A 133008-nucleotide genomic window follows, 5' to 3' on the forward strand; every position below is an offset into this window, starting at 1 on the left:
TTGGGGGATCATGCAGAGTCAGGGACTGAACACATGCTGGCCACATGCAAGACAAGTGCCTTGAGCCCTATACTGGCTTCCCGATCTTCCCCTTTTATCCCTCCCCCTGCCCTTTGTCACCATGGCTGGAATGACTGGGGGTGGCACACACATCCGGCTGGGCTGCTGTGTTCCTTTAACTGTTAGTGGTGGGCACACTGGTGGAGGATATCTCTGCAGTGCTCACAGCAGTGCGTGTCAGCTGCCGCATTTCTTAGCCAGGGATGGCACTTGGGTGCTTGCACACACCTAGAGATGTGTGGGGCTGGAAGTGGTGTGTTTGCTGGAGATCACAGTTAGCAGAGCTTTGAGGATGGTGCTTGGCACATGTGGGAGCACTGGGGTTTGGACTTGCTAGCATGTACCTATAAGCTGGCACTCTAAGATAGTGATCTTCAGCCAGTGGCCCACAGACCCATGCTGGTCCTTGGGGATAGAAAGACTGAAATCCACGGGTTTACTGCCTTGGCTGGAGCTCAGAGCTCCATGGAAGCGTGCAGGGCAGATGTCGATCTGCAGGTGTGAAAGGTCACTGAGGCTCTAAGTCACAGAACTATTCCTCTGAGTGTGTAGGCATCTGAGCACTGCTGGGAGTAGCTCCTGAGCACCACCAGGGTGTGATCCCTCTGCAGTCCCCCAGCAAAGGTGCTTGGAAAGCTCCAGAGCTCAAGATTGAGTTCTGAATGGCCTCAGAACAGAGACAGGATCAGACAGCAGCGGGGATGCGCTGAATCCCTCCCCGGACTCTCAGGAGTAGCACAGAAGCTTGTACGACCCAGGATGAGAGAGACGAGCAGGCCCTGTCTGAGCAGAAGCAGAAAAGGAAGCGTGGAAGTTGTTTCTGTTAGCGGTGGGCACACTGGAGGGCAATGACCACTAAGACCACTGGGGCCGGCCAGGCCCAGCCTCCTCTTCCTACCCACAGGGGCCTTCAGGGGGACACGGCTGATTATGGAGCATAATTATAGTAATGGAGTAGTTATAGTAATGGTGAAGCAGGAGGAGTAATGGAGAAGTTATTACATTATATTATAGTACGTTATATTACATTGGGCTGAAGCGATAGCACAGTGGTAGGGCATTTGCCTTGCACGGAGCCAATATGGCCAACTTGAGTTCGATTTCTCTGCCCCTCTTGGAGAGCCCGGCACCGGCAAGCTACCGAGAGTATCTCGCCTGCACGGCAAAGCATGGCAAGCTACCCGTGACGTATTCGATATGCCAAACACAGTAACAACAAAAGTCTCACAATGGAGACGTTACTGGGCCCGCTTGAGAAAATCGATGAATGACGGGAGGACAGTATATTACATTACATTATAGCAATGGAGGTAAAGGCCCTCCCGTTGATCGTCGATTTGCTCGAGCGGGCCCAGTAACGTCTCCATTGGAGACTTTGTTGTTACTGTGTCTGGCATATCGAATACTCTCGGTAGCTTGCCGGGCTCTCCGAGAGGGGCGGAGGAATCGAACTCGGGTCGGCCATGTTGGCCGCTTGTAAGGCGAACGCCCTACCCGCTGTGCTATCGCTCCAGCCCTGGGCGTTCGCCTTACAAGCGACCAACATGGCCGACCCGAGTTCGATTCCTCCGCCCCTCTCGGAGAGCCCGGCAAGCTACCGAGAGTATTCGATATGCCAGACACAGTAACAACAAAGTCTCCAATGGAGACGTTACTGGGCCCGCTCGAGCAAATCGACGATCAACGGGAGGGCCTTTACCTTTTTACCTTATAGCAATGGAGAAGCAGGAGGAGCTCAGGACAGCACTTGGAATTAAAGTTAAAATTTTTAATTTTTTTTTTTTTTGCTTTTGGGTTCACACCCAATGATGCACAGCGGTCAGTCCTGGCTCCGCACTCAGGAATTACTCCTGGCGGTGCTTGGGGGACCTATATGGGATGCTGGGAATAGAACCCAGGTCGGCCGCATGCAAGGCAAAGCCCTACCCACTGTGCTATCGTTTCAGCCCCGGAACTTGAAGCATTTGTGGGATGGAAGTTGAAGCTGTGGGACAGAAGTGGAAGCTTTTGTGACGCTTCTGATGAACGTACCCTTTCTCTCAGTACCACTTCCCTGCTTTGGATAAAGGAGGAACCATACTCTGACTCATAGATTTGGAAAAAGAAAATAGCTGCTTTTTTGGACACACTGTAGAATTAGTGTTGGGGCACGGGTTGTTCAGGGGACCTTGGCACCCAACAGGAAAAGCATCTCTCCAGTCCTTTAAGCCCAGTCCAGCCTCTACCTTCTTAATGCAGTTAAAAGCACCTTAAAGCATTTAGCTTTGGGGGCTGGAGAGACAGGATGGCAGGCAGGGCCTTGCCTGGCTCAAGGCTGACCCAGGTTCAATCTCCGCCATCACATACGGTCTTTCGAGCCTCTCACAAGTGATCACTTGAGGGCTGGAGCGATAGCACAACCAGTAGGGCGTTTGCCTTGCACGTGGCCAACCCAGGTTCGATTCCCTGCATCCCATATGGTCCCCCAAGCACCACCAGGAGTAATTCCTGAGTGCAGAGCCAGGAGTAACCCCTGAGCACTGCTAGGGTGACCCAAAAAGCAAAAAAAAAAAGTGATCATTGAGCACAGAGCCAGGGATAAGCCCCAAGCACAGTCAGGTATGGCCCCCAAACCTAAAGCCAAAGCAAATACCACCCCCACAACAAACAAAAAAATATCTAGCTTTTGAGTAAAGCTCAATATATGAGGCTGTCTTGATCATACTTTTTTGGGGGGACAGGGGGTCAAGAGGGGTGTTGTTTTAGTCACAGCCACTGATTCAGAAGTGACTTTTGGCTCTGCGCTTAGGGATCCCTCCTGCAGTTCTTGAGGAACATCTGCATGCTGGGGGTGGAACCTGGAACAGCTGCAGGAAAAAGTGTTAAACCAGGTACTGACTGGCCCTGCTAATCACATGTTCAAAAAAATAAGTTATGTTTTTATTTTATTTTATTTTTTTATTAGTGAGACATATGAGGTACAGTTGTAGACTTACAAATTTTTGTGCTTGGGTTTCAGTTATACAATGATCAAGTACCCATCCCTCCACCAGTGCCCATTTTCCACCACCACGGGTCCCAGCATCCTTCCCACCCCCCGACCCCCCCATCCAACTCCACCCCTGTGGCAGGGCATTCCCTTTTGTTCTCTCTCTCCTTTTGGGTGTTGTGGTTTGCAAAAGAGGCATTGAGTGGCAATTATATTTGGCCTCTAGTCTAATTTCAGCATGTATCTCCCATCCTGGGAGGATCCTCCCAACACCTTTATTTGGTGTTCCCTTCTCTATCTGAGCTCCCTTTTCCCCTAGCATGTGTGGTTTGGGGCAGAGCGATAGTATAGCGGGTAGGGTGCTTACCTTGTACATGGCGGCCTGGATTGGATCCCTGGCATCCCAAGTGGTCATCGGAGCACTGCCACAAATAATTCCTGAGTGTAGAGCCAGGAGTAACCCCTGAGTATTGCCAGGTGTGACCCCCAAAGTAAAAAATAAATAAAATTAAGTGTATTTTAAAAATAATAATTTATGCTATATCTAAGCCTAAAAGAATAATTTTTTATCTAAATTTATGTTTTATCCTACGTAATAACAACATTTACTGATGATTTATAAAAAAGTGAGCGTGCTTTATGCTACGAAGCCGTATTTACTGCCAGAGAAGAGGATTTCCAGGCCCCTGCGTCCAAAGACCAACAGAAAGCAACTTCTTCAGAGCTTCTTCAGACAGGCAAGAGACCAAACACTGACAACATCGACGTCCCTGAAACTAGGACGCATCATTTCTACCAATTTTAATTTGTGCACCAGAGATCATTCAATTTTCTTAATTTGTTATCAGCACTGGAAGAAAAAAATCAGGGAACCCCAGAGGAAATCTCCCCCAGGCAATGGTGCGGACCCAAAAAACCCCAAAAACCCCAAACCCACCCACCCCTAAAACAAATAACAAACAAACAAACAAAAAAACCCTGTCCACCCGGCAGCTAATCCATTTTCCACACTCATTATCATTCAGATGAGCCTTTTGTAAGACAAAGATGTCGGCCGTGCGTTTCCCAGTGTCTGAGAACGCCTTTCTTATTTGGAGTGCGCAAATAAAGGGGACCCTCTGGATCTAATTAAGAGATTTTTCACCTGCCATCCCGCCTGCGTTCAGCCCGCAAACCTTAGCGGAGCGCGCGCTCCAGCGCCGCACAATGGTAAATACCGTATTACACCCCGACGATGTCACCGCGGGCCAATCAGAAACCTGCGCTCCTAATTAATCTTGCGAGTTTTAATGATTTACTCTGCTCATTCAGCTAGGCCTTCAAGACGACCCAGGAGCCCGGGGCCTGCGCGGGGGCTGACCCAGCAAACGCGCTCGGAGCGTCCACGTGCTGGAAACCTGATGGGGAAGCCAGAGACGTAAACAAGTAATTACGGTGCTATTGAGGACAGGGGGAGGGTCTGTGCCAAGGGCGAAGGGGCTCGTGTGTGTCTTTTGTTTCTTTCTGTTTTGGAGCCACCCCTAGAGGTGCTTAGGGATCGCTCCTAGAGGTGCTTGGCGGGGCCAGAAGGGGTGCTGGGGATTGAACTGGGGCCGGCTGCTTGCAAGGTAAGTGGCTTAGCGGCTGTCCCATCTCTCCAGACTCCGGAAAGGGTCTTGCGGCTTGAAGTTTGAATTTCTTAGAAAGATCTGGAGGGTGCTGAGGTCACAGGAGAGGCTGGGGTACAGGGAAGGCTCCCAAAATGAGGCAGGAGAGACAGAACAAGTGGCTTTACACTTGGGGAGTTATTTCAGAGGATCCCCAGGTTCCAGCAAACTGCCAAAGTTGTACTGTGTTGACTAAAGATACTCACATCAGGGGGCTGGAGTCATAGCACAGCGGGTAGGGTGTTTGCCTTGCGCGCTGCTGACCTGGATTCGATTCCCAGCAGCCCATATTTTCCAAAGGTGGCCCCTTCCCACTGCATTTCCTTCCTGGGCCTGCCCTCCCTTCATCCTCGCCCCCTATGCCTACGGCTTGGTTCCTTAATCTGGTGCAGTGGCCTCCCTTCTACACAATCCTCACCCGGGGGGCCCCCAGGGGAGAAGGCTGGTTTAAGTCTTTCAGGATGGCAGGAGAATGGCAGTGAGCCTTGGGGACTACAGGACCGGAAGAGCAAGGGCTGAGCTTGTCACTAGTGTTCTCTGAGCCTCGCACCCCTCACCCGCTCAGATACGTGGAAAACAGGAGATCAAGGACCGACAGAGGTATCAGTCTGTCGGGGGACACTTTGGTTACTGAGCCTGGGTGGCAGCAGGATTTCTGCCAGCGGCCTTGGGGACAGACGGATTCTTCAGCAGATCACCCTTTTCTGAGCAGAGTCCTTCACATGTGCCTCCCTGACGCCCTCTTCCCACTTCCCCCGGAGGCTCAGGACCATCTCCTCAAAGCCCCGCCCGGCCTGTGGGTGGCCAGAATGGATAGAGCAGGACCCAACACAAGCTGAGACAGTGTAGGTCGGTGGTTGCAAACACGAGACACTCCCTAGAAAGCCAGAGCTACTGACCCACCCTCACATGTGTGAGCCCCCCAAAATAGATTTGAAATGGATGGCTTCCATGTCACAAGCCCGGCTTTTCATGCCAATCTTTTTGGCTCTGGGGAGAAGGAGGGGTGCCCGGGGAAGTGGGGAGGCGGGGTAGGAGAGGGCATTTGCCTAGGGAAAGAGGAACTGGCCAGCTTCTTCAACTGGGTAAGAGCAAAACAGTTTCCACGATCACAGAGAAGGGGAAACCCTGCGTGGCCAGCAGGGAGGAAAACATGGACCTTGATGTTTAGGGTTGGGGCTCAGGTCATACCCTGTTTCTCAGGGGCTATCCCTGGCTCAGTGCTCAGGAGTAACGCCTGTTGGTGCTCACAGCACATATGGTGCCGGGGAGTCGACTCAGGATTCTGGCTGTTCCTCCTCTACGAGCTCTTGAACCCAATGATCCCGAATTTGTTTTTAGGTGGGTGATGAGGAGCGAGTGGTTTGGGGCTACACCTGGTGATCCTCAGTGCTGACTCCTGGCTCTGGGCTCAGGAATTACTTCTGAAGGACATACGACATGCTGGGATCAAACCTGGGTCAGCCGTATTCAAGGAAAGTTCCCTATAGGCTGTACTCTCTCTCTCTCTCCAGCCCCCATGACTGATTTCTTCCCCCTATAAAGTTACCTGAGGGCTGGAGAGCTAGGACGGCAGGTGAGGTATTTGCTTTGCATGTGGCTGCCCTGGGTCTATCCTCAGCACAGCTAGGAATAATCCCAAACTCTGCTGAGTGTGGCCCAAATAATAACAAAATAACATATAAAAAATTAGAAGCTGTGCTGAGTTCACCTGAGACAGAGTTTCTGAGTAGGCAACTGAAGCTTGAGCATGTTTGTGTCACTCCGAGTTTCTGCTGCACTTGAGACACTGCAGTTCCTTGGGTGTAGTTTCTGCTGCACTTGAGACACTACAGTTTTTTGGATGTAGTTTCTGCTCCACTTGAGACACTGCAGTTCCCTGGCTGTAGGAACCCCACCCCCCAGCTTCAGAACTTTCTAAATCACACAAGGGCCCCCATTGTAGTGGAATTTCTGAAGAGGCTAGGGTCCCAGTACCTCATCTATTGTTCAAGTGACCCATTGTAGAATCCAGCTTTGGGGTGTGTGTCTTGGTTTGCTTGGCCCGTGGTGCCTGCTGAGAGCAGTGACAAGGGGCCACTCTTGCTCAGAGATGGACGGTGTGCTCCTAGTGACCTCTGCACCCTGGGGTAGCTACGCACTGCCTGGATTTTTAAAGTTTTCTCCAAGAAAAATCACACACACACACACAGAGTGGATGTCATTCCTTGCAGGTCACAATGGAATGGAGACTCAGGTGTTCAGTGGTTTTCTGAGTCCTTCCTCTTTCCCTATTAAAATTGGATTTTGTCAAGAGCTTAAAAGAGCCAATGACGCCACAGGCGTAACTTTGAGGGGCGGGCGGGAAGCTGTTCCCAGCAGAGCGGAAACGACCGTTGAGGTCACAAACGGAGAACACGGCCCCAACCAGGCAAACCTCGCAAGCAGTGACACTTCCAGCAACTGCTGGTTCAGACTCCGAGGAAAGATGGGAAGATGAAAAGATGACTTTTTGGACAGTGAATGATGCCTGAACGCTTAGGAAACGTTCCCTTTCCCCATGTCCTTTTGGTTTCATCATCTGTGCAGCATTTGGGCTGTGCACTGGGGGCTGGAGTCCCAAGTGTTCTTCACATCTGCGAAGACTGTAAAGGAGGCGGGGCAGATGACGCAGTCCGCATGATCAGGCATTTAGTTCATCAGTGTGACCCACATCTCAGCGGCATTTATCAGTTATCAGTGACAAAATCTGGCGTTCTCCAAATCCAGGGCCATTTGGAGCTACCACCTCTCACTCATCAGCTGCTAAGTAGTCACAGAATGACCAGCTGCCACCATCCCACACTGGAAGGCGCTCAGGCTCAACAATCAGGCTCGGGGTGTGGGGTGGGGACGGCATGAGGAGCCCCTGGCAGGCTGGGCTGGAACCCAGGGCCTCTGGCAGGTGAAGCATGAGCTCCCGCCCTTTGGAAATTTAGCTCCCTGGTTCCGGGTGCTTTTTATTGTCTGGATTACCTGCGTTTTCCTTTCCCTTCTGCTGAGTTGAACTTCAGAACAGCCAGTGTTTGGTGATGGAGCGTTTCAGAGTCACCGAATCTGATTCCTTTCACTGTGTTTGCTTGCGGGGTGCTTAGAAATACTGTTGAAGTTGAGCGTGTTTTGATAACTCGGGGCTTTTCCTTAGCATTTGTCTGAAAGTCTTCTGATTTCCGTATTTTCAGCTGCTTTTCCCACCTAGTTTTTGGCTTGGAGGCTTTGCAGAAAGCATCTTCCAAAGGCTGCCTGGCTCTGTCGTTCTTAACCGTCAACTATTCTCACAAAAGCCTCGGGCTCAGGTGTCTGTGTGTGTGTGTGTGGGGGGGGGGGGCGGGGAGGAGGGCAGAACAGTCCCTTGGTTGGATGATTTTACAAATTTGAAGGGAAATACTGGGAATGGAACCCAGAGCCCCCATATGCAAGGCTCTACCACTGAACCGGCACCTGGTCAGCCACTTGGCTGGATTGTGTACAAGAGGGCCTGGCTGGGCTGGACACAGACATGCCCTGCAGACTGGGGAAGGATACAGCTGGCCAGAGGCTCCCCCGCCTCTGCTGCTGTCCCCTCCTCTGCAGGTGGCCACGTGCCGGCCGCCCAGCCCAAGGGAACTCTGTGTGGGATCCAGGTGCTGGGCCCAGGGGCCCATTGAGAAGCATGTTGGAAAATGTGTTGGGAACATGCCCCTCAAGGCCAGTCGCCGTGGGTGCTTCTGTTATTTGGAAAGGACCATGTCAAATGTCTAACAAAAGTGTTTCGACAGACCCCTCAACTTTCTGGTGATTTGTGTCGGGAAAGAAGATTAAATCTGCTGTTGGCTCTTAGCAGAGAAAACACTCAGCGCTGCCATTGATAATGGCTATAGGAGACTGATGCTTGAAATGCAGAGTTCAACATAGCAATATAGGGCATTATTTGATTTGAAATCCCTTTGGCTAGGAAAAAAATTGAATTTTAACTTTAAGAGTCCAAGAGAGGCTTGGAGTATGTGCTTTGTATGGGGTGGGGATATGATGTAGGCCATTATCTCTGGAACTGTATGATGCCCTGAGGCTCACTGATTATGGTCCCCAATTCAAAAACAAAATAAAAACAAAACAAAACAATAAAACCTTAACATCAAAGAAGAAAGTATTTGGGGAGGAAAAAATACAGGCAAGATGTAAACAAGGAAACACAGAAAAGTGTTAGGACAATTTAAAAAACACAGAATTCTTCTTTTTTAAAAATTGGTTTCATTTCTACAGTAAGTTCTAGTTAGCAAAATGCAAAGTCAGCTTTAAACCTACTTCAAATGTCTAACAAAAGTGTTTCGACAGACCCCTCAACTTTCTGGTGATTTGTGTCGGGAAAGAAGATTAAATCTGGTGTTGGCTCTTAGCAGAGAAAACACTCAGCGCTGCAATAGGAAGAAAATAATAATAATTAGGAAATAAAATAATTAGGAAGAAAAATAATTAGGAAGAAATAGATTTTGCTTATGTCCAGTTAATTGGTCACTCATCTCATTTAGGATGAAATAGCTGAATACTTTGTTTTGGCCTTCTTTCTTAAAAAATTAACTTTTGAAAACCAGAATGATACAGGTTCAGGTTCAAATATATTTTTAAAAATAGCCTTTTCTGTACTGCGGTGCATATAAGTAGCTTGTGTGGGTAAGTTGAACGCTATCTCCTCACCTTCCACTGGGATCTCAATGCTATGTGGGATTCACTGAAAATTTTATTACCACTGCAGCTCACACAATGGCATAACCGTGTTAATAATGTGCAGGACTTGGAACCCATTCCTCTGAAGACCCGAGGCCGGAGGCAGCTCATTTATTTCACCATATTTAAATCAATTGCCGAGGCAGGCAGACAATACACCTTGTGCCCATTTCCCTAATAAAACTGGCAGCACTGGAAGGTCTGTGGCGAGATTTCCCAGCCCCCTCCGGCGCCTTCTGGGTACCATCTTCTATGGAGAAGGTAGCTTGGTCCTCGCGTTCTTAGTATTTTTATTTTTCTGACGGCCTGCATTTCCCCCTTCCTCCTGCTAAGAGGTGACTGTCAGAACAGACAGTGTATGGTGATGGAGTGTTTCACAGCTGCCGAGTTTGATTCCTTTCACTGTGTTTGCTTGTGGGGTGCTTAGAAATACTTTTGAGTGCATTTCTGCAACTCAAAGTGTTTGCCTCAGCGCTTGTCTGAAAGTCTTCTGCCTTCACACACAGTGACATTCTCTCTTGTTAAATTCCCTGTCGCCACCTCATCTCTGCGTCCAACATTTTTTTTTTTTCGCTTGGTACTTCTGTCAAGCTCTCATTGACTGCTTGTGGTGGTGGTGTGTGTATTGGGGGGGATACTTTTTGTTTGGGGAACAGAACAAGATAACTGACTTAATCTTCCTATAGGAACACGTGAGGCGCCTTGTATCATTTTAATCTGCAAAATGCTGGGGCTGAGTAATGTCACATGCTGATTTTACTTTTCTATGCGCAAGTGACGCGGGGGCTCAATGATGGATGGCTTGTTCCCCCTCAAACAACAGTCAAGATGGTGAATGCCCTCGGGTGAGAGTGTGCAGTGGGAATGAGGCAGATTTGACGGCCGGTTCAAGTTCACCTGACAAAGCTGGAGTGGCCAGCAAGCAGCGTTTGAGAAAGGATTATTCACACTAGCATTAGCGTTTTGAATGCATTTTTTTTTTCTCCCTGCGCAGCTGCAAAGCTCCCTCATGCTGAAGGTTTAGGCACACCATAATAAAGAGATTTATTTCACACCCCCCACCCCCTATCTTGCCTCTTATACTTTACACCTAGTTTCTACTGAGCTGTTCAGACAGAGGACGTCTGTCTATCCAAACTCCACAGAACAAACATCATCTTCAAAACAATCCTTGGGCTCACAGTCGGGAACAAAGGCTGGTATTTCTGATGTCTGCTGGGACAAAGCTGGAGTCTCTCCTTGCGCTGAATGCAAATCCTGAAACTTCGCCTTTTCAACCCAGTCAGTGCCCCACTCCACACGGCAGAGATTAAGATGAAAATGAGTTCTCTAGGTCAACCAAGAAAAGAAGCAATCGGAGGGGTTTTCTAAACATGACTTGGCCAGGAGTGCAGATCGAGGAAGATGCCCTGAGTCCCGGTGGGGTGGGTGTGGGGGCCCAAACAAACATATAAAGCCCCCCCAAAAAAGGCCTGAAATTCTCTCCATATCCACTTTGAGTAAGAAAATCTTAAAGAAGGGGTGGGGGTGGCTGGAACAACAGCACAACAGGTAGGGCATGTATCATGCACTCGACCAACCTGGGTTCGATTCCCAGCATCCCATATGGTCCCCAAGCACTGCCAGGAGTAATTCCTGAGTTTATGAGCCAGGAGTAACCCCTGTATATCGCCAGGTGTGACCCCAGAAAAGCAAAAAAAAGGCGGGGGGTGGTTTGGGGAGTGGAGAGAGGACATTGGGAAAATTCCAACACAGGAAACACAATATTTTTTTTTTTCTTTTTGGGTCACACCCGGCGATGCTCAGGAGTTACTTCTGGCTTTCCACTCAGGAGTTACTCTTGATGATGCTTCGGGGACCATATGGGATGCTGGGAATCGAACCTGGGTCGGCTGCGTGCAAGGCAAACATCCTACCCGCTGTGCTATCTCTCCAGCTTCCAGGAGCCACAATCATTTAATTCTTCCCTAGAGCTGAGGCTGAGCAGATGCATCACCCTCCTGGTACCTTTGTTTTTGTTTTGGTGACTGGAGCATCACACATAGAGTCGTGGTGTTTACTGGGGTGTGTCATGGTCCTCCCGTTGTTCATCGATTTGCTCGAGCGGGCCCAGTAACGTCTCCATCATGAGACTTGTTACTGTGTTTGGCATATTGAATACATTTTTTTAATTTATTTTTTATTTTATTTTTTTTTTTGCTTTTTGGGTCACACCCGGCGATGCTCAGGGGTTACTCCTGGCTCATGCACTCAGGAATTGCTCCTAGCAGTGCTCAGGGGACCATATGGGGTGCTGGGAATCGAACCTGTGTCAGTCATGTTGGCTGCGTGCAAGGCAAACACCCTACCCGCTGTGCTATCACTCCAGCCCTGGGGTGTGTACTTTAGCCACAGTGCTGAGCGCCCCTTGCTGCAGTGGGCCAGGGAGAGCTAGTCCCAGGCTCTGCTTCCTTTCACGGCTTCACCCCAACATAAATGCACCAGGAGGAAAAAAAAGCCAGGCTGAGCAGGCAAGGACTAATGAGGACCCACATATCAGTCCTATTTAAACCTGCAACCCAGGCACCCCAAAACCAAAGATGGATGAATCTGACTCCAGGAAAAGGTCGTATGGGAGTCAGTTTCACATAGAAAGTCAGATGACAAGAGAGGGACAGAGAAAAATTGGGGATCACGTGACACTGACCTACAAGGCTTTGATCAAGGTATGGAACTTCTAGAGGGAAATCAGCAATGGTTACAGGCACGAGGGATGGGGACAAATTTTGGATTTCTCGGATTTAAACCAGAGTCCTTGTACCTCTCCACACCAGCAGCTCTGGGGAAAACAGGAAGAATGTTTTGTAGACTGGCTGAGGGCTGGGAATCGAACCTGAACAACCTGAACAAAACAGAAAGAGAGGCCCAAGTAGGGCCAGGAGAAACCGCAGTGGTTAAGGATCTAGCCTTGCCCAAGGCTGACCCTGGCTTAATCCCCAGGATCCCATACATTTCCCTGAGTACGGAGCAAGGAGTGATCCCCGAGCACCACCAGATGCTCCGAACAAACAACCAACAAACAATAACATCATTTAGTTTATTAAAGATGGTGAAAAATACAATTTTTAGCTACTGTGACATCTGGTGCTGCTTAAAGGTTAGAGATTTTGGGCAAGAGATTGAAGAACAGGACCTTAAATCACTGAGGATTTTTTGGGGGGAGGGAGGCAAGTGGGTACCCTAGGGGACCATGTGGTGTGGAGGATCAAACCGGGGTTTCCTGCAGCAAAAGCATAAGCCCTCACTGAAACCTCATGGGAAGGGGGGCGTTCCTGGCTTGTTCTTCACGCCCTACTGAGGTCACGAGTTGCCCCTTATGAGCGGCTCTCTGGCACGGCTGTGGCTCCAGAAGCAGAAGGACTTAATGCAGAGCCTGGCAGCTTTGGCAGAAAAGTGAATGGACTATGTGTTAATCCACGGTACCATTCCTGCCCGGGAGGGAAAGGGTGTTGCTCCTTTCTGCCTTTTTCCCCCTGGACAGCAAGATGGCAGCCTATTCAGAGCTCTTTGGAAAGCCAGGTATGAGCTGGTGGTGACGGGGCAACTGAAACCTCATGGGAAGGGGGGTATTCCTGGCTCATCCTTCACACCCTACCGAGGTCACGAGTTGCCCCCCACAAGAGGCTCTCCAGCACGGCCATGGCTCCAGAGCCACAGAAACCAATCTTGTAATTATCTGGCTTATGGCAGAAATACCTCCAGGCTTAATAAGTAAAATATCAGAAATCCAAATTTGTGTGGCCACAATAGCAGCCACGCAACATCATATGGTTCTTATAACTAACTGTTGAAAACAAATTATTTCACAATGCCTTTTCAGCAGTTCTGATTGTTGGGTGTAAACTGTAAACAATAATGGTTCATCTTTTGTCGAAATAATGATCGTAATCCAAGTAGACAGAGTGTTAGGTGAATTCATCAGCCTCACAGGCATTGGGAGGGATGGTGGTGGTGGGGGGATATTTGGGTTCTTGGTGGTGAAAAATAAGTACTGTTGAAGGGAAATGTGTTTGATCATTGCATAACTCAGACTTAAACCTGAAAGCTTTGTAACTTTTCCCACAGTGATTCAATAAATAAATATAAAAAAAAAACTGGAAAAAAAAGCATATGCCCTCATCCTCTGAGCCATGTCTTTTGTCTTTTTTTTCAGCTGATTTTGTTGTCCATGTGGGGGTGAGTAGGGGTCTCTTCCATGGTCCTGTGGCTGCAGGACTCAAGCTGAGTAGCAGACTCTTCCTGATATATTCTTAGTAGCTGCAGTCAAGGTAGCAAATCTGTAAGGTCTCTTAGGGGCCAGAGTGATGTTCCAGTGGGGAGGGTGTTTGCCTTAAACGACACTGAGCCTTGCCACCCATTATGGTCCCCTGAGATCACCTGGAGTGATCCCTGAACACAGAGCCAGGAGTAACCCACGAGCACCACCAGGTATGGCTCTACACAAACAACAAAATAAAGCGAGAGTGGCTGATTTCTCTCACAAATCACTGGCCAGAACTGGTCCGCAGACCCTGCCCATGCTCCCCGGGGCCTGGTTTCCAGCACATGTGCTGTGAGGTGCCCCGCAGGGTCTAAGAGAACAGAGAATCACATGGGTGATGCACCAGGGGTCTGTCTCATGACCTCAGAGGTCAGAGCTAATGGTGTTTGTCAATGGTTGGTCTGGTCAGAGCGAGCCTGTGGCATATTTCGTTACATTTCACGTGCTGGTCATTAAAGAAGTAGGAGATGCCCCTCTTTCCAAAGTTGGTCGAGACATCCTTCCGATCCACAGAGTGAATCTGGGGATCTGTGAGGTAAATGAGTCCCTTTCCATTTCCTGTCACCCAACCTAAGAGAGAAACAGAGAGGCCCGTGCATTAATATTTGATAAAGATCAGTCAGGATGTAAGAGATTAAAGGGAAACCTTAAGAACTTGGCCATTGGCAGGATTGAATGGTGGCTGAGAAAACTGAAGACAATGGTGGAAGGAAGGTGGTGGGACTGGTGTTGGAATATTGAATATTGATTATTGGAATATTGTATTCCAATACTGGAATACTGGAATACTGAATACCTGTAACAAATCTTCATGAACAACTTTGTAAATTATGGTGTTTAAAGAAATGTGTATGTGTATGGGGAAAGAACTCAGCACTCCTGTGGTTGATAGTGGATAGTTTTCTAAACTCTAGTACAGGGGCTAAGGTGCTTGCCTTGTATACCACAAAATCTGGTTCAATCCTTGGGACCCCTTTTAGTCCCCTGACCTCTGCAGGAATGATCCCTGAGTGCAGAGCTAGGAGTAAGCCCTGAGCACCATACAGTGTGGCCCATAATCCAAAAACAAAAACAAAAGCCAAAAAAAAAAAAAGGAGAACTGAATCTTGGGGAATTAAATTTGTCAAATAGGACATATCCTCATGACCATTTGTTCAAGGAATTAACAATAAAATACATTCAGCATAATTGCAAAAATCACAATATTGAATATTTCTTGAATTTCTTGAATATTGAATTAAATATTTCTTGAATTTCTTGAATATTGAATTATGATTCAGCTGTCTTTGGTGCTTTCCTCATTAAGTCAGACCTTCCTCTGTTCATTCAACAAATAATTACTGAGTGCACACACCAGACAAAGTGCTGTTTGGGCACTGGGGATAAGGCAGTGAGCAAGTCAATTAAAAACAAACTACACATCATGCTCAGGACAAAGACAGATTAATAAACAAAGTGAGTAAAAGAAATAATGTGAGAGTGACGAGAAATGCTAGGAGAGTGTTTTAAGTTAGAGTGTGGGATAATTATTCCTACTGTTTTTGGTTTGGGGGCCACATCTGGTGGTACTCAGGAACTTGTGCGTGGGGGGAGGTCACTGGCAGCAGTGCTGGGTGGGGTGTGAATCCTGAGGACTGAACACAGGCCTCCTGCATGCAACACACACGCTCAGCCTGCAGAGATCTCTTCCTGGCCCCTGATTCTGAGCAATAAAATACCAGAGGAATTATAATGGCAGTAAGAGATGAATGCACCTTCCGGTCACATGTTTTTCTAGTCTGTAATAATCCTGATTATAAAATCCAACAACAACTTATAATGAGGTAAAAGGACTGGAGAAAAGAATGAACAGATTTTATTGGGGGGTGGGGGTTCTTTTGGGCCATACCCAGCAGTGCTCAGGGCTTACTCTAGGGCTCAGGGATCATTCCTGGTGGGGCTTGGGGGCCATATCGGGTGCCAGAGATTGAACCCAGGTTGGTCGAGTACAAGGCAAACAACCTCTCCACTGTACTAGTTCTCTCGCTCCAAGGATGGAAAGATTTTTTGACTCATGAAAAAATGCCATAAGAAACTTACTACACTCAAATCCACTGAGTGAAAAAAAAAACCAAACCAACAAACACTGTTATGGGGGTGCTGAGGTGGTTTGAGAACCAGCCTTGCATGCGTAGGGTCCCGACTCTGGTTCCCAGTACTGCACTACTAGAAATTAGCTGAACAACACTGAAATTTCAGAACGCTCTTTTGGATTCTCTTGAGAATCCAGCCCCACATAATGTGAATAGAATTGTCTCATAGTGACATCTTTGACATGGAAGAAGTTTTAGACATTAGTTTGGATATCATTTGCTGCACATCGTAAAACTAATTCATGCACCGAACAATCAGTTAAATGACCACATCATAGTCGAACTCCTTATCAAACCTCATTCACATTCACATACAAATAACGCTAAAAAGAAAAAGCAATTTCTGGTTTTACCTACCTTGCAAATCAACCACAACCTCTTTGTGGTTGGAAAACTCGTAAGAAAAATGGCCATAAGCCAAACCATATTCCGTGGCTTTGTGCTCTGTCTTCACGACAGTCGTATTATTTGACAACTTCACGAATTCTCCTGGTATGTAAGGTTCCACGCTGATACACCCCTTTATCGTCTTGCCCTCCAAAATCTGTGAATGGAAACGGTAGTTTGTGGCAGATCTTAGTTTGACTCTGGACTTTGTCTCTAGGGAGCTCTTTTGGGGCTCTAGATTTTGGGTTTCTCAGTTGTCAAGTGGGTTTAGCAGCAGTTAGGTTAGGACCCAGGCATGTGACCCCATGGTAGAGAATCTGCCTTGGAGACATGAGGCTTAGAGTTCAATCACTGGTCGTGTGTGGTTCTGGTGTATTGTGACCAGGAGCGTGTGCGATACCCATAATAAAAAAGGCCCTCCCGTTGATCGTCGATTTGCTCGAGCGGGCCCAGTAACGTCTCCATTGGAGACTTTGTTGTTACTGTGTCTGGCATATCGAATACTCTCGGTAGCTTGCCGGGCTCTCCGAGAGGGGCAGAGGAATCGAACTTGGGTCGGCCATGTTGGCCGCGTGTAAGGTGAACGCCCTACCCGCTATGCAATAACAACAACAAAGGGAAGGGAAAGGGGAAATAGTAATAGTGACCTGATAGCCTGGAATGAGATGAGCAAAATCTATGTAGATACTTAACACTGCGTGGTGCATATAACAGAACCTAAAATTCTTCTCTTGTAAAATGCTGACATAAAAGTTGGGCCAAGAAGAGATAGCTGGGGGTCCAGCTTGCCAGGGATGTAGACAGACCATGCACAGGAACTCTGAGGTAGAATATGAGGACAAGCATATTGGTGCAATCTGATTTGCTCTGCAGTTGTTTCAGGGGTGTCAGTGTTTGTTAAGTGCTTGTCACAGTGATGAACTAGGAGAAAGTGTGATGTGGGTTGGAGTTACTGTGATTATAAGCAATAGGATGCACATCTACAGATGTCTCTTGCTGAAGTGGGTGTGGGGCGGTAACTCAGCGGTTGAGGATTGGCCTTACATGTGTAAGATGCTGAGTTCTGTCCCTAGTAAAACACACGTGTGAGTGCATGCGTGCACACACACACATTTCAGGTGTAGCTAAGCTAAGAATCTAACCAATGTGTGAAAGCATGGTATTTTTTTGTGGGGGGGTCACACCTGGCAACGCACAGGGATTACTCCTGGCAGTGCTCAGGGGACCATATGGTAGGGCTGGGGATAGAACCCAGGTTGGCCACGTGCAAGGCAAATGTCCTACCCGCTGTGCTATTGCTCCAGCTCCTGAAAGCACAGTATTTTAATTCTCAGTGGGACCACTGAGAATACAATGCGTTTGTATACTTAAGGACCTATCTTAGTGAAGAAGAATTTTTTTCCCTCATGGTCCCAGAGCTGTAATTTTTAGGTAGAAATGGGCTGAAGACAGATTTGGAATCAATGCAAGAACTTTTCAGCACTTATAATGACTTGAAAGTACATGAACAATTTTGTTTCCACTGAAAGTGTTGAAGTTATGACTTAGGGATCAGTGAGTTAGTGGGATAAAGTCCAACAGATAAAAATGGAACAGATGACTTATATCAGGGGCTAATCTGTGTGAAATTAAATTTAGGGCCATCGAAGGAGAAGACTATTAAAAACCCACCCAAAGGTAAGCAGGTTGGGCTAGATCCTACATCAAAGGCTATTCAGAAGTGACCCGGAAGAGAATGACATATTCAGCACAGAGGGTCATACTTCATACACATCCATCTTTGCAGGAGAGGAAGGAGCCTAGCAACCGAGTTTGTTGAGTTATGTCAGAACAAAGGTGGAGTAGAAGCCATTAGATATGATCCTAGTCAAAGTCAGTAGAAAAGGATCCTAATATGCCCATACAGGCAGGTCTAATGGAACGCGTGCTTTCCTCACCAGCAATACTGTGGACGGGATGTAGAAAATCTGGGTGGGGATCTTCTGTTCATAAAGCCTCTTGTTAAACTCTGTCACGTAGTGCTGTGCGGTCATCTGCCGCTCCACGTCGGAGAAGTGGCTCCAAAGGCCTTTCTGCTCCTTATATTCTTTCCCAACATACCTGCATCCATGGGAAGAAAAACCACACGGAGAGATGAAAACACCACCTCACCATGCAGCAGGCGAGCGACAGGCAAGAAGCATCCACGATGCTCCGGTTTCTCGGCCACAGACAGCCCTATGAAAGAAGCTAGCTTGTCTTGGGGCTCCGGTCCTTCTGTATGTGTTGTCTGAACAGTTAAGCATCGTTCATGCTGCCGGGCCTGTCTGCCACCTCGACTTCTCACGGGATGCCCAGGTGTCAGTGAAACATGATTCTAAGGCTTTCTCTGAGTGCTCTTGGTGGAAGTTTCTTATCTCAGTCAGTGGGCTGAGCAGAGCAGATCACTCTCCCTTACGTGGGCAGGCTGACGAAGAGCAGGGTTGATCCATAATCGCCCTTCATCCTTATCAGCTAAAGGACTGAACAGAACCCAAAGGCTGCCACCACCCCATGGAACAAGAGTGTCCTTCTTGTCTGAGTGCCTTTGATGGGCCAGGAGTGTTGGTGCTAAGCCAGGACATTAGGATGAGCCTCTGGACGTTGCCCTGCAAGCAGGAAGAAGAACTGAGGCCCCACTTCTCACTAAGTGGGCAAGCTAAAACTTGTGAGTCCAAAGACCCGGAGAAGTACAGCATGCTCTCATACACCTGCCTAGTCATACATTATCTCGGCAGTACAAGGCAGCAGTTTCCTCCTCTCTTACACATCCTTAATCTGGACTGACCTTCAAGTATCAGTATGAGCCTTCTCTTTGCCTATGTGTAACCGACCACAAGAATATGGGGGACGTAATCTGTAAAGCCTACGTGTCCAGTTCCATACCTTCCTCTGACATTTTTAATTATAACAATATAGCGTTGACAGCACAGCTTCGACAAGACAATGTATACCCTGATGTTCTTTTGACGAATGCTCACCCCATAATGGTTTGTACTCTTGTTAGTGAGTCTTTCTCTGTGATGAAGTCATTAGGATGTAACTGATAAAAAATAGAATAAAAGGAGACCTCTGGCAGTCATTCTTCGCCTCGAGCCAGAATGAGCCTTGGCCCTCCATGCTTTTTACATTCCTCTCGTGTGTTTTATCTCCATGCCTTCGAACAATTGATCGACCACTTCATGCAACATAGGGGTCTGGTCCTCCCTCGGGAGTTCAAGGAATCTCAAATTCCTTCTTGGGTCTCAAGTTGGTTATAGTGATTGAGACAATCTTATCTCCATCTCATCTGAGGCTTCATAATAAATTATTGATAAATATTTTTGGGGGTGATTTGGGGTTATATCGGCAGTGCTCAGGGGCTAGTCCTTGCTCTGGGCTCTGGAGAGACCCCTCTTGGTACCTGGGGAATGATATATGGTACCTACTGTACCAACTCTCTGCCCTCTGATAATATTGATAATTAAAATGGTCAGTGTCTGTTTCAGGGACTATGTTCAGCGGAGTGGTCTGAATTCATTCTTGGCAGTGCTCAAGGGACCATATCGTATAGTGGCTCTATCTAATTTGCTCCAGCTCACTGACCTATCTCCTTGACCCTACTTGTCTTAACAGGTCTTGGTGCCAGCATTTTAGTGTTTTAATGATAATGTTTAAATGGTAATGTTTTAATGATAATGTTTAATGATAGCGTTTTAATGATAATGTTTAATGTTAATCATTAATGGTTAATGATTAATGTCTAATGATTAACATTAAACATTATCATTAAACATATAAAGCTCTCTAGCTTTATATATATGTGTGTGTGTTTGTGTGTATACACACATCACTGTCCTCCCGTTGTTCATCGATTTGCTCGAGCGGGCCCAGTAATGTCTCCATTGGAGACTTTGTTGTTACTGTGTTTGGCATATCGAATACGTCACGGGGAGCTTGCCAGGCTCTGCCGTGCGGGCAAGATACTCTCGGTAGCTTGCCGGGCTCTCCGAGAGGGGCGGAGGAATCGAACTCGGGTCGGCCATGTTGGCTGCGTGCAAGGCAAATGCCCTACCCGCTGTGCTATTGCTCCAGCCCTGGGCCTGCTCGAGCAAATCGATGAACAATGGGAGGACAGTATACACACATGTATAATATATATCACATATACATGTAATGGTATAAAAATTTCTCCTGTAGGCTTAAAATCATGGTTTTTAAAAACATGCAGCCACATGTGATCTAAGATGGGTCCTGATCACAAGGTATCTGCTATTAATAAACGTGGAGAGGGCAGAGGAGCAGGGCCACCTGGCCAGTGTTTCCAGCTGCTCCCAGGTCTCACAGACCCCAGCTAAGTAAGGTAGCGTCTGTGCATCTGCGTCCTGCCCAGGTGGTTCTCACGTTACCTCCCCAGAGTTTCTTCCTGATGAAGATGGTAAACCCAAAAAGCGTTTCTTTGTCTGCCTTCCTTCTTCACATTCAGGTAGTCCCCCAAATAAACAACCGTTTCCTGAGCTGTCCACAATTCGGATTTCTTGGAATATTTGAACAGAAGAGCATCTGGAAAAGAAAGAGGAAAATGGATTTTCTTTCAGAAAGACTGGAACATGCTCAGACAAAGGTGAAGGATGATCTTCGTCAGTTCTGAAATCTGCAACTTCTTTAGACGTTTTTCCACAAATTTCAGCCTATCCCATGACTTCATCTGAAAAATCCAGTTGGGTGCAGTGCAGTTCAAAAGGCTTCACAAGCCTGCTTCAAGTGCTGGTGGAGAGGGCAGTTGGGATAGAGAAGGGACCACAATGACAGTGATGATTGGAAGGGATTGCTTTGGATGGGAGATGTGTGCTGAAAGTGGGTAAAAATGATGGCCTCACAGTATCTGTATTGCAAACCATAATGCCTAAAAGTAGAGAGAGAAAAAAGAAAAGTGCCTGCCACAGAGGCAGACTTGGGGGATGAGGGTGGGTAGGTGAGTGGGGGGAGGAATCCAAGGGACATTGATAGTGGGAAATGTACACTGGTAGAGGGATGGATGTTGGAACATTGCAATACTAAAAAGCTATCAGGAAAGCTTTGTAACTGTTATCTCATGTGATTCAATAAAAAACAAAAAATATGAAAAAAAAATAAAAAGGCTCCACAGATGTAATGAAGAATAACAGCCTCTGACTCACAAAACTCTCTTGCTTGCAGAGGTAGTTATGCCATGTTTCTCTAGGGAAGTGTTCTGTGACGTGGACTCCCCACCACCACTAACTTCCATGCTGTGACCCTGAGGCTGCTGGGAAACTCCCGGGGCCTGGTCCATGACAGGTGAGGATGCTGGAGCCGGAAGCAGCTGTGCATGGTCCCCCTATGGCTACCACATGAGCGCCCAGGACACCTATGGAATGGTCAGGGCTGGACCTTCCTCCAGCCCGCTCCACTCTGACCCTCAGCGCCCAGCGAGGGAGGCCGGGAAGCCCCTCTACTCAGCACTGAGCACGCGCAGGGCGGTCTGAGGGGGGCTTTCGTGGGGTGCGGGGCTCAGGGATCTGCGAGACTAGTGCTCCGGGGTCTCACCGTGCGCCCGGTGGAGCTGGCAGGGCTGGAACACGCCGGTCCTCGCCAGCCTCCGGCACAGCCACTCGTGCTGCACCCCCGCCAGGAGCTGTACCACGTCCTCAGGCTGCAGCGTGCGCGCCGCCAGCACCTCGGGCCTCGTCCATCCTGTTGGGGAGGCGGAAGGACTCGCGCCCTCAGTGATCGCCGACTCCGGGCTGCAGCAGAACGCGGGGAAGCGCAGCCCCGCTGCCAGGCTGCAGTTTCCTTCCTCGGTGGTGCAGTCCTCGCCCAGCCCCCCAGGCGCACGGGCACAGGGGCGTGCCCAGGCCTGGGGGGCTGTAGAGCCCCCACGGGGCGCCCCTGGAGCGTATGGCTGGTGGGAACCCCTGTTTACATCCATTACTGGGGCTCCAGGGACCCGGCCAGTGCCGACCCCTGACTTGGGGAGCCCAGCAGGCCGGCCCAGAACGACAGGGCTACCCTCCCGCCCTGGACGGTCGCCGGGATGGTCCTCCGTGTGCCTGCCACACGCGGGCACGTCTGCTGTGCTTTCCGCGGTTTCCCCTTCGGGGTCCACCCACCCCGAGGGGGGCCTGCAGGCGGGGCCGGAGCCCTGGGTGGCCCTGGGCTCGCAGGGGGTGTCTGGAAACCCGCCAAGGATTTCAAAGGTTTCCTCTTCTTCGAAGGAAGAAGACTTGGGTTCTTGGGGCGGGACAGATGTTGCGGCAGCCCAGGGGGCTGCGGGCCCACAGGAGGGCCTTGGGGTCTCAGACGCATCTCTGGAGCCTGCCGTGGCCTCTGCCATGGGAGCCCAGGACTCATCCAGGTCCAGCAGCTCGGAAGGCCACTCGGGCTGGACCCCGAGTGCCCCACTCTCCCGCAGCGCAGACCTGCCCATGGGGCCAGACCCCTCCGGGGTGGGCGGGTCATCCACGGGATGACTCACTTCTTCCCAGCTGGAGGTGGACCCGAGCTCGTCCAGCGTGCTCCAGGAGCTGCTCGGAACCTCCCTCCCGCTGCGGCTGGGCTCGGGGACCCGTTGCGCCCCGCTTTCGGCAGCCCCCGGGCCTTTCCCAGATGGTGGCTGGTCTTCCAGGGTCCCCGCGGGCGCCACGGTGCTGGTGTCCGTGTCCAGAGCCGTGACGCACGCTCCGCCCCGTCCCTCTGCGCTGCGGCCACAAGGATGCCCGACGACTTGGCACACGGCCGCGTGGTGCTGCGCGTGGGCGTGGAGCACTTCCTGGAAGTCCACTTGCTCGAGCATCACCAGTTGCTCCAGGCCGCGCTGGAAACTCTCTGGCACGTAGGAGCGGCTGTCCGCACTGGCGAAGCTCTGGACCTGCCAACGCTCCTGCACCTGGCTGACGGCCTCCAGGATGTCCCCTGCCAGCTGGGCCTCTCCCGGGCCCTCTGGGGCCGAGCTGAGCGCGTGCAGCTTCTCCAGCGCTTCTCTGCACAGCCCACTTGCTGCACGGACCATCTCGGTCTCCCCGTGCAGACGCCGGTGTACCGTGGTGAGCCCGAACGCGGCTTTGAGGAAACTGTGCAGCTCCTGTTTGCCAGTGGCTGGCTCCCGGTCGCCTCTCCTCGTGAGCAGGCCGATCCCGAAGGCCTCCCGGGCTTCGCCCAGGTACAGACTGCGCTTCTCCGGAGGACATTCGTGGGTACTGCTGTAGGACAGCAGGCAGGCACCGCGGATATTCTACAGACAGACAGATGCACAAATACACAAAGTCAAGCATGTTGCAAGCTGGAGGGGACCCAGGAAACCCTTTGGTCTCCTGAGGGACAGCTGGAAACTGGGGGCCTTATGGGACATGTACTTGGGTGGAGGGATGGGTGTTGGAACACTGTGTGACTGTAACCCAATTATGAACAACTTTCTAACTGGGTATCTCGTGGTGATTCAGTTAAAAAAAAATATAAACTCCCATTGTTGACTATCAATACATTTAAAAAAAATCTTGTAAGGGTTACATGTCAGGGCTAGTCTGAGGAAAATTTACACTCCAACAGTGAGTGAAGAACCTGTTTTGTTTTTTCTTTCTGCTTTTTTGGGTCATACCCAGTGATTTTAGGGGTTACTCCTGGACTTGCATTCAAGAATCACTCATGGTGGTGCTCAGGGGACTGCACGGGGTGTTGGGAATTGAATTGGGGTCAGCTGTGTGCAATGTGCAATGTCCTTCCCGCTGTATTATTGCTCTGGCCCAGAATCTTTTTTTTTTTGTGGGTGAGGAGAGGCATGCTAAATATTTGTGATGGGTGAGTTGGGAGGTAAGAAATTAGTTCTAGGGAACAGAGAGACTGAGATGGTACAGCAAATGAAGTGGTTGACTTACATATGGCCGACCCAGGTTTGATCCCTGGCACTACATATGGTTTCCTGGGCACCACCAGGAGTGATCCCTGAATGCAGGGTCAGGAGTAAGTCCTGAGCATTGCCGGGTGTGGTCTCCAAACAAAACCAAAGAAACGGAAAGAAAAGAAGAATGCCCTCCAAAAACACATCCAAGAATGGAGGCTTGGAAGCCCCCCTAGTCCCCCTAGGATGTGGGGATCCCTGGGCCAGTGTTTGAGCAGGAAAGGCCTGTGGGGCCTTGCCCAGATGCTGCAGACAGAGGCAGAGTCCAGGAACTTGGCTCTGGAAAGGGGGGTCCACTCTTGAGCAGACCATGTGGCACCCCCAGGCTGAGCGACCCAGCTCCCCTTTGAGCAGACCATGTGGCACCCCCAGGCTGAGCGACCCAGCTCCCCTTTCTGTCCCCTGGAAGTGGCCCCTCTGGTGCAGACCACCTTAACGTGTGTGTGAGTGGATCTGATCCCAGCCACTCAGCAAGCAGCACAAGGCTGACTGAGAGTCCAGCCCTGTCCTTGCCAGGGAGAGGGGAGCACTGTTACCATGGCCGAGAGCACGAAGAGGGGTGTGTAGGGACTGAAGGCAGCCGCCAGCTTGCAGGCTTCAGCCGCGGACAGCAGGTGATGGTCCCAGTCCTTCAGCAGACCCTGTGGGGAAAGACACGGTCAGGCCCGTGTCCATGGGCATCTGTCCTCTAGCCGAGGGCACCCCTGAGCTGCCCTGGCTGTTCTTTCAGGTTCTACGAGCCCTGCTGTCCCCTTCCCAGTGAGACCCCAACACAGCAGACAAAGAGTAAGTGACTCAGACCAGCTTCTCTCCGCAACCACACACCAGCCGCTCCCCAGCTCCTGAAGGGGATCTGAGCGACACAGGGGAGGACAGGAGTAATTCTCTGTTCATGGAAAAGGTGCATATTTGCAGCGGAATCAAGAAATGGCCCTTGAAACAGCCCTTCAACTAGTGACCTCACAGCCTAACATTAAGGTCCATTTGCACACTGGGCTGGACAGAAGGGGGAGGGGCCCTGAGCAGATTCCCCCAAGATGGCGAGAGGGCCAGTGTCAGGGGCTGCAAGTGTCCCAGGGAGACACAAAGCGGGCGAGGGGTCCATGAGGTCAGGGGTGGAAGAAAAGGATCTGCTCTGTGGGAAAAAGTGGGGGGGGGGGCTGGAGTGATAGTACGGGTACGGTATTTGCCTTGCATGCAGCAGACCTGGGTTTGATTTCCAGAGTCCTATATGGTCTCCTGAACACCGCCAGGAGTAATTCCTGAGTGCAGAGTCAGGAGTAGCCCCTGTGCACCACCGGGTGTGACCCAAAAAGCCAAAAAAAGAAAAAAAGAATCTGCTCTGTGTGTGTGTGCATATATGTGTGTGTATGTGGAGAGAGAGAGAGAGAGAGAGAGAGAGAGAGAGAGAGAGAGAGAGATTGTTTGTTGCAAGAGGTTTAACCCAGAGCATCATACATGGCAGGTGTGCTTCCTCTTAGCCACAGTTTTCTTTTTAAGGGTGGAGGGGGGGCGGGTCAAACCATACCTAACAGTTTGGAGTGGTGGGGTGGGGCTCCTCCTAGCTTTGTGCTCAGGAAAACATGTGGTACCCATGGTCCAACCTGGTTCTCCCATATACAAAGCATGAGTCATCCATTAGCCTCCCCTTATGCCCCATTCTTTCAAGGCTGTGTGTGGGGGAAGCCACACCCAGTAGCACTCTGGGGCTACTCCTGACTCTGTGCTTGGGAGGGATCCCTGGCGGTGCCCACAGGGACCATATTCAGTGCTGGGATTGGAACCAGCTGCAGTGCCTGGCAGCCGCCAGCAAGGCCCGGGTCTTCCCTCCGGTCTGGCCAGCTGACTCTGGCTTCTGTGCTATTTTATTGGCCCTCTCTCCTGCCCCCCTGCAGTGCTCTGAGGCTCCTGGGATAAGACCGTGCTGGTGGGTGGGGTGCGACGCTGGGGTCTCCAATCCCGGGGCTGGCCTGTGCGACCCTCTCCCCGGCACGGGGGTCATTTTCCGGTGCTCTCTGGCTGTCTGGCAGGGATGAGATAAGGGCAGGGCAGGGCAGTGAAGGACAGGCTGTCCCCAGGCTGCTGCCCACTTGGTAGGCACCACACTGTCCTCCTGCATCCCCAGGAGAGGGCGAGCGTGACCCAGCAGGCCCCGGGAAACAGGCCGACAGGTCGTAGGGGCTGTGGGGCTGCCTTCTGGTTCTGAGGGCGAGAACCCGTTACCAGGTTAATCTGCGGATGGTTCTTCAGCTTCTCGTAGTCCTTCTTGCTCATGGACACAAAGATGTCGGCCAGGATCCCGAGCGACATGGAGATGCCCTGTGAGGACACATGACACACAGCTCCATCCCTGCCTGGCTCTTGCCCACAGGCAGCCATGTGAACTGCTGCCTGTCATTATGTTCGGTGATTCCAACTATGACACTGGAGCTGGGGTGACTCTGGGGAGCAGACTCAGGGCCTTACACAGGCCAGGCATGTGGCCTTGCATCCAGCCAGTCACACTGTCTCCATGGCCGCCCTGTGGAGATTCTCTTTGTCGCTTTTGGGGTCACCCTTGGTGGTGCTCAGGGCTGACTCCTGGCTCTGTGCTCAGATGACCTGGGGGCTATGGGGTACCACAAGCTGTACTGGGGATGGAACCTGAAGTGGCCGTGTGCCAGGCCAGTGCCATCCCAGATACCCTTGAAGTGAATACCACAAGGCTTGACAGGATCATTTCCTCTCACCTAATGGAAACACGAGGAGCCGTGAGCTGGGCTGGCTGGTCTACAGAGCTCGCTCCTCCCTGTGACTGGGCTGAGGTTGTGCTCGGCCATGCACACTCATATCCCCCTCTCTCTGCTGCTCACCGGCTCGTCTGCAGCACACGCACCCCAACCCTACTGCCACCCCTGGGACCAATGTGTTTCCCAACGTTCTGGCCAGCAGCGACATTCCTGGGCAGTTCCAGGGCCTGAGAACCTCAAGAGGGACAACATATACTGTGTCCATTTCCAGAACGAACGAATAAGAGTTCCCTTGAAGCCCTGGCCCATGCAGCAAGGAAGACGATCTTACACCCTGGCCACCTCAGGTTTGCTACAGGGGCCGGAAAAGCTAAACACAGAATAAGAGAGTGAGATGGATGGATCTGGGGTACAGCCTGATGTATAAGCAGTCACCAACACACAGGGAAATACAGAGTCCACTCAGGTGTCAAGCCACAAAAACCAGGATCGATAATAGCAATAAACATGGAAGGGAACTGAGCCAGAAGGAGATGGTCGCCCAAAGACAGATGCAGGAGAGAACGCAGGAGACACGGATACCACCTTCTTATCCGGCAGCGGTAGACTCAGGAAGCCTATGATGGAGGCCCAGATTAACTCCGCTGCTTCGTACCACATTCCTGGAACAGAAAGGGGAGATGCACAGGCCGCCCGATGTCTGCACCGGGTCAGGGGGGCCTTTGGGAGCCGACATAGCCAGAGATGCATGGTACCCTGCTAGGAAAATGCAGCTCTCAATCAGATTGACAACCTGCTTTTTTTTTTCCCTTTGACTTTTTTGGGTCATGCCCGGCAATGCTCAGGGGTTACTCCTGGCTATGTGCTCAGGAATTACTCCTGGTGGTGCTTGGGGAACCATACATATGGGATGCTGAGGATTGAACCTGGGTCAGCTGCATGCAAGGCAAGTGGCCTCCTTGCTGTACTCTTGCGCTGCACCCCCCCACCCCAATCAGTCTGTTTTTTCACTTTATTTATTGAGTTTTGGGGCTTGGTCTTCTCAGGATCTCTGGTGCCAGGGATAACCTGGGATACTCCAGCAGTGCTTGGGGGATCTCCAGAGCCACTATAGGTGGGACTTGGGGACCATACTTCATGCCAAGATCAAACCAGGGCCTGCCACATGCAAGGCAAATGGCTTCACCCCATACTCTCTCTGGCCCATGTCACTTGATTTTTCTGAGATATGTTTTCCTTTTACAGGGAAACTCTAAGGATGATCATGTATTATATAGAAATATTAATATTAAAAGCTATTCTTTACATCCCCACCCCCAATAAATTCCACTCTCTGTTCAAGATTTGCAAACACTCTGGTCTACGTTTGGAAGTACAGGAGGATTCGAGAAGCTCTCAGGGGTCAGGAGGCACAACGCCTCAGTAGGCATAAGGGTGGGCTTGGACGAGTGTCACCACATCACATGGAAGCCAGGTGAGCTGAGTCTGATGTGAAAAGCAAAACTGAGACCCCTCTGGTTAACATCCTCAGAGAAGACTGTAGCTACCTTTAACAGAACTCAACAGAAAAATACTTTGTTTTATTCCTAACATGTTGGAGAAGGAGACTGAGAGCACAACTTTTTGTTTTGCTTTTGAGACTCATCCAACAATGCTCAGTACTTACTCCTGGCTCTGAGCTCAGGGATGGCTCCTGGTGAGACTCAGGGGACCCTGTATGATACTGGGGACCGACCCTGGGCCAGCTGTGTGCAAGGTAAGTGCCCTACTCACTGTACTATCTCTCTGACTCCACGTACTAATAATTTTAACCTGACACAGTGAGAAGATGTATGGTAAAAGCTCTGAAGCAGAGGGGGACCAGGCACCAAGGGGAGCAGAAGCAGGGGTGGGGCTGGGGTGTCCGTACATACCCAGCTTCTGCAGAATCTGCCCTCTGATCTGAATGCACACCGACTGCACCAGGACCCTGTCACTCTCGTGTCTGTACTGCCAGGTACCTGCAATGAACGAGGGGAAAGGAAAACATGTTCAGGGCTGGAACAACAGTCTCACAGGGAGGGTGTCTGCCTTGCATACAGCCAATGCAGGTTCAATCCCCAGCATCCCATATGGCCCCCAAGCACCTCCAGGAATGAGTCCTGAGTGTAGAGCCAGGAGTAACCCCTGAGCATCACAGGGTGTGACCCAAAAGAAAAACAAATAAGAAAAACATCTTGGAGGCTGAGTGCAGAAGCACCAGGCACAGAAAGTGCGTTTCCAGGCAGCCTCAGAGCCCAAGAGATAGGAATCCAGAGCCGAGGTCTCCTCTGCATTTGGAGGCTGGTGGCTGGTCAGCCCAATCCTCATTCTTATGTCCCCAGTCCAGTGTGAGCGGACCAAGTGAGTTTATCTTTATGGAGGGGAGCAGGGCTGGATCCCAAGCTGGTAGACGGGAGAGAAGGGAGGTGTTTATTGTGACGGGGTGTGGAGCTGGGATATTTTAAAAACACTCATCTGTTCAGGGGTGTGTGTGTGTGTGTGTGTGTGCGTGTGTGTATGAATGTGTGCATGTGAATGTGTGTGTGAGTGTGTGTATGTGTGTGGTGTGTAGTGGGGAGCAGACATCAAGGCTGGGGGCCACAAAGTGCCAACAGTCAATCATCAAAATTGGACTCACTGTGGGCCCTTGAGAGCACACAAGTGGGGCTTTTACCTGGCATGTGCATGCACCGCAGGTGGTCCCCTGAGCCTGCCAGGTGTGATCCCTGAGTGCCGAGTCCTGAGCACTGCCAGGTGTGGGCTCAGCCACCAGGAATCACTCCCTTCCATGGGGGATGGAACAGGAAAGGGAACTCCGTCACAGAGTTATTTGTCTACACTCGTGGGCAGCAAAATCAAATTCATTTGTCAAACTATTTATTTATTTTTAGCGTTGGGGCCACACCTGGCAGTGCTCAGAGCTTACTTCTGGGTCTGCGCTTCAGGGATTGCTCCTGAGGGACCATATGGGATGCTGGGGCTCGAACCTGGGTCCGTCAGCCATGTGCAAAAAGCAAACACCCTCCCCACTCGACCATCTCTTTGGCTCCCAAAGACCACTGCAACACACAGGTCACTAGAGAGGCTGCTGCCCAGCCCTTTGGAGGCCCAGGCAGTGACCTGGTCAGCGGACGCTATCATCACATCCCATCCTGCACTTCATCCTGTCACGTTCTTCAATGGACCAGGGAAACAGTCAGGTCTCTCTTTTGCTCTCCACAGCCGCCTCTAACCCCTCGCCTCACAGCATGTAAGGGTCACTTCGGTGCATGCCTGGCACCTGGGATCAGGTGCAAGGGTGCACACTTCCCCCTGGAGTCACGGAGCCATCTTCTAGACCCTTCTCTTGGGGGGTGGGGGTGAAGGGGTCACAAACAGCAGGGCCACCTTACCACCTCAGCGCACATGTAGGTATCAGAATTTGAACTCATGATCTTGAGCTTGCCAGGCAAGGATGTTAAGCCACATTAAGCCATCTTCAGTCCCTTGACATTTAGCATTATTATTATTATAATATTTTGCTTTTTGGGTCACACCTGGCAATGTTCAGGTTTACTCCTGGCTCTGCACTTAGGAATTATTCCTGGTAGTGCTTGGGGGACCATATGGGATGCCGGGAATCAAACCCAGGTCGGCCGTGTGCAAGGCAAACGCCCGCCCCACTGTACTATCACTCCAGCCCCGGCATTATTATTTTTAATAGGGGCCATTCCCGCAAACTGGGGCCTGTAGGGCTACCCCGGGGGGTGTCCAGGGAGATAGGTGTGTGTGTGTGTGTGTGTGTGTGTGTGTGTGTGTTTAGGTTGACGATGCTGGGGATCAAACTAGGGGCTTTGCACCCACTGCCACTTGCACCACATGACCAACCCATGTGTTTGGCTTTTGTGAATGAAAACAGACACACAAAGAAAATAAGACAAACAAACTGTAGCACAGTCACTTTGTTCATGAGTGTCAGAGCCATTTGGGGACGGCCGCTGGGCATGACTACCGGGCCATTCAACGCTAGTGAACGGATGCCCAGGACGGGGCTTACCTGTGGCTCCCGCGCGGCTGATGAGGCTGCTCAGGATGTACTCTGCCTTCAGAAGCTTCCCTGCAAAGAAGCGGCCAATAGCACAGGGTAAGTCGGGCACATGTGCTTGAACTGTGGCCGTTCGTGGCAAGGTGGGGATTGGGCGTTGTGTGATGGGGTGACTGCACTCAGGTGGGCAGGCACAAGGGGGACGAGGTGTGGGGGTGGCTGAGGCTCGTCTCTGCAGAGCTCGTTCACCAAGGGATGGCTGGGCTGAGTCTCCATCCTGTGAAAGCTCAGGAAGTGGAACGGAATTGCCCAGGAATAGGATTATTTACAGAATCACGAGGAAGGGTTCTTTTATCTTTTCTTTTCTTTTCTTTTCTCTTCTCTTCTCTTCTCTTTTCTTTTCTTTTCTTTTCTTTTCTTCTCTAAAAAGGATTAGGAAGATTTAAACCCAAACAATAGCACTGGAGAAATAGTACACCAGGTAGGACATTTGCCTTGCATGGAGTCAACCCAGGCTTAATCCCTGGCACCTGTATGGTCCCCTGAACACTGCCAGAACCAGGAGTAACCCCTGAGCACCGCTGGTCATACAACTCCCCAAACTGCACCCTCCCCCCAAAAAACAAAACAAAACACAAAATCCAAAAACAAAAAAACTCCACCCTGGTCCTTTTAAATTTTGTCCCCTTTTGGGGCCATACCTGGCAATGCTCAGTGAACCATGTGGTACTGGGGTTTGAACCTGGGGCTCCCACAGACAAAGCCTGCATTTGAACCCTCCAAAAAACATCATTCTTTTTTATTAATCTAGAAGAGGCCTCATCTCTGTTCAGCATTGACCAAGAGCAGCAGGACTCTGAAAATTCTGGCCTGCCACCATATGCTTTTAGCTGCCTTCTGACCCCTGTGACACATGGGGTGAGTGAACATTCTACGACCATGGAGGCCGCTCACTCAGCGGCTCAGATTTGTTGTGCATCTGCTGTTCTCTCGCATCCTGGTTTCCTCTCACTGTTTCTAAACTTCATCTAAAAGCATTTGCAGTGGAGGTGATTTTCCTGTGAGAATCCTAAGTCCCCGGGGGAATGAGGACGATGATTCTTCTGGAGCCTGGGTTGTGCATTTCATTATCAGAAATTTCAGCAGCAAATCAGTCTCCCCTCCCCCCGCCCAAATTATTTAGAGGAAGAAACACTTCCTGTGAATAGAGTCAGTTCAGACCCCACACACACATTTGGCACAGAATTGGGGTTTTATTTCTTTGGGGAGATTTTCTTTGGCCTCCACCCCAGAGTTGGACAGAGAGCAGCCTTCCTTGCCACTTCTCTGGGTGGGCTGGTGGGGTCTCTGCACCCCATTTCTCAACCTGTGCGTATATCTGGGACTGGCAGCTTGAAGCTTTGTGCAAATAGTTCACCCCTTGCTGAGGGGGCCGAGGCCGGGTCTCTGGTCCCTGCACAGGGATTGAGATGACAGTTGCAGGGCTGGAGTGAGAGTTCCATTTCCAGGACTGCAGATGGTCCCCTGAGCACAGGGCCAGGAGTAATCCCTGAGCATAGCAGGAGGCGGTTCTCCAAACCAAAATAAATAAGAATATGAAGTGGCAGTCCCTCTCGCGGGCTTCCTCCAGGTAGAAACCCTTCGGCTGCCATGTGGTCTATATCCAGACTTGGGGAACACCGGCTTCGCTCTGCATTTTCAAAATCATCTCATGTTTGCCCTATTTGTGGACACAGAAGATAAACTGGTTTTGCACTCTCAGCCCATCCATAGGCAGCAAATAAAATTCACACTCTTGCAAATCAAAATCACCTTTTGCAAGCCCAAATGACTTCTTCGTGAATCAAATTCACTGTGCAACATCCTGGACTGACAGTAGCAAAGTGTATGAGATGAGAACATGTGGGTTGCTCACTCTTAGACCGCTTGCCGGGTAAAGGATCAGGGCGAGGTAAACTGGAGCGCCTTTCTCTGTGTGCGTGGTCAGAGTGTCGAGGCCTTTGTCTCAGTGGGGGCTTGGAAGGTTTTGTTCCTCCTGAAGTTTCAGGCACGAGAGAACTGGCCAGGCTCAGGTCCCAGGCTCAGGTCCCCTTTGGAATGACGGGTGAAGGACCCCGGGTGAGACTGGCCACTGAGGACCCAGGAAGCCCATGCTGGCCTCTCGTCTCTCCTCTGATCCACTTCTAGTCACCATCTGGCCCTCTCAGCACTCCGTCCTGGGATTCCAGAGATCCCACAAAGCTGTGTCACTTCCTTTTGTGGAAGGAGAGGAGTCTGGACCATACCAAGTGGTGTTCAGGGCATACTCCTGTGCTCTGTGCTCAGGGATCACTCGTGGTGGGCTCATGGCCGGGCTCAGAGGACCACGTTCAGTGCTGGGAAAAGAACCTGGGTGAGCCAAGTGCCCCAGCTCCACTGTCCCATCTCGTTGGGTCTCTGAGACAAGCCGCCTTGAGAGGGCTCAGGCCCGCGCTGGCCTCTGAGGGGCCCTCACCCTCGGAAAGGTGAGCCTGGCTGGCCGACTGCCTTCTTCTCCGCAGAGGCCTCCTCCCTATCAGGAGAATGACCTCCTACTCCCTTGGTTAAAGAGATTAGAGAACTATCAGATGGAAGCAGCAGGATTAGTCTGGCTGCGAGAAACAAAGCCATTGCATGTCTCTCCCCTGGCCCTCAGTGTTGGTGTTCCGCTCGTGTCCCACAGGAAATGCCACTCCAGGGATGTGAGAGGCGTCTCAGAGCCGAGCCCGTGCTTTGTGGGGTTGGATGCCTGGCCCCGCAGGGACCCACAGTGCCAGGAGAGTAGCCCTTGAGGATTGCTGAATGTGACCCCCTAACGAAACAGAAAAGACAGAGAAAGACTTCACCCCCACAAGAGCTTGACTCTGGGTTCTCTTGGGGAGGCATAATCATGGCGATGGCGCTGTAGGTATCTGCCTTCACCATTCTCTGCCCCCCGTCAATGCCTCCTCACAGCTCCCACCTCATCGCCTTAGGAAACCGTCAAAGGCACATCATGGGGGTCTCTCCTGTCCCCAGGCAGCAGAAACCCTGAACATTATAAAATGGCCCAGAGCCAGGACACCTGGTGTGAGGGCAAAACTTATGCCACGACAAGCTGCAGCTAACATTAAGTCTCAGCTAGGCCTCAGTTTCTGTTTCCCCAAAGCAGAACTTGCAGTTGCTGGTAAACTCCCAGTTGAGTAAAATGCCGAGATAAGGAATTGGGCAGTTGGATCTGACTGGTCACGAGAGGTCACTGTACCCTCCTTAAAAACTGTTACTCACCATTGTCTAATTGCTGACCACTTTGTAATAGGGCTGATGCTACAGATAGACCAGTATATAAATCGCTTCTTAATTCTGAGCCCTATATAAACCGCTTGTGATTTGGAGTCGGGGTCCTTGTCAAGACTCCACTGCGTTGGATAAAACTTGGACCCTAGCTTGGGCTAGCAACAAAGTTCCTTTGCTTTTGCATTATCATGTGTGGACTTGGTCTCTCCACGTTTGGGGATCCGTAACTTGACCCTAACACTGGAAGAAGAAATTTTCCCTAAGTTCAACCGTGTCTCTGAACTCACTCTGGCAAACGGAATGAGAAGACGAGGGCCTGACTCACGCACACCTATGGGTGGAGAGTGAGATGCTCAGGCATTGGAGAAATGATGGTGTTCTCAAACAGCCCGCTCCTCTGCCTGCTTTTATCTTGGTTCCTCCCTGCCTTTAGCCACCCACATTCCCATGGGCAGTTAGAACAGCTCTGTTTCAAAGGAAAGGAAGCCCAGGAAGAGCTTTGCTAAAAACAAAAAACAAAAAACCCCAAAACAAAACAACACTGTTGTGATAAAATAACAGTAAGCTAAGGCCAAGGAGAGGGAGAGAGTGGCCACTAGTGTTCCACTTCATCCCCTTCCGAACGAGCCGAGGGTAATTCAGAACATCCCAGACTCCTTTGCCTGTGGCCTTGGCTGTTGCCCTGCCCGGCTGCCCTTTCTGCCTTCCAGCCTGACTCAGAATGTCAGGCCCATTCTCCGGTTCACTCCAGTGACAGAAGAGGGAGGGGTGAGGGGAGAGGCCTCACCAGGTAGGGCTCCGGTGTGCCCACGGAAAGACCCCTTCGAATGACTGGAGTGGGTGTGTCAGCCTCATGGTCGTGTGGTCAAGTGGCTGTGCATAAAGTGTCCGGGAGCCCAAAGAGAAAATAGTGTGGTTCTACTCTGCTTGCGATAGGCCCCTAGTCAGAAGTGCAGCAATTCACACAGGCCTGTTTGAAAGCAGCAGGGCAGAGTTGTCGGAAGACAAAAGGTCCAATTAGTATTTCCCACAGCCTTTCACAATTTTCTCCTCTGCGCTTGGCTCTGCGCGCCTTTATACAGGGCCTTTGTGCAGGCAGGAGGCAGGGCCAGGGAGCCTGCAACTTGCCAGGGGACAAGTCCACTTGCACGTGGGGGTACAATTCCAGGAGGCTGCAGGGGGTGGATGCGTGTGCCGAGCGGGGCCCAGGGCTGAGTGGTGCCTACCTGCGTGCGCAGCCAGCCGGGCCTGACGGATGACCACCTGGGGGGCGATGGGGGTGGCTGGTCGCCACCGGTGCAGGCCCCTCGCCACCCGCAGCAGTGGTGCCGACAGGTCCAGCCCGTACAGAAAACGGTCACTCAGGAACACGATGGCGGCTGCGGTGACGCTGTCCCCAGCCTTGATGCTGGCTTTCAGGGCTGCCTGCAGGAAGACCGGGACGGAGAGAGAGAGAGAGAGAGAAAGACCCTGGCTGAGTCTCCTGGCCTTCTCATTAGAACCAGAACCACAGAAGCCAGAGCTGGGAAGGCAGGAATGGACTTTCCTAAAGCCTCTGTGGGCCGGAGAAATAGCAAATGGGGAGTTTGCCTTGCCTGCAGTAGGCTTGGGTTCAATCCCTGGCATCCCATGTGGTGGCCTGAGCACCACCAGGAGTGACTCCTAAGTGCAGAGCAAGGAGTAAGCCCTGAGCATTGGTGAGTATGACCCAAAAAGCCCCCCTCCTCAAAAAAATCCAACAAAACAACAAAGAAACAAGATCAGGTCCATACATGGAGTGGAGTATTAGTCAGCCCTGAAAAGGAGATCTTAGTTCACAGTTTACCAAGAGAGACCCCGAGGACACGAAGCAAGGTGAAGTAAGCCAATCACCAGGGGATGATCTGAGTACATGAATAGGGTGTTTAGCAACAGCAAATCCACAAAACCAACATTAAAATGGTGTTTGCCAGGAATTGGGGCAGAGGGGGAAAGGCTGATTAGCTGTCGTTGAACGGGCAGAGAGACTCACATGGGCAAAAATGATGAAAGCTGAAAGAGCAGATGCAGATGATGAGAAAGTTTTGGAGATGCATTTCACACTCGCACAACAGCTGAGCACTGCTCCCCCTCCCACCGTAGTCACATGCTGGGCATAGCGAGTGTCCACAGCACCCCTGAGATACTGCCTGACCCTCTGACCCCGTAACTCCAGACTCAGCCGCTTCCTCTGTTTCTTGCTCTCACCTAAGTCACTTTATTTTATTTTATTTTTTTGCTTTTTTGGTTACACCCAGTGATGCTCTGGGGTCACTCCTGGCTCTGCACTCAGGAATTACTCTTGGCGGTGCTCAGGGGACCATATGGGATGCCAAGATCAAACCTGGGGCAGCCACGTGCAAGGCAAATGCCCTACCCACTGTGCAATTGCTCCAGGCCCTGACTTAAGTCACTTTAAATTGGAATGAGGGGCCAGAGCGATAGGGAGGGCGCTTGCCTTGCATGCGGCTAACCCGGGTTCGATGCCCAGCATCTCATATGGTTCTCAGAGTCCTGACAGGAGTAATTCCTGAATGCAGAGCCAGCAGTAATCACCCTTGAGCACCGGACGGTGCTCAAAGCCACAAAAATCGGAATGAGATGATGAGGGCGAACACCTTCCTCAAATGCGACAGTGCCACGGGGCCAGAAGCCGGGATCCCAGAGGGTAGGAGCAGCCAGGCTGGGAGCTGGGCCGGGAGGTGGGCACTGCCAGGAGAGCAGGGCGGAATGCCAAGGGTGCCCCTATGGTCAGCCTCAAGGTCAGCCCCACGCTTCTCCCACCCTCTCTAGGCACACAGCTGTGGACGGCTGACAGGAGGAGCCCGGTGCGTTCCAAGGACAAGCCTCAGGGAGCCCGGCAGGGGCAGAAGCCGCAGAGTGGAAGACGGCACTTGGCAGAAGACAGACGGCCTCTGGACCAGAGAAGGCAGAGCATGGCTGACGGCACGAGCGGGCACACAGCAAACCATCCATTTTCCTTTGCATCTGTTAGGTTTTCTTTTTCCCACACAAGTGGCAAATGCTCAGGGGCTGACTCCAGGCTCTGTGCTCAGGGATTCCTCCTGGTGGTACTTGGGGGAGCCTGTGAGATGCCAGGGATGGGACCCAGGAGAGCTGTGTGCCAGGCAGGTGCTATGGCTCCACCCCCCACACATACAATGAAGCCTGCTCCTACTATTCCGTCTGCGCATGGTTCCGAGAGCTGCAGAGAAGGACCCCAGAGGGCCGGGCTGGGGGCAGGGAGGGGGCATTTCTCTCTCTGCCTCTGCCCAGCCCCCTGTGCCAGAAGTGAGTGAGCAAAGTCAGACGTCCAGAACTCCCCCGCCCCCCACGGGATTTTCCGTCTAGGAAGGAGGAAACGGGAGGCGTGCACGCGGGTGGGGCAGACCCGTCTCAGGGAAAGGCCAGGCATCTCTCTCCGGGTCCCGGTACCCTCTCTGCCAGCTCTGGGCAGAGGCGCTCCTGGGAAGGTGAGCCAGCAGCAGGAGAAGGAGGCCAGGCAGGGGAGCGTGGGGAGGCCGCTGTCACTCTCTGCAGAGGCCCCTTGGTCCCGGCACCTGCACCCCAACGCCTCAGCCCGTCCACTGCAGCCTGCGAGCCAACACGCCGCGTCCCGAGCACCGAGCGTTGCCTAATCTATTTTTCCCCCCTTCTCCTCTTAATAGATCGGAGCACAAAAGCCTGAGAGAGGGTGACCTGCAGACAAAAGGCCTTTGAGCGCCTTGGCAAAGTAGACTTGGAGGAGGATGGAAAGAATCCAAGTGGCCCTATTATTTCCACTTGCACTAATTAGACATTTTTCTGTCAGCCATTGAGCACCGCTGAGAGGCCAAACTCACTGAATTCATTTCTAAAGTGTTTACAGAAGTTTGCATCTGTTTGTGTCTCTTCAGGAGGAAAATAAGCACTTCAATGGCATTGTCCAAGCACCCTATTCTGGGCGACCTGGCCGAGCTGCACCTGCATAATTTAACTCTGCAACGGGGCCCTGCTCGCTGCCCCCCCCCCCCCCGCTCCCCCTCTCCACCCTGTCTCTGTCTCTGTATCTCTCATCTTTTTCCAAAATCTCCCCTACCAAGCCGGGGCCATCGTCCCTATGGCTGTGGAGGGGGCCGTGTGCCATGGGGGTCCTCTCTGCAGCCCTTCGCTCCTGTGCGCTGGGAAACTAATACCCACTTTCATTTGCTGCCAAGGGTGGGGGGAGCAAATTCCTCAGCAGCAGAGCAGACCCCACCCTCTCCCCCCTCCTCCCTCCCCCCTCCCTGGGAATCTCCCCCAGGGACAGCCTGAGGACCCCGCTGCAGAAGAGGGATGAAAGAAACCAGAGCCTCACCGGGCCAGGATGTGGGAGAGGGATTCCCTATGGACTCCAATGTGCCCGGGTGATGCACAATTAGATTAACATGAAAGGGGGCCCCTGGCCTCCCCCAGCCCCCTCCACGGCCCCAAGGGAAAGAAAAAGAAAACACAAGGGCCCCTAACCCACTGACTGCGGGCCCAGGGCCTTTGAGATGCATATTGGTCCACAGGGAATTGGATTCACCATCCTTTCTGTGGGAGCTTTTGGGCCCAGGCTGCCCTGCCCTCAAGGAGGGTTCGACAATACCCTGAATCCTGTTATGTCCTGTCACAGCCGCAGAGGGACAGGGAGGGACAGACTCCAGCTAGAGTGAACGGGACTTCTCTGCCTCTCTCCTCTAGAGAGCCCACATGCCACCAAACTGTTTTTCTTGCTGAGTAATAAACAAAAGGATTGAATGCAGGGAGGGAGTGCGCTGGATTGCCCAGGAGAGGGACTCACCGATGTGTGTATGTGTGTGTGTGTATCTACACTCAGACACATGCTTTCACACGCACATGTGTACCCTCACACACAGTCACATGCATATTCAGAAACATGCACCCTCAGACACACAGTACACACACATGCACAGACATGTACACACCCAGACGCATGCATGCACACAATCACATACGGGCACAGACACATATACACAAATTCACACATATGCACACACACTCAGACACACACACAGATATGCACATACCCAGACACACCCACACACATATTCAGACACATGAACACACACATACTCAGAAAAAGACACCCAGACACATGTACAATGCACATTCACACAAACCCAGAAACACACATATGCACACATGCAGACATATGCACACGCACACAGAACTGTAATCGTCCAGATACATGCACACTCAGTCACGCACACACACATACAAACTGATAGACACATGCCCAGAGACACGTGTAGATGCCTGGGTACATGCTCACACATGCACAAACACACAGACCTACATGCACACCCAGTATGGAAATGTGTACATGTGCACACATGCATGCACACACCCAATACACACGCATACACATACATACACCCCCAAGTTTTTTTTTCACATCTGTCTGCAGGATGGACTATCTCGGGTTCTAGTTGAGTTCTGGCCGCCTAGCTTCATGGCTAGGAAACTGAATCAGGTGGTACAGGAACGAAGCTTTACGATGAGATTTCCACACACAGAGGATGGAAAGATGCTGAAGAGTCTTCTCAGGGGCTTCTGCCAAAGAGCAGCAGGAGAAGTGTGTCCCCATGGCTGGTCCCTGATGCTGCCCCTCCCGCAGCTGAGCACCGACGTCGGGTCCCAGCTAGAGTTCAGGGTCAGTGCTGAGATGTGTTCAGAGCAATGACAATGGCAGCTGCTTTCCGGGGTGGCGCTGGGCGGGGGGACGGAAAGGCTGGGTGGGGGGACTCCGAACCAAAGCCACCTGGCACTGCGATTGGCAGGAGCTTTATCAAGGGAATTACTGCTGCAGAGCAAATCCGGAGATTGGGGAAAGGCGGGGGAAGGGGCACGTGTGCCGAGGTGGGGGATGAGGAGTGAAACAAATGAGAAGTGATAGATGACCACAAAGTTATGCATCAGCCAGGAACACAGAACTGCGGCTGGTCAGGCTGCTGGTCATCCCTGCTGGTGGCCCCTCTAGAATAGGACCCTTGAAACACGCTGCCCAAGGCCTGCTAACATTTGCCTGGGCTTTCCTTCCTTTGACTAGGAAATCGCGCAGATGGGGCAGGTGAAGCCAACTCTGCCCCGGAGCACAAATCCTGCCCAAGGCACCCACACATCCCCGGACACTGCAACTCGCAGCAAAACCACTAATAAAACCAGACCCTTGAAGCTGCTGTTTCGCCCATCAACAGTTAGGAAGTTAAAAAAAATTTTTTTTCTCATTAAAGTTATGGCAAAATGGAGGCTGGGAATCAGCCCAAAGGGCTAGAGCAGAGGTTGGAGTGATAGTACAGTGGGGAGGGCGTTTTCCTCGCATGTGACTGACTTGGGTTCAATCCCCGGCATCCCATATGGTCCCCCTGAGCACCGCCAGGAGTCATTCCTAAGTTCAGGTCACGGTCACGGTCCTCCCGTTGTTCATCGATTTGCTCGAGCGGGCCCAGAACCGTCTCCTTTGTGAGACTTGTTGTTACTGTGTTTGGCATATCGAATACGTCAGGGGTAGCTTGCCAGGGCTGGAGCGATAGCACAGCGGTAGGGCATTTGCCTTGCACGCAGCCAACATGGCCTAAGTTCAGAGCCAGGAGAAAACCCTGAGCATTGCCGGGTGTAGCTCAAAAACAAAACGAAACAACAACAAAAAACCCCCAAACCTGCCAGTGCACACACATTACACACAGGAGCCTGGCTCTTTTCCCAGAACTGCATGACCCCCAAGCCCTACTGCGATCAAGCCCCAAACACTCCCACCACAGGCAACGGCATGCTGTGATGTTCCTTGAAGACCCGCGACACTCATTCTCACAGTTCCTTTTTTTTTTCTTTTTGGGTCACACCCGGCGATACTCAGGGGTTATTCCTGGCTCTGCATTCAGGAATTACTCCTGGCAGTGCTCAGGGGACCATATGGGATTCTGGGAATCAAACCCGGGTTGGCCACGTGCAAGGCAAACGCCCTACCCGCTGTGCTATCACTCCAGCCCCAGGAGACCATGTTTTTGCCCGTGTTCAAAAACCTTCCCATAACCATCGCTTTGTCTTTCTCTGTTCAGGCTGCGCCAACAAAAACGCCACACAGCCGGTGATGTGTGCTGTCACACGCAAGAGAAATCTGATTAGCGCCCATGCTTCTGGGGGCTGAGGAGTGCAAGGTCATAGTGCCCGCAGATGCCGAGTCTGGGGGGCTCACGGCCCGGCTCACACAAGCACCTGCTGCCCGGGTCTCTCTGGGGCCCCTTTTTATTTCATTCATGGGCACTCATCGCATTCATGAGGACCTTAGGCCTCCTAATCTCGCCTGCTGATGCCACCACATTGAATATTAGGATTTCAGGACCTATTGAGGGAGGGGGACCCCAATATTCCACCTCCAGATCCTGCCCCCGTTTCTGACTCAGCCCTGAGTTTCCTGCAGTTTTCACCTCTGCACTCAGTCTTGCTTCCATCCAGTCTGAGCCCACAGTTCCCAAGGGGCCTCCCTCCAAGTCAGTGACCGCTCATTTATCCACATCAGAGTCACAGGTCTAGGCAAGACACACTTGGTGCTAACCATCAACTATCAGCACTTTGGGGCTTTGATTCCAGCTTGTGGCTCTTTCTCTCTCTATCCGGTCCACTCACAAACCTTGTTATCTTCACCCTTCACCTCTGTGCAGTACCTGGTCACTTTCCATCTCCAGACTAACACTTTAGCCCCCGTCTTTGTTTTAGTGTGTGTGTGTGTGTGCGGGAGGGTGGGTGGCCCATGCACTTCCAGCTCTGTGCTCAGGGATCACTCCTGGTGGTGTTTGAGAGACTCCTCGTTGCCTGATATTGAGCACAGATGTCCTGCACACAAAGCATGGAATCAGCCATTTATTCTCCAGTCCAGAGATCCTGGTGCTTGACACATTCCCAGTTTTCTGTGTCATGGGCTGCAACTATCTGCTCTTCCAGCCTCTGGGGGTGGGGGTCCCTGTTCCTCTTACCAGACCACTGCTATGTCCAGCTCCATTCACCCTGACTGCCCCAGGGGTTAACAGGCCATTTCTGTGGGTGGGCCCCACATGAAAACGCCAACCCCGCTCTCTCCTGACAGGTGTTTTGCAGAGGAAATTGCTCCAGTCCCAGCCCAGCTTGGTGTCAGTGCTTCCACTTAAATGTGCTTCAAAGAGAATGTTCTCTCCTGCACACATGGCTCCTGTGTCCCCCGTCTTTGGTGAAGACCGCCCATTCTAGGTGCATTTTCTTAGAAAGACACTTTAGTGCTTTGATTCCAGCTCTATCTAGTTTTTTCTCTCTATCTAGTTCACCCACAAACCTTGTCATCTCCTCCCTTAACCTCTGTGCGTATTTGGTCACTTTCCAGCTCCAGAGTCACACTTTAGCCCCCGTCTTTATTACAATCTTGCCACCCCCCCTTCCTCCCCCTCCCTGCCCACACCTCACACAGCAACCTGAGCGAGTCCTTTTTGTGTGTATGGTGGAGAAAGAACTAGGCCACACCTGGTGGTGCTCAGGACTACTTCCTGGCTCTGTTTAGGGATCACTCCTGGAGGTGCTTGGAGGACCATTAAGAAGTGGCAGGGATGAAACCAGGGATGACCAAGCGCAAGGCCAGCCTTAAACCCTGCCTTTTCCCTCTGGACCACTGAGTAACTCCTTAAAAATGTGAAACAGGATATGGGCCATTGATGGTGCAAAGGCTTGGACAGCAGGCTCTGCTGGTGGGAGCCCCAGATCCTACCCCTGACACCTCACAGTCCCTTAAGTCCCACCAAGAGCAGCCTCTGAACACTGTGGGTGTGGTTTCTAAACGGAGACATTAAAGAAAAGTGAAATGGTGCTGGAGATAGTGCAGGGATGAAGACTCAGGTTTTGCGTGTGGCCACTCTGGTAGGTTCTCCAGCACCTCTGGGGTGGCCCTTGCGGGTCCCAGCATGCAGGGCCCAAGCACTACTGCATCTTCAGACCCTCAACTGAGCCACGGGCTAGGAAGATCTAGAATTGCAGGGAGAGGCTCCCAGGTCCCTCTGACCAACTCTCAGGAGGCTCCCACAATTATTTGTGGGATATAAAAACACATAATGGGGGTATGGTGCCGCCAGCAGGTCAATCTGTACCTGTGAGGCGAGTGCATCAGCAGCCTCATGGCGCCTTCAGACTTCCAGATACCCCAAAATTGCTGCTGTGCCTTTGGCCAGACCCCAAAAACTTGGGGCAAAGTTTACCAAGAAAGTAAACGGCCAAAAGTTAGGTATGTGGGAAACACACCCACAAACCACCTCCAGCTCAGCTATATAATTGGAGGCAAGGCCTCTTTGGTTCCTGATTGAACTGCTTAATGGCCATGATCTCAAAGACTCAGAAACAAATCTCGGAACCCAGCGGCTTTAGGTAGAAATGCGTCCAGTCTCTGCAGTAAGCTACCGGTGCTGAGCCAACCCAGGTGGGAATAGGTTTCGTGCCTTGGCTTGTTCCCCCTGGCGACCCAGTGGCCGCCATCCTTCTGAGGTCACTGGATAGTCACATTTGGGCCCCCAGTGACGAGAGACACAGGGCCTCATGGGATGGGGGTGGAGTCGGGCTTGTCCTCCCCACCCCAACAAGACCCCAAGTCATAGCTCATGAATGGCCTCTCTGGCTCCTGATCAAGCTGCTTAATGGCCATGATCCCAGAGACTCAGAAACAAATCTCAAAACCCAGTGGCTTTTGGCACAAATGCATCCAGACCCCACAGTACGTTACTGTTGCAGGGCCACCCCAGAGAGGAAAGGGTGTTGTCCCTCCACCTGCTCCCTCTTGGTGGCTTGGTGGCCGTCATCCTCCAGAGGCCATTGGACAGTCAGGCTTGGGCCCGCAGTGACGAAACTTGCTGGGCCTCACGGGATGGGGGGGGGGGGGGGGGAGCCAGGCCTGTCCGCCCCACCCCAATGAGACCCCAAGTCATCGTCCACGAACGGCCTCTCTGGCTCCTCATCAAGCTGCTCAATGGCCTTGATCCCAGAGACTCAGAAACAAATCTTGAAACCCAGCGGCTTTTGGCAGAAATGTGTCCGAACCCTGCAGTAGGTTATTGTTGCCGGGACACCTTAGGGGGAAAGGGTGTTGTCCCTCCCCCTATTTCCTTCTGGCGGCTCGGTGGCCGTCATCCTCCAGAGGCCACTGGACAGTCAGGCTTGGGCCCACAGTGACAAAACTTGTTGGGCCTCACGGGATGGGGTGGAGCCGGGCCTGTTCTCCCCACCCCAACAAGACCCCAAGTCATCGCCCACGAACGGCCTCTCTGGCTCCTCATCAAGCTGCTCAATGGCCATGATCCCAGAGACTCAGGAGCAGATCTCGAAACCCAGTGGCTTTTGGCAGAAATCCCTCCAGATTTAAGTGTTAAAATTTCGGAATTTCAAAACCACATGGCCCTACTGCAGCCACGCGATATCATATGTTATTCATAACCAGCAATAGAACACAAATTGTCTATTGTTGCCTTTTCAGCAGATCTGAGTGTTGGGGTAAAATCCCAAATAATAATGGTGGGTCTGGTGTCAAAATATTGAATGTGATCAAAGTAGAGAGAGAGTAAAGTGGAAATCATCGGCCCCACAGGTAGGGGGGAGGGTGTGGGATGGGGGTATACTGGGGTTTTGGGTGGTGGAGAATGGGCACTGGTGAAGGTATGGGTGTTTCATTGTATGACTGAGACTGAGACCCCAAAGCTTTGTAACTGCTCTCACGGTGATTCAATAAATAAAACTATAAAAAATGAAAAAAAAAAGTAAGGTGGAGTTCATGCACAATTCAATCAGCTAATCAGTGGCTGAATAAATAGCAGTACTCCTGCAAAAAATAAAAACACGTAATATGAAATATAAAAACACATAATAGAGAGAATGCCTAACAACCCAAATCGGACAATTACACTTGAATAGATGTGGCTCACTGCTGGCTGGAAGTTTCTATCTTCATTGTCTATGTCCCAACAACCAATTATGATGAAGGAGAAATTGAGAAGTTCTACATGGAGCTGGAGAAGTTCTATAAAGAAGACCACACCTTCTACAAGATCATTGTCAGTGATTTTAATGCCAAGATAGGACCGAGAAGATCAGCTGAAGAACTCTATATTGGGACCCATGGCCTAGAATGGAACGAACAGGGTGACAGACTGTCTGAGTTCATCATGTCGACCAAGACCATCCATGGTAACTCACAGTTCCAGAAGGCCGAATCTAAACATTTGACATGGGAGTCTCCCGGTGGACGGTTCCACAACGAAATTGACCACATCATATTCAATCGATGGTTTTGCCTGACTGATGTTGCTGTTATCCCAAAATTCCAAACGGGATCAGACCACCGTCTTCTTCGTGCAATATTCTACTTCACAGAGCAGGGAGAAAGGAATGCAAAGTTTAAGAAGAGAACTCCCAGAACAACCACCAACTGGGAGCTCTTTGGCTCTGCTGCGGCAACATGGGAAGATGCCATTGTTGACAACATTGACGAGGAATACTATCGCCTGGTTCAGCACCTCCATGATTGTGCGAGGAACGCCAAGAAAGAGATAACCACAAAAAAACGCCTATCTTTGGACACTCTTTTTTTTTGAGATGCAGCAAGCTTCTGCTCGCCTCTGCATTATTATTTTTAAATTTTTTCCTTCCTTCCTTCCTTCCTTCCTTCCTTCCTTCCTTCCTTCCTTCATCTTTCTCTTTCTTTCTTTCTTTCTTTCTTTCTTTCTTTCATTTTTATTAGTGAGACACCATGAGGTACAGTTGTAGACTTAGAAATTTTTGTGTTTGGGTTTCAATTATAAAGTGATCAAATACCCATCCCTCCATCTGTCTTCGAACACTCTTGAGCTTATTCACCAACATGGCTTGATGCATGCCTCAGGCAACCACAAGCAAATGTCTGATCTCAAAAAGCAGTGCAGAGAAGCGATCAAGGAAGACCTCAAAGACAGAAGAGCAGCAGTGCTGGTAGATGCGGCAAAAGCTCGGAAAAGCATTTGTAATGCCCGCCTGTCCTTCACCAACTACAAGACCAAGATGACTGCCCTCCGACATTCTGATGGATCTATCACATCTTCCAGAAGGGCAATGGAGAAGATTATTCATGACTTCTACTCAGATCTCTTTAATAGCCACGTCTACTTGCCCGCATACCAAATTCCTCAGGATGGATGTCATTCCCAATGTTCTCCCTTCCAAAATCTGACACGCCATCTCATCAGTAAAGAAACAAAGAGCACCTGGCTCAGACAAGGTCAGACCTGAACACCTGAAGAACCTACCATCAGTACTCATCAATACACTGGTTCGGCTCTTCACACACTACCTGTTTTGAATGCAAGGTTCTGTCCCAGTGGGAAACCAGCAGGACTGTACTACTATACAAGAAGGAAGACATCCACAATATTGGCAACTATCGCCCAATCTGCCTATTGTCTGTCATCTACAAGCTGTTCACTTGAGTAATCCTGAATAGGATTGGCAGAACACTAGATGAAGGACAACCATGCAAGCAAGCCGGGTTCTGAAAAGGATTCAGCACCATTGACCATATCCACACTGTAACCAAGCTCATTGAGGTTTCTCAGGAGTTCAAGATGCCGCTCTGTTTAACGTTCATTGATTTAAAGAAGGCCTTTGATTCTGTTGAGGCAGAACCAGTCATAGAAGCCCTAGCCAATCAGGGTGTTCAAACTCAATACATCAGGATCCTCCGTGAGCTGTATTACAGATTCACTACCAGGATCTCACCATTCTACAAAGAAGTGATCATCCATGTCAAGAGAGGGGTTTGGCAGGGTGATACTGTTTCACTGAAACTCTTCAGTGCCACCCTTGAGAATGTCATGTGACAACTCGAATGGGAAGGAATGGGAGTGAAGATAGATGGTCGGCAACTACACCACATCCGCTTTGCTGATGACATCGTTCTAATAACACCAAACATCAGCCAAACAGCACAAATGCTGACCGACTTCGACCGTGAGTGTAGAAAGGTCAGATTACAGCTGAATCTCACAAAGACAATGTTCATGAGAAACAGTCTTGTTCCTGACGTTTCATTCACTCTCAACAGAACGACCATCTCCGAATGCAACAGTTATGTGTAGCTAGGTCAAGAAGTCAACATGATGAATGGCCTGGCACCTAAGTTACACAGGAGGAAGAGAGCGGCTTGGAACACCTTCAAGAGCGTCGAAGAAATAACTAAGAGGACGAAGAACCTCCAGCTCTGAGTACATCTCTTCGATTCTACTGTTCTTCCTGCATTAACATACGCCTCAGAGACCTGTGCTCTACGAAAACAAGGATGAGAACGCTATTTGGGTCTCTCAAAGAGGAATTGAAAGAGCTATGCTTGGAGTATCATGTTTCACTCAAATGAGAGAAAGAATCCAGAGTTCCGACCTCTGTTAATGCTCAAGAATCAGGGACGCTGTCTCGTTTGCCAAGGCATCGAAAATCAGATGGGCTGGACACATAATGAGATTTAGAGACGACCGCTGGACTAGAGCCATTACTGACTGGATTCCATGGGATGTCAAAAGATCATGTGGCCGCCCACCTATGAGATGGTCAGACTTCTTTGTCAAGACCCTGAATGATTGGTTTGAGGCTCTTCATGTTCCTAGAACGAGCAGATGCCATTGGGCTATGCTAGCACGCAACAGGGATGAATGGAGACATTACTGGTGCCCGCTCGAGCAAATTGATGGGATATCAAGTGATTAAGTGATCAATATGAGACTCACACGCAGTAGGACAGTAGAAAACAAGGGCCAGGAGGATTGGTCTATGGTTGAAAGCCTATCTCAGGTGCTAGGGGATAAGGCAGCTGGGATAGAGAAGGGACCACCATGACAAAGAGATGGAAATGATCACTCTGGATAAGAACTGCGTGCTGAAAACAGGTAAAGGAACAAATATTTTTTTTTTCCCTTATTTTATTTTATTTTTTTTTAAAGTTGTAGATTTACAATTTTTGTGCTTTGGTTTCAATTATACAATGATCAGATACCCATCCCTCCACCAGTGCCCATTTTCCACCACCATGGATAATATCCCTCCCACCCCCATCCCCCCATCCCCCCTGTCTCTGTGGCAGGGCAATCCCCTGTGTTCTCTCTCTCCTTTTGGGTGTTGTGGTCTGCAAAAGAGGCATTGAGTGGCAAACATGTTCAGTCCATAGTCTACTTTCGACATGCATCTCCCCTCCTGGGAGGATCCTCCAAACATCCTTTATTTGGTGCTCCCTTCTCTATCTGAACAGCCCTTTCCTCTAGGATACCCGGCTGGCCTCTAAGTTATGGAGTAATCCTCCTGGTGCTGATCTCAGCTATTCTTGGGTATTAATCTCATACTTTGTTACTTTATATCCCCCAGATTAATGCAATCTTTCTATGTCTATCCCTCTCTTTCTGACTCATTTCGCTTAGCATGATACTTTCCATATTGTACCACTTGTATGTAAAGTTCATGACTTCATCTTTTCTAAGAGCTACATAGTACTCCATTGTGTAGATGTACCAAAGTTTCTTTAACCAGTCATCTGTTCTTGGGCATTCAGGTTTCTTCCAGTTTCTGGCTATTGTAAAGAGTGCTGCAATGAACAAACAAGTGCAGATGTCACTTCGACTATACATTTTTGCCTCTCTGGGATATATTCCCAGGAGTGGTATTGCTGGGTCAAATGGGAGCTCAATTTCTAATTTTTTGAGAATCGTCCATACTGTTTTCCAGAAGGGCTGAACCAGTGGACATTCCCACCAACAGTGAAGGAGTGTCCCTTTCTCGCCACATCCACGCCAGCATTGGTTGCTTTTGTTCTTTTGAATGCGGGCCAGTCTCTGAGGTGTGAGATGGTATCTCATTGTGGTTTTGATCTGCATCTCCCTGATGATTAATGATGTAGAGCATTTTCTCATGTGCTTTTTTGCCATTCAGATTTCTTCTTTGAGAAAGTTTCTGTTCATTTCATTGCCCCATTTTTGGATGGGGTTGGATGTTTTCTTCTTGTGGAGTTTAACCAGTATTTTGTATATCCTGGATATCAACCCCTTGTCAGATGTGTATTCGGTGAATATCCTTTCCCATTCTGTAGACTGTCTTTGTATTTTGGTCACTGAGGAACAAATATTATAACCTTTCAATACCTGTATTGTAAGCCATAATAACATAATGCCCAAAAGGAGAGGGAGGGAGGGAGGAAGAGAGAGAAAGGAAGGGAGGGAGAGGAGAGGAGTAGAGTGGAGAGGAGAGAGAGAGAGAGAGAGTGACAGGGAGACAAAGAGACAGAAAGAGACAGAGAGATAGAGACAGAGAGAGATGCCTGCCAAAGAGACAGGCTGCGGGGAGGGTGGCGGGAGGGAAACTGGGAACATTGGTGGGAAATGTACACTGGAGGAGGGATGGGTATTAGAACATTGTATGACTGAAACCAATGAACAGCTTTGTAACTATATCTCATGGTGAGTCAGTTAAAGAGAAAAAAAGAAAAGAAAAATATATAAAAAATATTTTTAAAAAACTGCATGACTTTTCCTCTAAGTTTGTATTTGAAAAGCAATAACATAGACTTGTATAGTGAAGTTGCGGGCTATAAAATCAATACACAAAAGTCCATGGCTTTCCTATACGCAAACAGTGAGAGAGAGGAAAGCTACATGAAAAAAACAATCCCGTTCACAATTGTGCCCCAGAAAATCAAGTACCTAGGAATCAGCTTAACTAAGGAAGTAAAGGACCTGTACAAAGAAAACTACAAAACGCTACTTCAGGAAATAAAAGAGGACATGAGGAAATGGAAAGATATCCCCTGCTCATGGGTCGGGAGACTTAACATTGTCAAAATGGCAATACTACCGAAAGCATTGTATAAATTCAATGCAATCCCTATAAGGATACCCATGACATTCTTCAAAGAAATGGAGCAAACACTCCTGAAATTTATATGGAACAATAAGCCCTCACGAATAGCTAAAGCAATTCTTGGGAAAAAGAAAATGGGAGGAATCAACCTCCCGAACTTCAAACTGTACTACAAAGCAGTAATAATTAAAACAGCATGGTACTGGAATAAAGGCAGAACTGCAGACCAATGGAACAGGGTTGAATACACTGACATCTCCCCGCAATCATATGATTATATAATCTTTGATAAAGGTGCAAGAAATGTGAAGTGGAGTAAGGAAAGCCTCTTTAACAAATTGTGCTGACATCACTGGATGGCTACATGCAAAAAAATGGGCTCAGAGCTCTGCCTAACACCATGTACAAAAGTAAGTTCAAAATGGATTAAAGGCCTCAACATCAGACCGGAATCCATAAGGTACATTGAAGACAAAGTTGGCAAAACCCTCCATGACATTGAGGCTAATGGTATTTTCAAAGATGCCACGCCACTGGCCGAGCAAGTGAAAACAGAGATAGATAAATGGGACTATCTTAAACTAAGAAGCTTCTGCACCTCCAAAGAAACAGTGACCAAAATACAAAGACAGTCTACAGAATGGGAAAGGATATTCACCGAATACACATCTGACAAGGGGTTGATATCAAGGATATACAAAGTACTGGTTGAACTCCACAAGAAGAAAACATCCAACCCCATCAAAAAATGAGGCAAAGAAATGAACAGAAACTTTCTCAAAGAAGAAATCTGAATGGCAAAAAAGCACATGAGAAAATGCTCTACATCATTAATCATCAGGGAGATGCAGATCAAAACCACAATGAGATACCATCTCACACCTCAGAGACTGGCCCACATTCAAAGGAACAAAAGCAACCAATGCTGGCGCAGATGTGGCGAGAAAGGGACACTCCTTCACTGTTGGTGGGAATGCCGACTAGTTCAGCCCTTTTGGAAAACAGTATGGACGTCTCTCAAAAAATTAGAAATTGAGCTTCCATTTGACCCAGCAATACCACTCCTGGGAATATATCCCAGAGAGGCAAAAATGTATAGTCGAAGTGACATCTGCACTTGTTTGTTCATTGCAGCACTCTTTACAATAGCCAGAAACTGGAAGAAACCTGAGTGCCCAAGAACAGATGACTGGTTAAAGAAACTTTGGTACATCTACACAATGGAGTACTATGTAGCTCTTAGAAAAGATGAAGTCATGATATTTACATACAAGTGGTACAATATGGAAAGTATAATGCTAAGCAAAATGAGTCAGAAAGAGAGGGATAGACATAGAAAGATTGCATTCATCTGGGGGATATAAAGTAACAAAGTATGAGATTAATACCCAAGAATAGCTGAGATCAGCACCAGGAGGATTACTCCATAGCTTAGAGGCCAGCCGGATATTCTAGGGGAAAGGGCAGTTCAGATAGAGAAGGGAGCCCAAATAAAGGGTGTTTGGAGGATCCTCCCAGGAGGGGAGATGCATGTTGAAAGTAGACTATGGACTGAACATGTTTGCCACTCAATGCCTCTTTTGCAGACCACAACACCCAAAAGGAGAGACAGAACAAAAGGGAATGCCCTGCCACAGAGTTAGGGTGGGATGGGGGGGAAGGGGGGGGAGGGATATTATCCATGGTGGTGGAAAATGGTGGAGGGATGGGTATTTGATCATTGTATAACCGAAACCCAAGCACAAAAATTTGTAAATCTACAACTGTACCTCATGGTGTTTCACTAATAAAAATAAATAAATAAATAAAAATCCCAGAATTAAAAAAAAAAGAAAAGCAATAACAGGGCTGTAAGAATAAGCATGGGGGGGGGGGCAGAGTGCCTGTTTCACAAGAATCAGGCAGCTTTTCACCTACTCCAGATGGAATCCTGGTGACCAAGAGCTTCCACAAGCAAGGCCCAGGTATGTGGGTTCCAGGACTGAATCTCCAAGCCACATGGTGGCAGAGAACTTGGGCTACCCATCCTGGCTAGGGCTGGAGCGATAGCATAGCGGTAGGGCATTTGCCTTGCACGCAGCCAACATGGCCAACCCGAGTTCGATTCCTCCGCCCCTCTCGGAGAGCCCGGCAAGCTACCGAGAGTATCTCACCCGCACGGCAGAGCCTGGCAAGCCGCCCCTGATGTATTCGATATGCCAAACACAGTAACAACAAAATCTCCAATGCAGACGTTACTGGGCCCGCTCGAGCAAATTGATGATCAATGGGAGGGCCTTTACCTTTACCTTTAATCAATGGCTGAACAAATAGCAGTACTCCTACATTATTAAAAAAAAAAAAAGTCAGGTGGCAAGTTCAAGTCCCTGGGGTGCCACATGCTCCAGGAGCCGTCCTGGTATCCTATGCTCGGCACAACCAGTGATCTTGGGTCACACTGCAGCCAGGCATGGGTAAATGCCATGAGAAGGTGCCATCTCCCATACCAGCACCCCTGTGGGCACTGCCTCTGCTCACAGCGGAGGCAAGTTCAGGATTCTACACAATGAACGCAGCACTGCTGGGAAAGCCAGTCCCTGCAGGGAGAGTTATCAGATGAAGAAGAGGAGGTGTTTTTTTGCTCCAAATGCCAACTTCCGGTATCCTGGGAAATGCCCCTTCCAGCTCGGAAGCAAAAAAGTCCTTCACTACCAAGGAACGGGCAGAGCCGTGTAACCGACAGGGTGGTGCGTGTTTGTTTTCCCAACACCAAGTTCCCTGCGTGGATGTTATTCCACTCAACCCAATAGGTGCAATCAGGGTTAGACTAAGAATGTCTCAGAGCTGTCTCAGAGACATTTAAGATCAATCCAGACTGGCTTCCTCCAGCTCAGCAGCCGTCAGTGGTCACAGAGAAAGTGGCCGCCATGACAGTCAGCATTTTGCCTCTGCAGTTCTCACACAACTGCATTTTTTTTTTTTGCTTTTTGGGTCACACCCGGCGATGCTCAGGGGTTACTCCTGGCTCATGCACTCAGGAATTGCTCCTGGCGGTGCTCAGGGGACCATATGGGGTGCTGGGAAATGAACCTGTGTCGGCCATGTCGGCTGCGTGCAAGGCAAATGCCCTACCCACTGTGCTATCTCTCCAGCCCAACAACTGCATTATTGTCAATCCCTTCCCCAACCGTCCCCCTCCCCAATCTCTCTCTCTCTCTCTCTCTCTCTCTCTTTCCTCATATCTGTCTGTGCTTAGGGCTTACTCCAGGATCAGTGCTCAGGGATCACTCAGGCAGGGCTCAGGGGACCATATGAGCTACCAGGGATGGAACCGGGGTGGGCTGTGAGCAGGCGAAGGTCCTGCCCCTGTGCTACTGCTTTGCTCCTCCAATTACATCTCTTTTAGGATCTGGTGGCAATGGGAGAAGGACACAGGGAGAGGTTCTGGGGTCCCTAGACTCAAAGACACAGGGTGGAATTGAATCTGGGGTCTTTGGGAGGCTGCTTAGACGGATCATTGTGTCCCTGTGAAGATAGGGCTGTCATTGACTAAGCAGCACTCAGAGGACTGGCTGCTCCATTGGCACAAGCTTCCTGCTGTCTTACCTTGGGACAGACCCACCGAGCCTGGTCCTCCAGGCAATGAGTCATAGCTACCACCGAGTGAGTCCTGGCACTGCCCTCAGCACCCTACGCTATCCATCCACTTCATCATCCAGACAAGCTCTGAACACCACAGCAGACGTGGGAAGAAGGAAGCCAACTGCTCAGGCACGTTTCAGAAGCTGACAAAGCCAGTCATGCGCGGGGCTTCGGTGCACATCCAGACCCTCAGGCGCCCGAGTCGCTTCCTCACTGTCTACCTATTCTAGGAGCGGGGCAGATACAGAGTGCAGAGATGTACACAGTGGCTCTCACTGTGCATTGGGTTGTTTCATTCCTAAAGGAGCAATGGTCCCAGAAAGGGCTAAATGTTTGGCTGAGCCAATTGCGATTTTAACAGGTATGCTTACTTAGGTAAACAAATGGAACTGATTTGTTCTTTAATCAAAGAGAATCACTTTCATAGAAGTATAGCAGAAATAAAGGTTTCATCAAAATGGGTTTGCCTTGCTTTGATAAAACCTCATAGATACCAAGCAAAGAAACATTAACCTAAGGAACAGTTACTGTACTGTATTTGGAATTGCCATATTCTTTTTATTTTTAGTGAAGTAAGATAGTATTTAATTTTTTAAATAGTTTTTCTTTTGGGGGGGGGGGTACCGGGTAATGCTCAGGAGCTACTCCTGGCTCTACACTTAGAAATTACTCCTGGCTGGGTTCAGGGTTCAGGAGACCACATGGAATGCAAGGAACGGAACCCAGATTGGCCACGTGCAAGGCAAGAGTCCTATCCCACGTACTATATCTCCAATCCTAAGAGAGTATTTATTGAATGAAACTTGCTTAGGAAGGTGTGAGAGGAGAAGAAGAGAGCTAGTATGAATTCAAGAGAGAGACATGGGGTTCTCCAAAGTGGAAAAAGCAAATAAAGACACTCAGAGACAAGCAACTGAGACATGTGTTAGAGGGAGAACATGGGCTTGAAGAGCAAGTCTGGGATTGTCATATTCTTAGAAAACAATTGGGTTTCTACAATCCATTTGAAATGTGGTTCAATAGGGGCCAGAGAGGTAGTACAGTGGATAGGGCTCTTGCCTTGCTTGGATGTGGCCTCCCCTTCAGTCCTTGGCACTTCCTAGGTCCCTGAGTTCTGGCAGAAGTGGTCTTCCCAGGAGTAAGCCCTGAGAACTACCAAATGTGACCCCCACCCCAAACAAAAGCAACAAAAGCTGAGATGCTTTGAAACATAAATTATTATAAAAAAGAATATTAATGATAAATAACATACTTTAAAGGGGGCCTAAGCTAACATTACTTCAACCAGGATATACATTAGAATAACAGCACTGTTGTATCAATAAAGACCTGCCAGGGTCTTGAGTTGCAGAACTAGAGAATATATAGACTTATGAAGACACTGGTTTCCCCATTCTCCCTTCTCTCTCCCCAACACATCATACTGTGGCACGCACACACACATGTGATCCTAATTCAGCCCATCTGCTGAGCAATATTTAGTATCTCAGACTTAAAGTTCTGACCAGGTGACCCTGACCAAGTTCTGCGCATTTAGCATGGCAGACAGGACCTTCTGCAGGGTTCTGGGCACTGCCGTAGTCTCCTACTCAGGGCAGTAGAATGGAAGTGTTATGGGAGGGATGGGGAGAGCTGACATCTGTGCCCAGCCCCATTTATTGGTTTCTGGGTCACACTCAGCAGTGATCAGGGGTTACTCTCTGTGCTATGCCAATACCATGTAGGGCTGGGGATTAAATGTGGGGTTCTTGGATGCCAAGCGGGTGTTCCAGCCCTTTGAGCCATCTCCCCAGCCCCTCTATGCCCTTACAAAGACTTCAGAGGCCCAGAGACTCCATCTCAGATCAATGTGAGCCATTCCTGCCTAGTTAGAGAAAGTGTTTCAATGACCACACACAAAAATAATGTATTTTCTTCCAGTCTTTACCTCGGCTAAATACAAAAAGTTACAGGAATGATTTGGTTAGCAATGCTTCAAAATGTGCTGGGTTTTACGGAAAATAAATCAATTTAAAGAGGCTCTTCAAAGAAGCCCATCAGATCATTAACTAGAGGAGATACTATGGATGCAAGGTGATATAAATGCAAAGTGATGGACTTTGATGGTTTGATTTGGCAACGGTACTTAACTTTGGAATTTCATTTTCTCTATAAAATAAGGATAAATAGGGGCTGGAGCAATAGCCCAGCAGCTAGGGCATTTGCCTTGCACACGGCCGACCCAGGTTCAATTCCCAGCATCCCATATGGTTCCCTGAGCACTGCCAGGAGTAATTCCTGAGTGCAGAGCCAGGAGTAATCCCTGTGCATGACCAGGTGTGACCAAAAAGGAAAAAAATAAGGATAAAAAATACTGTATGGATTACCGGAGAAACAAATGTGGATGATGAAAGGACCTAGCACTTAGTAGATCCTTAATAAACAAAAATTTAATTATTATTTGGTTTTAGAACCACACATGGTGGTGCTCAGGGCTTACTCCTGGCTCTGTGCTTAGGAATCACTCCTTGTGATGCTTGAGGGCCCATAGCGGGAGCCGGGGATTGAATCCTGGGCCGACCACATGCAAACCAGTATTATACCCTCTATACTAGCTCTCTGACCCCTAATTCATTATTTCGGGAGTGAACCGGGGCTAATGCATACAATCCATCTCTGAGATCTCAAAATAAAAATTCAAAGAATTTGCAGGGAAGTTTACCAGTGAAAAAGAAATTAAGCATTACTGACACTTAAGAAACTAGGTAAAGGTAAAGGTAAAGTCCCTCCCGTTGATCGTCGATTTGCTCGAGCGGGCCCAGTAACGTCTCCATTGGAGACTTTGTTGTTACTGTGTCTGGCATATCGAATATTCTCGGTAGCTTGCCGGGCTCTCCGAGAGGGGCAGAGGAATCGAACTCGGATCGGCCATGTTGGCCATTTGTAAGGCGAACGCCCTACCCGCTGTGCTATCGCTCCAGCCCATTAACTGGCTCAAGAAACTAGATTGGGGCCAAATGCTGGGTTTGATTCCAGGTGCCCTAAAGTTCCCAGAGCAGTGCAGAGTGCAGTTCTGGAGGTCGTATATGACAGACAGGGACTCGGAGCATGGCAGGGCCTGTGCTGCATTGCACACACAGAGCCTGGCGCGGTTGGCCAGCTGGTTGGCTGAGAACCAGGGCCGGGTGTCCCCGCCCTCCCCAGTCTCCTAAGCACCACCTGGGAATTTTCCCCCACACCCCCACCCCACCCCTGTGACAAGAAAAACTGTAGGATGATAACAGCCCCATCCGCTGTCTTCACTGAGCACAGATGGTCCAAGGGGACCCCTCGTCTCGGAAACATGGGCTGCTTCCAGTCTATTGTACTGCAGTTTATAAGCATCAGGCTAAATAAACTTACAGACCGTATTGTCATGAAGTACAGATTCTTCAAGCAAATCACAGATGTGTAGACACGCTACTGACATCTCAAGGCACCCTTCTGTAAGCAACTGTCAACAAACTAATGCTTAGTTGAGCTGGGTTGTTTTTGTATTTTTGTTTTTATAAGCACATAAGGGCCCCAAATTTGCCAGCTCTCCCTGGGATGCCAAGTGGCTGGCAACGGGACACTCCCCACCAGGCACTCTGAAGTGTGTTTCAGATAATAAGGGCTGGAAGTGCTTTCATCACTGGGATTTTTGTGCCCTCACCTCCAAGAAAGTATCATGGTTAAAAGAACTTCACAGAAATGGGAAACTTTTAACGTGTGTAAAATTCTTCCACAATCTAAAAGGCTTGAATGGGTTTTTGACATCCTTTGTGAAAAAATACATCTTCCTATTAACTTGCATAAATATGCAGCACAAAGGAAGACGGAAATTTCCTAGCTGAATTTCAACAAATAAAGTTTTTTTTTTAAATTTTTATTAGTGAGACATCATGAGGTACAGTTGTAGACTTACAAATTTTTGTGCTTGGGTTTCAATTATACAATGATCAATCAAATACCCATCCCTCCACCAGTGCCCATTTCCCACCACCATGGATCCCAGTATCCCTCCCACCCCCCACCCCCCCATCCCACCCTGCCTCTGCGGCAGGGCATTCCCTTTTGTTCTCTCTCTCTTATTGGGTGTTGTGGTTTGCAAAAGAGGCAATGGGTGACAATCATACAACAAATAAAGTTTTGTAGTTGTGAGATGAACTGAAATATGAGTAGTATGAACTGATAACTTTGACTGACATCTCTAATTTGATTCTACATATGTCTGAGGCATAGTTTTTACAAACTGTAACAGCCATTAAAGGTAGCATTATAATAAACTATATAAACCATATATTTATAGTACAGTGCTAAGCCAAGTTTTTTAAAATTTGGGACTAGAGAGACAGTACAGCGGGTAGGGTGTTTGCCTTGCGCATGGCTGACCCAGGTTTGATCTCCAGGATTCCATATGGTACCCTGAGCACTGCCAGAAATGATCCTTGAGCCCATAGCCAGGAGCAAGCCCTGAGCACCTCTGGGTGTGACCTAACATCCCCCCAAAAGCCTCAGCTTTTTAAAAAACAAAATATACATATGCCATTTATTTATCCTTAATATAGATATATCTGGGTCTTACAAAACATGAAATACAAATAAGATGAAACTTTAACAATACACAAAAAATGTCTTCTTTACATACATGTCTTCTTTACCAGGCAGTACAAGCTGAAAACTTGAGGAAATTAACATTGTTTTACATTAATACACATAGGGGAAACTATAGACCGAATGATGGCCACTCAATACTTTTATTGCAAACCATAGCACCCAAAAGGAGTGAGAAAGAGCAAAAGGGAATGCCCTGCCACAGAAAGGGGTTGGGTGGGGGGGTTGGGTGGGGTTGGTGGGAGGGATACTGGGCTCATTGGTGGTGGAGAATGGGCACTGGTGGAGGGATGGGTACGCAAACATTGTATGACTTAAATGTAAGCACGAAAGTTTGTAAATCTGTAACTGTACCTCACGGTGATTCATTAAAGGAAATAATAAAATAATATATACATAGTGGTAGATCACTGTCACTGTCCTCCCGTTGTTCATAGATTTTCTCGAGTGGGCCCAGTAACGTCTCCATTGTGAGACTTGTTGTTACTGTGTTTGGCATATTGAATGTGTCACGGGTAGCTTGCCAGGCTTTGCCGTGCTGGGTGGAGGAATCGAACCTGGCTTGGCCGGGCTGGTGGCTTGCAAGGCAAATGCCCTGCAGCTGTGCTATCACTCCAACCCATTCTTAAAACCAAATTTCAATGCATAGCACTTGATACTTCTTTTAATCTGTTTCAGTCAGTTAGAGTTATGACAATGGTTAGATTTAGTCTAAAAATAATTCTTCTTCTATTCAACAATGAAGGCATAATACTTATAAGCAGGTATCAACTTTACGAAACCACAATATTTTAAAACTATTAACTGATTAACTGATACCAAAGGATATTTGTATCAGAAAGGCAACAACAAGCACTTTCATCTCGTCATAACTGCTTGTGCACACTTGCTCAAAGGGCTTAAAACCATCCTGCTTGCAAACATACCACATTTCTTTTTAAAATTTTTAAAATAATTTGTATTACTATAAAGTAGTTCACAATATTGGATTATATTTAATATTCAAACACCAATCCTACCACCATAACACCTTCCCACGACCATCACTTGATCACTTGACTTCCTGTTAAACACTGATTTGCTTGAGCGGGCGCCAGTAATGTCTCCATTTGTCCCTGTCGCATGCTAGTGTAATCCAATGGCATCTGTTCGTTCTAGGAACACAAAGAGCCTCAAACTGATCGTTTATGATCTCGATGAAGAAGTCTGACCATCTGGTAGGTGGGCAGCCACGTGGTCTTTTGACGTCCAGTGGAATCCAGTTGGTAATGGCTCTAATCCAGCGGTCGTCTCTAAATCTCATTATGTTTCTAGACCATTTGATTTTTGACGCCTTGGCAAACAAAACAGCATCCCTGATTCTTGATCGTGGATGGAGGTCAGAACTCGGGATTCTTTCTCTCATTTGAGTGAAACGTAATACTCCAAGCATAGCTCTTTCAATTCCTCTTTGGGAGACCCAAATAGCGTTCTCATCCTGTTTGCACAGGGCCCAGGTCTCTGAGGCGTATGTTAATGCAGGAAGAACAGTGGAATCGAAGAGATGTGCCCGGAGCCGGAGGTTCTTCGTCCTCTTAGCTATTTCTTCGACGCTCTTGAAGGCATTCCAAGCTGCTCTTTTCCTCCTGCGCAACTCAGGTGCCAGGTCATTCATCATGTTGACTTCTCAACCTAGGTACACATAGCTGTTGCATTCGGAGATGGTCGTTCCGTTGAGAGCGAATGGGGCATCAGGAACGAGGCTGTTTCTCATAAACATTGTCTTCGTAAGATTCAGCTGTAGTCCGACCTTTCCACACTCATGGTCAAAGTCAGCCAGCATTTGTGCCAGTGGGCTAATGTTTAGTGTTATTAGAACACTGTCATCAGCAAAGCGGAGGTGGTGTAGTTGCTGACCATCTATCTTCACTCCCATTTCTTCTCATTCCAGTTGGCGCATGATGTTCTTGAGGGTGGCACTGAAGAGTCTCGGTGAAATGGTATCACCCTGTTGAACTCCTCTCTTGACATCGATGATTACTTCTTTGTAGAATGGTGAGATCCTGGTAGTGAATCCGTAATACAGCTCACGGAGGATCCTGATGTATTGAGTTTGAACACCCTGATTGGCTAGGGCTTCAATGACCGCTTCCGTCTCAACAGAATCAAAGGCCTTCTTTAAATCAATGAACGTTAGACAGAGCAGCATCTTGAACTCCCGAGAAACCTCAATGAGCTTGGTTATCGTGTGGATATGGTCGATGGTGCTGAATCCTTTTCAGAACCCGGCTTGCTTGCATGGTTGTCCTTCATCTAGTGTTCTGCCAATCCTATTCAGGATGACTCCAGTGAACAGCTTGTAGATGACAGACAATAGGCAGATTGGGCGATAGTTGCCAATGTCATGGATGTCTCCCTTCTTGTACAGTAGTACAGTCCTGCTGGTTTCCAGGACGCTTTCCAGACCATGCGGCTGCAAAGCGGCTGCGCGACACATTATAAGACACTTAATATCCATCTTCCAGAATTGCCGTACCTTATTTGATAGGGTTAAAATATGGTTTGAACCACGGGAACACCTATAAGGGCGATTAGAGGCCACCCCAAAAGCCTCTATCCCTCTCGAAGAGTCTGTCAAGCTACCGAGAGTATTCCGCCGGCAAGGCAGAGCCTCACAAGCTATTCGTTGTGTATTCGATATGCCAAAACCAGTAATTAAAAGGGTCTCTTTCCCCTGACCCTGAAGGCATCACCAATATGGCAGCATTGAGAAGGATGAGAAAGGAGAGGCTGATAAAATCTCAAGGCCGATCTAGGCTGCCAAAATGAAGGAAGATAAAAATGATCGTCTGTACTTTCAATGCACGTATGCTAGCATCGGATGCATCCATCGAGGACCTGTTGGTACAAGCGCGAAAGATCAAGTACGACATCATTGGTCTGACTGAGACAAGAAGGCACCAATCACATCACGCCATTTTCGACACTGGTTTGGTGCATACCTCAGGCAACTGCAAGCGAATGTCTGAGCTTGCAAAGCAGTGCAGAGAAGGGATCAAGGAAGACCTCAAAGACAGAAGAGCAGAAGTCTGGTAGATGCGGCAGAAGCCGGGAAAAGCATTCGTAATGCCCTCCTGTCCTTCGCCAACTACAAGACCAAGATGACTGCCCTCCGATGTCCTGATGGATCTACACATCTTCCAGAAGGGCAATGGAGAAGATTATCCATGACTTCTACTTAGATCTCTTCGATAGCCATATCCACCTGCCCACATACCAAATTCCACAGGATGGAATATGTCATTCCCAATGTTCTCCCTTCCAAAATCCAACACGCCATTTCGTTGGTAAAGAAAGGAACAGCACCCGGCTCAGACAAGGTCAGACCTGAAAACCTGAAGAACCTGCCGTCAATACTCATCAATACATTGGCTCAGCTCTTCACAGATTACCTGTCTGAATGCAAGATTCTGTCCCAATGGAAAACCCACGACCATATTTGGGATCTTTCCATCCTGAACCCCAATCCCCACCCCAATGCAGAACTGAAATTCATTTTGTATGGTTTGTTATGAATAAATCGCTGAAAGTGATCCAAAAAAGTTTCCTTAGAGGAGAGCATACCACAATATTTCTAACGATTCTAGCCAAATGAAGGCTTTCAAAGGGGGCAGAATCATCTTTAAGTCACAAGTCAAGGTACCAATTTTTTCCTTGTAGAACAGGCGATCTAAACCAATAACCTGGCTCTGTGAATGACCAGTAAACAGTGCAGTGACAGCACGGCTGAGAGGTACTCACTGTCCACTGCACTTTGATCTAATGCAGGTACATCTTCACCTTCTTCAAGCTGCTCGTGTGAGACCTCTTCCCAATGACATTCTATTTCTCTTCTAGTTTTCTCTTGCGAGTCCTCTCTTCTTCACTGAGTTGGCATGACTGGAAGGACCTTCATCTGAATTGAGTTGACTCACATCAGCACCAAACACTTCACACTCAACATCCTTTCCTAGGTCTTCACTAGGCAGGATGCTGATCATTGATCAACAGGGTGTCGTTCTGAATGAAGACATCTGCTTGAAGCCAGTTCCCATTTCTAACTCCAAAATCAGACTATTCCTTGTGACCGTTAGCTTCTGTCTCTCCCTTTTCTGAAAATGGTTCCTTTCCCATCTTCAATCTGGACATCTGGTGCTACCATGGCAAACTTTTCTTTTATGAGCTTATCTTGCAAAGTAAGAGCAGTCGCCTAATGAAACAGTCACCCTCAAAGGCCCCTCTGGCTCATGGCGCACATGTAAAAATCAGCATTGGGAGGACCTGAAGCACATGGCACAAGGAGTTTCTTTCTCGAATTTGGTTGTTAATTAAAAAAAAAGTTTTGCGTTGGTTTATTTTCCCTGATAAAAATCTTTGATCCTTCCAATACTATCAACCCAGCAATCACTGCATTTGTAGTAACAATAGCAGCAATGATATTCCCTGCCATTGATTTTATATCAAATCTGCTCTTCATATTCATACTGAAAATGAGGTTTGCAGCTGAGGTGACAAAATCCATTGCAGATGGATTGTCCTTGATCCACATGAGCTCAGCTCCATTCCTCCTTTTTAAAAATTTGTAAAACTAATTAAACATACTCAATTACATTGTTAACATGAAAAAGATTCCTATTCTGGGGCCAGAGCAATAGTGCCGTGGGTAAAGTGCTTGCCTTGGTTGCAGCTGGCCAGGGTTCAATCTCCAGCCTCTCATATGGTCCCCTGGGCACTGCTAGGAGTAATTCCTGAGAGCAGAGCCAGGAGCAAGCTCCGAGCACTGAGGGTGCTATCCCAAAACAAAAACAAAAACATAACCCCCTCCCCCCAAAAAGTAAAAGGTTCTTACGTGTGAGCCGGAGAAATATAGCAGGTAGGGTTCTTGTCTTCTTGTCTTGTTCACAGCTAACCTGGCTTTGATACCTCGTACCTCATATGATCCCCTGAGCACTTCCAGGAGTGATTCCTGAGCGCAGAGCCAAGAGCAACCCCTGAGCATCTCCAAGTGTGGCTTAAAAAAACAAAACAAAGCAAAAAAAAAAGACACTTCCCATGCCAATGATGAGGTTTCAAATGATTTAAAAATGTTCAATCAAGCTTTGTCGCCTTAAATTAGTACCCTACCAATACAGGAAAAATAGTACAGCATATAATGTATTGAAGATATAAAAATTCGTTATCAGTACTCCTAAGGTGGGATAGGACACAAGATCACTTGCCTTGCACGGGGCTGAACTAGTTCCATCCCTGGCATTGTATATGGTCTCCCAGCACCCCTGGGAATGACCCCTGAGAATAGTGCCCTGAATAAGCTCTGAGCACCACCAGGGATGCCCCTTCCCTGATAAACGATCAAGATAACTGATTCAGAAAGAGAAGGTTTGCAGGATAATGCAAAGCTCTCTTCCTCACAGTAAACACGCTCCTGAGTTGGAAAGGACCAAGGAGAAGTATGTGCGGGTCTGCGGACTGCGCCATCGCTGGTCACCCTCCTCTGGAGCGAGCACGTGGGGGGATCACTGGGCAGGCATTCCCTGGGTGGAAGGAGGACTGCAAGCAGCAGAGGGTGAGACAGAGGGACAGCGAGGGCCGCCCCAGCTCAGGGTGTCACTCTGCAGTGCCGCTTGGCACCATCCCTGGAGCTCTCTGAGTCAATCACCTTCCCCACAAGATGGACGCGATGAGTCTGGGTCTACAGGACCATTATCAAGACCTGTTGCTCTGAAGAGCTCCTGTCAAACCCTGGGAAGTCGCCACGCTGATGCTGGCCGACATCCCGAGACACTACTTCCGTCTGGCTCAGTTGGACGGCAGCAGTGTCAGACAGACAGGACCGTTCCGGGAGGTCTTACTATTGTGCAGGCTGCAAGCCCGTTCGGGGGGATGAAGCATGGGAGATCTGGGTGGTCGAGCAGTTCTTGCTTGCAGGTGCCAACGTTTATCCCCAGGAAGGACGCTTTTCAGAAGGTCAGTGTTTGCTTCTGCCGGCCCAACACTTGGTGTTCGTTTTCTGCCTTGCCCGCCGCTCCCAGGGGGAGCAGCTCCCCCACCACTTGGCTCAGCCTTCGGGCCTCATTATGGGGAGACATGAAATTCGTGCCATCGGGTGAACCCTCATCAAAGGGATAACTCGCATGCCTGATTCTGTGGCAACCGAGGTTCCCTTGGTAGAATTTTAAGGACAAGTCACCACTTTAATTTATCTCCCATTGAAACTTGAAAGTACCATATTAAAAAGGGCCATTTTTGGCACAGTTTTAGAGCAGGGTTTAAATCCTTAGTGATTTTTAATCACGCTCTCTATCTTAAAAGTCTGAACCCACATTGGCCGCCGGGGCTAATATTTGTCCTCCTCTGTCTCCAATCTCTTGCCGCCTCCTTTTTTTTTTTTTTTTTTTTTTTCGGATGGGATGAAGTTTAATGTCGCTGAATCGGAGTCTTTTATCTGGCCTCGCTTCAAAAGAGGAACTGTGAGGTTCAGCAGAGGATGCTGAAGTTCCCCATGTGGGTAACTGGAAATGTTAAAATGCCAGTTTGGAGTACAAAAGTCTACTGACACTGGCAGGAGGGGAGGAGCAGCGGTGCCAGGGAGCCGCTGAGCCCACAGCAGTCTGAGGGAAGGAAGGCTGGCTGCAGATCCGGGGGTACAGGGCAGGCTCAGGGTGAGGGAGAGTGGGTGTGGAGGCCTGGTGGCCCCCAGGGACCTTCACCCAGCTGACTCTTATGCTTTGGGCTTCACTTTCGCCAGCCATGGATTGATGGGCATCAACCTAAATTTCCCTCCAGCTTTGGCGCCCACTGTTGGCAAACACCTGGATTGGCAAATACCAGCACACTTTGGTGAGTGCGCGCCAGTGGTTAGCTTTGTTGGCTTTGTTCTTGGCTTGGCAGCACATCTGGCCGTGCTCAGGGCTTACTCCTGGGTCTACACTCAGGGGTCCCTCCTGGGGATCAAGCCCAAGTTGGCTGCATGCAAAGCAAGCACCTGACCTGCGGCTCTGTCTCTCTGTCCTATATGAGTGCTTTGAAACCCATTTACACCTGGGCACTGCCATCAATCTACCCACTGGTGGTTGAGAACCACTGGAATGTAGTATGTGGGTGTACGTGTGTATGCCCAGATATGCCCTAAAGTGATCCCCAAAGTATAATGGGAAAAAATAAGAAATGCAGCACCGAGTAGATCCTCGAATGGGAAGAGAAAAGCTTGAGAGGCAAAATATGGCCCTTCACAACCCTGACTTTAGTCGTCAAAAGTAGCGTTTGTCCAAGTCACTTAATTAGTGACAGGGGCATAGTGCGGCTAAGGAATGAGCACTTGAGTCTCTGCACTTGCTCTCAGGGGCATGGGGAGAAGTTTTGGTGCTTGAACCCTTGACCCTACTGAGCTCTCAGGGCGACCCACTGACGGACGCTCTTCTTTATCCTGTGTGTGTTTTCATAACAGGAAGAGCTCTTTATTATGCAGTCAAAACATATAAAGAACAAAGCCAACCCGGTCATCCCACCACGTTCAAGAAAATGTCTATCCGGAGTTATTTGGAGTTTATTGCTGAGCATCAGTGTTAGATGCTTTTGTGAGATACGTGCATCTCTACCATCTGTCACCCCATCTCCACCTTCTCCATGGCCCAAGCAAGAACAAACAATAGATTGCTCTTCTATTACTTATTCATGTAGCTTGGTTTGGGGGATAGGGGAAGCCCATGAAGCACCCAGAGGCTAGTCCCGGCACAGTGCTCAGGAGACAATCCTGATGGTGCTCAGGGGCCCATGAGGCGCCAGGGGTCCCACCTAGTCCCGTACCAGCCAGGCATGTGCTCGACCATTGAAGCGTGTCCCAGGCCTGGCAGTGGGGACTCTCAGAGACAACTGTCTTCACTCTGCCTCATCCCATTCCCCACCCAATGTGCTAGGGGGTTGGGCAGTTATTACCACTATTCGTTTTGTTTTGGGTTTTAAGGTCACTCCCGGCAGTGCTCAGGGGCTATTCCTGGCTCTAAGCTTGGGGGTGACCCTTGGGAAGGCAGCGGTGAGTGCTTTGTGAACACATTTGGATCAGGACCTCAGAGTATGCCGGTGCAACTCGGCTGCACTCAGCAGGACTGGGGAGACCAAGGCAGTGCCAGGGAGCCCTGGGAAAGACAAGCACCCCAAGCCCGTGCTCTATCTCAGCCTCATTCTGTTGTTTTTCTGAGAGTATAATTTAGATAACACTGTTGCAACAGTGTAGAAGTTGATGGCATTGATAAGTCCGACTCCTGCACCTTCACCACCCAAGTGCCCACGACCCACCATGACTGTCTCCACGTCTCCTCTGATCTGACACTTCCTCCCTCCAGCCTGGCACTAAATCAGGCTCCTTCTGACATATGCTTCCTGTCCCCACGGTGCAGACAGCCCCCAAATACAGCCCTCCCTGCGCGCAGCCCGAGGAATCACACAGCACAGAGCTCTGTCCCTCGGCCTCAGCCTCAGCATCTTTAAGGCATGCGTTGAAATGCTTCTCACTGTCAAGTGCTCTGTGCTCAGGGTTCCTCCGACGAGCCAGTCCCCCAACTGTAAGCCTCGCGTGGGACTTATTTCTATGACAAACAGGCACCAAACACCATGATTCCCACACAACCCAACTCTGCATCATTTGTTCACTCACACATTCACTTGTGCACGCATGCACGTGGGGCTGGAGCAATAGCACAGCGGGTAGGGCGTTCGCCTTACACGCAGCCAACATGGTCAACCCGAGTTCGATTCCTCCGCCCCTCTCGGAGAGCCCAGCAAGCTACCGAGAGTACTCGATATGCCAGACACAGTAACAACAAAGTCTCCAATGGAGACGTTACTGGGCCCGCTCGAGCAAATCGATGATCAACGGGAGGGCCTTTACCTTTTTACCTTTTACGCATGCACGTATCCAGCCAAGAAAGAGTGTTAATCAAAGATTAGCCCTCGGGGCTGGAGCAATAGCATAGTGGGTAGGGCGTCTGCCTTGCACGCAGCCAACCCAGGTTCGATTCCCAGCATCCCATATGGATGGTCCCCCCTGAGCACAGTCAGGGGTACTTCCTGAGTGCAGAGCCAGGAGTAACCCCTGTGCATCGCCCGGTGTGACCCCCACCCCCCCAAAAAAAAGATTAGCCCTGCACCATGTCTCTGGCCTGGAAACAAGATCTTCTCCTTTTCTCTTCTCTTTTTAAAATATAAAGCTCCTGCTTGCTTCATTCTGGGTGGAAATGGCAGAGATGCCCCTGGAATAGCCCTGAACTCAAATCACACCCCTGCTCTAGTCAGCACACTCTGGGAATTGTTCTTTTCTTGTTTCTCTTTTGGGCCCACACCCAGAAGTACTCAGGGCTGGCTGCTGGTTCAGTCCTCAGGGATCACCCTGGATATGTGTGTGTGTGTGTGTGTGTGTGTGTGTGTGTGTGTGTGTCGGGGGGAGGCGGGAATTGGAGAAACTTATGTGGTGCTGGGGATCAAACCTGAATCAGCCTTGTACAAGGCAAGAGTCTTACTCCCTGTATTCTCTCTGGCCCAGTCTTTATTATTAATATAATAACTGGTGCCACAGGAAAAAGTTTTAAAATTTGTTTTAAGAAATTTTCATCTTCAGGGAGGGAGATTTCTTGATAGGACCACCCCCAACCCCAGTCCTCACACCCCGTATGTTTCCTCAACGTTACGCTTCATTCCGATGAACTCAAACTTGAGTCATCTTTTGTTAGAGACCTTTTTCCCTGCTCCCAAACAACCCACAGACTATTCAGGAACATGGCGTGGCCATCTAGCATTATCCTCGCTATGTGCCCGTGCCTTAGCTTAGGCTTTACTTCTCGATGTTTCATAGCTGAAGCAGATCAAATGGAAAGATGGCAATGAGTTAAAGGTGCCATGATGCTCTGGACAAGAGGTAACAGAAAAAAAGTATTCTGGAGCCTAAGCGCACCAAACCACCTATTTCTCCACCTAGGTGTTTATACCGGATATTCCGTAAGAAAACTCAAAGTCTGTGGGTTTGGTTTTGTTTAAACAGAAAGTCAGCACAGGTTGTGGTATAAAGGCTCTCAGGTGGGGCTGACATTTGCCTTGCACGTGGTCGACCTGGGTTTGATTCCCAACATCCTGGATGGTCCTTTGAGCACAGCAAGGAGTGATTCCTGAGTGCAGAGCCAGAATAACCCCTGTGCATCACCGGGTGTGATGCAAATAATAATAAACAAACAAACTGCCCTCCCGTTGTTCATCGATTTGCTCGAGCGGGCCCAGTAACGTCTCCATTTTTTGGAGACTTATTGTTACTGTATTTGGCATATTGAATATGTCACAGGTAGCTTGCCAGGCTCTGCCGTGTGGGCGAGATACTCTCGGTAGCTTGCCGGGCTCTCTGAGAGGGGCGGAGGAATCGAACCCGGCTCGGCCAGGCTGGCTGCGTGCAAGGCAAACGCCCTACCGCTGTGCTATCGCTCCAGCCGATGATGATGATAAAGGCTATCAGGTACCCATGTAAGGGCTGTGAAGTTGAAAAGGAAAAAATATTATTACACAGCTGATTCTCTTTTGGGGCCAAACTTTAGTTGCACCTCAGCAGAGCTGCCTGCTAAATCTAGCCCAAGCAGGGTTGGGGGGACCAGGTTCTGCCAGCACTGGGGCTCCCTAAATCTTCAGGGACACTCAACACCAGGCTGGCACCTGCCTCTCTTTCCTTGGCCGGCAGTCGCAGCTGCTGCAGAAACACAACTACAAACAGACTGCACGTCCCTTTCCACAGCTCTATTTTTCATATCAAAAATTTTTTTCTGGGGAAGAGGCATTGATGACCCTTTTTCAGAACAGTGAAGGCGGAGATGGGGGAGCCCAAGGAGGTCACCCGTTAGCAGTGGGGGTTCTCTTTTCCTAGCACCCCTAAAGCGAAGCCCAAGGAATTGGAAGACTAGCGCCCGCCTCAAGCCAAGAGCTACAGAGGCGGCCGCTAAATGCCTTCAATACTTTGTTTTTTCTTTGGGGCCAAATCCCTCAAAGGTTGTGCTGAATGATATTTATAAGGGCCTGACTGTTCTCTTTCAAGACCTGAAATGCCCTTTGCTAACACTTGAAAAAAAAATTGCCGCAGCTTTTCATCTTTGTCTCTTCGAGTGTAAACATTGTCTTGAGTGAAAGGGGCTGGAGGGGCGCTTACTTTCCCTTGAAACTTTATTTTTAAATAAGAGAGGGAGAAAATCCTTCCCCCTCCCCGGCCGCCCCTCCGCCCCACTTTCTGACTAATACTAATAATACAGGTCAAAGTGTCAGGAGATCCACAATTAAATGGAAAACAAAACAAAACAAAAAATGGTTCCCTCTTTTTCCCGCTGGACAATGGGGGCCCCAGAATATAAATTACCGATGAAGATGAAATCATACTTCAAAGCCAGCGGGCTCGGGCAGAGCTTTGCCAAGTGTTTGCTGTGGGCTCCGTGAAGACGACAGAGACGCGGCATTCAAGACGAGGGTGAGTGTGAGCTGGAGGGTACTGCCTGACGCTCGCCAGCGAGCCAGAAGTGGGGTTTGAGGGCCTCCGGCCCGTGACCCCCATCCCCACCCCCTGCACCCGGCTTTGTTCCCACGGGGCAGCTGCAGTTATCAACAGATGTTTCCGCAATCAATAACTGGTACCCTCTCGGCAGAGCCGCGTCTACCTGCGGAGCGGGCATAATGCCCCCAGCAGCGGCGGTCACATTAATCTCCCATCTCCCGGCTGGCTCTCTCGGCTGGGCTGCAGGTGTTGAGGTGGGGGATGCAGGGACACACTCTCGAGGCGCCCAGCTTTGTGCGGCGGGTAAAGGAGGTCGGATCAGGCCATAAATTTCTGTCTATGGCCACACACCCGAAGGAGAAAAGATGGTGGGAGGGATGGTGGGGGTGGGGGTGGAGGAGGGAGCAGAGCAGGGGTGGGGCGAGGGGAGAGGTGGGGAAGAAGAGAAAGCCAGGCAGAAAGCACGTGGGGTTGTGGCAGGTGCTAGGGAGCACAGCTCTGAAGGATTTGCCTTTCTTTTTCCCTTCCCATGCAGTGTTCTGTGCTTACCCGACTCTGGGACTCGTGGGCTGAAAGCCCCGTGTCTATACTCTGGAGAATGCTCAAAGGGGAAATTGCACCTGGGTAGAATTTTAAGGGTCAAAAAAGAAAATCCATGTAGTTTAGATTTATGAAAAGAAAAACAACTAGCAGATGACATCAGACAAAGATGCAGAGGCCTTTCACTGCTTTTAAGATGGAAGGGCAGGGGCTGGAGGGCATCTGCCTGGCTGCAGTTCACCTGAGGTCCATCTTCATCACCCAACAGAGGCCTTTGAGCCTGCCAGGGGTGATCCCAGAGGGCAGGGCCAGGAGCAAGTCCTGAGCATCGCTGGGTGACATGCCCCGCCCCGCCCCAAAAGAAAAAAAGATGGGAGAAAGGGTTCTCACCATCTAAACAAGAAACACAGCCTGCACAGCTGGCTCTGGTCTGGCCTCAGAGCCTGGAGCGGACGGGAAAGAGACACTTTTATTTCATCTTTGGTTTTATTTGGGGGTTCACACTTGGTGGTGCTCGGGGGGACCAGGTGGTGCTGTGGACCCCCAGGCCGGCTCCACGCAAAGCGTGTGTATGCCTCTTGGAGCCGACACTGCGGCCCTTCTGCCAACTTTCAATATGATTTTCTTCTCCGGTGTGGGGAGAGGGGGGTTGGGGGCCACATCAGGCAGTGCTCAGGGGCGATTGCTGGCTCTGTGTTCCAGGGGGTGAAGTTCAGGCCTCCAGCGTGCAGAGCCTGTACCCCTACCTCAGTTGGTGACTTGGAGAACCGAGTGTGAGAGTGTCAGCTCCCCATGAGCCAGGGAGGCTTGGGCACTCGGGTGCATTCTTCTCTCCCCAGCGTGCGGTCACTCCGCTCCAGCCTCCACGGTGCCCAGCAAAAGCCACTGTCACATCTTCCCCCTCACCCTACTCCACTCAGTCTGTTGGTATGGGAAGAGAGAGAGAGAGAGAGAGAGAGAGAGAGAGAGAGAGAGAGAGAGAGAGAGACTGTGTGTATGTGTGTGTATATGTGTGTGTGTATGTGTGTGTGTGTGTGTGTATGTGTGTGTGTGTGTGTGGTGGGGCGGGGGTAGGTGGGTGGAAGGATGGGTTACTGCTTCTGTTCAGTCTCCAAAGATGCTGTTCTGTGTGTGAGGAGCAGGCGGTGTTCCTTGAAGTTTTGTTTAATTGGCAAAGGTCATGTCTATACTCACACTGCTCCTCCCAGATGGGAATATAAAAGGAGGTCCCCATAACCATGTCGCTGGACTCCGCGCCAGGCTGTTTTTACTTGGGGCGCCCCAGAGGGGGATGGGTGAGAGCCCTCCCTACCCCAAGGGACCCAGCCAACCTCCACTACCCAACTGCCGCCATGCTCCAGGCCGCTTTCTGGACCACACGGCTGACACTTCCTACCCATTTTCCATAATTACCATACCATGTTTGATGGAGTTCAGACAGTAGGCAACAAATCATAGAGAGAAATTTGTGTGTGTGTGTGTGTGTGTGTATATATATATGCTACCGAGAGTATCCTGCCTGCATGGACAGAGACTGGCAAGGTCCCCGTGGCATATTTGATATGCCAAAACCAGTAACTATAACAGGTCTCATTCCCCTGACCCTAAAAGGGCCTCCAATCGTTGGGAAAAATGAGTAAGGAGAGGCTACTAAAATCTCAAGGTTGGGATGAATCGAAAAGTTACTGGCGCCTGCTCAAGTAAATCTACGAACAATGGGATGACAGTGATACAGTGATACGTGTCTATACATTGACTACTTAAAAAAATGGATACTTTTACAGTGTTAGGATTGTACCCAGGTCTCATGCATGCAAGGCACCGGCTTTATCACTGAACCATATCTCCAGCTCCTACATTCATTTGGCGGACTTTATCTTTTACTCTTGGGGGACTCAAAACACATTCCCATGTAACACAGGAAGACGCAAACATGAGGGCATTTGCTGTCACTTCTCAGGCCTGGTCTCCAAACTATAGAGGGTCTGTTTTCTTTAGTGCTGGGAATCGAACCCAGGACCTCATTTGTGCATGGCGTGTTCTCTGCCTCTGAGCCACATCCCAACCTGACAAATCTGTATTGTCTTTTTTTTTTCAGATGGGGGGGTCACACCCTGTGGTTCTCAGGGATCATTCCTGGTGAGCTCAGGGACCATATAGGGTGCCAGGGATTGAACGTGGGATGGCCACACCCTTCCCGCTATACTACCACTCTGGCCCCACAAATACATACATACTCTTGTGAGGGAAAAAGCACAAGCTCATATACTTCCTTGATTGTCATTTGAGTTAATGAAGGTAAGAAACAATTTTCTTAGGCTGGAGCACTAGCTCGACGGACTGAGCTTTGCTAGCGGGACGGGAGGCTGGGGTCCAATCCCCAACACCACATGTCCCCCCCTCAACTGACCCCCATTCAGTAGCTCTGAATATCCCCGAGCACTGAGCCAGGAGCAGCATCTAAACTCTGCGTGTGCCATAGCACAAAAACAAACAAAAGCAAAAAATACCCCAAATCAATAAAACAAACCAAACTACCAAAAAAGGCCAGTGACCCTGCTTACAGCACCCTCAGAAGCTAGGCCTACAAATGGGGTGAAGATGGGAATTGAGGTGCTTTTCTCTTCCTTCCTTCCTTCCTTCCTTCCTTCCTTCCTTCCTTCCTTCCCTCCTTCCTTCTTTCTTTCCTTTTCTTTTCCCTTTTTTTTTTGAGGTGCTTTTCTTAAAACGCTGTCCTCTCCAATTTCCAGCAAGTGAGTTGAAGGATGGAGCAAGGAGGCTGTCACGATGCTTCCGGAGCATCCCGAGCCAGGAGAGAAGCAAGCCAGCAGGATTCTGGGTGGGGGTGCATGCCAGGACGTGCCATGACCGGTGCCCACAGCTTAGATACCAAGTCCCAGTGACAGTGTCACACTGAACTAAGCTTTTAAAAAGCTACCCAAGGGGCTGAGTGATAGTACAATGGGGAGGGCATTTGCCTTGCATGTGGCCAACCCAGGTTTGATCCCTGGAATCCCATATGGCCCCCTGAGTACCACCAAGAGTAATTCCTGAGTACAGATCCACCCCTGAGCATCGCTGGGTGTGACTCAAAAAGCCCTCTTTCCCCCCTCCCCCCAAAGTCACAAAAGTAGACAAAAATAACAAAACAAAATAATAAAGTGTAGAAGTGGTAAACCCACAAAATATTTAAAAAAAGCCACCTAGCTGTTATTTGTTAGTTTTAGTTTCCAGCCACACCATGCAATGCTCAGGGAACTCTGCATGTGCGGGATAGAAGCCGGCTCCTACATGGAGGGCATGAGTGCCAGCCCTGGGTTCAGCTCTCAGCCCTGCTAAGGTTTTCCAAAGTTCAACACGGTCCAACCAGTCACAGCCCACCAGCAGGGAAGGGGCTCCTTGCCCACATTCACGCCCACGCTGGTTGTTCTTGGTTTTTTTCCTCTCTTTTTGGGTCACACCGGTGATATACAGGGGTTACTTCTAACTCATGCACTCAGGAATTACTCCTGGCAGTGCTCAGGGGACCATATGGGATGCTGGGAATCAAATCCTGGTCAGCTGCATGCAAGGCAAACACCCAACCCTCTGTGCTATCGCTCCAGCCCCATGCTGGTTGTTCTTGTCTTTTGTGATGTGTGCCTGTCTCACCACGGAGAGGGAAGAGCTAAGTTATTTTTGATTTACATTCCCTATCCCCAGGGCCCCCAAACATTATTTTGAAAAGACATTTGCACTTTTATGCTCACCGCAGCCCTTTCCACAAGAGTCCCAAATCTGGAAATAACTCGAGTGTCCAAGAACAGATGACGGGATAAAGAAACTCTGGACCTCAACAATATTATTCAGCCATGAGGAAAAAGCAGTGCAATCTGCTGCGACATGATCGGAACAGAAGTCCTGCTGAGTGAAGTTCGCCAGAAGGAAAGACGGACAGAGAATAATCTCTTCCATATGTGGGCCACAGAAAGACACAGGGAAGGAGGAACAAACACCCCAAAGCACAGAACCTGAGAGCAGGTCTAGAGAACTGAGCGTACGGGTGGGGGTGCCATGAGGGTGCTGGGAACTGGGACAGGAGGAGGCAGTGTTGGCGGTGCTGGGAACTTTAGTGGTGGCCGAGGTGTCATACAGTGGGAATGCTGTACCCAGGCGAGCCTACAGGGGACAGTATTGGGCATCTCAGTGCCTCAAATTCGATTCAATTCAATTCAATTCAATTCAATGCAAAAGTAGCCATGCCAACTGGGGTCAGCCCAGGACTTTGGGCCACCAGGTCACAGTCCAATTCTATAGGTACCATCTCTGCCAGAGCCACCTGCTGCCCTGCTCACTTTATCTTGGTCGACCCTTCCAACAGACGCTTTCCTGAGCCCATCTTCCGCCCATTACTCAATGTGGCAGGTCGGGGCTCTGTCTTGTGCTCCAGAGAAATTCAATCCTTCAGGCCACTGAGGGGCCAGAAGTGTGGGCCGGGGAGGGAGGGGGTGGGTGGGGGTCACTCCTACCAGTAAGTGCGGCAGGCCGACCCTGACCACGTCCTGCAGGTTGGTTTTGTCCTCTGGGTCCACGGCCTGCTTGTACTGACACTTCTCAGGCACGAAGGGCCACCGCATCTCCTTGGCCTCCTGAACCAGGCTCTGTAATTCGCCGGGGAGCAAAGCTGCAGAGGTCAGAGATCAGAGGTCAGAGGTGAGGTGCTACTCTCCAAGCAAAAGCTGCTGGGCCCTGGTGCTGTGATGGAGCACCACGGACCCCTCAACCCCAGACCTGGCGGACCCCCCACCCCAACCCCGGCTGGTCAAAGGCTCCGAGAATAATAGCGAGAAGCTATTCTGTGTCGTCTGGGGTGGCCCCGCTCAGCTCTGCCCTGCAGGGACTCTGGGGCAGTCAGGCATTCAGAGAGGGTGTCAGCAGGAAGGCCAGCACTTTAGTGACCAGCTCTGCGTGAAGAAGCAGAGAAAGGCAGGCAGGAAGGAAATATTATTTTCCCTGTAAGACGAGAACAGGCCTGAGGTGGAGTGGCAGGTGGGGCCCATGGCAGCTTTGGCCTGTGGAGCCCCTCTGGACCTCCACAGCTCAGCTCCCACTCACACTCTTCTGACACGCAGCTGTGGACAGTGAACCCCAAGAACCCCAGGGGAAGCCATGAGGGGTCAGTGGGCTGGGCCTGCCTGGGGTCGGGCTTCGCCTCGCGTGAGCAGAGGGAGATTTGACGTCAGGTTGGACCGTTGTTTCCCCATCATGGGGCCTCATGGGACGCCTTTCCTTATAGTCTGGTTTGTTCTATCTGGCAACCAGAGCCAAAAGTTTTGTGGCAATTATTTTGTGTGTGTGTGTGTGTGTGGCCGGAAGGGGGGGGGAGAGAACCCCTGGGGGCTTCCCTGCTGCGAGGTCCCAGCAGAGCTGGTGGGGTGCACCCAGAGAAGCTGCACGTGGGGGGACCATGAGGTCAGTCTAAGAGAATGAATGAAGCGAGGCGAGCAATGCCCAAGAGGCAAGACCGCTAGCCCTGGCCCATCTCTTTGGCCCTGGCCACCGTGGCTGATATTTGCTGTCGGTGCTGCCCAGGGTCAGCTGAGCGTGAAAGGGGGTGCTGGTGGGAACCCACCTTTCCAACACCTGCCACAGGCTTGGAAGCGCATGCGTGTGAGCCCCAAGTTCTGAATGAGGGGCCTTCACTGCCCAGGGGCCAAGGCGTTTGACTGACATGTCTCAGGCTCTCACAGTCTGTGCTCCCTGGGGAGGGACCTTGGGAGAGGCGACTGGAAGCGACAGGAGGAGGCAGTGTTGGCAGTGCTGGGAACTTTAGTGGTGGCCGAGGTGCAGTGACTGTAACACTGTTGAGACCCCACGTTACCTACGTGACAATAATGCATATTTTTTAAAGTGTTGACACAAAATTTGAATTTTGCTCTTGGATCTCTGTGCTGATGCAGGCCACAGTTTTTGTTTCTGTTTTTGATTTTGCTTTTTGGGTGACACCCAAAAAGTGCTCAGGGGTTCCTCCTGGCTCTGAACTCAGGAATTACTCCTGGCGGTGCTCAGGGGACCATATGGGATGCCGGGGATCGAACCCAGGTCGGTGGTGTGCAAGACAAACGCCATACCCGCTGTACTATCACTCCGGCCCACAGGCCACCATTATTCACAGAAACCCATGATTGAAAGCCAGAAGCCAGTTTAGACTCTTGAAGTAATGGGGAAGGTCGCTTTTTTTCTGCCAGGGACACCTGGATGTGCCCAGGATTCGCAGGCTGGACATCATAGTATTAAATGATACAGTGTCTGTCTCGATGTCTTCGTGTGCCAGGGACCACCGATTCCATGGAGTTCACATCACCTGGGGGTTGAGCATTCCCTATCCCTCAACAAACTGGTTATCAAACTCTGTGGGTGAGAAAACTCATTTCCTGCGTCCAGATCTCGTCACCTCCACTCTTCTATTCCCAGAGACCCTGTTCCCACGCTCCCCTCCAATCACTGCCAGTACACTGCCAGGGCACTGCCAGGGCACTGCCAGGCCCTGGGGGGGTGTGGCTGCTTGTTAGGGCAGGTGAGTTGGGCTACGCTCAGAGGTGCTCGGGGCCTACTCCCTGCTCTGCTGTACTCGGGGATCCCCCCCGGCGTGGCTTAATGGGCCGTATGTGGTGCGGGGCATTGATCTGGGGTTGTCTACGACAAGCACGGTGAGCGCCCCGTGCTAGGCTAGCTTCTGGCCAAGGGTGAAGGTTCCAGAAGGAAGAGCGAATAGCTAGAACTATAGGCCCATGTCCTGAGAAGGGACATGCAGAGAAGGGACACATGTGGAGAAACCGGAGGGAAATGTGCTCTGACACGCACGTCCCCAAGTGGCTCTGCAGGTCAGCAGGTGTGGCCACACATGACCAAATGGGCAAAAAGTCCAATTCCAGCCAGACCAGGAAGCCAAAGGCCTGAGTCTGGCCGCAGAGTCACAGCAATAATCAAACACAAGGAACTTGGGACACAGCGAAGGGACACGTTTAGGAGGACTGTCCGAGTTTCTGGAAACTGATGAGGCACAAAAGCCTCACTGGGGAAAGGAAAGAAGGGGGCAAAAAAAAAAAAGTAGGTGCCACCATTGAAAATTTGCTTCCATTTTTTTTTTAATAATTGAAATATACGTGCACCAGCCTGAATGGACCCTTTGTTCGGCCTGAACTAAACTGTTGCTTATAGTCTCATGTCTGCTGAAGCCTAAAATGAGAACTGACAGCAATTCTCTGCAACAAAAGTGGGCTTCCTCCCCTGCCCGTCCGCCCATAGCCCGTGTCCCATTCATGTCCCAGAAACCCACGCATCTGCATCTCGAGGTGGTCATCTGCCAGGAGAAGAAAAATAGAGCCCAGAGAAGAACGAGCCTCAGGGGAGGGGGCGGGGCATGAATGCGCTGAGCCCCCTCCTTTCCCCAGTACAGGTGTCAGGCCTCACCTTGCCACCCCTGTTGTTTGCTCTGGTCCTCCTGTGACACGTCCCGGGTCTCCAGCCAGAGCTGGTCCAACCCTTGCACGCATTCTTCTAGTTGTGCAGCAACGGCCTTTGGATTCTGCATGGCGCTTCCTCTCCTAGACCTTTGATGCTCTTCCTCTCCTGGACCTTCGACTAGAGTCCCCTGCGATCAATTACCTGGGAGCATGGGAGCAGACATTGATGCTTCCATCAAAGCGCCCCTCTCAAGCCGCTGGCGGAGGTAACTGGGGAACAAAGGCAGGAAGGGTGATTAACTCGAGGATCATCAATTAACCACAAGACTCAAGCAGGGAGGGATAATAGGGCAGCCACGGGCGATGGGCGATCCCGGCTGCCCTAGGACTTGATTGGGGGGAAGTGTGGAGTAACCGCAGGGCCTGGTGAGGAGTTTTCTAGGCCCCACGGAGCAGCTGAGAGCCCACACGGCTGTCTGCAGTGAAGGGACCGGGCCTGAACGTGGCCCGTGATTTATGTCTTCGCCGGACACTTCCAATTGGTGCCCCAGGACCCCAGGGGAGGCACTGGGCCCCGGCAGCACCACACCTAGGCAGCTTCTCCTCATCTTCCCCTCATTTCCCCCATGTGGAATTCTTCATGGTCCTTAGCACCATATATATCATTTGGACCCAGAACAGCGTTGGCAGATGCCAATTTTTTTTTCTTTTTGGGTCATACCCGGCGATGCTCAGGGGTTATTCCTGGCTCTGCACTCAGGAATCACTCTTGGCAGTGCTCGGGGGATCACATGGGTTGCCGGGAATTGAAACCGAGTTGGCCACTTGTAAGGCAAACGCCTTTCCACTGTACTACTACTCCAGCCCCAGATGCCAAAGTTTAAAGCTCTTCCTGGCCAGGCACATTGCCGAGAGAAATGACAACCCATTTTCCTGATCCATCACGTGAGGGAACTAGCGTATGAATGGAGGGGTGGATCCATACTGGCATTTCCCCACATCACACACTGATTTATGTGGGTTTATTATGTGGATATGCGTCTATCAGATCAATAGTGACAAGTAGATATCAAGATGTTCTGTTTTGGGATCAGCGTGAGAGTACAGTGGGTAGGGGGCTTGCCTTGCACGGAACCAACTTGGGTTCGATCCCTGGCATCCCATATGACCCCTGAGCCCGCCAGAAACCCACCGCTGAGCACAGGGCCAGGAGAAAGGCCAGGGCATCACTGGGTGTGGTTCCTTCCCTCCCCGCGACCCACACAAAGGTTCTGTTTTTTCCCTCCCTTGGCCTTCTGTGTATTAAAGCATGTGAGCAAGACAAAGGAAATATATTTTATTTACAACAAAAAAAGAAACTCGAGTTTGAGGGAACTTCTATCTGCTTTAGACATTTGCAGGGTAGGTAGAACTCTATCACCAATAAAAAAGACATGAGAAAAGGGAGCTGGTAAAAACACATACAGAGGGACTAAAATATGTCTCCAGCTGACTCACCCCAATGAAGTCATTGCTGAAAATATGAGAACAGGGGACCTCTGTGCTGGGGTTGGGGAGAAAATGACCTCTCTAAGTTCCTACCTCAAGAAGTTAGTTTTGAATAGCAAGAAAACATTTTCTATCGTACCCACCATTTTACTTGTCTATACTAACAGAAAATTAAAGGATGAACAAACAATGTGATTTAAATATGCAATTTTCATTTTATTTATTTTTATTTTTTGTAGTTTTCATTGGGCTGGAGCGATAGCACAGCGGTAGGGTGTTTGCCTTACAAGCGGCCAACATGGCTGACCCGAGTTCGATTCCTCCGCCCTTCTCCGAGAGCCCGGCAAGCTACCGAGAGTATCTCGCCCGCACGGCAGAACCTGGCAAGCTACCCATGACGTATTCAATATGCCAAACACAGTAACAACAAGTCTCATGATGGTGACGTTACTGGGCCTGCTTGAGCAAATCAATGAACAACGGGAGAACTGTGCTTGTTGCTTGTAGTTTTCATTTAACCTGAATGCTATGCTTTGAGTTTCAACACACACACACACACACACACACACACACACACACACACTCACACACACCCACACCCTATACCTGCCGAAGTCAAGTTTTACAGTGCTACAGCTTTGTTTTGCTTAAAAGTATGTGAAAAAAATCATGTATCTGTTGATGAAGAACACAAGTATGGCTCTTGAATCACAAATTTTTGTGAGGTGGGAGGACGTCTATCCAAGTGAGACCAAGAGCTAGTGTAGGCCTAGCTTTAATCAGTTTTCCATTTAAGATGCTTCAGGAAGTATTCCTGCATAGCTCAGATGTTGGGATGAAACATAAAGGTTGGTAACCTTTCCAACGTAATTTAAGAGCTCAAGTCCTGGTCAGTCAGTTTCTTGCAGTACAAATTGGGCATGAGTTGAACACTCTATGAACAGTACCAGGAGTCAGGTCACAGAGTCAGTCAATGAGCAAGAGGGGTGAGAGCATCAGCAGTTCATTCCCAACATGCCCCAAGGGAGAGAGATAGGCCAGGACACCAGGCCACTGCCAAGACTGACAAATGCAGTTGGGAGTTGTGAAGATCAAGTAGAAGTTTTGCTCGGAATGAGCTGTGGGTGAGCAGGACTGTTGCTTCTCTCAAATCCTAAATTAAAGCAAGAATAGGGCTCTCTTGGCTCGGATCCTTTCCCAGGACTTCTAGTAGGAAGGGGAATGAAAGGGAGTGTGAAGAACACACACACAGAGGAAGAAAACTGTTCTGTAATAAAACGTTTTGAAGTTGTCCTTGCTTTAATTTCTTTTTGCGCTCTTTGGGTCACACCTGGCGATGCACAGGGGTTACTCCTGGCTCATGCGCTCAGGAATTACTCCTGGCGGTACTGAGGGGACCATATGGGATGCTGGGAATCGAACCTGGGTCAGCCACGTGCAAGGCAAACACCCTGCCAGCTGTATTATCACTCCAGCCCCTGCTTTTAATTTTAAATTAAAAAAAATAATCATTCTGTTTCGAAGGCCAGAGAGATAATACTGCACTTGGGTGCTTGCTTTGCAATCAACCTGGGTTTGATCCCTGACATCCCAGATGGTTCTTGAGCCCAGCCAGGAGTGATCCTTGTGTGAAGAGCCAGGAATAAGCCCTGAGCACTTTAGAGTTTGGTCCCCAAATGAAAAATAAAACACATTATTGTAATTCAAAGGGTCACACTTGGTAGTGCTCGAGAGGCAGGTGGTACTGAGACCCAAACTCAGAGGGATGGGATGTACTGAGCACATGTCCAGCCCACCTCAGATACTTTTAGTAGCAGCCATATCTTTGCCTAAAGTCTTAGATGGGGCCGGAACGATAGTATAGTGGGTAGGGCATTTGCCTTGCACATGGCCAACCCAGGTTTGATCTCTGTTATCCCATATGGTCCCCCAAGCACCATCAGGCGTAATTCTAGAGTGCAGAGCTAGGAGTAACCCTGAGCATTGCCAAGTGTGACCCAAAAAATCAAAAGAAAAAAAAGAAAAAAAGTCTTAGAGTAAGGTTTATTAGTGCTGTATCATCATCTTAAGGTAGAAAATAGCCTCCCTCTATCCTAAATAAAAGAAAAATAACTTGCTCTGATTCTAGAAATGTTTTTATTTATTTATTTATTTTTTGGTGTGTGTGTTGGGGGGGTCACACCCGGAGATGCACAGGCGTTATTCCTGGCTCTGCCCTCAGGAATTACTCCTAGCGGTGCTCAGGGGACCATATGGGATGCTGGAAATTGAAGCTGGGTCGGCCATGTGCAAGGCAAACACCCTACCCACTGTACTATAGCTCCATTCCCTAGAAATGCTTTTAAAAAGAGCACTGTAGTAATAATAAATTAAAAAAGGCCTAAGACTAGGAAAATTAGTTCCCTAATAGCTGACTTATTCTCCATCACTATTAGTGAGCCCTCCGAGGATCCCTTTCTCAGGTTGAGGGGCAGGTGAACACACCTGCGAGGTGCCTCCCAGGCTTGAGGACCTCCCTGAATGGCCCTCTCCCGTCACCTGGTTGTCTAGCAGCGAAGACTCGCTGGTGTTTGCTACTGAGCAATTCCCGGCTCTCTGGATTCCCCAGTCTCATGCTTCATGCACACGTATCATCGTGGTTTAGAAATGTCGGCTTTCATCTTGGACGTGGACGACTAAATAAACATACCTCTTTGCTTTTGTTTCCTCACTCAAAACTCTGATTATGGATGCCCAAGATGATAAATCTTTCTGCTTTTTGTCTACGCGTTGTGAAAGAGAGATGGCGATGTAGGTTCTGGGAGGGCGTACAAGAGGCCTTGATCTAATCTCTGGGTGAAGCTTGAGTAGGTCAAAGGGGGTGGGGTGGCAGTGGGGGTCTACCCTCAGTCTGTGCAGCTTGGACTGAGGTTAGAGAGAGGACTTGGGCTTCATGAAGTTAGCACGGTGGAGATAACCTCACTGAAAAATGTCGAGGGCATGAAGGAAGGCCAGGTTCCCTGAGCCAGAGATGACAAGGTGAGGAGGGGCTTGAGTCTGAAGCTGCGCTCTGGCCCCCTTGCTAGGATGCGAATGTGTCTTTGCTTTAAGCATGCTAGGAGAGGGTTGCAAGCAGCAGAAGACCAGCGTTGCATTTGCAAATGTTCCATCTGTTTTGACCCTCTGTGTACTGTGTGTAGAGGGAGGAAGGGGGTATTGAGGTTCTCCACTGAGGGTGCAGTGATACAGGAGGTGGGCCTCAGAGCTTCAGAGTGTAAGTGTGGGAACAACAAGCACTTGGAAAAGACCCAGATTCATCTTCTGCTTGCGTCTTTCTAGCAATAAGGACAGCGAGGAGCTACATCCCCCCCTCCAAAATCATCAATGAGATTTTCATCAAGGAAACATTTCTTAAAGACAAAATTAGAAATTTTCAGAATAATTAGTGTTTGGATCTTGTGATGCCCTCAAAATGGGCTGAAGATATTTTTTTCTATGTATTTTTTCCATGGGGGCGGGGCAGTAAAAGTATTTGTTTTCCCCCTGTAGACTTCAGGAGAGACAATACAATAAGGGGGAAAAAAATACTGTAACATGAGAAGCACTTTGGAATCCAACCATCTGTCCAGACTTGTACGGTTCATTGTTAGACATAACAGAGGCTGGAGTCCAGGAAATGTTCCTTCAGGCAACAGGCCCACTGGAAATTTTGGTCAACTTTACTTCTAAAAGAATCAATTTCAACATTCACCAATTTTTGTTCCCCCAACCAAGGAGTTCTGTGAGTGGTACACTATTTATAAAATTGGATAATGGCAGTTTCCCAACGGTTTCTATATTCTATAGATTGTTGCATCCACTTTAACTTCCTTATACATGTTTTCCTTAAAAATTAGATTGCAAGAGTTCAGAAAAAGCAATCGGGGCTGTGTGTGTGTGTGTGTGTGTGTGTGTGTGTGTGTGTAACTATAATAACACAAGATACTCAATCAACTTAGATCCATACACTCTAAGTCACAATGCGTGCATATATCCAGGATCCTGGCCTTACACATTCTGAATTTGATTTTGATACAGGCATCAATTTGCTCGAGCGGGCCCAGCAACGTCTCCATTTTGTTGTTACTGTGTTTGGCATATCGAATACGTCACGGGTAGCTTGCCAGGCTTTGCCGTGCGGGCGAGATACTCTCGGTAGCTTGCCGGGCTCTCCGAGAGGGGCGGAGGAATCGAACCCGGCTCAGCCGGGCTGGCTGCACGCAAGGCAACCTCCCTACCCACTGTGCTAGTGATACAGGCATGCTTTAGTTATATTGACGATACAGGCTATATATGAGTGGTAGAATGATTTAGTATTATTAACTCATGATAATCATCTTTAAAAATAAGCAACATATTTTTTAATTGTTTTTAGCCCCATTATTTCTAGCATTTGTGTTTGAAACTTTTTCATTCAACCATTATTAGGTATTGCATTGGGAAAAATAAAATAACTCCAAAGGGATTCCATAGTCTTACTGTTGCTTCTATATGAATACATCAGTCAACTCATAAAAATCTGTGAATATGTTCAGACATATAAAGAAGTGTAAGAGAGAGTGTATATTGTTAGGGAATTAACATTATAATTGGCGGAACAAGATATAGGTACATAAAACATCTCCTAGTTCCATGAGGCACTTTACACACGATTCTATCCCCCGAACTTGAGGACCTTTGTTGGAATTCAGTTCATGCTTGGTGAGACTCCTAAGCAAGCCCACAGCACTCGTTTAATTGATATAAACATGGCTAATGATACTAAAAATGCTTTTCCATCTGCAGTCAAAGTCATTGTGTTTCTCTGAGAAAATGAATCTATTCCTCAGTACAGAGACAAGATCATGTTCTCCAATCAGGCACCAGAACAACCAGTGTTAACCCGAGCTGGAACACTCCAGCTCTGACCCAACTGCCATTTGTCTGACTGATGTGGAAACAGAATAAAAGGAGAAACCGGAAGATAGAGCAGACTATTTGATGAGATCCCTAAATAGATATTTGGGGGTGACAGTCATTTTTTCAGTCTTTTAAATGTTTAAAGTGGGAGGAGTCAACTTCCAAGTCATCAGACACGGAGAGGGGAAAACGTATTTCCTGCACCATGGAAGCCCAAAGCCAACACACCCAGCAGGAACAACTAAAACTGCTAGAAAGACCAACTAAAAATAGTAGTCAATGGGCCAGAGTGGTAGTACAGGGTTTAAGATGTGCGTCTTACAGGCAGCTGACCCCAGCTCCATCCCAGGCACTCTAGTTGAGGAGAGAACCCTGAGCCAAATCCCAGGAGAAGCCTTTGAACACAGTTGGGTGTGGCCCCTAAAACAGCAATAACACCACCACCACCACCAATCTGAAAATATATCAGTGAAAAGGCAAGGAAGTGACCACTTCTCAGGATATTCCCTACAACTACTACAGGGACGTTAGCTAATGGCAGAATCAGGTTAAGCCTTTGAAACACACGTTTAAAGAACTAAGGGAGTATGTTGAGTTTCCAGAGTATGGGAAAAGATTCAAATGGAATTTCTAGGGATTCGAGCAAAAACCATAACAATTAAAATTTTAAAATGCTATAAATGGGTTTATTGAAAAATCAGTTATTAGTGAGTCTGCTAAAGGAAAAGAGATGGAAGATATGAAAGAAAGGAAAGAGGGAAGTTTGGCTGAAAAGGCTAACGTGTCTCATCAGAGCCTGAGATTGGAGAGCGAGAACTTTTTTTGTTTGTTTTTTAGGGCCATTCCTGGCAGAGTTCAGGGCTTACTGCTGGCTTTGCACTCAGGGATTACTCCTGGCAGTACTCGAGGACCATATGGGATTCAGGGGATCGAGTCTGAGTTGGTGGTCACTTGCAAGGCAAATGTCTTACACTTTGTACTATCTCTCTCTCTGGCCCCATGGCCGAGAACTTTTAGAACAGAAGCAGGCCAGTATTCAACACAGCCGTGATCTCCATCAGAAGAAAGCAATAAAAATCCATATGGAGGGATTTTCTAGAGAAACGATGGAATCCCAAAGACATAGCAAAAAAATCTTGAGAGAGAGGGAGAGAGAGAGAGAGAGAGAGAGAGAGAGAGAGAGAGAGAGAGAGAGAGAGAGAGAGAGAGAGAGCGCATAGTTTACTTTCAAAGAAAATAAACAAGAACTGACAGAGTCTTTTCAATATGTGGAGGAAAACCTGCAAACTGAACGGCACCAGTAGGACAGGGTTAAGGCACTGGCCTACACGTGGCTGCTTCTGGTTTCTCACCAGCACCACATGGTTAATGACAAACTCAAGATTCAGAAGAGCAGAGAGAGTGAGATGGGAAGGAGGAGGCTGCATATGAGGCGACAAAGGAAAGTTTGGGGCCATACGTGGCTCAATGCTCAGGGTCACCTGTGGTGGTGCAGGGCACCAGATCCATGCATCTGTCCCTAGGAGCCATGTCCCTGATGGCGATTCCTTGTCCTTTTTGTTTGTTTTTGGATCACCCCCAGCAGTGCTCACTCCTGGCAGGGCTCAGGAGACCACGTGGGTGCCAGGAGTGACACACAGTCAGCTGTGTGCAGGCAAGCCCTCCCTGCTGTCCTCCTGCTCTGGCCTCGAGTCTTGCATGCTCGTGGGCTACGCATCATGGTCAGTGCAGGTTGCACCTTACTTTTTTTTTTTTTTCCTGACTTTTTTTTCCCTCTGGGCGATGTCAGGAATCGAACCTGGGACCTTTCCACATGCCAATAAGTGTTCCGATACTGAGTCCTGGGCCCCTTTATCTGGCATTTTCGGGCAAATCAAAAGGAACACCCAGGCCTGGGAGCCTCATACAGGCTAAATGTCGGTTCTGTGGTCTGGCCCCCTGGGGTCCCATGTGCCACATCCCTGAGCTCTGCGAGGTGCTTCCACAGGGTCGCCCACAGCAGGAAGACTGAAGGGAGACGTGAGCAGTGGTCTCGCTGGGTCCCGTGGCGAAAGTAGATAGATACTTCCAGGAGAGTCCTCTGGTCCATCCAAAAAAGGGAGGCTCTGAACCATTCTCGTAAATGCTCTCTTACAACCAGTTTCTCTCTGCATTCCACTGACGAAGAGAGTGAAGACAGATACTGAGATTTAAACAAACCACACCGCCACCTCCCCCCCCCCCAAAAAAAAAGAAAGAAAAAAAAGCAGAATGGCCATCAGGAAGTCCTGTGAGTGAGATGAAAGTGCCTTGTCCCTTCACGCCAGGATGCCCAGCCCCAGGGCCAGCGCCGGGGCCACTCCAATGGGGCCAGCAATAGAGTGTGTTGACCAAACTTGACTGTGCAGGAGAGTGTGACAGGAGCGCCGGGGTCACCGGGCAGCTCCGGAAGCAGGGACGGGAGGAAGCAGAGGCCTCGCTGACAGTGACCCCTCCATTAGCTGGGCCATGCGTGACAGGAGGTGGTGGCGGGCGGGGAGGGGGGCACAGACCTGCCACCTGGCTCCCCCTGGCCCGAGACTCCTGCAACCAGGCCCTACCTAAGGGGATTTCAGGGTGGGGTTGCATGTTGTGCTGTCTTTATCTTTCCAAATCCACTGTGGGAAGTGAAGCAAGTGATGTGTTCCCACCTACAGAGGCCGAGGGCACTCCCCCAGAAGGGGTCTCCAGGGAACGAGAGAAAGTCTGGGGGTGCCTAGGTGCCCAGGATGGTGCTGACAACACAAAACTACCAGGTTGTGAGAGGCATGAGTCCGTTCATGTAACCAACCACCTCTGCTTTAGGTGGTGAATTCAACAGCAAAAAAAATGAAACCCAAGCACAAAAGTTTGTAAGTCTACAACTGTACCTCATGGTGTCTCACTAATAAAAATTTAAAAAATAAATAAATAAAATAAATAAAAATGCATCCAAATGGGTAATTCTCATTCCCACAGGCAGCAGAATGATTCAGGAAAGAGCTGGAAGTTAGGAAAGCCCTTAAAGGGGCAGTCTGGTTGGGGCAGGGGGGCTGGAATTACTGGACCAGAAAAATCAAAGATGGTGAGAGGCAGAAGAGCCGCCCTGCCCGTCTGTCTGGGCGCCCATGGCCGCCCATCTGTCTGGGTGCAGCACGCTCCCCGGATGGGGGCCGCGGTTTGAATTTCAGTCCTGCTACCTGTCCCTGTGCAGCCTCGGGCAAACCCGGGCTCAGCTTCCTCTGCAAAAAGGAAAAGGGAGGGGTGACAATAGGACTTACAAGTTTCCATCACTTCAATATCTAAAGAGCAAAAGTTCACGGTCTAGCATGGAGTAAGTGCTCTGTGGGCATCAGTTACTGTCAACTCAATCTGTGGATGTTTTATTTTGTTTCTCTGTTTTGGTGGGGGGGGTCTTCCCCAGCTGTGCTTAGGAGATCCCCCCCAAGCTGGTCACCCCAGGTGAGATGCTTAGCCTCACCTTTTAGGGTTGAATGTAGGGGTGGGGTGGGGGGCATGGGTTGCAAAGACTCGAACCAAAACAAAACACACACAAGTCTTTTATATTGTACTTGATATTTTTGAAGACTACCACAAATGATTATAAATATTTCCAACACTCAAAGATCCCCCTCATTGAGGAAATCAAATAAGCAGATAATTCAATTTCGAAGAAAAATCCCAAGTAAAGTTCTGCAGGATGAGTTGACTTCCATTTAGACCAGTCAGAGAATTCATTCTAAATTCATTTATTATTACGTAATAATTCATTCATTATTACGGAGGAAAAAGGGTTCCTGTGAGATCTTGACAAAAGAATAGGAAAGAGCTGGGCTATCTTACTTTTTAAAGACAAGGAGGAGTTAAGATGCGAAGTAACACGGGCCTGATTTGAAGAAAAATTCAGAAGCTCAACATTTGCCCAAGTTCAAATGGCATCTGCTGAGTGGAGAGAGAAACTGGTGGGTACCCACAGAGCCATAGTTCTCAGCACAAAATCACGACAGACTGCCAGGTGGATGGACCTGGAGGGCATCACTCGGGTAATGCAAGTCAGAAGCAGACAGACAGAGAATGAGCTCTCCTCCCTGGAGGCAGAGAGAAACAAAGCTGGAAAGGACAAATAGTCAACAACACCCCAAGACCTGGTTTATGGAACTCAGCATGCCGGGGTGTGAGACGAGATGGGGTAGGGGAAGGGGGCTGAGGGGGACACTCTGGTGGGGTGTGTGGTGTTGAAACACTGGGTGCATGAAGCTCTATCATTAACAGCATTATCAATCCTGGTGCCTCAAGTAAAAAACAATATATGCATGTGTATAGTAAAATATAAGTATGTACATATACTTATATATATGTGTGTGTATATACACATATATATGTGTATATCCATGTGTATAGTAAAATGCATGTATGTACATACAGATGCCTGTGTATAGTAAAATATAAGTATGCATATATAGATGCCTGTGCATAGTAAAATGTTTGTATACATATGTATGTGTATAGTAAAATATATGTATGTACATATAGAAGCTTATGTATACTAGAATATAAGTATGCATATATAGATGCCTGTGTAGAGTAAAATATAAGTATGTATCTGTAGATGCCTGTGTATAGTAAAATATGTTTGTATATATATGCATGTGTATAGTAAAATATATGTACACATATATGCATGTGTGTAGTAAAATATAAGTATGCACAGATAGATGCTTGTGTATAGTAAAATATATGTACACATATATGCATGACTGTGAGTGTGGAAAGGTAGGACTACAGCTGAATCTTACGAAGACAATGTTTATGAGAAACAGCCTCGTTCCTGACGCCCCATTCGCTCTCAATGGAACGACCGTCTCCGAATGCAACAGCTATGTGTACCTAGGTCGAGAAGTCAACATGACAAATGACCTGGCACCCGAGCTGCGCAGGAGGAAGAGAGCGGCTTGGAACGCCTTCAAGAACGTCGAAGAAATAGCTAAGAGGACGAAGAACCTCTGGCTCCGGGCACATCTCTTTGATTCCACTGTTCTTCCTGCATTAACATATGCCTCAGAGACCTGGGCCCTACGCAAACAGGATGAGAAGCTATTCAGGTCTCCCAAAGAAGAATTGAAAGAGCTATGCTTGGAATATCACGTTTCACTCAAATGAGAGAAAGAATCTGGAGTTCTGACATCCGTCGACGCTCAAGAATCAGGGATGCTGTCTCATTTGCCAAGGTGTCGAAAATCAGATGGGCTGGTCACGTGATGAGATTTAAAGACGACCGCTGGACTAGAGCTGTTACTGACTGGATTCCATGGGATGTCAAAAGACCGCGTGGCCGCCCACCTACCAGATGGTCAGACTTCTTCGTCAAGATCATGAACGATCGGTTTGAGGCCCTTCATGTTCCCGGAGCGAACAGATGCCATTGGGCTACACTAGCACGTGACAGGGACAAATGGAGACGTTACTGGCGCCCGCTCGAGCAAATCGATGACTAACGGGAAGTTAAGTGATTATTATTAAGTGATATGCATGTGTAGCACTGTCCTCCCATTGTTCATTGATTTGCTCGTCTCCATTGTGAGACTTGTTGTTACTGTTTTTCGCATAACGAATACGCCACAGGGAGCTTGCCAGTCTCTGCTGTTCGGGCGGGATACTCTGGATAGCTTGCGAGGCTTTCTGAGAGGGGCGGAGGAATAGAACTCAGGTCAGCCACGTACAAAGCAAACGCCCTACCCACTGTGCTATCGCTCTAGCCTATATTGCATGTGTATAGTAAAACATAAATATAAAACATATGTATATGTATGTACACATATATGCATGTGTATAGTAAAATACAGAGATGTATAGATATGTATGTGTATAGTAAAATACATGCATGTACATATATATATGCCTGTGTATATATCGGTCTTTGAGTGGGAGAATACAGAGACATCAGCTTCTGAGGTCCTGTCCACTCTAGTTTGACATGAGCCCACTCCATGGTGCCCGGGCTTTTGTGGGACAGAAACCAGTCAATAAGAGTCAGAGCAGGCTGTGCCACTCCAGCAAAAATACACCCCCAGCCCCAGCCCCCGCCCCTGCCCCAGCTCAGAGCATGACTCTGGGGCTTGGTGCACACATTGGTGAGTTCTGGAATAGGAACGACTCAACCCTCCCCCAATCTTGCCCACCCCCCTGGAAAAAGTATCCTAATTGTGACCCTACTTAAGCTGCACTGCAATTCCAGTGGGACCAGTGAATGGGGAAGGGAGGCGCTGATGAGGACCGGGTGGTGATTGCGTTTATAGATTAATCCTGACAGGGAGCAAATTCATCACCTCCCAGGAGGCCCGGCCAGCAACTGAGAAGTGGGTCACGGCTTGGGGCACAGCTGATTCCTCCTTAGCATGCGCACCTTCATTACTTTAAGTGAGAAATTGTGCTTCGTGGTAGGAAGCTCAAAAAGTCAGTTGGAGACTGTCGTTCCCCCCCCCCCCCTTTCTCCCCTCAGCCAGGGATGCAACCCTTGGGTCCATTTCTCTTTTCCGCATCAATTTGTCTCAACTTGAAATGCAATTGGGGGCTTCTGTCCCCCATATTAAAAGGCGTATTTCACATACTCGAGTCTGAAAGATGCCACATGGGGAAAGGAGGGGACAAGTGAGTCGCTGACAGCAAGCTCAGAGTCTGAGTTCTACCTGCTTCCTGCTGTGGCTTTCCACATTTCACCGAACACGAACATGTCAAAAAAGCCATGTGGTCACAGGAAGGTGGGGTAAAAGAGGAAAAGGCTGTTTTCAATTTTAATTTTATTTACTTGTCACATAATATTCTTTATGGGGCTGGAGAGATAGGACAGCGAATAGGGCATTTGCCTTGTATGCAGCCAACCCGGGTTCGATCCCCAGCATCCCATATGGTCCCCTGAGCATCGCCAGGAGTAATTCCTGAGTGCAGAGCCAGGAGTAACACCTGAGCATCACCGGGTGTGACCCAAAAAAGCAAAAACAACAACAGCAAAAAAAACCCAAAATCTTTATTTTGAGGTTGCCATTTTTTTTATTTTTAAAAAGGTGAATTCTTGGGGCTGGAGAACCAGTGAAGGAGTCATAATGCTTATCTTAGAGCCAGTAAACTCTGCTTCGGTCCCCAGAGCCATGTGGTTCCCTTGGCACTGCCAGGGGTAACCTCAGGCACAGAGCCAGAATCAGACCCTCAAACCAGCCAGTTGTGGACCAATACCCCCGCCTCCAAAAATGTTGAAAAATTCTTGTTCTAGGAAGATCCTGCCACTCAGGACACCAACCACATATCAACATACATGGTTTATGTCACTGTGAATGTGTCTTCATGAGACGATTGTATGTGGAAACCAAACAACTAAATTTGGACAGGAATGATGAAGAACCAACTTCTTAGGAAAAACGGGGATAGGGCCATGTTCTGATGGTATAAAGACCCCGAAAAGAACATTAAGGAATTAGAACTAACTCTTCAGGGGGAAAAGACAATGATGGTATTATTGGCAATGTTAAAGGGGGCTTCTTAATTTTTAAAGAAACAAGCTAAAGTATCTCTACACACAGTCTGGGAAGCCTGGAACCTGCAGCAGAATAATTTGGAGCTTGAGGTGAGAGAAGGAAGGGTATAAAGGAAGCAAGATGCACCATCAAACGCTGCGGCTGAACAGAACAGCACACTTGTAGCCTTCTCACCCTATGTCACACTACCTGGAGATTTTCATAATACATTTTTGGGTAATGTCCTGTTTGAGTCTGCAAACAAGAAGGTGGTCTTGATTGATTATGAAAAGTAGAAAAGGACTATTCTATCTTATTCAAATCTACCTTATCCCCGGTTCGAATTGCCAACGAACTGTGCTTTCATCCATTTGCAATGGAGGCGACTGCTTCTTTCAATCTGGAATGAAAGCCAGACTGCAAGGTGTGTGGGAGGAGTGGGCTGGGGGTGGGAAACTTTAGGGGCACACCCTGGTGGTGGGGGTGTTTTATGAATGAAACCTTGCTCCAGTGGGCACCTTGCTCCAGTGGGCACCACTAATGTCTCCATTGCGAGACTTGTTGTTACTGTGTTTGGCATATCAAATACGTCATGGGAGCTTGCCAGGCTTTCCCGTGTGCGTGAAATACTCTCGGTAGCTTGCCAGGCTCTCCTAGAGGGGCAGAGGAATCGAACCTGGGTCAGCCACATGCAAGGCAAACGCCCTACCCTCTGTGCTATTGCTCTGACCTTATCCTTAACGATACTGTATTGTTTTGCTTAGATTTGGTTTGGGGGCCACACCTGTTGGTGCTCTGGGCTCACTCCTGGCTCTGTGCTCAGGGATCATGCCCTGTGGGGCTCTGCAAACCATCCATGGTGCTGGGGACTGAACCCAGGATAGCTGTGTACAGAGCAAGTGGCCTACCCACTGTACTCTCTCTGTGTGCCCCCACGGGTGTATTTTTTTTTCTTTCTGGGTCACAACTGGGGATGTCCAGGGTTTATTCCTGGCTCTGAACTCAGGAATTATTCCAGGAATTACTCGGGGACCACTGGGCTGCCCACATGCAAGGAAAATGCACTCCCTGCTGTACTATCACTTTGGCCCCAAGGGTGTTTTTAAAATCATTTGTCTTCCAACCCATGACCCAGTCCTGAATATTCAAAATACTTCAATAAAGTCAGGATTAAGAGCAGTCCTTGTTAATCTTCCTCTGCTTCCAATTAAATTTTTATAAATACATGTGTATCACACACGGACACAATTTCCACACTTCTACCTATCCCGGGGCAAAGGAAGTTCATCAAAGTCCATTATTTCCTCTACGTGTACCAGAAAGAGCTAAAAAGTCAGAGTCAAACTCAGCCTGCGTCACTCCTTCTGTTCCACGGCAGAGAGTCTGTACACTTTCACCAACCAAACCTCAGGCTAGAGCACTTTCTCCTGACAGCCAGCCACTGCTCACATGGGAAGAGGGGTGGAGATGGGGGTCTCCGGGGGAGGGGCGCCAGGATGATGGGGGTTCATCCTCCAGATCACCATTAACGCTTGCTAGGAGTTCTGTCTCTTTTACAGCATATAAAAGAAGCAACTTGAGTTTAAAGATGAAATCCCCGATGGCGCCCCCACCCCCCAACACACACACACACACACACACACACACACACACGTCCCTTTCTCTAAAGCTGGGTATACCAACTGGCATGGCTGCATTAAAATCAGAAGCACCCGCCATCAAAAAGCGCCTCTTGAAAGGCTGGCGCGCTTGTTAATATGCACCAACATGAAAGGCGTTTCTTTTCATCCTATACAACTACAGTGTGTGCAAATTGCGGGGGCTCATTGGCATAAATCTCGGCTGCGACCTCCGAGGTAAACTGGATTTACATTGCTTTCTGACAAGAATTAAATGAAGGCCTTGTGGATATAGCAACAGCCTTCCCGGCCGCAACAGATGGGCATGAATGCGCTCCCTAGGAAAGCCATCAGTGACATCTGTGTCCTCCAAATTCTGGTGGTCTCAGCCAATTAACAGGGGGTGGGGGGAGGGGGGCCGGGAGGCCACGGCACAGCCCCAAGCCACAAGCGGGCAGCAGTGTTTGTGTTGAGAGCCGGGATCAGGCCGGCGGCAGCCTCGAGGTTAGCGCTCGTTATCATTCAAATGGAGAATGCGGCTTACGAGCTATTTGTACTCGGTGGGGAGGATAATATGATTTTTCTCATTTGACCGGGGAGATGGCCCAGCCCACAGCTGAGATCAGATTTCAGGGCTCTGTCTTTGAGAAGGGGCTTTGCTCTGGGCTCCTGGCTGGCTTGGAGGTGCTGGCTGCCAAGGACAGGGGGTTGGGGAGGGGGCCATCACGTGCAGGCACAAAGCAGGTGAACTGGAGACTATTAAAATAGAGGTCTTCTGCCCCCTTCCCCCGCCCCCCAACATTCTTCCTCCAAATCTACATCTGGGCCCTCCTCCAGAGAGCAAAGGATCTCGCCACGGAGTCAAAATCAAGGTTTCTTGGTTAAAACCCGGTGGAAAGAAATTAGGAATGAAAGGATGGAATGAAATTTGAAAAGAACAGAACCTGGGAGACTCCTTAAACAGTGTCAGCACCCACCAAACACACCTCGGCCTTCAGGCAAAAGGAGAGAAAGATGTTTGATTTTGTTCTTTTTCACCTTTTGTTTTGACTTGGGGTGGGGGGGAGAAGGGGGGGTGCATCCCAGTGGTCCTCAGGGCCTGCTCCTGGCTCAGTGATAAGGGTTTGCTCATGGCAGAGCTCAGGGGACCCCGTGTGTGCCAGGGATCAAAGCAAGCGCCTTCCCACTGCTCCAGTTCCAAAGATCCATTTTGACCTACACAGCCCAATTTCTTATGTGTTTGAGCAAGTGATGGGACTGGGCACCAGCAATACGGGGGGAAGGGATACAGAGGATTCTGCCTTGTGAGGGACCTGTGGTGGCCAGGACATCACTGTTTGGTTCTACTTGGTCCTGCGTTGGCTGAGTCTGAGCACTGAGCAGAAACTTTGGAGCCAACGTGTGTAAGAGTAACTCAATCATTTCTCAGGTGGGAAATAAAGGCCCACAGATACTTGAAATCTCCAGGCGAACACAGGGTCAGGAATGGGTACCCTCCCCCCATCTCCCTGGGATTCTGGGAGACTGGTAGCCCCACCCACAAACTGCCTCTGGTGCTCTATCAGCTCATTAATGGCAGTGATCCAGAGACTCACAGATAAATCTCGGAAGAGAGGAACACGCTGCAGAGATGCCTCTGGACCCCCAAATCACCATCCAGTTAAAAAGTTAACTCCAGCTCTAGCACCCTATTTAAAATTTCAGAATTCCTGGAGCTCATGGCGGCACTCACAGCTATGCAAGAGCTCATACTTTATGCCCATGATGTACCAAGAGTAGCACACCACATTTGATGGGGTGTAAGGTAGAAGCAACTGATCTTGACCAAAAAGAAATGTATATGTATATATATGTATAGATATGCATAGATATATAGAGATGGCAGAGGCTGGCAGGCTACCCGTGGCGTATTCGATATGCCAAAAACAGTAACAATAACGGGTCTCATTCCCCTGACCCTGAAAGAGCCTCCACTATGGCAGCATTGGGAAAGACAAGTAAGGAGAGGCTGCTAAAATCTCAGGGCTGGGATGAATGGAGACATAACTGACTGGCAACCGCTCGAGTAAACTGATGAACAATGGGATACAGTGATACAGTGATATATATATATATTAGCACACAAGGTTCAACCTGTAATAGCAAGCTAGTGATCTCTTATACAGGGGCTTAATGGCTCCAAAATGAGATACAACAACTTTCACACACTTTTCTCTAAGGAAACCTATTTGGATTATTTTTAGATAGTATTCATAACAAGCAATATAAAAGAAATTATTTAGAATATGCCTTTGGGGCAGGCTTGGGTGGTGGTGGGAAAATTTGAAATAATGGTGGTGGGATTGGTGTTGGAATATTGAATGTAATAAATTACTATGAATAACTTTATACAAATAAAATTAAAATAAAATAAAAATTTAAAAGGCTCAGTTACTTAAAGGCTTTGTGTTTCGGTCTCCCAAGTTTAAAATCAAGTTAATAATAGCATCCTCCTCAAATAAGAGGAGAGAACTGGGCATGCTTCTAACACGCATTCAGGGCAGCTTTTACTATAACTTTGTGGAAAGGAATATTGAAGGGTCATGGTTAGAGGTTTTCAAAAATGAACATCTGTTCTGTACTTTGTGGGAAATTCAGAAAACTGTTTAAAAAGTCTTGATGGCTCTTAGGAACCTGAGATTACCAGTTCCTAAGATAGTAAGTTTTGAAATGGCACATTTCCTTAAATGGAAGAGGATCTTAAAATCATGATTTGCTAAGATGAGCTTTTCCAAAGTGTCTGGATATTTCTAAATTATAAAATAGTCTTCCAGAAAGTGAAAAATGTATCAAGAACTCCCTCCACAACACCCCTTCCCCCCAAAATGGAAAAAGGAAAGTAAAGAAACTAAGCTACCAGGGGCAGGAGAGATAGAGTAGCACTAGGGCATTTGCCATGCACACGGCTGACCTGGGTTCAATCCCTGGTATCTCAAATGGTTCCCTGTGCACTGCCAGGTGTAATTCCTGAGTGCAGAGACAGGAGTAACCCCTGAGCAAAAAAAAAAAAAAAAAGAAAAAAGAAAAAACAAGAAGAAGAAGGAGAAGGAGGAGGAGGAGGAGGAGGAAAAGGAGAAGGAGAAAAGAGGAAGAGGAATAGAAAGAGGAAGAGGAGGAAAAGGAAGAAGGAAGGAAGGAAGGAAGGAAGGAAGGAGGAAAGAAAGAAAGAAATGAAGCCACCAACTGAGGCCTCTTTTCTTTAGTTTGCAGGAGGGGACCTGTGTGGTCCTTAGGCTCGAAAGTTGAGGTTCTGCATGTGAAGCTGTAGAGGACGGTGGTTAATTCGATCACTTGGGTGTCAGCTTATTTACCCCTTTGTTCCAGGTGTGGTTTGTTGACTGGGCTTTACATATTCCTCATAGCAATTGCTTAGAACCCTTCCACATCCCCAAGCAAAAAAAAAAAAAAAACGGGCAGGAAGTGAGGGCCTTGAAGCAAATCCACAACGGACACTGGAAAAGCCTTTTCTGCCTGGAAATTTTCACAGATGGGTTCTTCTCTTCTTACCCTACGTTCAGAACAATTTTCCAAGCAGCTCCTTTTAGAAGCTGCCCCAGCACGCGGGGTCTCGGCACAGGCTTCTGTGGCTTCTGTGGGAGCAGACGACCGGCTTGCTGAGAATGCCCCCATTCCAGCCCGGAGTCTTCAACACAGACGGAAGCCAGGAGAAGGGGGAGGCACAACCTCGGGCATCACGTTCAGGCCAAGGGTGAAGCTCTTCCTCTCTGAAGGCTGTAACCCAGACCCCGTTTTATCTTAGTTTCCTGCTCCTCATATCTGAATGTCAAGAGATCCAGCCAAGAGGGGCCTTTGTCTGCACAGGACACCCAACGAGGACAAAAGCACCTGTTGTTTCCTCTTATAAGGCCTCAGAAGTGGCCCTTTGGGCCGCGGCACCAGCCCCCCAACACATACACACACACACAAACACACACACTCTGTTCCTTAGACTTTCCCCAACACCCCCACCTCACACATCATTACTGGATGTAAAAGGAGAATAATTGAGGGGAAGATCCATAAATTTAAAAGCTCTTTAAGGAGAGACATAATGAATTTGGTACAGCACATATTTCTACATCAAAGATGCCTTTGAAGTGACACGACCCCAATCCATAAACCGCTGGAGCACTTCCTCTCTCCCCCAAACTGCTTGTTGCCAAATAAAATGGAAGTTAAGGAAATTATCTTTATCCGAGAGTGGCCAGAAGAAGCCATCAACCAGTGACAGCCCTGTCACAAGCCACAATTGGGGATGTTGTCAGGAAGGCCAGGCCGGACAAGGAGAGGAGTGGGACTGCTGTGTGGACTAATCTGCCCGGCACCCCCCACCCCTACCCTGTGCTACCCCCTGCAGCATGCTGGGAAACAGCCAAGGCTTTGTCAGGGGGAGCAGGAGCAGAAGGGGGAAGGCAGCCTCATGAATACGCATGAGCAACCCTCAGTGCTTACGGACACAAACGCTTCACAACTGAGAAATGACACACACACACATACATATACACACATAGACACACACACGTCCTAAGTGATTCGGTTGAGTATGGTGAGATGCTGGTCACTTATGTTTCCACGAAGTCCAGGTGTTTGCTGGGATGTGGATTTCCTACCCACTGTGACCAAATCCTTAGAGGGTTTCCATCTTTGTGACACCCATGTATGGGGTCCAAGATGCCACACACACAGTCCTGTGGCTTGCAAATCACACGCCTTGCCATGATCTGCCCACCTCGATGTCAACCCGTTCTGCAATTGGAAAGCCAGGGGGAAGACTTTCTGACGGAAGGGGTCCCTTAGAGAAGCCGCTGGATGGGTCAGCTCTCTCTTAGGAAGGAGTGGAAACACGCTGAGGAAAATGATGATGAGGATACAGTAGTTTTTTCCTTCTATGGAACACAAGGACATTGTACAGGTCAAAATGAAATATCGCAAACAGGACATAAGAATGTGACATGGGAATTTTGCGAATCTCTTCTCATCATGAAATGGTGGTCACAAAGTGCCAAAAATCTACATTCTGTGCATCACCTTCCACTCAAAGGCAAATTATTTTCCCAACAGTCTCGGGGCATAGGTAGACATAGTAAGACCTTTCTAAATGATAGTCCTCTAATTTTGTTTAAATATCCGTGTGTGTGTGTGTGTGTGTGTGTTTTAAATTTGCTTTTTGAGACTTGCAGATGCCGAAAGGCAGAGAAGTATAAGGTTGTTCTTCGGTTGCCTTTTCTTCTGCTATGATCAGGTTTGGTTCCCCACTGTGCAAGAGACAAAGATGAGTTTTGAGGGGGTTCCCTATGACGCAATGTTTGCCCTGCACATTTGCATTTCATTAGCATATTAGACTCCACGTGAAATCCCGAGCTGAATGTGCCTGCGCTAGAGCTAATCCTCTTTAAAGAGGGAGCGAGCAAATGCGGGTCGATATTACATGTGGCCCAGCCGCCGGCCGCATCGCTTTGAAGCTGGGAACAGAGTTCTCTTGTGCGTGGTCGGCCTGCAGCCGCCACCGTCACCCCGGCTCTCCGCGGAGGGGACCCTGGTGTTTGCATCCAGGAGAACTGCCAGGAGACTGAGGTCCTCGCAGCGCTCTGAAAGGAGCCTGGAGCGGGCGCACTTCACTCCTTTCCGCCCAGTGTCTCCCCACCATCTTTTCAACTCAGATTAAAACCTACGCTGCAAGGATGCTGGTTCCTTTGATTAGGACGGAGCGTTACCCACAGCTTCTGTCTGGGCGAGCTGAGTCTGGCATGGGGGGAGAAATCGGTGCTGTCAGAGGTGAATTTGTTTATTTGGTTTTGGGGCCACATCTGGCAGTGCTCCTGGCTCACTCCCGGTTCTGGGCTCAGGGATCACTCCTAGAGGGGCCCAGTGGACCCTATGGGGTGCTGGGGAATCAAACTGGGTCAGCCATGTGCAAGACAAGCTCACTACCTCTGGCCCTGAGTATGGAATATTTAAATGCATTGTGGCCCTGGTTATCTCAGTGCCCTGCCAAGATGAGTCATGGAAGCCACCACCATGTAAGTGTGACAGGAACAATAGCCAGGGCCCAGTCCCAGGGAGATAAGCACACACAGAAACACAACAGCTCCGCAGACAATGTCACTTTCCTAAAGTGAAAAGTAAAGGAAGCCCCATGAAGTCCAGTATCCTACTGAGATTACCTCAGCAGTGATGATTATATATATATATATATATATATATATATATATATATATATATATATTTGGGAAAAGGAAACTGTTTTGAAGTGCTAAAAATGAAACTGATTTTGCTTTTCTTATTTATGATGATGTCTTTAAAATGGCAATTTTGAAAAAAAAATCCTGTAAAAATTGCTCTAAAAATGTCTGTTATGCTTATGGCGTTTTACTTCAAGTCATTTGGAGCCTATTCCGCAATGGTGAAAGGATAGACACAAAGGTTTTCAAGTCAAATGTAGAGTTTTTGGGTTTGTCTCTGCTAAGAGCAGAGTTTTATGATCCATCCTATGGGGGGCTCAGACCCTGTTCACATTCTCGGCCTGTGGATTAATAGTACTAGACACATCTACATACACTGTAGAAACTTCAAATCTTTCTGAGGTTCTATGTGAGAGAAAATACATTTCACAGCTGTGTCATTCAATAGGTTGATATAGGCAGGTCCCACTGGTGGCCGCCGCTTTGCTGTGGCTTAATAAACCCAAACTGCAGTTCCTGCATTGACTGTCGTTTTCACCTGCCAATGCCTGAGAGGGTTCCTGGCCAGGTAGAAACCCTGGGCGTGGAATGATTCAGGCCCACACTGGTCACACATCTGCCATGCGGCATAAAGCATCACTTGCTCTTCTGAGCTGACTAAGCGTGGAAGAGGGACCAGTTATTCCTCTGGCCAATCCCTACGTTTTCAGAAGTCAAAAGGGAACGTGGCTATGAATGTCCATACTCTGTGCCCCTTGGCCATCCCCAAACTCCACCTGAGGTTTCAGTCCTGGCTCGGGCATCTCTCTGATTGTTTCCACAAACCACTGTTCCCAAGGTCACACAGTGGCTGCAGGTTACAAGCCTGTCATGCCTGTCTGGGGGGCGGTATTACCCCCTATGCCTGGGGACTAGGGAGTCAGCTCAAGGGGCTCATACACATGCTACAGGGCAGGGTTTGACTACCATAGGGACACCCAAGCACTAGCATGAAGTGACTCCTGAGCTCCTTGACATGTGACCCAAACATCCCTCTCCACCCCCACCAATTTTTTTTTGTTTTTTGCTTTTTGGGTCACACCCAGAGATGCTCAGGGGTGACTCCTGGCTCTGCACTCAGGAATTACTCCTGGCAGTGTTCGGGGGACCATATGGGATACAGGGAATCGAATCCGGCTTGGCCGCATGCAAGGCAAACACCCTACCCGCTGGGCTATTGCTCCAGCCCCTCCCCCACAAAAGATTTTTAAAAATTAAATGATCTCTTCTGCATGATTTTCCAATTCCCTCTCATACCTCTTCCTGTCTGTCTTTTTCTTTTTGCTCTCTTTTTACTCTTATAACTTGTGGGGTGGTGTGCATGTGTATTGGAGATCAAACCCACCTTTCTTTTTTTTCATTTTTCATAAATTCCATTGAATCACCGTGAGCTACAGTCACAAAGCTTTCATGATTGAGTTTCAGTCATACAATGAGCGAACACCCACCACTCTACCAGTGCACATTTTCTACCTCTGATGTCACCAGGATCCCTCCCGCCACTCCCACCTCATCCCACCCCATTTCTGTGGCAGACACCTTCCTTCTTATTTTTTACTTTTGAGCATTATGGTTTGCAATACAGATAATGAGAGGTCATCATGTTTGGTCCTTTATCTACTTCCAGCACACAACTCCCATCCCGAACGATCTACCAACCATTGAGCAATCTTCCTGGCCCTTGTCTCTACTGTCCTTGGGTATTAGTCACATCACAATCACACAAATCATCCTGTTATTCGTCGATTGCCTTGAGCAGGCCCAGTAACGTCTCCTTCATCCTAGCCCTGAGATTATATTCAAGGCTCTTTAGGAGAATGAGACCCATCATTGTTACTGGTATTTGGCATATCGGGTACGCCACGGGGAGTTTGCTAGACTCTGCCGTGTGGGCAAGGCTACAATCAGTAACCTGCCAGTTTGTCCAAAGTAGGAATGAGATAATAAGGTGTCATAATAAGATGTCGCGCGGCTGCAAATACGGCCGTGCGGTTCCGGGAGCTGGTTTTTATAGTCTCTGAGTCTTGGTCGTTGATGGGATTACACGGCGCCAGGGGGCCAGTTGGTGGGTGTGACCCCCGCCTACTGGAATTTGGAGAATCTGGGTGGAGGATGCTCAGCCCAAATCCGAGTAGGCTTGGAGATCTCGGTCCCGGAACCCGCGTGACTTTGTCCCTCTGCCAGTACCTTCATGTGTGCGGAGAGTGGTCTCAGCATGGTGGTGGCTGGTCCTGGAGGTCTTTGGCTGCCGGAGCCCTGGTCGGGGTGGGGAGGAAAGCTCGACCCGCTCCCCTCCAAGGGGTCCCAGCGAGCGAGGACAGTCAGGCGCGGGGGCAGGAAACTGCACTGTTCTCTTCCGGGAGCTGGTTTTTATAGTCTCTGAGTCTCTGAGTAATCCCATCAATGGCCAAGACTCAGAGACTATAAAAACCAGAGACTATTAGTCACATTTTATGTTAAAAATTTTATATTCCACAAAGAGTGCAGTCCTTCTATGTCTGTCCCTCTCTTTCTGACTCATTTCACTTAGCTTGACTGTCTCCATGTCCATCCACTTATAAACAAATTTCATGACTTCATTTTTCCTAATAGCTGCATAGTATTCCATTGTGTAGATGTGCCATAGTTTCTTTAACCAGTCATCTGTTCCCAGGCACTCGGGTTGTTTCCAGATTCTGGTTATTGTGAACAGTGCTGCAATGAACATACAGATACAGTTGCAGATGTCATTTCTGTATCACTATCATCCTGGTTCATCATTTCCTCTGAGCAGGCACCAGTAACCTCTCCTTTGTCCTAGCCCTGAGATTTTAGAAAGTGCCACATTCGAGGCTCTTTCAGGGTCAGGAGAATGAGACCCATTATTGTTACTGGTTTTTGGCATACTGAATATGCCACGGGGAGTTTGCCAGACTCTGCTGTGTGGGCAGGATACTTTTGGCAGCCTGCCAGGTTCTCCAGAGTAGAACTAGATAATAAGATGTCTAGTTCTAGGAGCTGGGTTTCATAGTCTCTGGTCTTGGCTGTTGATGGAATTACATGGCGCCAGGGGCAGTTGTTGGGTGTAATGCCTACATACTGGAAGATGGGGGATCTGGGTGGAGGAGGCCCAGTCCCAATCCGAGCAGGCTTGGAGATCTACGCCCTGGGTCCCACACACCTGGGTTCCTCTGCCAGTTCCTTCATGTGTGAGGCTTGTCTGAACGTGTGGAGAGTGATCTTAAGCATGGCTGTGGCTGGAGCCTGAGGTATTCAGCTGCCAGATGCTCTGCTCGGGGTGGGGAGGGAAACTCAACTCACCCTCCTTCAAGGGGCCCTGGTGAGGACAGCCAGTCATTTCTATTGTGCTTTTTTGCATCCCCATGATATATTCCCAGAAGTGGTATTGCTGAGTCAAGGCCCTCCCGTTGATTGTCGATTTGCTCGAGCGGGCCCAGTAACGTCTCCATTGGAGACTTTGTTGTTACTGTGTTTGACATATCGAATACTCTCGGTAGCTTGCCGGGCTCTATGAGAGGGGCGGAGGAATCGAACTCGGGTCGGCCATGTTGGCCGCTTGTAAGGCGAACGCCCTACCGCTGTGCTATCACTCGGTTTTTGAGGAATGTCCATATTAGAACCCACATTTCTGACTTCTGACTCAAACAAGGCAAGAACAAAAGAAATACGAGTATTATTTGCAATGTATGATAGCACACTGTCCTCCCGTTGTTCATTGATTTGCTCGAGCAGGCCCAGTAACGTCTTCATCGTGAGACTTGTTACTGTGTTTGGCATATCAAATACGTCATGGGGACCTTTCCAGGCTTTGCCGTGTGGGCGAGATACTCTTGGTAGCTTGCCGGGCTCTCTGAGAGGGGTGGAGGAACCGAACTCGGGTCAGCCTCGAGGGCCACATGCAAGGCAAATGCCCAATGTATGATATTTGACTAAAAAAAACAAACATCTATGCTAGAAAATAGAGAACCAGATATAAAGAAATTGAAGAATTGTGTTTTAATGGCATACAACTAAGATTCAAATAAACATGATCCAAGTATTTCAAGTATTTTATGGAATTTTATTTCTCCCCAAAGTCAAACACCATAGAAAGATGGAGAAGACTTAAGCTCTTGTCAACAAGCACTCTCCCTGCGCTTCCCTCTGGGATGGAGACCCAGGGGCTGGCGGGATGTGGCAGGGACCAGGGCCGAGGCTCTGACCTCTGTGAATGCCTGATGCTTTCCACTCAAAAATGCGAGGCAAACTCTGAACTGATGCGGAAACACTGGCGAAACTCGAACCTGATGAGAAAAGCATCACTCTATTGGATTTCTGTTTGGACCTAACCAGATCAGGCACCATCACCTCAAATGGCAGATAAAATGGCATGTCGCAGTAGAGAGACAATATTAAGCCATTAAAAGTGGTATTTGGGGGCCAGAGCAGTAGGACAGCAGGGAGGGCATTTGCCTTGCACACGGCTGACCTGGGTTCAATTACCGGCATCCCATATGGTCCCCTGTGTACCGCCAGGAGGGATGCCTGAGTGCAGAGCTTGGAGTAACCCCTAAGCATTTCCCCGGGTGTGACCCAAAAAGCAAAAATAAAATAAAATAAAATCACTGTATCACTGTCATCAAATTACTTGAGTGGGCGCCAGTAACGTCTCCATTCCTCCTAGCCCAGAGATTTATAGCAGCCTCTTCTTACTCGTCTTTTCCCAATGATTGGAGGCTCTTTCAGGGTCAGGGGAATGAGATCTACTGTCGTTACTGTATTTGGCATATAGAATACGCCACAGGGATCTTGCCAGGCTCCGTCCGTGCGGACAGGATACTCTCGGTAGCTTGACAGGCTCTCTGAGAGGCATGAATGGGTAGGAAGTGTCTTATAATCTGTCCAGAGAGCGGCCTGGAGTGTGGCGGTGGTTGGGCAGTGGAGGTCAGCTGCTGGGACTGGGTCCCTTGGGGGGTAGGGCTCTCACCCGCCCCACAGCCTGGCACAGAATTCCAAAAATAAAATAAAACTGATATTTTTTTAAAAAGAAGAGCTGTATTTTGGTTATGCTGGTGGTTATGCATCTTGAATAGACCCTATCCAGCTTAAGACCACCCAGAGCTGGGAGGCAGACTTAGCCCGTACCTTACTTCTGTGCACAGTAGCCCAGAAGTCACACATGTGTCCATGGCCTTGGAGCACGGAGATTCCGAGACGCCAGGACTCAGCTCCCAAACACCCCTCCCCACCAGGGGTCAACCCCTGCCTTTGTTGGTATTCCATTTGCAGAATGGAAAGAAAGAAGGAAAAACTCAAGCCAGAAGCAAACAAGGAAAGAAGAGGTGGGGTGGAGGGCGATGACGGAGCAAAGAGAAAGGAAGGAAATAAAAAACCGAAGGAAGGAGGGGCTTGCCTAGCACATGGCCAGAGCAGACTCAGTCCCCAGCACTGCATCTGGCCCCCGGAGCACTGCCAAGAGTGCCCCCGCCCCCATCCTAGCACAGTGCTAGGAGTAAGCCCTGCATACTGCCAGGACCCCTCCCCATGCAGAACTAAAACAAACCAAGTGGACAAAAATAACGATGGAAGAAAGAACAGGGAGGAAGAAAAGAAAAAGAAATCAGGGCCCTTCGTTCCCTTAAGTCGCTGTTCATACAGGCTAGCGAGCAGGGGTGCCTGCAGAGATGAGTCCAAGCCGCCAGGCTGAGGAGGAAGAAAGGCGCACAGATGCTTCGGGTCAAAACATCGCGGCTGATTCATCGTGCCCGTTCCTCCATGGGGCTGGCCCGTGCGTCCCGGCCAGAAAGCAGGAAAGAGAGAAATGGCCTCTGCAGGGCAGAGAGAGGCCTGGGAACACAGCCAGGGAAGGCCCCGAACAAGCCTTAGGTGAGCACTGAGGCGGGGAGTGGGGGGATCCCCTCTAAAATCAGGGCTGGGCACCACCGCGGACATCCCCAGTGCCACGGAGAAAAAGGCAGCTCCAGGCAGGGCTGGGCGGACGCACAGGGGCTTTGTGCAGGCGGGTCCCTCCCACTCTCCTGGCAAACCTTCCAGAAGGCCTGAGCAAAGGGAAACTTGTTTGAAGAAGTCGCTCCTGGGGTGCGGGGCAGGGGAGGTGTGAGGATTTGGGCTCTACTCAGCAGTAGTTCAGGGCTTACTCCTGGCTCTGTGCTCAGGGGCCACTCCTGGCAGAACTCAAGGGACTCTGTGTGGTGCTGGGGATGGGACTCGGGTTGGCCACTTGCAAGACAACAGCCTTCCCCGCTGTCCTATCTCTCCGGTCTCCTAGGTTACCCCTTTGTGGGGAGAGGGCGTCTACCCAGGGGCGCTCAGGTGCTCAGGAGACCCCTCCCCCAGGCCAAACCAGGTCACCTGGCTGGGGCTGAGAAGCGGGGGTGCAGTGCCTCTCTGGCGGAGGGGCTGGCACTGGGGGCATGTGCAGGCCACATCTTATAACATCCCGACAATCCTCCCAGCTTGGAAGTCACTCTGGGCCCTCTGCTCTCTCGGATCTGCGGGAGATCGCTGGCTGAGAAGCAGGGACCTGCTAAGTCGTGCTCTCCTGGAGAAGCATCCCCTGGGTTGCACCTCACTGCCGCTGTGGGGGAGAGAGCAGATATCAGGCCATGGGAAAGGGCTCTGACTAGGAGCCCTGAGCTGCCATCTGCATCCCAGGGGATGTCTCGGTGGGTCTCGTTAAAGCTGACCAGGCCACAGCCGCACCTGCAAAACTAAGAGTTAATTCTGCAGGCCTGGCAGAGCTGGCTGGCCCGGGGCACTCAGGCTGGGCCTGAGCATTGAGAGCACCCACCCTGGGGATGAGGAACTGCTCCCAGCACTGCTAGTCCAAAAAACAAGCTAAGGGGATAAAATGAAATAAAATAAAAATTTAATCTTTTTTTTTTTAACTTTTTGGGTCATATCCAGCATTGCACAGGGGTTACTCCTGGCTCTGCACCCAGGAATCACTCCTGGCGGTGCTCAGGAGACCTTATGGGATGCTGGGAATGGAACCCGGGTCGGCCATGTGCAAGGCAAACACCCTCCCCACTGTGCTATCACTCTAGTCCCCAGTTTTTTTTTTTTTTAAAGAAAGCAATAAAACACTACCAGCAGAGACCCTTCACTGCACCCCCAATGTTTAAAGGGATGGGGTAGGGGGCCGTGGTCTCACGGATTAATTACGCCAACCCCCTTCGTTGCGTACTTGGTAGCAATTTTTCTCACTCGGATGGAAATATAGATTTGACTTCCCTGCGAGGCTTCTATTAGCGACACCTTCTGCGGCTTATTGGAAGCTTATCCCCCACCCCGCCCTCGACCCCAGTAATCCATCCAACAGTGCTTCTGGCCAAGGACCCTCGGGATCCCCATGGGGCCCATTGGTCCTACAGCCATGGGAGCAGCTGCTGTGGGGGCAGAGCAATAGTCTATTGAGCCGCGAACCAGCTGGGGGACACGGATAAGGTCAGGAGAGAGAAAACAGCCCAAAACCTACGTCAGTGACCCACGCAGGCCCTCTACCACACGACGGTTCCCTCGGGCCCAGGACCCGCAGAGGAGAGTGAATACCACACAATCAAGAAGGCTCCCTTCCGGTTCACACTCAGCTGCGTGCCAGGCCGTGGACCCGGGCGTGAGCTGAGTCGCAGCTGTCTAGAAGCTTCTGGAGTCACCTGGAAGTGAGGACTGCCTCCTTCTACAGCTCAGGACTGTCTTGCCCAGGTGCAGATGTGAAACAAGTGGATTTCTGCTTTTACTTCCCACGTGCAATATATAAAAAATATATACATATTTATAATTTACAGAAATATATATAAATATTAATCATTGTAAATTATATTAAACATAAAAATCGCACTGTCCTCCCGTTGTTCATCGGTTTGCTCGAGCGAGCACCAGTAACATCTCATAATAAATTGTGAGACTTGTTGTTACTGTTTTTTTTGGGGGGGGGGCGTACTGAATACGTCACGGGTAGCTTTTCAGACTTTGCCATGCGGGTGAGATACTCTCGGTAGATTGCCAGGCTCTCCGCGAGAGGGGTGGAGGAATCGAACCCAGGTCAGCTGCATGAAAGGCAAACACTCTACCCGCTGTGCTATCGCTCTAGCCCAAACATAAATAAAACTATAAAAATATGATGCAGAAATATCTATTTGTATATATTATATGTAACATAGATATATGTTCCGTCTATAGTCTACTTTTAGCATGCATCTCCCATCCTGGGCAGATCCTCCCAACACCCTTTATTTGGTGCTCCCTTCTCTATCCGAGCTGCCTTTTCCCCTAGCATGTGCGGCTGGCCTTCGAGCCATGGAGTAAATCTCCTGGTACTTATCTCGACTATTCTTGGGTGTTAGTCTCCTATTTTGTTACTTAACAATAATAATTTTAAACCTTGTTCAAGCAAGCGCGGTTTGGGGAAGCCACACTATTCACCCTACAGATATTAAACATGATTGGGATTTAGGATGGTAAAATGAATTTTTAAAGTAGAATTTAAAGGGGAAAAGCACATTTCTCCAGTTGGATCCAGAGATGAGACAGAGCACTGCAGAGAGCCCTGCCGGCCTCAGGGGTAGCTGAGAAACGTCCATCACACAGGCCCCATAGGGCAGTGATTCTGGGGGCCACCAGCCAGGTCAAGCAGGCACAGGAGACTTTGTTATGTATTGGGGTCTGGGGGCTGAGCCACAGCCAACAGTGCTCAGGGACTACTCCTGGCTCTGTGCTCAGGGATCAGAGCTGGCAGTGCTCAGGGGGACACAGAAGGGGCTGGTGGCGGAATGGGGTCGGCTGCACGCAAGGCCAGCACCCTACCCCTGAACTCTCTCCCAGGGCACTCAATTACTCAGACAAGAGCTGAACAAAGTCCCCATCGACACGGAGTCTCATGTGGGTTTCCTCACTTCCTGAGAGGAGCATTTCGCAAGACTTAGAGGAAACCTGTTTTGCTCCCCACTCGATCATCTTTTCTTGAGTCTCATGGCTTGCAGCCAGCACCAACCAGGGCTCAAGCCCGACCCTCTCGGCAGAAGCTGGTCTTCGCACAACACATAGATGGGGGTGCAGGGGGGGTTTCACAGGCAGACCGTGGAGAAGAAGGTGGCCAGGGAATCAGCTGCGATTCTTCGGACCTGGTGTCCTGCACTGCCTTTGTTACTGTACGGGTCTTACTTCGTTCTTCCCCCGACAAAATCAACACTGTCTACGCCAGTTACTGCTCGGAATCGCCCTATCCAAGTTCGCCATCTACAGGTGGAGGCTGACAAAGTGCCCTCATGGCGCCTGGACCCAGGAGCATTAGTTACCCCCGCTCTGCTCTGCACTCAGGAATCACTCCTGGTGGACTGGGGAACTAGATGGAGCGCGGCGGGGAGGTGGAAGGGTTAGGGGGGGAGGAGGGGGAATCGAACCCAGGTCAGCCGTGTGCAGGTAGGTGCCCTCCCCACTGTCCTATCGTTCTGGCTTCAAGTTCCAGGAACTCCGAGCCGCCCCCGGACTGTCAGGCCAGCTCAGCTGCTCACTGGACTCTCCCACATTACTTCACCGTGTCATTTGCTCGGAAGGTGGGAGTGAACTACTGAATGTTGCATGTTCATAAAATTTTTTTTTCAATCTCTCCCTTTGGGTTAGTGTAGAAACTGTTTTTTTCTAAATTTTTAAAAATTATGTTTGTGTTACAAAGTACCCATAGTTCTAATAACCCTACCACTTACTGAACAGCTTATGCCTGCTACCATTGGCCTAGGAGAGTGTACGGACATCGCCCAATTGAACACAGAAAATGGGTCAAATGTTCATTATTCTCATGCAGATGAGATTTCCAAGGACATGCAGTTAGCTAGGAAATCAGAGATGTGTCTTGTTTCAAACCCATTTCCCGGGAAATATTCTGCCTCCAAGAATCCCCCCTTCTCTGTTCCCTCCTCTCCCCTCCTCTCACTCTTCTCCCTTCCCTCCATTCTTCCTTCTTCTTTTTTGGGCTATACCTGCAGGGCACAGGGCTTACTCCTAGCTCTGTTCACGGATCGATCCTGGCAGGGTTCCGGGAACTGTATGGGATGCTGGGGACAACCCAGGTTGGCCGTGTGCAAGGTCAGTACCTTGCCTGCTGTACTATCTCTCCAGACCCAATAACTTTCTCTTTGTAAGCTTGAAATTTTTCCTGTGGCAATTTCAACACCCCCACCCCCCTCCGGTTCTGAGGTTTATATGTCCGGGCAGGGGCCTCACCTGACTGCTTCAGTGAGGGGAACCAAGGGCCCTTCTCCTCCACATGCTTGGCGATAACCAAGAGTAAGGTCCTTGGAGACTGGTATCTAGAAAAGATGCTCTGGGGCCAGGGTTCAAGGGGTAGAGGTCAGGCTTTGCATGTGAGCCTGGGTTTGTACCCCAGCAGGGATGTACCCCGAACATACCAGGATACACCAGGAATAGCCACTAAGCATCACCAAGAGCGGCCAACAGATAAAGCGATAACAATAAGGCTATTGTTACAGAGGTAACTTCATTTATGTTCTTGTTCATATTTATGGTTTAGGAGTATAATGGCTGGAGCGATAGCACAGCGGGTAGGGCGTTTGCTTTGCACGCGGCTGACCCAGGTTTGATTTTTCTGCCCCTCTCGGAGATCCCAGCAAGCTACCAAGACTATCCCACCTGCACGGAAGAGCCTGGCAAGCTCTCCATGGCGTATTCAATATGCCCAAAACAGTAACAACAAGTCTCACAATGGAGACGTTACTGGTGCCTGCTTGAGCAAATCAATGAACAATGGGAGGACAGTACTACAGTGCTACAGGAGTATAATGTTACTCGGCCCATCAAAATGCCTATGTTCTTCCGCCACTTTCCCTCATTTCTGCCTGCTCTGTTCCCTCTGTTCCCACCTTCTGGGACATTCTCCAGGATAGGCCACAGGCTGAGACACTAAACAAGTGCCCAGAAAATCAGGAAGCTAGAAATCATATCGATATCTTTTCAGGTCACATGCTGTGAAGATGGAAGTTAAACAGAAAGAAGAAAGTTGGGGGGCCAGAGAGATAGTACAGTGGGCAGAGCACTTGCCTTGCACGTGGCTCACCTGGGCCTGATCCTGGTACTCAACATGGTTCCCCAAGTCCTGCCAGAAATGAACCCTGAGCACAAAGCTAGGCGTAAGCCCTGAGCACTGTGGGATGAGGTGTCCCAGCTGAGGCGGGGGCAGGGGGGGGAGGAGAGAGAGCAAACTGGGGAAATACTCAAGACATTTGAAGAGTAAAACAACTTACTAATGAACAACCATGGGGTCAAAGAGGAAATCAAAGAAGAGATACAAAGATTCCCGAAAACTGCTATTTTAAATGAAATGGCACCAAACCATGAAAGTGAAAGCGGCATGACAACAGGCTCATTGAGACTCAGCTTCTACTGTCATAGCATTCTGGTCACAACAGCATCTCCCACATTCTACACAAAGACCCAAATACTTGTACTATGAAGCAATTATTTGCTTTCGTTTATTCATTTGCCAAGCAATCAATCGTTCAAGTCCAAGGTCATGGGTGACCAGAGACTGTCAGGGAAGCTCAGAGTGTAAGGCCAGATTCTCCTGGAGGACACCATACAGACACACACACACACACACACACACACACACACACACTCCGACCAGATCAGTGTGCCCATCAGGAATGATTATGTGCATGTCTCCATGCCTCTGGGTTGGGGGAGGAAGCCCTTGCCATGGGGGAGAGCCACATGCCAAGTGCACACAGTGTGACATCCGGCTGTGAATTCATTTTCTCCTTTGCCTATAATGAAACACCCTTGAACCAGACTGTGTTATTTGAAGTCCTACTGTCCAGCCACACACTGCAAAGATGCCTCCTGAATCACACTCAGTCCAACGGTGGTCCAAAAGTGTGAGGGGGAAGGGACAGCCCCTTCTGCATGCAATGGAAGGTGGCAAGAGTCCCTAGGTTGACTTTCAGGAAAGTTGGGTTCCCTGGGGACGGGCAGACCTCAGCTCACTCACACAATGGTCACTGTTTTCCACTGGGATCCTTGAAGTCAGCTGATTCTCTAGCAGCGGTCTTTTACAGAATCCATCAAGTCTCACTTTTTGCAGAAAACTGATAAATTTTCAGTTCCATTTAAGTGTTTGCTCCTTTCCCTGTCCCAAACAGGCAGAAGTCAGCCTGTTTCCACAACTCGTTGATTTTTGGACAAGCCATCAGAAATCTGGGTGCTGCCTGACGTCCCTACTCCCTCAGCCTGTAAAGCTGACATCTGGGGTCCTAGATTAGGAGATTCTTTAGTGGAATTTAGCTGTAAGGAAGAGAAAACATGGGGGACATTCAAGGGAAGGGAGCAATGGATTGTGGGGGAGGGATACTGGGACTTTGGTGGTGTCTATTTTGGTAGGGTTTATGGTGTATTACCATGTACCCCTAAAACACACATATAAACAAACATAATCTTAATTTTTTTAACTTGTTTTCTTTTTTTTTTTTTTTGCTTTTTGGGTCACACCCAGTGATGCTCATGGGTTCTTCCTGGCTCTGCACTCAGGAATTACTCCTTGTGGTGCTTGGGGGACCAAATGGGATGCCCAGGATCAAACCTCAGTCACCTGCATGCAAGGCAGGTGTCCTAATCGCTGTACTATCTTTCTGGCCCCAATTTTTTATTTTTAAATAGCAGACCACAGCCACTCTAGCTTTAGTGTCAAGAGCAAAGATCCATTGGATTGCCATAGGCATGTTTCCTGGACATGGGAACAGGGGAGCAACGAAGATGGGGGATTTCGTGAAGAGAGAAGCTATCTCAGGGGCTTGCTCAAAAGGTAAAAAATATGACCCATTCAAGGATGGCTAGAACTCCGCTTGTCAGAGCCAAGTGAGTAGAGCTGAACTGATTGGTTCTAGGCAATCTGTTTGTTGTAGAGCTGGTGGGTCATCATCTAGCCTAACTGGTCACTTTGTAACCAATCAAGATCTTATTTACATAGGGCATAACCAATCAGACAACAGAACTAGCTCAAGGAGGCAGGGACGTGTAGAGTATATAAATACAGTCCTGCCTTACTGGGAAGGAGTTGGAGGCTTATGAAGAGCTGCAACACTGAACACATCTGGAAGTCTGCATGCTGTTCCTACTCACCATCCACCAGAACCCAGAAGCTAACAGTTTCCGATATAATACACCAAGGATGAAACATGGGAGAGGCCGGGGTCTGGGGAACAAGGGAAGTGGGACTGAGATGGCTCTAGGACAGTCAAGATGCCTTGGGATACAGCAAGACAAAGAATGTGAGGGCTGGAGTTGGCAGTGGGTGGGGGTATACCCCTGGAGCGCTCCAGAGAGACAGTAGGTCACACGTGCTGCGTTCCAGTGCCGGGGCCCTTGGAGAGAGACCGGCTGGGGCTTGAGTGTTAATCTTCAGGGAGAGGAATATGGTGATCATTCCATGAGGGGGAAAAAAAAAACTGAGGCGATCCCATTGGATCCAAGGAGGCAGAAGAGGCTATGGAAGGTTCTCATTCCAAACAGATGCTCCAGAGAGCAGAGAAAGTCAGTGAATGACGCTAGCAGTTAAACAAGGCAGTGCAAGGGGTAAACAGCTGTGTTGAGAAGCACAGCAGTGAAAGGGGAATGAGGAAATTCAGTCTCAAAGGAGATGCACCGTCCCTAAGAATCATTTGAACTGAGCATGAACCTAGGCTAAGGAGAAATGCCAGAAGGCCCTGAAGAGAGAAAATAAAGGAAAGAAAACATGAGTGAAAGTAAGAAGAATGAGAGGAATGGCAACAGTAGGTAAAAGGGGTTGACTAGGAGAACAAAGCAGGGTTTTGAGGTTTCGTGAGGGGACCAGGGCTCATGCCTTGCATGCAGACACTCCAGCGACCCTTGAGCATCACTGGGTTTAGGCCCAGAGGCCCCAGAACTCCACTGGCTGAGCCTAAGCAGCACCATGTCCCTGGGTCCTCGCATGGAGCCACTGGCCTAGCTCGTTGGTCAAGAATAACCAAGAGAGGGGGCTGGAGCGATAGCACAGCAGGTAAGGCGTTTGCCTTGCATGTGGCTGACCCGGGTTCAATTTGCAGCATCCCATATGGTCCCCCAAGCACCGCCAGGAGTGATTCCTGAGTGCAGAGCCAGGAGTAACCCCTAAGCATCGCTGGGTGTGACCCCCCCCCAAAAAAAAGAATAACCAAGAGAAGGGCTGGGGTGAGAGTACAGTGGGCCCGGTGTTTGCTTTGCATGCAGCCAACCCGGGTTTGATTCCCAGCATCCCATGTGGTCCCCCGAGCACTGCCAGAAGTAATTCCTGAGAGAATGAAGGAGTAACCCCTGTGCAACTCTGGGTGTGACCCAAAAAAAGAAAAAAAAAGAATGACCAGGAGGGCCGCCCTGAGCTTCCTGAGCACTGTTTGCAATCCCCCCTAATATTTATAATGTTAGCTAATTATTTGCTCGAGCTAATTATAATATTAGCTAATTGCTTGCTGCATGTTTGACAAATTTCTTTAAATTTCAGGAATACCTGTGATGTCCAGGAAGACAGCCTTTTATTGTTCCTGTAAACTCTTAGATTATCTGGCTTGTGTTCTTGAAGTGAAAAAGAACAAAGAAGTGTTTAAATTCACCCTCTTTTCACTTCAAGGTGATGTAAAATTTTCGTGATACTTTTTAATGTCAATTTACCTCACAACAGAATTTTCGATACATGACCCTATGATTGCATTATAGAGACATAAGGAAAGACATCTGGAAATTCTGTGACAGTATTTAAACTCCCGGTCTCTGGCTCAGTCAATAAATAATGAGTAAATGAGTAAATGAACCAGTTAATTAGGATGTCAGATCAACAATAGTTCAAATCATTCAATCCAGCATCAGCTATTAACTGCCTTCCAGCAATTCCAGGGCTTATAAAACTCGTTTTTTCATTCTTCCACCTCACTGCTGCCCTCTTCTGGGGAACAGCAGCAGTGACATTAGAGAGACCACCAGTGGGGTGAGGGTGGGGCCGCCTCCCCACCCCCCACCCCTGCAGTGTTCAGGGCTTACTCCTGGCTCTGTGCTCAGGGATCACTCCTAACTGGGCTCACAGGACTGAATCTGGTTTGGCCCTAGGCAAGGCGAGTGTCTTATCTGCTATGCTATCTCTCTGGCCCAAGAGAACACTCTTAACTAGATGTGCTTTTTAATTATTAATGAAAATAAATGTGACACCCCACAGAACAAAAAGAGATCTAAATAAATCATAAGACTAGAATAATCAAAGAAATGGAAAACTTTTTCAAACTATTAAAATATTGATCCATACTATTATAGGCCAATAATTTTTAAAACTTCGTCTCAGTTAAAAACTCATTAGATTTTTGGAGTTTTCCATTTTGTTTTGTTTTGAGAGGGGGTTCTGGGCCATACCCAGTGGTGCTCAGGACTTATTCCAGGCTCTAAGGTCAGGGATCACTTCTGTTGGGGGCTCAGGGGGGCATATAGGATACAGGGGATCAAGCCCAGGTCTACTTCATGCAAAGCAAACATGCTTTACTATCGCCCCACCTCCTATACTATTGCTCTATCCTGAAGTCCATTATTTTTAAAAATGTACTAATACACGGTCTCACAATGTTTCAACACAGCAATGACAAAGACTGTGTTGTAATGGAGTATTTGCGAACCAAACTAACAGTGCAAATGGCATGTGTAAATGACTTGAGAGGGGAAAAACATCTCTTAAACAGTACTCAAGAATAAAGTAAATTAATAAAACAATTTTATTTTCTTTTTTTGGGGGGGGGGGCGGTTTGGGCCATACCCAGCTATGCTCAGGGCTTAATCCTGGCTCTATGCTCAGGGATCACTCCTGGCGGTGTCCAGGGGGACCTTATGCAGGGCTGGGGACTGGACCAGAGTCGGTGACGTGCAAGGCCAGCACCTCAACCTGTGTATTATCTTTCCAGTCCCCATATTATTTATTTAAGAAAGAAATAGTGATGATTCAAAGGAGTACTATGTGTGTGAGAGAAGCTACAACCGCAAACAAAGCAGTTGCTCCGAGCCTCAGGACAGGCTTTCCTGCAACTCTACTTACTTATTGTCTGTCCCTAGCCCCCGGCGCGTGAACGTGGCCATCTGCTCTCCCTCCGTCTCGCTGCCGTCCCACCTGCAGTGTGCAGTTCCCTCCAGCCCCCTTCTCCTGGCACCTGCCTCTTTCCCCGTCCCACCCACAGCCAGATTCTGCAGAAAGCAGAATTAACTATCTCTCCAAACTGTCTCTGGGGACCCTGGTGCCGGCTTGCAGGCGCCTGCTGGAGTGCAGAAGGCTCCTGACTGTGGCCTGGAGGGTCTGTCTGCAGGGGGCCCAGCCCCTCCCTTGGGCTCTTGCTCTCACCCCTGGTTCCCCAAACGCCATCGTCCCTCAGCAGTTCTTATTCTGCGCCTGTGCTGGCCATGGGGCTCTGGCATAGCTGGCTGGATGTCTCCAGACACAGATGCACGAAGCAGCTCCGGCTGCCCGGGTCAGTTTCCTTTGTCCAGCACACAGGGAACAGGGAGGCCCGAATAAGAGAGAAGGACAGAGGAGAGGCGGCTCTCGCTATCCAGCTGGAAATCCTCCTGCTTCCAAGCTTCAGGGAAACTGAGTCTCTGATCTAATCCCGACTACCTTTCTGGGCCCTTCTCTGGCAGAATAGCTGCTGACACAGGATGGGGTTCCTGCTACATCTAGATCAATGTCCTGTTCTCGGGCCGGAGCGATAGGGCAGCGGGGAGGGCGTTTGCCTTCCACGCGGCTGACCTGGGTTCAATCCCTGGCACCCCGCATGGGAGCACTGACAGGAGTGATTCCTGAGTACAGAGCCAGGAGTAACCCCTGAGCATTTCCAGTTAGAAAAAAAAAATCCAAGTTAAAAAGAAAAAAAAAAGTTTCTGTTTCCCAGCCTGCCGGGCCACAGAGGAGATGAAGAAGTGGCCAGTCCTGGAGGCAGAGGCCATGCGCTGTGTCTAGCTCTGTCCCCTGCCCTCTTACTCTCCCTCAATTCCAGCATCTTTTAGACCCTTCTCATGGGAAAAGATTTTTTTTTTTTAGGTCACACCTGGCAATGCATAGGGGTTCCTTCTGGCTTTGCACTCAGGAATTACTTCTGGCAGTGCTTGGGGACCATATGGGATGCTGGAAATCGAACCAGGTCAGCTGCATTCAAGGCAAATGCTCTACTCATTGTGCTATTGCTCCAGCCCTGGGAAAAGTTATTTTGATCTCCCCTCTCACTTCCCCACGGGCAGATGCAACAATTACCAAAGAGAGTTAAAAAAAAAATAGGAAGCTCATGACATGCTCATTAAATGTTCACTAAATGTTGAAAATTCCCCTTTCGTTCTTGTTCTTTGGGGAGTAACACTCGTGGTACTCAGAGCTGACTCATGGCTCTGCACTCAGGGGTCACTCTTGGTGGGGCTGGGGGACCATATGGGGTTCTGGGGAGGGACTCTGGGTTGGCTATGTGTAAGACCAGCACCTTCCTCCCTGAATTATCTGCCTGGCTCTCTAGATCTAATTTATATCTGGGTTTCCAGAGCTTCAAACTCAGTAATATTTGCTGCACAAATGAACAAATTTGGAGTTAAAGCTATCAAAAATAGAGTAAATTTGTGTATACATGTATACATACATACATATATATATACATACATGCATATATATACATATATATATATACACACACACACACACACATATCGGTCACGGTCCTCCCGTTGTTCATCGATTTGCTCGAGCGGGCCCAGTAACGTCTCTATCATGAGACTTGTTGTTACTGTGTTTGGCATAACTAATACAACACGGGTAGCTTGCCAGGCTCTGCCGTGCAGGTGAGATGCTCTCGGTAGCTTGCCGGGCTCTCCGAGAGGGGCGGAGGAATCGAACTCGGGTCGGCCATGTTGGCCGCTTGTAAGGCGAACGCCTTACCGCTGTGCTATCGCTCCAGCCCATATCATATAATATATATTCAGTATTTGTGCCATGCCTAGCAGAATTCAAAAGCTACTCCTGGGGGACCATGTGGTACTGGGGATCAAACTGTCTCACATGTAAAGCATGTACTCCTGTGCACTGAATTCTCTCTCCAGCTTGGTAAATACATATTTTAGGTCTTTGAAATTCCTCGCTAACCTCACCCATGAGTGAATCTGCAGAAAAACCCAGGTATGCGGAACTTGTGACTCCAGGCCCAATGGAATCAGGAATTGGGTGACCTTCTCTCACCTCCCCCTATTTCAGGCAGCTTGGCAGTCACACCCACAAGCTGCCTCTGGTGCCATATAATCTAACAGCCTTGATCCAGAGACTCAATATAAATCTCTCGGAAGAGAGCCCAGAAAGATACGCCAGAGCCATCCCACCAGATCCCGCACCAGGCTGTTGCACTTGGCGTGCCCCGGAGGGGGGGTGTGAGGTCTCTCCCCACCCCAAGGGACCCAGCCCTAGCAGCTGAAAACCTCCAGAACTGCCACCCTGCCCATGGCCACTCTACATGCTCGGGCCAAGCCTCACACATGAGTAAATCTATTCCTGGACATCTCATACTTTACACCACCAATATACCAAGAGTAGCACACCACATTTGATAGAGTTTAAAATAGAAGACAACCAATCTTAGGGGGAAATATATTTATACAGATATATAGATATAAGCACTGTGGGCTGGAGCAATAGCACAGCAGGTAGGGCATTTGCCTTGCACGGGGCCAACCTGGGTTTGATTCCTTCATCCATCTGGGAGATCCCGGCAAGCTACCGAGAGTATCCCACCTGCACAGCAAAGCCTGGCAAGCTACCCATGATGTATTTGATATGCCAAAAACAGTAACAAGTCTCACAATGGAGACGTTACTGGCGCCTGCTTGAGAAAATTGATGAACAATGGGAGGTCAGTGCTACAGACGGTGCTTATATAGATATAAGAACACAAGATTCAACCTTCAACATGTTACTAATCTCTTATAGAAGGGCTTAATAGCTCCTGGGGGAAATACAATGATCTTCTCACACTTTCCTCTAAGAAACTTTTTTGGATAATTTTTGGAGGATTATTCATAACAAGCAATACAAAATAAATTACTTTGGTTCTGCTTTGGGGACAGGGTTTGAGATTTGGGATGGAAACATTCAAAATATAGTGGTGGGAAAGTGTAATGATGGCGATATTGGTGTTTGAATATTAAATGCAATCAAATATTGTGAATATTTTATAAAAATAAATTTAAAAATTAAAAAATAAAATTCTTTGTCATTTATTCGTATATGCATGTATATATTTTCATTCTGTCCCAAAATTCTGATATGGCTAACTCAATCTTTTTTCTAATCTTTATGATGATAGTATCTGTAATATCTATAGGTCATCTAGATTGAGGAATATTTTTCTAATATTTGCTCTATTTCCATTTGTACATATTCCACTAGTTACTATTGAGCATATTTATGTGTGTTAAAATAAATGTTAAACGTGTTAAAATAAAAAGCATTTTTTAAGAAATAGGATAAATGTAACACTACAGAATAGGAAGAATAGAAAAGTGTCCCTCTAATATGATAGCAATGATGTAAAAAAAAAATTATTGAAGGCTTGTATTTAATCCCTGGCACCACCTAAGATATCTTAAGCACTGCGAGAAGTAATAGGTGAGCTCAGGGCCAAAAGTAAGCCTGGAGCACTGCTGGGTGTATCTCCCCCAACACAAAACAAACAAACAACACCCCAACAACTTAATTGAGAAAGTAATCAGAAGATTTGAATATTTCTTCAAAGGAGACACAACTGGCCAATGTTCACCTGAAAGGTTGTTCTCAGCATCACTCCTGTGAGGGGGCAGGGGAAAGAAAACCATGCTGAGATGCCCCTTCAAACCCAGGAAGGCCACGATAAACACAACCCCCAAAAATAACAGGTGTTGGCCGGGATGTGGAGAACAGAGCCCAGGAGCATTGTGGGTGGGGGATAGAGATGTTTTGTCTCTGTGGAGGGAACCAGAACATGGGTTTTCTCCCAGATTAAAGATACAACCACCCTCTGATTCAGCAATTCAGCCCAAAGGGTTTGAAAGCAGGCAGACAGAAAGACATTCTTACAGTGTGTGGTCAGAACAACACTATTACAAAAGGTGCCCACAGACGGATGAACAAACATGAAAGACAGAACAGACACACGAGGAAACGTATTTGGTCTTATAAAGAACATACTGACAACTGCCACTACATGGATGACATAGAGAATGCTATACTATGTGAACGAAGCCACTCTTCAGACAGCAAATATTGCCCAGTTCCACTTCTGGGAGACGCACAGGGGAGTCACACTCACAGGGAAGACAGCAGCAGGATGGGCGACCAGGCCTGTGGGGAGAGGGGCTGGGGAGTTGTTGTTCTATGGGGCAGAGTGTGAGTTCTGCATGATTTCTGCATGGGAGTGGTGCAAGCACAACCACGTGAAGACACTTAACTCCAGGTACTAACTGTATGGCTAAGGCGATCCATGGTCATGGTGTCTCAACAATTAAAAAAAACTCATTGAAGAAGGTTCAGACAGTAGGCAACAAATTTAGAAATATATATATATATATATATATATATATATATATTTCTCCACCCCTCTTGGAGAGCCCAGCAAGCTACCTACCGAGAGTATCTTGCCTGCATGGCAATGCCTGGCAAACTCCCCGTGACATATTCGGTATGCCAGACACAGTAACAAGTCTCACAATGTTACTGGGCCCGCTCGAGCAAATCGATGAATAACGGGAGGACAGTGATACAGTGACAGTGAGATATATATCTCTTGGAGAGCCCGCCAGGCTACCAAGAGTATCCTGCCTGCATGGACAGAGCCTGGCAAGGTCCCTGTGGCACGTTCGATGTGCCAAAAGCAGTAGCTATAACAGGTCTCATTATCCTGACCCTGAAAGAGCCTCCAATCGTTGGGAAAGACGAGTTCAAAGAGGCTGGTAAACTATCAGGGCTGGGACATATAGAGATGTTACTGACTCTTGCTCAAGTGAAATCGAGGAACAATGCGATTACAGTGATACAGTGATCACCCTCAGACAGAGTCTCCTGCCCCCACGCCTGGTTGCCCTCACCTGGGCCCCTTGGGTGGGGCGGGCTGAGTTTCCCTCCCTGCCCTGAGCAGAGCCCCAGCAGCTGAAGACTTCCAGAACCCAGCCACAGACAGGCATAAGAGAACTCTCCACATGCTCGGATGAGCCTCATGCATAAAGGAACTGACAGAGGAGCCCGGGTGTGTGGGACTTGGGGCTGAGATCTTCAAGCCTGCTCAGATGGGGACTGGGCCTCCTCCACCCAGATCCCTCATCTTACAGTAGCCAGACAGTTACACCCACCAACTACACGCACACCCCTCCCGCCCCCCACTGGCACCGTGTAATCCTATCAATGGCCAAGACCCAGAGACTATAAAACCAAGCTCCCACAAGCTTGTCTAGTTCTCACTAGAGAACCCAGCAAGCTACCGAAAGTATCCTGCCTGCAGGGCAGAGTCTAGAAAGCTCCTCAAGGCATATTTGATAAGCCAAAACCCAGTAACAATGGTGGGTCTCATTCCCCTGACTCTGAAAGAGCCTCCAATGTGGCACTTGCTAATATCTCAGGGCTAGGACAAATGGAGACGTTACTGGCAGCCCTCTCAAGGGAATCGAGGAATAACAGGATGACAGTGAAACAGCGATACAGTGAAGAATGACCAGAGGAAGTATGCCAAATGGATCGAATTACTCCTTGTCTTCCTGTTCTTACCCCACATTTTCTATAATGGCTATGACTAGCAATATAATTAGGGGTAGGTGAATTTAATCCAAAAAGTTCAGATGAGAACTCACCAAATAGACATTTCCATCACTGACTCAGATGAACTCTGTAGTTAAGGAGGGGGTGTGCGTGGGGTGGGGGTGGGGGAGAAGGTTAAACATGGAGCTAATTATAATGGATCATAGACCATCTAGGGCCCATCCTCGGCCTTTGCTCCCCGCCTGCAGTTACAAGCCTGGTTGCAGGCTTGATGTCAGCAGCATGTGGGTAGGGGAGAGGGGGAGCTCACATCCCCCAGCTACCAGTGACTATGAACACAGACACTGGGCTTCAGCACAGCCCATCAAACATACCCGAGGAGGAAGAGGGTCACGTGATCAAGGGACCTACCAGGGGACCTGTCTCCTCTTGCTCTCCGCACCTCATTGCACTCTTCAACGAGGAAGAGCTTTCAAATCTCTTCTTAGACTTATGAACTAGTGCAGCCACAAAGGAAAAGAAGTCTCAGGACTGAAAGTCTAACCATCTTGGGTGCTAACGGCTGATTATTCAATTAGAAAGGAAAGAAAGGGACTAGACTAAACAGCTTTCTGGCTGAGAGTCTATTTCTTGAAGTTCTGCAACTTTCTTTTACCAAACTTAAAATCCATTTATTATTCTGGGGTTTGCCGGAGAGATTTAGTCTTATTGGTTATTTATACAAAAACTTTACGAGTGGGTAGAGGACTTGCCTTGCATACAGCCAACCGGGGTTCGATCCCTGGTACCTCATCTGGTCCCCTAAGGCCGGCCAGGAATGATTCCTCAGCTCAGAGTCAGGTGTGAGCTCTGAGTACTGCTATGTGTGGCCAAACAAACAAAAAACACCACGGAAAGAGTTTGCACTAATGATTGCCACTTAAGAATGACAACATACATATAGTGTGCCAGGTTCTCCTGTTATGTTTTTAATCCTGTCAGATCCCCGAGGTTTATATAATTTTTCTTTAACCACTAGGCGTTTTGTTTCTCTTTCTCAGAACATACCTTGAAGTATGACAGAGTCAATAATCATATAAAAGTGAACCTGAGAGATGTACAATAAAGAATGACAATACAGAACCAGTGGAATAACTTAGTGACTTGGAATGCCTCACACACAAGCTCAAGTCCACCAGTTTGACCCCGGGTTCCACCTCGAGTACCAACACTGATTCTTCCTGTTGGTACCTGGCATCTCCACGAGCAATTTCTGCCCATCATATAACCTGGTGCCACAAAGGACCCCTAGCGAGAAAGTGCACATGTGGGCATCACAGCAAAAGGTACAAAGCTCACCGAGCTGGGCATGGGCATGACCCACATCCTTGCTGAGCTTATGAGCACTGCAGTGTGGGCATGTGCTTCTGGGGAGCACCATGGCCAGGCGCATGAGTGACTCCCAGTCAACACAATGGCATCAACCACAGAGAAGGGAAGCGGGGAGCCAAGTGGCAATGAAGGATGGTAAAACAGCAATGAAATATCCACCTACCGAACTTCGTCAAGAAACCACAGTAACCAGCAAAACCAGACTTCAGAGCTAGTGACAGGAGATAGTCTCCCTCAAACAGGGTGGCAACAAATACGATGACAAAAATATAAAGTTTACACCGAAGCCTTGAATGTGTGCTCTGATCAAAGCTCCTCAATCCACAGATGCTCAAATTGTCAGGAAAGAAAAGAATTCCACTGTATTAGCTTTTTTTTTTTTAATTTTGGGGCCGTGTTCAGCACTGTTCCCAGTCCAGTGGTACTTGGGGGACTATGCAGTGCCAGGGATCAAACCTGGGGCCTGTGTGCGAAGCATGTGCTCCAGTACTCTGAGCTTCCTCCTTAAATACACACATTTTTATGCTGAATGCAATAATCGACTCTTCATGCATTTAAGTGGAAGAGGCAACGCAATTCTAGTTTCAGGCTGGGAAGATGGCACAATGGGCTGGGTGCACGCTCACAGGAATCTCTGGTTTGATCCGTGGCATGGCACTGTCTGGTTCTTTAAGTTCTGCCAGGAATGAGCCCCAAGCACCAGCAGGCAGTAGCTCCCAAACCCTCCCCCCCCAACCAAAAATTCTAGTGTTTTCTTGGGGGTGGAGGGGACTTGGAGACTCTATTTTTGATTCCAAAGCTAGTTGAGGCAGGCTGTACAGAGAAGGGACCAGGGACCACTATGACAGTGGTAGTTGGGAAGGGAATGATTACTCTTATCCTACAACTGCTTCCTGAAGTGATTGTACAACTAGTTCCTGAAAAGAGGTAAGGGATAAACACGATAACCTTTCAGTATCAGTACTGTAAGTCTTAATGACCAAAAAGAAGGCGGGGGTGGGGTGGGGGGTGGGAGGGGCACGGGGAAGTGTCTGCCATAGAGGCAGGCTGGGGCAAGGAGTGATGGGAGAGAAACTGGGGATATCGGTTGTGGGAAATGTACACTGGTGAAGGGACAGGTCATTGAACATTGTACGACAGACACCTAATATGTATAGGTTTCAGTCACCATTGTATGACTGAACAACTTTATAACTGTGATTCAAGAACAACAAAAAAGAAGTAAATAAAAAAAAAAAGCCAGCTGAAGAAGAGAATAAAGATTGCAAGTCTAGGTGGAAGCACTAAGTTTTTCTTGAGGCCGAGGCTGACAGGGTTTGTGGGGAGGAGGTGGGGAGTAAAAGCCATGATTTGGGCCAGGAGGCAGGAGGTGCAGAGACTAGAGCTGGCTCAGTTTTGATCTGAAGTGAGTCTTGGTTGCTAAATAAACCGCATCCTTGGTCCTGCAGCAGCCGTACGTGGTGCCCACGGGCGATATTCCGAGACGCTGCCTAGGATACAGCTTCTGTGGGGCAGCAAGGAACCATGTGACTTGATTCACTTGAGAACCAGGAGGAAAGTGGAAAAACAAGAATGTGGAGAGCAGGCGGAAGCCTCGAGTGCAGACTTGTTAGAGCGACAAGGCACGCTTGGCGTGTCTTACAACTGAGGTGTTGGCCAGCACAGAGCAGGGATTGTTGTTCTTGCCAAAGCACTTGCCGGCCGCACGGAGCAAAGAAAAGTGAGAGAGGCAGGTAGCTGAGAAGATGCCCAGCAGAATGGCTTCTTGGCGGGTGGCATCCAGCCCTCTCTGATTGCCTCTCTCTGGCCCTTCTGGCTCCCTGCAAGTCACCCCTCCCTGCATCACTAAGGCTTCACGAGGTGGCCTTCCAAAGTCCCTTGCTTCAAATGTTGCTTCTCATGAAAGGACTCTTTTGACTGGAAATGCGAAGGCGTCTGATTTCTCTCGAGGCTTCTCCCTTCATAACGCTTCTCTATATTGGTATTCCTCCCACATCTTCCCATGTGTAGAGTCAGACTCCACCCCGGCAAAATCCCCCCAAAGACTGTTTCTGTCATGACTCCCTTAGTAGCCTCAGCCAGAATCCCAGGGTCAGCTTGTCAACCCGCTGTCCTTTCACACGGTCATCAGGGATCCCAAGTCAATGACAAGGAAAGTCCCCCAGCAGGTCTAGTGAGCTCCGTGATTGAGTTCTGCCTTCTTAAAAACCGGTTCCTGGGCCAAACAGGCAGTCCAGGGAGCAAGGTGCTTGCCCTGCATGTGGCCAACCCCTTGGTTCTGCCCCGGCACTGCATATGGTCCCCTGAGTACTTCTAGGAGTGACCCTTAGTGCAGAGCCAGGAGTGCACACTGACACTGTTGTGTGTGACCCCCTCCCTCTCCGCAGTGAAACAAAAACCAGTTCCGTTCCCCATTTTAGCAATAATCTAAACCCATACTTGTGGGAAACCTTTCTGTCCCTCTGTCCTCTTTCTGGGGCGGTCTGAGACGCGCAGATGCTCTCAGCACTCACAAGACAGCTAAACGTGCAGACCTGTCAAGTGACTTCAATGTAAACATGCCTGGGAGATCAGAAACTGGGTCACAGTCTGAGAAAACAGTCACACGAAGCTGTGCTCAGTCTCCACATCCAGTGCTCGGTCATTTAACCGCTGTGACTCACCTTTAAGGCGAAGAGGGGGGAAAAATACCTTAAGACGCTGAATGGAGTAAACTGAGAGAAGGTTGATTTGGGCACAATCTTCCTGAATCCGTTGGCTCTCTGGGTTTCAGGAAGGAATGTGAAAGCAAACAAGCCCCATCCCAGATGGCTTGTGCAATCTGCCTGTGCCCTGACACACCCCGTGGGCAACTGTGGAGCAAAAGGCCTTCCAGGGGCTGCCAGGTGACAGGAAAGGGTGAAAGGCCTTCTGGGGGCTGATGATGACAGGAAAGGGGAAAAGGCCTTCCAGGGGCTGCGCTGAGGTGATAAAGGGCCTCCTTCTAGAGCCATGAAACTTCAAGAAATGAAGAAAGTGTTCAGACACTGAAAAAAGAATCAGTCCTGGGGCTGGAGCGATAGCACAGCGGTTAGGGCTTGCATGTGGCCGACCCAGGTTTGATTTCCAGCATCTCAGATGGTTCCCCGAGCACCGCCAGGAATTATGCACCGCCAGGAGTAATTCCTGAGCGCAGAGCCAGGGGTAACCCCTGAACATTGCCGGGTGTGACCCAAAAATAAAAAAAATCAGTCCTCTGACAGCGAAGAGGATGCCATTTCAATTCATTTGGTTTCTGATCTGCTTCCTAATGAAATAGAAGAAATGCTGAGTAATCAGTATTGAGTCACTTTAAAACAATCTTACAATGAATCATTAGGTAACTGTTGCTTTGTTGTTGTTTGGGAGCTATAGGCAGAGGTACTCAGGACCTTCTCCCAGACTGTGGGTCACTCCCAGGGGTGCTGAGGGGATGGGCCGGGCCTCCCGCCCATCCCGCCTTCTGAGTCGGCTCTCCAGCCCCAAGTGTTTCATGTTTCATTCTGAATAGCTTGAGCTTTAATCTTGACAACGCTGGGGAGTCACAGGGAGAAAATGAAGGAATCTAGTAATTAAACCATTCAACACTCATGGCAATAGGAAGGAAGAATGAAAGAACAGGTTCATACCAGAAAGAGGGATCTCCATGGTGGACGGCATGAAGAAAATGAACTAACAAAAGTACAATGTTCATGAGGAGAGGCTAGAGCTAGTTTTTTTTTATGGGTGATAATAATTTTTTTGATTGAAGTGCTATATTTAAAATTGTGTTAATGGTAGTTTCCCGTGCACATAATTCCAATACCGCACCCATCACCAGTGTGACATCAGAGATAAATTAATGTGAGTAAGAGAGGAAATTAAAAGGAGGGAAAAACATATTTAGGAGACCGATTCATAGTCTCGGTAGGAGAGGGAAACTTGGGCAGACAGAACTGTTGCTGAGGGCCACAGAGGAGAACACGCACTGTCACAAAGAAGGTCACATCTGGGACATGTGGTGAAACTAGTGTGTGCAGGAAGAGGGGACCCAACGAGAAAGGAAAGAACACCTGGGACAGTGGTAGAAAAAACAAGACACAATTGTCTTGTCGGAGCAATAGTACAGACCTGGGTTCCATCCCCAGCATTCTATATGGTCCCCTAAGCACTGGCAGGAGTAATTCCTGAGTGCAGCCGGGTGTGGCCCTCAAACAAAACAAAACAACCCAAGGAACCCAAGACACAATTATGACCTAAGACCGGGCCTGGCCGTGTAATTTGCGGGGCCTCTTGCCCAACAATCACGGAGAATTTCAGGATGGTGGCAGCAAAGCCAAGTGCCGGGTGCTGGGGGCAGGGCCCTGTGCCGTGACTCAGGTCCCTTCCCAGAGGACAAGGCGGTGGGAGAGAGGGGTGCAGTGGGTGGGCTACAGATTCCCAATAGCGCTAGATTATGGGGCTGGGGGTGACCTACAGGGAGAGCTCCTGACCATAGAGCCACCCCATTGCCACCCCACCTGCCAAGTGCAATCTTGGCAGCTCTGCCCTTGGGGGTCCCTGGTGTCACACAAAGTGTGTAATCTCAGGTTTCGCCAGTCATGACAACAGCAATGACAAAGGGGCGTACTACTCAAAGAGGGATGGAATGGGAGGTTGGGAAAGTGTGCAAGGACTGGGCCCATAGTGCAATGGCAAGGCACGGGCTCTGCATGAAGGAGGCCCGTGTACCCCAGCACTGCTGGGCCGGCACAGCACCCCCTGACTCTCAGGTGTCACTGGGAGGGCTCCCTGGGCACCACTTAGGAAGGCCCCCGTCCACAATCAATAATGTAACATTTATACCGATGAAGTACATGCAAGGTTGATTTAGATTCATATGCAAAAATAATTTAGATTCCACATGGAGAGATCAAACAGAGTTTGATAGTATGTGGGAGGCAGAAACGAAGTTCCTCCCCAATATTCTTTTTCCCTGTTCCCACCCCCGTCCTGTACAGTCTCTCACTCTCCCTTGGGGGATGAGGCCTCCAGGACCCTTTGGGAAGCTTCATAACCTACTGGGATCATCAACAACCACCACCACAAGTCTACTGTGTGTATTATTCTACTGGTTATGTAACAAATTACCACAAACATGGAAGCTCCCAACAGTCCTAATCAAATGATCTGTTCCATGGAGCGACAGTCAAATAACTGATATAATAAGCCATATTTCAAATGTTTATCAGTGGTACCCTAACTAGAGTGCAGACATTACATATGCACTTAGGAGCTAAAGGAACTACGAGACCCAATAAATAACTAACATTCACGTCTTATTTCCAAATTTTGGCCCGAAATCTGGGCACTTTGCAGACACACTTTAGAAGAATTATGGATTTGAATCCGGAATGACGTGATGAATAAATGCCGGGACAAAAGAGTCACACCAATTTTCTGGTTTCCCAGCACACACAGATATTATATGAGCACTATACATTATACTGTAGTCTGCAAGCTACACAGAAGCACAGAGTTTAACAAAACAAGTCACATGCCTTAACTTAAGATGTTATTGCTAAAAAGCCGAACCAAACACAACAGACAAAAACGCTAACCATCATAGGAGCCTTCTACAAGTTATAGTCATTTTCAAGGTGGTGGAAGCTGATGGTTGGGGCACTTCTTAAAACAATCATAAACTTTGCCTCTTGCTGGACTGTTTCATGGAAGATTTCTCTACAGCCAGCAATGCATTTGATTGCATTTTACACCTGGCAGAACCTCTTTCAGAACTGGAATTCATCTTCTCCAACCTTACCACCTGCTGAGTGCATAGCCCCCCACCCCAATCCTTTTTTTGACATGTCAGTAATGGTTACAGTATCTCAAGAAGCCACTCTCTTTGCTCCTCTCCAAGAAGCAACCCCTGATGTGCTGTGATACCCCACGATGGTAACAATTCAGTCTCAACAGGAGGCTCACTTTCAATGCCACTTCTAATTTTTGCCTTTTCTGCAACCTCAGCCCTTTACTTCCTCCATTGAAGCCTGGAACCCTCTAAGTCTGGGCCCGGAATCAGCTTTGCTCAAATTCCTGTTAATGTTGCAATTTTCACTTCCTCCCATGGATTATACCCATGAATATTCCCAATAGCATCTGGAATCGTGAATTCTTTTCAGGTTTCTGATGTCCTTTCTCCAGATCAGAAGAATTGATCTCTAATCTGCAACCACTGAAACTTTGTAATGTGCCTGTCAAGTTGACAGGTGGGGCGGGGGGTAGGGGCGGCTGGGGGGAAGGGAATACAGGAACACTGGTGGAGGAAGTTGATGCTGGTGGTGAGGTTGGTGTTGAAATATCATATGCTTAAAACTCAACTATCTTTGTAAATCACAGTTCTTTAAAAAAACAAAAGAAAAACAATTGATTTCTATGGAAATTTAAGTATTTTTAAAACAACTTCAGAACGTGTTTGTTCTATACCTTTCTTTCTTTCTCTTTTTCTTTCTCTTTCTCCCTTTCTTTCTCCCTTTCTCTCTCTCTCTCTCTCTTTCTTTCTTTCTTTCCGGTGAGATAAACCATCACAAAGCTATTTATGATTCAGTTCTGGTCATACGATGTTCTAACACCTATCCCTTCACCAGTGTACATTCTCCACCACCAATGTCCCCAGTTTCCCCCCCAAACCCCTCTCCCACTCCCATCTGCCCCTGTGGCAGACACCTTTCTTCTTGTTCTTCGTCTCTCTGTCTCTGTCTGTCTGTCTGTCTGTCTGTCTGTCTCTCTCTCCCCTCCCCCATTTGTGGTTATGGTTTGCAACTGGGTGGCAGCTTTGGGTTGTACACGTGACTGCTAGGGCTACCGGATGTACAAGGGAGGTTGGTGGAAGTAGCCCATCCCATTTCTGAGAGAGCCTGAAGATTTCAGTCACAAAACCCGCATACCCCAATTTTCAGCAGATTAATATCTTGGTGAGGTCCGTCTCATTATGGTGGAGTTCAGTCAGGGGCATAGCAGTGATTTTGGATTGTGGGAGCAAGCGTCTTCTGGCAGCTCTGTTTGGGCGGGTACTGACACACCCGCCCCCCTCCGATCCCCAGCAGATCTTTCTCCATAGATTTAAATGGTCTGTTTGAACAGGAGTCAGGAATATGGACACAGGAGAATGTCACACCGACTTTTCACTTCCACTCCAACGCTTTGAACTTCTGTCTATCTCTGATTTAAGAAAAAGAGCAGGGGCTGGAGCAATAGCACAGTGGGTAGGGCGTTTGCCTTGCACGCGGCCGACCCGGGTTCAATTCCCAGCATCCCATATGGTCCCCTGAGCACCACCAGGGGGTAATTCCTGAGTACAGAGCCAGGAGTAACCCCTATGCATTGCCAGGTGTGACCCAAAAAAAGGGAAAAAAAAGAAAAAAAACAAACAGAAAAAGAGCAAAGTGAGATATCGCATGGGCTTCTGAATGTTGCCTGGGCAGGGGCATCGGCTTTGAGCAGAGTTGCCCTGAATCTGGCATCTGAGCTGGACAACAGAAATTGGATGAGGTGGACTCGGGGTGGAACAGCGCTGAGCAGAAGGCAGGGTCACACACCCTGCAAGGGACCCAACGCTCACACAACCCGAAGACCAATAAGGGACACAAGCCAGCAACAAGAAATAGGTTTTCCTTACACTGTTATAAAACAATACAATTTTCACTACTCTACTACAAGCAGCTTCCTCAATTTTTGATTTTATAATTTGTATTGTACTTAAATGCTCAAGTCCATCAGCTATCAAGTACTAATGAAAACATCTAAAAGAAACTTCCTTCTCCCCCACAGAAAAGTTTTTCCTAGTTCCAAAGTACCAAGTAATCAAATTACAAGTTATATTCTGACCAGGTGAAGGAGGACAAAGAAGGGGACAGTTCCTGGAAGCAATATTGATGCTATTTGATCATTAAATAAAGGAGCTGAAACCAAAGTTCACTTAGTGAGGAGCTTCCCAGCTGTGCCCAGGGGTCCTAGAACTGATATCTGGCCAGCTGATATCTGGGACACCATCGAATAAAAGGGCCTGAGGACTCGGTCCTGTTTGGGCCCTTCTGAGTTGGGGACCACCAGGTGACCACCTCTAGCCAAGGTCCGTAATAAACCATAAAAAAACTTTACATTTTAAAATCATGGTTTAAAAAAAAAAGTAAGAAAATTATGGTTTTAGAAGTCCCAGGAATGCGACTCACCGATGAGTTAGTCACACACTGTCTTGCATGCAAGAGTGAAGAGTTTGATCCCCAGTGCCACCCCACATGTCAAGTGCTATCTTTGGGACAGGACTCCCCCTGCCCCCCCAGCAACCCAGTGTGTGTGAGCACCCCCAAAGGAGCATCCAATCTCAGATATTGCGACAACAGCAAAACAAAGAACTTCGACGTGGTTTTTTGGGTGTCACATAGAAGCAGGGATCAAATAAAGCACAGGTTACAAATAACTTTGCCAAATTCAGCTATTAATGATTTTAAGTTCCTTTTAAACCTACCTCCACCCTCCCCAGGATCCTCAGAAAAATCAATACAATTAAATTACAGAAAAAAAAAACAGGATCATTTTTCTTTGGCGCTGAGCCTAGTTAAGCTTTCAGAAATCTGGGCCTTTTGTCAAAAAGTTTTCATAAACGCTGGAGAATCGCAAGGGTCCTGCATCTCTGCCATTTAGAGGGGGACGACGCAGGGCAGGTGACCGTTGCTCTGCCACGTGTCCCCTCAGACTCTAGTTCTTTAGGGGCTCTGGGAGGCCATTCTCGGGGACATTTGGCCAGCCCATTGGATGGTTCAACATTCAGGCCTGGAGGAGGTGGTTCTGAGGGTCACCACAGCCACCCACGGGGACTGGGGTGACCAGGAGGTGCTGGGCCTAAACCTGGGGTCTCACATGTGCAAGACACACACCCTGCCCTTTTCCTCCAAACCCCCTGCAAACTTGAGAGACTTTTCAAGTGTGCATTTCCGGCTGTTTTAATTTTTCACAACCCTATTTCAGTTTGACGGTCCAATAATTTGAACAGGTTTTCAGACAGGATGGGGGGAAGGAGGAGAAGGAGGAGGAGGAGGAGGGGGAGGAGGAGGAGGAGGAGGAGGAGGAGGAGGAGGAGGAGGACAAGGAGGAGGATGGGGGAAGAAGAGGAGGAGGAGGAGGAGGAGGAGGAAGAGGAGGAGGAGGAGGAGGAAGGATTTTGGCTGTTGGTTTTGGGGTCGCAGCTGGTCGCATTCAGGGCTGACTCTGAGCTCAGGCCAATGCTCAGGGGAGCGCATGTGGCTTGGAGGATGCAGCCGGGGTTGACAGGTTCAGGGCATGGCTTTCACCACCCTGTTCTTTCTCTCCTGTCACCAACAACACCTAAGAAGTCCTTTGCAGTCTATGCAGTGTCTCCATGCCTTAACATGAAAGTTCAGTGTCAGAAACTCCAATTCTGATCCCACTTTTTTTTTTGTTGTTTTAGTTGTTGGAGTTTATTGCTGTGGTCGGATTCCACACAGCTGCTATAACCTACTTTGGGGGAAAGATGAGCCTCTGGCTTTCCGGAAAACCGACAAGAAACTTGGCCGATTAGCCGCCAGCGCCGTAGCCTTTGCAGACTTCGGCCTCCCTCGCCTAGTTCCGGGCTCCTAACGGGCGCTGGGTGAGCCGCGACCCTCCGTCCCCCAACGTAGCGTCCCCTTGGGTGGGCTCCTAAGTGGCGCTGGGTGAGCCACGACCCTCCGTCCCCCAACGTAGCGTCCCCTTGGGTGGGCACCGGCGGGGACCGCGCCCTCGGACTGTCCGCGCGTGGACGCGCCTCGCCCACCTGCAGCTCTGAAGCGGGGTCTTTCCCGGGCTCGGCGCGCGGGGGGAGCGACGGCCAGAGCAGGTGGGCCGGCGGGGCGCCTCGTCCCCCCCCCCAACCTTCCTCCTCTTCTTCCTCCTCCTCCTCCTCCTCCTCCTCCTCCCACTGGGGCCCCCGAGGCCTCCGAGTGGTCCTGCCTCCTCCCACCCCCGGGGAACTGCAGCAGGTGGGCCCGGAGCCGCCGGGGAGCCAGCGGCGCGCGCATTCGCCCTGCAGCCGTCTCCGCCCCGGCTTCCCGCGCCACCTCCGGGGCGGGCCTCAGTTTACCCCTATGCGCGAGGTCGGGGGCGGTGCAGGCTGTGCCCCTGGCGGGCCGGGCTGGGCGGATTCCACTCCTCGCTCCCTCTCGCCACCCGGGGT

The 133008-nt window shown here is 49.1% G+C and overlaps 1 protein-coding gene across 1 annotated transcript; it reads right to left on the bottom strand.

Moving 5' to 3' along the window:
* Positions 1-13619: 13619 nt before the first annotated feature.
* ALPK1 (alpha kinase 1) lies at positions 13620-77982 on the bottom strand. Its single transcript, XM_056116641.1, has 14 exons — positions 77862-77982; positions 74918-75072; positions 35422-35620; positions 30914-30973; positions 28770-28856; positions 27442-27518; positions 26351-26446; positions 24664-24768; positions 22417-23464; positions 21781-21927; positions 20622-20775; positions 18153-18315; positions 16186-16372; positions 13620-14266 (listed from the first exon to the last, which is right to left on the bottom strand). The coding sequence occupies exons 1-14, from the start codon at positions 77980-77982 to the stop codon at positions 14073-14075; spliced, it is 2793 nt and encodes a 930-aa protein (XP_055972616.1). The 3' UTR covers positions 13620-14072.
* Between the last annotated feature and the right edge of the window lie 55026 nt (positions 77983-133008).

This window comes from Sorex fumeus, unplaced genomic scaffold (genome assembly GCF_029834395.1).
Source record: "Sorex fumeus unplaced genomic scaffold, SorFum_2.1 ptg000033l, whole genome shotgun sequence".
NCBI classification, from domain to species: Eukaryota; Metazoa; Chordata; class Mammalia; order Eulipotyphla; family Soricidae; genus Sorex; species Sorex fumeus.

Coding starts and splice junctions, on each gene's coding strand:
- ALPK1 (XM_056116641.1), bottom strand. CDS start 77,982: ATGCAGAATCCAAAGGCCGTTGCTGCACAACTAGAAGAATGCGTGCAA. Junction 26,447..27,441: donor TACCGCTGCCGGATAAGAAG/GTGGTATCCGTG, acceptor GTGTCCTCACAG/GGCATCTCCATGTCGCTCGG. Junction 21,928..22,416: donor GGAAACCTTTGAAATCCTTG/GCGGGTTTCCAG, acceptor CCTCCCCAACAG/GATGGACGAGGCCCGAGGTG.